This window comes from Amphiura filiformis, chromosome 18 (genome assembly GCF_039555335.1).
Source record: "Amphiura filiformis chromosome 18, Afil_fr2py, whole genome shotgun sequence".
Taxonomy (NCBI): Eukaryota; Metazoa; Echinodermata; class Ophiuroidea; order Amphilepidida; family Amphiuridae; genus Amphiura; species Amphiura filiformis.
This window is the reverse complement of record NC_092645.1, coordinates 51,381,252-51,525,360: the sequence shown is the minus strand read 5'-3', so window position 1 is coordinate 51,525,360 and position 144,109 is coordinate 51,381,252. Positions and strand designations below refer to the sequence as shown.

The 144,109-nt window shown below is 36.5% G+C and overlaps 6 protein-coding genes across 6 annotated transcripts; 1 reads left to right on the top strand and 5 right to left on the bottom strand.

The window, feature by feature from the left end:
• Window positions 1–10,282: 10,282 nt before the first annotated feature.
• Window positions 10,283–10,942, top strand: LOC140139635 (trace amine-associated receptor 1-like). Its single transcript, XM_072161339.1, has one exon. The coding sequence runs from the start codon at window positions 10,283–10,285 to the stop codon at window positions 10,940–10,942; it is 660 nt and encodes a 219-aa protein (XP_072017440.1).
• Window positions 10,943–23,835: 12,893 nt separating this feature from the next.
• LOC140139634 (uncharacterized) lies at window positions 23,836–29,419 on the bottom strand. Its single transcript, XM_072161338.1, has 2 exons — window positions 29,198–29,419; window positions 23,836–24,061 (listed from the first exon to the last, which is right to left on the bottom strand). Exons 1-2 carry the CDS (start codon window positions 29,379–29,381, stop codon window positions 23,889–23,891), a joined length of 357 nt encoding a protein of 118 aa, XP_072017439.1. The 5' UTR covers window positions 29,382–29,419; the 3' UTR covers window positions 23,836–23,888.
• Window positions 29,420–46,619: 17,200 nt separating this feature from the next.
• Window positions 46,620–47,920, bottom strand: LOC140139633 (trace amine-associated receptor 1-like). Its single transcript, XM_072161336.1, has one exon. It carries the CDS (start codon window positions 47,631–47,633, stop codon window positions 46,623–46,625), a length of 1,011 nt encoding a protein of 336 aa, XP_072017437.1. The 5' UTR covers window positions 47,634–47,920; the 3' UTR covers window positions 46,620–46,622.
• A 1,264-nt stretch (window positions 47,921–49,184) lies between these two features.
• LOC140139632 (uncharacterized) lies at window positions 49,185–68,905 on the bottom strand. Its single transcript, XM_072161335.1, has 9 exons — window positions 68,774–68,905; window positions 65,826–66,015; window positions 62,553–62,666; window positions 59,799–60,008; window positions 58,526–58,789; window positions 58,210–58,293; window positions 55,095–55,175; window positions 53,641–53,788; window positions 49,185–50,929 (listed from the first exon to the last, which is right to left on the bottom strand). Exons 1-9 carry the CDS (start codon window positions 68,903–68,905, stop codon window positions 50,710–50,712), a joined length of 1,443 nt encoding a protein of 480 aa, XP_072017436.1. The 3' UTR covers window positions 49,185–50,709.
• Window positions 68,906–68,921: 16 nt separating this feature from the next.
• Window positions 68,922–95,883, bottom strand: LOC140139631 (uncharacterized). Its single transcript, XM_072161334.1, has 14 exons — window positions 95,594–95,883; window positions 92,842–93,000; window positions 89,324–89,524; window positions 87,829–88,002; window positions 84,574–84,735; window positions 84,086–84,364; window positions 78,987–79,184; window positions 78,551–78,748; window positions 76,644–76,867; window positions 75,103–75,289; window positions 74,748–74,881; window positions 71,508–71,593; window positions 69,646–69,890; window positions 68,922–69,073 (listed from the first exon to the last, which is right to left on the bottom strand). Exons 1-14 carry the CDS (start codon window positions 95,643–95,645, stop codon window positions 68,922–68,924), a joined length of 2,451 nt encoding a protein of 816 aa, XP_072017435.1. The 5' UTR covers window positions 95,646–95,883.
• A 14,407-nt stretch (window positions 95,884–110,290) lies between these two features.
• Window positions 110,291–131,684, bottom strand: LOC140139505 (uncharacterized). The gene is made up of 4 exons (XM_072161234.1): window positions 130,957–131,684; window positions 116,491–116,744; window positions 115,122–115,519; window positions 110,291–110,950 (listed from the first exon to the last, which is right to left on the bottom strand). The coding sequence occupies exons 1-3, from the start codon at window positions 131,555–131,557 to the stop codon at window positions 115,316–115,318; spliced, it is 1,059 nt and encodes a 352-aa protein (XP_072017335.1). The 5' UTR covers window positions 131,558–131,684; the 3' UTR covers window positions 110,291–110,950; window positions 115,122–115,315.
• Between the last annotated feature and the right edge of the window lie 12,425 nt (window positions 131,685–144,109).

The following is a 144,109-nucleotide window of genomic DNA, read 5'->3' as shown; positions in this document are numbered from 1 at the left end:
CTGGATCCATGTGTTACTCCCCATTCATGATGTAACCTATTTGGTTTGATTATGATCAGTGGACTCACAGTGGGATTCATGAGTGCAGTTAGCATGCATCTGGGAAGTGAGAGTAGATATACTCTCACTTTCCTGCATGCTTGTGGCCAGGTATAGTATGGTACCCGTACCATCCCGTACCCATGTGTACGGGTACGGGTTCCATGCCATGAGTACGGGTACGGGTTCCAGGCCATGAGTACGGGTCCGAATTCAAAATAGGGCATGGGTACGGGTATGGGTCTTGAGCCATGGGTACGAGTACGGGTACGGGTATGGTTACGGAAATTGGGACTCGAGTACGGGTACGGGTACTACAAGTCAGTTTATATATGTATATAATCTCGTCTGTTATGTTCTTACCAATGTGTTTATGAAAAGGAGGTGTTGTCATGGTTTGAATGAGGTGTCAAACCTTTAATTATAGAGAGCTTGCGATTTCCAAACGCCGTGATCGTACGCCAGACTATTTATTCAAAATCACTCTCCTGTATCGAAGCGAGGTCGATTTTAGCCAGTTTTGAAGATTTTGCACGTACGAAATGAACGTGGAGACAACGTTGAAAATGCACAAACTTTGTCCATTTAACAATATATTAAAGACAGTCAAAGATAATGAACACACGAAGGAAAGTCTAACTATTATAGTGAAGGCTTCTAGATATAGCATGAAGGATGTTATCATATCACCCATCGGTTGATTTCATCAACAGTGTTGCTGTTTTGAAGTGCTGCGTGATCTTGATCCGGCCGGCAACACTCAGCGTTTGAGTAGCATCATTCCCTGTGTCAAAGTTCATGTGCAACACAGGATCGATGGTTAAAGAAACGACGTCCACAAACGTAAACTTTAACTAGAAGGCTATATATTTGTACACAAATACGGCTATACCCGCATGTTATCGGTGTACCCAAACTAACAGTCCTTATTTGCTGATGACTTAAAATAGCTTAAAATAAAGAAATTGTAAAAAGTCGCCCAATTGGGCAGAAAATCTGTAAAAAGTGAAAGTCCAAGTCACAAGGTTTATGTAAAAAGTCCCCTCCCAGGGGAGTCGTCTCTCTTACTCTCCATAGGTTGCTGTTGTCAGTATCTCTTACTCACAGTGAGGCTATGCAATATGATTAGGGGGGAACTAATCCAGAGGGAGTATGTAAATTAAATGGAACAGCCATTTCAGAGGGAGTATGTAAATTATACGGAACAGCCTTTTGGGGGCCATTTCAGAGGGAGTATATAAAATTAAATGGAACAGCCAATGGGTATGTAATTTAACTGGAACAGCCTTAACGCTTCACGCTGGTATTTCCAATTATGATATAATACGATCTGTCTTAGTCCTACGTATGTGGGGTGGATGGGTGTGTGGGTGTTAGTAACAATATAATTCTCAGGTGCTATCTGTGTACATATTCTGAGCCCGGAAGCTGCTTTCTTTGATGAGAAACGACCCGCCCTTTGTTTTAACGTTTGGGGCCCTGGGGGCCATAATATTTAACTTATGAGGCATATATTTGTGTATATTCTCATTGGCTGTTCCATTTAATTTACATACTCTCTCTGAAATGGCCCCAAAAAGGCTGTTCCGTATAATAACTTATGAGGCCCATGTACATAATTATGTTGAAGGATAGTTCTCTAGTGCTATCAGCAGACTCAAGCTGGCCACTGTAGCTACTTTATATACTGAGTAATGGCCGGCCCTATGTTTTAGCGTTTGGGGCCCTGGGGCCAATATTATGTGATATATGGGGCTCATATGTACATATAACAATGTAATTTTCAGGTGCAATCTGTGTACAAACTCTGAGCCATAAAGCTGCTTTATATGATGAGAAACGGCCGGCCCTTGGTTTTAACATTTGGGGCCCTGGGGTCCAATATATATGACTTATGACTTATGCTCATGTACATATGTTAAAGTATGATTCTCAAGTGCTATCAGTAGACTCAAGCTGGGCATTGTAGCTGCTTTATTTACTGAGTAACGGCAGGCCCTATGTTTTAGCGTTTGGGGCCTGGGGCCCATATTTTGTGACATATGGGGTTATATATACATATGACAATATAATCCTAAAAGACCTATCTATGTACCAAATCTGAACCCTGTAGCTACTTTATTTGCTGAGAAACGGCCGGCCCTTTGTTATAACATTGGGGCCCCTGGGGCCCCCAGCCTTGTACATCTGGGGCCAAAATGGGCAAAAGGCACATCTACAACTTAGGGCCCATACATATGCCACATATGAGCCCTAGTGATCTTATACCTTTAGAGCTAGGCTTGTCAATCTGTTGCACCATATTTTAACATATGGGCCCCTGGGGCCCATAACATATAACATATGGGGCTCTTGTATATTTGTAAATATATTTGTAAAAATAAGGCTATCAGTGTACCAACTCAGGGCCGTGAGGCTGCTTCATTTGATGAATGGCGTGCTTTGTATTTTCACATTTGGGCCCCTGGGGCCCGTGACCTTTGACCTCTGGGGCCAAGATGGCCAAAAGGCACTTCTACGGGGTAGGGCCCATAAGTGTACCACATATGGGCCCCAGGGCCTTTGTAGTTTTAGCGCTAGCCTTGACAGAATGATGTGTTTGATGAAGGAGAAGGAGGAGAAGGAGATGAAACCACAGGATGGCAATATACCCGTCCATGCTTCGCATGCGGGTATAATTGCTCTTGATTTAATGACATTCTAGATGCTCTAGATAAACTAAAGACCTGATGAATTTATACAGTGTTTCTAGATGTTTTCTACTTGACAATTTCAAAGACCAGAGCATAGGGCCTGCACTTTGGCTCGACATTTGAAAGGGGTGTGAATTCATTTTTGGATACGCCCCTATTATAATTAGGTAATACATGTACCACATGTAGTAAATCTGTCTGCTTTGTCTGCATTGTGCCGTTCTTAAGCAAATAGTTAAACACGATTTCATCCAACATTATAACAATAGCTCTTTTACAGTGTGCAATCATCCCGGGCAATAATTGGGCAATAATAGAGGATGTGCGTGAAATTATTGATTGGCTCCATACAAAGGATTTGAACCGGTGTCCTTCACCGTAATCATGGCGCAATGCAGTGCATTCAATCAAACGTTGTCGTCAACCTATTTGATCGTATAGTGCATTTGTTATGTGTGTGAGACGAGCTGTCGCGGTAGATTGCAATAGCTTGTAATCATGGTTTTGTTGAATGAATTTGAGTACTCCTCCATATTTACAGTATGATACGTCATAATCTAGGTGATTATTTGTATTGGATGTCTTGAATACGCTGGCGAAGTTGTGTAATAATCGGATTAATGCTATAACAGTAGGTGAATACAAGTTTTGAATATATCGCGTTGCAAAGCCCCATTCAGTGATCCCAGCGCCCGGGTCCCAGCGAAAGTGGGAAAAAAATCAAATTGTTACTTTCAAAATGAAAAAAAATGGCAAAAAACCCAAGAAAACGGCAGTATCGACGAAGTTGATGCCCCATTCAAATACATGTAGCTAATTTATATATACTGTCAGTATATAAATTACAGATTCACGTAAATGCATTATTTTTGTCTTAAATAGGCCTACTCGGCTTTCGGCTGAACCACTAGCAGAAGATACCAAATTGATGTTTTATGACCTTTGAAATTCTTTTGTTGCGAGTGACATGGTCAGTTCAATTCACGCCGAGTGTCCTTGACAGGTTTGACTCTGCTTCAGTGGTCATGAAAGAATTCAAAAGATAACCTCTGCCCCAACAATCCCAAGCAATTGTCTGAAACTGCTCTTCGGATGATGTATAATAAGAACTCAGTCGTCAAATGATGTTAGTCATATAATGACCAAAAGATTATTACTGACTATATCATTGAAGACTGAGTTCCGCAGTCTAGTACAAAATCTGAATTTTGATGATTTTTACGATCGTCCGGATGAAAAAACCACTTCAGTACCCTCCTCTCCTTACCCTGGCAATATGAATAAAAGAAAAATAAAGAAAAAAATTAAATAAAACAAGAAAAAAAAAGTCAAAGAAAAGAAACAATAAAAGAAAAACAAATATGAAAAGTTCGAACAATATTTGGTTTATAAAATTAATGTGACCGTGATGAGGCTCGAACTCACCACCTTCCGATTTAAAGTTCGAAGCGCTCGTGTACCAAATTCTGATGCCTTTCCAAGTGAGCTAGATGCTCCTGAGATACGAAATAAAAATAATTCCATAATGGTACAGTGCAACAGAGCAAAAATGCCCAAAGCTATATAATTTATGAACAATATACACTACACATAAAAAAATACTACTACAAGGGAATTTCAACATAAGAATCCAAACAATTAAGTACCAACATGTACAGCTTTGTCCTTATATCACATTTGGGTTTTTAACAAAATGTTATCAAACCTCTACTGTGATTGGCAGCTGAAAATGGCCATCCATTCAGCAAGTGGCTGCTAACTGACCTTGACAGGCTTGAATGAGCACTGCCATCTGCTACAAAACCATCACACTCTAGGACCTGGTCACTCCATAAAGCTACAGAGAGCACAGTATTTTGACAATGGAGTGAAATTATTGATTAGGTGCGGATTTTAAAAGTACAGCTTCCATGCGTGTATAGCAAAAAATTGGAATAGAATGTTTGGAATCATGTAACTAAAATACTAAATACATTCTGCAAAATGTGCTCTGACCAATATATAAAGCATTTCATTAGCTTTAATTTGACATATTGTTTGACATGTTTGGAATTATGGTAAATCATTAAATAAAATATTTATTTATTAATCAATTATGTCAATTAATTAAAAATTTAATGCAAATATGCATATTTTCTCTGACATAATTGTAGAATTTGACAAGAGCCATCTTTCTTGTAAGTTTGATTCTTATAACATACCGGTATCGTTGCGTCCCGTTATAGTTGCAGAAAAAATACGCGTCCAGGACACACATACGCGCACCCCCCCCACACACACCCCAGGGTATCGTACCGTTTTACAATCGTATAACATTCATTGGCGCTAGTAGTAAATTCCAATTTTCTTTGCTTTACCTCAATTGTTCGGCTCAAAAATTAAAGGGGGACATATCTGACAGTAAAAGCTTACATTTTATGGAAATTATGTTTAACTATTTGCTTAAACAGCACAAAACAGACAAAGCAGACAAATTTACTATGGGCCTATACGTATGCCAGGGACTGTGTTGAAACGGCTTCCACCCATTGTCCCATGCGGGTTGTTGGTTTACAAATTATCCTCAGTTGAGCAAGCATGAATAATACGTTGATCGTAGTCCGAATAATCAGTCCCAGAACCAGTGGCGTAGCGTGGGTCATCTGATTGGGGGCACCGACCATGATTGGGGGGGGGGGCGCACCGGGTCTGATTGAGGGGCACAAGCCATTTTTGGCAATTTTCCTATGGGATTTTTAAAATTTTGCAATCGATTGGGGGTGCGGGCACGTGCCCCCCATGCCCCTATGACGCTACGTCAATGCCCAGAACAAAATATAAATTTCTGACATGATCGTGCTCTGGGTTTGAACTGTTTCCGTTTGAAATCTTGATGGCAAATTGGACAAAAGAAGCACATGGTTCTACTTGACCTCCTGAAACTTCCGGGAATTCCGGGGAGGGGTCAATCAAGGTCACATGGGGTCAAATTTTCAGAGTGCTCCAACTATGCCAAGTAATATATCAAAATACTCGTATGGTCATGAGGATTCCAAAAATGTATAGTTTGTTATTTGTTCGCTAAATATACATTTTTGGAATCCTCATGACCGTGTTATGCGTCAAACCTTTCTACAGTACGACAGCAACTTTGTGACCTCTTTTGTTCGACAGAAAATTTATACGGGTTGGTGAACACGGGTTACGTAACACAATGTTGAAATTTTAGCCGGCAAACGCTTTTGATCAAAATAGCTCCAGAAATGGAAGACGCGGGTCGTATATTGCTCCATTTATGTACCCTGACCACAGATAAGATATCAAACATTTGTGTAAAGCAACAAATAACGTGTAAAAGTTTAATTAAATGGGAAAAAAAGAAGCTTGAACATGTCCAAAGTAGCTCGGAAAATGAGAAAAATTGCATGTCACGAACACAAAAATGTTCATATCATCCAGCAAGAAAAAGCGCCGGAATCGAAAATGGGTGTCATGTTATAGAATAACTAAAGTTAGCTTGCCTGAAAATTGCATCACTTTAGCTTGGGGTAGGCCTATATTTCTAGTCGCATATTGAACATGTTGAAATGTTTATCTTTGTGCGTGACTACTGTCACGCCATATATTGTACGGGCGATGTTTTTCCTGCAAAGAAACTTTCATTGTCAATTGTCCATTGTTGGTTATTTAACTTGAAAATAATACTCCCAACGTTCAAACAATTTTAAAAGTCAGTTAATTCATTCCAGAAATAGAATACACGAGTGAGCTACTGAGTGGGAATAACATTGCTATTATTGTCACCGAATTAATCATATCTCTGGTATGGCTTAGTGGTAAATACATGTATTTGGAAGTTCGATCTTGGTTCGAACCCCGCAAGCACCTCTCTTTGATTTTCGATTTGATTTTAACTCATATTTTTAAATCCTAGTTTTCATATTTTTATTAAAGCCATAATATACGATTTCGGGCAAATTTGAAGTTTTGTTATTCCAAAAATTATAACAATATTTATAATATTAGTAAATAACTGTCAGGAAGGTTTTCACGTTACATTTGAAGCAGAAGTAGCGAGATAAAAACGAAAAGAAAACACTTACTATCTTGACCGCTTAACTGTGGTGTTCTATGGGGGACTAGTCTTAATAAGTTAGTTGCTCTATCTGGACAACGAACTTGGCTGATTCCAATTAGGTGTAATCCGAGGTGTAAGTTGGACATTGTGTAAAAATTACAAATATGCCAAAATATTAGGTTTGAAATTCGTGCATCTCATGATTTAATATGTATGCATAAAAGCTCATAAAATATGTTACCGATAGGGAGGAGTCTAGTCCAATTAAAAATCGTGAAAATCTGTGTTGACGTTCCTTTATTTGATAGGCCTATATATATATTCTTGAACTTTTAAAAATTACTTAAGTTTGACATGCTTTATTTGATTATTTCATATTGAAAGCTACTGAACTTAAATGCATTTTTTGTAAAAAAAGATATGAACTCGAATGTAGGATTAGGCTTAAACATGCGTTTCTGTGGCATCCACATCTCTCATACCACATTATTAAAATATTATTTTGTAATATTAATATTGGTATCTCAATTATAAATTATTTGGCTTTGCATTGTTACTAATTTATTACAAAATGTTTTTTCTATATCATGTTATTTATATGTATGTGTGTTGAGATGAAAATAAAACTGAACTGAACTGAAATAAATTATGAAAAAAGTGGGCCTTCAAGCTGACATTCATTAGGCCTATATTATTAAAGACAAAAGGGAAGGAGAAAAGAAAAGAAAACGAACTGAAAAATTCCACATAATCGATAAAATAACACGGGAATCGAACTCACAACCTTCCGCACTGCACACCTTCGCTCTGTCCACAAGCCATCGCAACTTGTTCGGGCAAAGGGTATTCTTTTGCTATCTTATTTCTCGTTCAACATGTTCAAGGATCTCACTCAACAACAATCTTTTCAAAACTGCTTGTACTTCAGTTAAATGAGATGATACTACCTTCTTTGACGACTACAATATTTTGTTACACAATAGAGTATTTTGCATTTATAAAATATATAGCAATAGACGTTTTTAATTGCTATATTAATCAATATAACATGTATAGACAGCGCCGGCTGGGATCCATTTCGTGAAGCATCGTGACACTTGCAACGTGCGCTTACGACACGAGGACTCAAAGAACGCAACTTTTCAACCTACGACTAGGTTATTCCACCGCTCATTTTCGCTGAAATTTTAAAACAAGCTGTGGTTAATTAATGTTTATCATAACAGAAAAGCATTAGACCGGCGTTTCCTCAAAGCTGTAGATATAACCATTTTTGTTATCGTGACATGCATTTTCTCTAATTTTTTAGGCTACTTCGCGCACCAAAAGCATTCATTTTTTCCACAATAATTCAACTTTTACACGTTATTCTTTGCCTTATACTCATGTTTCATATCTTATCTATGGGCTCAATATGGAAATGAAGGGAGAAACGACTCGTGTATTCCATTTTTTTTATGTTTTCTGAAAAACCGTATTTGCAACCTGATTTTCAACATTGCGTTACGTAACAGCAGAGGTCACGCCTGTAAAAATTACCGGAAGTGAGCTAAGTTGCTGTCGTACTGAATAGTGTGCTTGCACGGAAGATCATAAGTTCAAATCATCCTCCAGATACGCTCCAGAAGACATATGCAAATGCATGGAGTACAATACCAATCACCTGTAAACTGGTATAGATCAAAGTAAATCTTTGTACTCCATGCATTAGCATATCTTATGGAGCTTGTCTGGAGGATGATTTAAACTAATGACCATTCGTGCAAGCACTCTATTTGACATAACTTTAGAAATATTTGAATAGGGCAACATGAGTAAATAATAAGAAAACAAACATCACGCCCTCGATGCAACTCGCATGTAATCGAAGGCCATAAAAGATAACCTGATAAAAATAGCTTGACAATTATAGCTATCTATAATCCGTTTCGAGTCCCTTCATACACAGTCCCTGGTCCAATGCATATACTGTGTGTATTGTTCTCGGGTATAGTCAATGAAGTCAAGCAAACATGTATTACATTTTGAAAAGGCTATAGTGTATCACAGGCATGTATTGAATGGCCAGTCATACAGGAATTAATCAACTTGCAGTGACTGGTTCCTTTGTTACCACATGTCAGTCATCTACATGATCTATTGGTTTTTTGTACCATCGTATCACAGTGATGGCCAATCACAGGCGAAGTAATCAAATAGCAGTGACTGTTGCCTTTGTTACCACATGTCAGTCATCTTGTGATTATTGGACCATGTAAACCTGCAAAAAACGAGCCAAAGTGCAGGCCCTATGTTGATACTCTCTAAATGTAAAAGTGTGAAATTTTCACTCCTTGTCAAAAGTGAACTGGTTTTTACTCTTATCGAGTAAAATTGGCTCCTATTCGAGTGACAAGAGGGTAATATAATTCATTCTAAAAAGATTGATTAGTTTTTACTCAATTAAGAGTGAATTACCACTTTTTTGGAGTGAGAGTCATTTCATTTCCACTCTTTTGAGAGTGGGTTTCAGTCTTTTTAAGAGTGAGAAAGCATTCTTTTGAGAGTGAAATATTTTTACTCTTTATAAAGAGTGATTTTTACTCTTCAAGGACTGGTCCCTAGAGTCACTCTTTGTAAGAGTGAATTTTCACTCTTTTACATTAAGAGAGTATGCACATAGCTTTGTATGGCACACAGCTTTATTCTTTACAATAAATTCATGTATTTATTACATCTTATTCATTGTCATGCCAGAAGAAAGTCGCCAATCAAATTATATTTTCTATAACCAACTGGTTAGTAGTGAGCAACAAATAGTGGATGTTGCATTTATTGCATTGAATATCCTACTGTGTATGCTAAATTTCATTATATTTCTTTGAATGACATATTAACGTAGAGTTAAATGATGTCTAATTTTTCATATGTGTCATATCACATGATACTTTTGTGTATAATTTGAAGTGAGCTATGACTAAATACATTATATTCCTTTCTGTATGGTGTCTATTGTTGCTTCATCATACTCTTCATTATACTGATAGTCAGGGATGATATTTTGCTCTTGCGGCAAACTGTACAGTTTGTTTGACTCAGTCTTGTCCATCTCTCATTCATTATCTTGTTTTTGTGAAAATCTGACATTTATTCTTTGTTCATTTCCACAATGTTTTCGAGTAACGCTTCGAATCCATCGACAAACTCACCAGGGCTTTTATTTGAACCAATTACTCAAACAGGACTTATATGTATCATTAGCAGCCTATTCGTCATTATGATCACGGGTGTATTTGGGAACTTACTAATACTGCTTTCTATCGCTAGAAATGCATGTTTCCAAACTCCCACATACGCGCTTGTTGCCAACTTAGCAGTTGCAGACATATTGAATTCTGTCGTCGTTGTGCCATCTATGATTATAAGCATTATATATGGATCGCTTCGCAAACCTGTGCCCTGTAATGTACTTGGCCCGCCATTCATTTTTGTGAGCATTACCAGCCTACAGACAATGACATTTATTTCTATAGACCGATATGTAGCAGTGACAGCTCCACTTAAGTACCATTTGAAGATGACGAAAAATATCGTGGCTTTGATTTTATCTTGGACCTGGCTCCTGCCTATAATAACTTGCTACATCATGCCATTTGCAGACGGCATGAACTCTTTTTACTACAACGACACATTTCTTCTCTGTTCCCCTTTTCTGGGGGATTTACGCATCATCGTACCAGTATCCCTCTCTTCAGCAGTTATTCCTTCTTTTCCAGTCATGTTATTCTGTTATTTACGAATATTTCTTATCGCAAGAGCACATATTCAGAACTTGAATGCCCAAATTCCGGCACAACTCAATAATAATCAAGCAGCGAGAAAAAGTGAAATAAAGGCAGCAAAGGTGTTACTAATAGTCACGGGAGCCTTCTTGTTATGCTTTATTCCAGCCTTGCTTGTAGCTGCCTGTTTTCTTCTCAACAATGGTGTTTGTACCTCTTTTCCAATAGCATATCAGAGAGCATGTATGACATTAGGAAGACTTAATTGCTTGATCAATCCAATTATATATGGAGTATTTAATAGAGGAATGCGTGAAGCGTTTCGTAAATTGGTAAACTTTTCCATATTGCCAAGGGCGTTGGTTGTTCCATCAAGAGAAATCACATACTGACGTATTTGCAAACTACGCATTTCGAGAAAATCGAATTTAGCAATTTTCATTAATTTTGCTGTAAAATCTTGATTAAAAAATTATTGTCAATTAAAACCTGGTTAAGAATAATGCAAATATACCATATTTTTAATGTAATTCACTTATCATATCAGAGCATAACTTATCTGGCAAAAAATCAATATTAAATAAAATACGTAACTATGTGGAAAGGATTAATAACAATTTCGCCGTTCAAATGACAAATACGTCGCGCAAATACGTCACTATGTGAAATAGTTTCGCAAATACGTTACCATGTGAAAAGGACAAAACAGCAATTTTACCATGTAATGACAAAGTCGCGCAAATACGTCGCGCAAATACGTCACTATGTAAAACAGCAAATTCTTCAAATTGCAGATACGACAAACTGGGCTTGCGCAGTATAGGTGATCGCCAAATACGTCGGTATGTGAAACAGACATTTCAAGGTTGTGCAAATACGACATAATTAAATTAATTAATATCTTACTAATTAAGCCACTTTAAGGCATGCCTTTGGTGAATATATAGAGTAGAGCATAACAAACATAATATACAAATTTTCTCACAAATGTTAAAAATACGTCAGTATGTGATTCGGCCGACGATTTATCCAATATACATTGCTTACCAGTAAAGGCAATAATGTGTACTGTATACCATTTCACAAAGTGTCGTAATGGTAGATGGCAACATCTCGGATCCCTTCCTAGTAACTACTGGAGTATTGCAGGGGGATATTCTAGCTCCATTCTTATTAATTGTGCTCATCGACTATTTGATGAAGATGGCTACCGAGGGGACTGACAGTGGTTTTGAAACACGTCCGCGTCGTTCCAGGTGATATCCTGCCATCCTGTCGTTTCGAACGATTTAGATTCCGCTGACGATTTTGTCTTGCTTGAAGCCTTCATTCCACGGGCACAGGCACAGGCACAGCTGACCAGAACAGCAAGCGGCTGCAGCAGAAAGCCTGGTCTCATCATCAATGTTCCTAAAACCGAGAACATGCCCATCAGCTGCAATCCACGGCCACCACTCCAAGTATATGGAGAACCCATCAAGTATGTCACCGATTTTAAATATCTTGGTTCCATGATGAGCTCTCCCGACGAAAGACGCTTGCATGGTATGCATTTTGGAAATTTGAGCATCTATGGAGTAATCCAACATTCTCTATTGCAACAAAAGTCAAGCTTTTTCCCACTACTTATGTTACAATATTGCTCTATGGCTGTGAGTCCTGGGTGATATTTACTGACACGGAAAATAAGATCAACGCTTTTGGTATATACATCATTTCACAGAAAAATGCTGAACGTCAAGCGCACCGACCATGCCAGAAATGAAAGGATCTATATTGAATATTATAACATGTTTTAGTATAAATACTAAGATAAACTGACAAGAGTACGACATGGTTTAGAAAATTGCTACGCCTAGCGTGATTAATTCTTGGTCGGTAATCCGAAATGCTTTTCAATCATTTATCTTTGACCCTTTCTACATTGTTAGGATCTCTACTGAAATAAACTCGACTGACTTGTTGACTCGTAACCACCAATTAAAGCATACTAATACTTAACATTAAGTCCTATATTATGTGTCGGTATGATGTTTCGATATGCTCATTTCCAATAAGGGGTGATCAGGGGTCCGAAAAGGAATATTTTTAGAGGGTTTAGGTCCAACTTTTACAATAAAATCTGCATGCGCAAGCGCACTTTTCAATGGAAAAAACCTTTTGGAAATCCCACTCCCCCTCCCCCAAATAACAAAAATGGGCCTGTATTATGTGACTGGTTTGGCCTTCGCGCGCAAGGACACCATTAGAAAAATCCATGTTCTCACCTAACCCCCCCTAAAAGTACGTATCTGTGCAAAGTCCTGAATATATTATGTTTTACATTTTTCTTTGATATTTTGGTTTATACTTTCAAAATATTTTTATATTAATTCGCGATGTTATAAGGCCCGTCGATTACGAGCTGAGATCAAAATATAATGATAATATATTTGAAGTACTTACCCTTTATGTGACCTTTGGTGGTTGATGAATGGCATAAGATAGTAAAATGACAGCAAACTATTAACGGTAACTTGACCATTCAACTGTGTAGCACAGGTTTACCTCATGGCAACACTTTTATGTGCACATTTTATATCAGAAATAACATTTACAAAGGGGATATCATATTTGGTAAATATTTAAAAGAAAAACTGAAAACTAAAGCAACAAAGCACGTTTCCCGCAAAATTCGATTCTGTATTTTTTTTTCATTTGTTTGTCTTTCACAATAGTTTAGTACCCTTCGTTTGTCTTTCCTTCTTTCAATTCATATAGTATTCACACGGCTGTTTCATGGCATGTAAAACTGAGTCATTTTAAAGAACAGTTGAACAATGATGGCGCTATTTATCTAAAATCTTCTGTGCATCTTTACAAGGGGTAGACAGTTGCAAAATGGTATTAGAACATCAGTAAAAAGACCAGCAAATGACAAGCGAATTTTCAAAAAACGTTCTATCATGAAATGTAAGGTATAACTCATATTATTTGGCTAATTTAAATTTAAAATATATGTAAATACCGCCTCAATTTGCACACAAATGTACAGTTTATAGAATTAAAATTGCCACAAAAAAGCAGACAAAGATGAAAAAATTGATATAGAAACGAAACTCTATGTTAAAAGTTTCTACATGTCTAAAATTGAACATTATAATAATGTTTTGTTAGAAAAATTAATAAATGATCACATGAAATAACCTTTACCTGAAATTTAACTTTTGTTCTACACCGACTTTTTTAAATGCAGTTCTCTTTTTAAAGTAAAACCAACAGATTGGGATGGTTTCCATATCTATATTTACAGATACATATCTTACAATGTACCAATTATAATACATTTGTTAATGGATTGGTTATTTTTCTCAATTTATTTATAAAATCCAAAAGATGTCTGTTGCAGAAATGTTTACGTTTTTTCTTAGATAACTGTCTTTATTTCTACCATAGTTTTTCAATAGTTTTGCAGTTACAAGAGAATTGTTCCAACTAGTCTTCAACAGCGAGTTCTAAGAGAATGTTAGTTGGATAAATATTACTTAAATATCTTCCATTAGATTAAAGTTATATGCCTAGTATAGCCGCCTCTTTGACATTAAGCAGCACGTTTGTCCAAATATTCTACACAAAAATTATAATTTGGGAACTTTCTTTCCTATAGAAAGATTGACAGATTGGTTTGACAGATATATTAGAAGTCATAAGATTACGAACGAGTTCTGATGAACATTTTCTTATTGGATAAGATTCCAACTCATATTTTAGACCATTTGAACAATCTTCATTTGAATCTAAATTTTGCAAAGCTATTCAAGTAGTTAGAACTAAAGAATATAATCATTCTACCTGGTTTATTTATTTTAGTACTGAAATCATTCATTGACGTGGGGTATGAACGTTTGGACACTATTTATTGTGGGACATTTGAGCACATCAGACATATCGCATTGCATTCTGAATACGAAGAATGGCCTTCTGATATCAAATAATTTTTGAAATTCGCAATGTAATACACATTTTATGGCAAATGATTAAAATTGATATTTTTGATATTTAACAGTACTCGAAGTAAACTTTATAAATCTGATGATTTATACTTAAAGTGTATGTAGGTGGGATGAAAAGCCGACGATCAATTGAAAATTTTGACCTTTCGTATTGAAGATATGGATTTTTCCCCCAAACTCCAAAAAAAATTAGGTCTTTTTAGGAAAAAAATCCAGATCTTCAATATGAAAGGTCAACATTTTCAATTGATCGTCGGCTTTTCCTCCCAGCTACATACACTTTAAGAATATATCATTAGATTTATAAAATTTACTTCGAGGACTGTTACGTATCAAACATGTGAAAAATATCAAATTTTAATAATTTGACATAAAATTTGTATTATATCGTGAATTTCAAAAAATTAAAATTATTTGATATCAGAAAGACATTCTTCGTATTCAGAATGCAATTCGATATGTCTGATGTGCTCTCATGTTCACAAAAAATACTGTCGAAACGCTCAAAAGGCTCATTCCAGCTCCCTTAAGTGATTTGTTTTCAGACAGAAGACATTGCTATAAAATCATGTTTTATCCAATCTGTAAAATACAAAGTCTTGACACAGTAAATACATTTATTGAAATTCCATTCTTACTTTTTCCAACAAAATTTAAAATAATCTCAGTTGTTGTAACTAGCGGTCGAAATAACTTAATGAGTTTATGAACGAAAATAAAATGTATGTTATTATAACGCTCACATTGTGATTCAGTGTTAGCGATTTACCATTTTCACCTCGGAATCTCAAGTTGTTATTAAAAATCGTGGATTTTGTCGCTGTTATATATAGCTTTCATTTTCACAGGGTTTGTTAATATACGTACAATCGTGTTAAAATTAGAATGCTATAGAAAAGTATAAGGACTTCCGTTTGAACACATTTTGTCAAGATATTTCCGCCAAAATACTTCCCGCCAATTCCCACCAATGTAATGCATATGATTACTAAAGACGTTAATTAACCCTTTGTACATTCCTGACCTTATTAACACTCCCTCATATCATATTAGTATCGCCAATCTAATCATGCAAACATTTTTATGGATAAAGTAATTAAGAAATAACTTTACTGAATCGCACCTGCTCTTGACCTATGAGGCGTGCCAAGACATTTTGTATAAAAACCAATTCTTAATAGTGTCCTTTATCATAATCCTGTTAAACTCATCACATAAACAGATACGTTATTGCTGTGCCTGTCTCAAAATCTCTACCTTATAAAGGAGTATACCTTTTGACATCATCTAGTTAGGTGGATCTGAGCCGTCGGTTTTCAACAAGACATTAAGTAATATGGCATCTAAGACACTCCTGTTTCTTCTTGGTTTGACGATAATTGCCGTTGCTTCTGGGGCATATGTGGCCTCACAGGATGAAACGGAAGAGGTATCAGTGGAAGATCTTCAGCAATATCTGAACTATTTGACGATGGAAAAAAGAGGAAGCAAACTAGGAAGTAAGTTCCATTCAAGATTAACTTTACTTTATTTAGGTATTTCGGTAGCAATATTTAATAATTCTCAATTGGTCTTTATTTTATATTCTACTGTCCATTGATGTGCAAATTCTACTTGTGATCAAAAATGCTAAGTTTATTTAAGCGGGATAATATACAGACAGCAACATAATTAAGGTACCACTGAGTTATTTTCACCTCTAGATATCCTAAACAAAATCATATATGTCTATATTAGAACCAGCAGCTAGTAGCTGCAAATTTTAGCTCGGAGTTAAAACTTCATTCGTTGAAATCGGTCAAGAAATAAAGCACGGTGATCCAGAATCCCAAGGAAGATGCAAATTTAAAGTTGCAGTTTGCTCCATTGGATGCCCTATTTATTTGTGAACAAATCATTTTGAACAACTGAGCTAGCGCCGTATTTCCATCGATTAGAACATGAATGTGCAACTTCTGATCACCGTTTCTTTAATTATCACCAGATTTCAACAAATGAGTTCTTAAATTGGAGTTTAAGGGTACATGTAATGGTTGCTGCTATGACAAACCGTAAAACCTCGTCTACAAGCATATAGAGTGCTTTTGATGAACACTAAATTAATTCAGACGCCAGGCCATCGACAAAATTGTATTTTTTTTTAGTTTTTGCAAATTAATTACCGATACAAACATATACAAACAAGTACTATTGTGAGACCAATTTATTGTATTGGCATATTTACGGCTGTCTCGTTTTAATCTAGCTTTCATCAAAACACACTGTATGCTTGTAGACGAGGTTTTACGGTATGTCTTTGTTTAAGATATACAAGAGTGTGAACAAAACTGGTACTTTAATTCTTTTGCGGCCTGTAGATATTTAAAATGTAGCAACTTTTGTGACCTGTAACAATACATAGATAAAAGTACACAAATAGTAACGACTTCATTTTATTAGCCGATATTTCTCGTAGGTCGTTCAATAAAACAAACATCTAAAAGATACATTTTGTTTGTTAAGGAATATGACTTCTTTAAACCTACACCACATTTCGCCATACTGCATTTTAGAAACGCCTTCTGTTAGAATAAGATAAATTTTAATGCTAATTTATTGCACATTCTAGGGAAGCGTGGTTACCGTTTTGAAATAACCGAGTGAGAGGGTTTTCAAGAAAACATTTTTCCTGTCAAAACTGAAGCATCCTCTGTATAAAAGAAAATAATGAATATTAACTGCACATCATATATAACGATTCGTGATACCCTATTGTGGCACATTTGATGTCGTTTATGAGCCAGAGAATTTTATTTCAATTTTATACACGCCAAAATATTTTTTTAATTGAGCGAGAATGGCGAAAGAAAAAAACCATGAAAATTCCATGTAAAAATGACATTAGACCCTACCAATGATTACTGTTTCGTTTTATGGTAATCTAATCTTTTATTCCTGAAATAAAATTAGGGGTCTAATGTGGATTTATTGTATAAATGATGAAAACATCGACGCATATACAAGAAGCTACAAGAAAAATGGTAGGCCACACCACACCGACATACTTTTGGTATACGGCGAGCACGTGCGAGTCAAAATCGATATAATGTATGAAAAAACTATTGTGCGTAGGCTCATTTATTGTATATATTAGTAGAACACGCAGTTATCAACAATTGAGCGCTATTAATACACATTAATGTTTTTAAACAAATAAAATTCCAAAATATGGTACGGTTTCTGTCTTTGCTTGTCACGTGGTATGTTGAAGTAATGAAGTTGCGATTATATGTTTAAATTTTCATCATGATGCAATCAAGCCCTTACGGCCGAGCGGTCTAAGGCGCTGGTGCTCAGTGCAGCGTGGGTTCGAACCCCGCCGGCGCCTCTACCAAAATAAATTTAATTTTTAATTTTTTTTATGTTTCATATTATGTTAGGGAAATGTGGCTGGGAGAATGTACGTATGGCGAAGAGTTGTGTGCTTTAAACATAACACTACCAGGTACTACAAGGGGGGGGGGGGAGTTGGCGCAGCGGTTGTTCCCTCGCCTTGCACCACTGAGGTCCCGGGTTCAAGCCCCGGCGCGGCCCAAGGACTCGTGTGCACTTGGTTTATCCCGATTCCATGCACGCTCTCGCAGGTTTTCTCCGGGATATCTGATGATTATTGTTTGGTTATGAAAAACGTCCTTCACCCGATGGAATTTGGGGAGCTGCACAGATAATTGGTGGGTGTTACAACCTAAGTGCGGATAGGTTTGAGCCGTTCGGCAGCAACTGGACTAGTTGATGCGATCTAATTGTGATGATTCACCATGGCAGCGACATTATAGCGCTTAGTTTGAGTCCTCTAACATCTGGAGAAAAGGCGCTATATAAATCCAAAATTTAACTTTTACAATTATTTTGTTAGAATGTTTTTGCATCACGTTTAAAACAAATGTTTTCTGAATGTTATTAAAATGAGTTTATACCCTTTTATCTATGATTATACACATGCACAGGCATGAGAGGTGATGAGTGCAGCCTACTTATAGTACAGGGCAATACATTATTGTTTTCTCCTATCACTATGGTAATTAAATTAAATCCTGTTACATGACTACGGCGAATAGGGTGGTGTGATCAATACCACTTGGATTGCGCCATGCCTCAGTAAATTGTAACTGTCACTTTAAAACTCAAGTTCATATTTAAATCACACCCAAAAAAAACCTGACTTGGCTGACATCATTGTGACCATCAATAACAAATATTTTTATGTCTCTATTCTTCCAGTGGAAAAAATAAAATGATTTCAAATTGTATGGCACTCTTAAGAGTACCAATACTTTTGTTTGATCTTTTCCGAGTAAGAGTCTTTTCACATTTTTACTTCAGTAATAACAAGCAAAGAAGTCACCGGCATTTGACAGTGATTATTAATATCTTTTATTTTAGGTTGCATGCAACCTAATGGGCGAAAATGTGATATTTGCAACTTGAAGATCAAGAACCCGAACAACATGAAACGATATCTGGCTTGTGGATCATCGGTAAGAATAGTGATACATTATTTAAAAATAACCCCTTTAAAAAGAGATGTACCGGCAAAGGATGACTAATGAGTAATATCATATTTCTTTGTTCATAAACATATCAAATTGGTGCGTTAGTGTTAACATTGGTGTTTATTAGTGCTTATGAAGTGTTACTTAAAAGTGTCTACTATATTAACAATAATACACCAAAGTCACTTGGTTATCCCATGGAAGAAAGAGATAAGAAGGAACCACAACGAACGCATTCACTTTGTCCACTCCCTTTACCGACATTTAATTGACATTGTTATTCATGAGGATTTACTTTGATCAATACCCCGCGTTAAATAGGTGATTGGTATTGTACTCCATGTATTTGCATGTCTTCTGGAGCGTGTCTGAAGGATGATTTGAACTAATGACCTTCCGTGCAAGCACTCTATAGGATTTTCTCTGGTGACGTGATCATCGGTCATTGATGGCCTACATCTTTTTCTTCCATTTCGCCCAATTTTCCCGAACTTTGATGACTTTTTCTCAGAGTTGGCAGTCTTTGGCACTGAAACGAGTTAGCTAGTTACGATTATACACATATAAACTATTAAATTAAACAGGTTTCATGTACCGGACTCAACCGGAACATTGTACATTATTTAAGGGTGGTCTTAACCCTGGAATTATGGAAACTTTCGGGCTCCATAATCTGCTAAATTATTAGTCTAAGAATATAAAAGTATACATTTTAGACTGAAATGACTTGCTGAATTCATCTGAGCTCAATTTGGGCCAAAATGCTAATTTTGGAGAAAATCCCAAAAACGGGTTTTTGGCCCAAATTTTTCGTGCAACGTAACAAAAAAAAAAATTGTTTGGGCAAAAATTTTTTATTAATTTTAAAAACTAGATAAAAATATCTGGGACCCGTATTTTTATTTTTTTTATTTTCGACTAACTTTGAGAAATTTGCACCAAAAATGGTCAAAAAACGCAAAATTTTCAAAAAAATCACAAAAAAGCCTGATTTTCGCCCAAATTTCAAATATTTTTGGTGAAGTTGGTCAAAATTCAAAAAAATGAAAAAACGGTCCCTTGATATTTTTATCTAGTTTTTAAAAATTAATAAAAAAAAAAATTTGGCCAAACAAATTTTTTGTTACGTTGCACGAAAAAATTTGGGCCAAACAACCTGTTTTTTTGGGATTTTCTCCAAAATGAGCATTTTGGCCCAAATTGACCTTACAGATGAATTCATCAAGTCATTTCCATTCTAAAAATGTATACTTTTATATTCTTTAGACTAATAATTTAGCAGTTATGAGGCCCGAAAGTTTTCATAATTCCAGGGTTCAGACCAACCTTAAGAACATTTTGCATCTATTTTTCATCGAAAAAGTCACCAAAATCTTACCTTATTTGCTAAAGATGAAACTCAGCAAAAAAACGGCCGATTTTGATGACCTTTTCGATTTTTAAAGGACATTTTCTACACAACACGATCAAGAAAACAGTTTGACTGTAGATCCCAAAACAAAGCTACTATACATGTTCAGAGCATCAGTGAAATTCCATAATCTTACTTCTGGGTATCGTTTGTTTGTTCTTGGATGGGTTTGTTATAGTTTTTTTCCAGTAATGATTTCGCCAAGCATCGATCGCGGTAAATAGATCATACATGAAAGTAAGTACCATTGATAGCTTTTCTTTCCATGCGTCAATAGATAAGCGGATTAAAACTTGGCCGATCGAAGTCGTTGTGGTTCCTTCTCATCTCTTTCTTCCATGGTTATCCTAGAAACGGTTGAAGTCAATTCGGATTAATCGAGTGCGTCAGTCATTGGTGAACTCTGAATTAAACCGGAGATCTCCGGATTTATTATAAAAACTTAAATTTTACTGCAATTAAAGCACTTCAGTCTTTGTTTTTTACATGTTATTTTAATACACCACTGGACATTGCAATCATGCAAAAAGTAGACATTCAAGAAAAAAAATTAGGGCGTCGCTGTGGAGCAAATCACGCATTATGGCTTTAACATCACTTTGTTTTTATATATTTTATGTCACCAGACAAGCCGTCTCCGTGAAGTGTAAGGGATGCTGACGACAATATTATGCTAGGCGTAGCAATTTTCTCAACCATGCCCTGCCTTCTTCGGTATATTGTAGAATATACCCAGTCAACGCTGATCGGAGTACTGGATAGCATCTAATGTGCAAAAACGTGTATTAAATAATATTCAACTTATGATAAGACACTGACAGTGCATACAACTTATGTTATTATGTTGTCGTCATTATTTTGTTTAAAAAGGCCATAGGGATCGGGATTTTTTATGGGACATGAGAGCACATCAGATACATCAAATTGAATTTTGAATACGAGAAATGTCCTTCTGATATTAAATAATTTTGATTGTTTTTCGAAATTCGCGATATAATACAAATTGTATGGCAACCATTAAAAACTTATATTTTGTATAAATCTAATGATACATTCTTAAAGTATGTAGCCGGGGGAAAAGCCGATACTCATTTCCTCCAAAAAAGACCTAACTTTTTTTAAGTGTTTTGCAAACAAATGTATATCTTCAATACGAAAGGTCAACGTTCTCAATTAATGGGCGGCTTTTCACCCCAGCTACATACGCTTTAGGTACATCTCATTAGATTTATAAAGTTTATTTCGCGGACTCTGTTAAATGTCAAAAATGCTAAAAATATTACTTTTTAAAGTATACAAAGTATCAATGTTCCAATGAGAACTAATTATGTTCTACATTGCCAGTAAACATTATTATTTAAGAAATAAAGGGTAATGCTTTATCCTTTACACCCAAATAATGTGTCCGAGGCAGTAAAAACGTAAACAATGGGTGAGGCGCAGCCGAACCCATTATTTAAACGTTTTTACTGCCGAGGACACATTATTTGCGAGTAAAGGATAATGCTGCACCCTTTATTTCTATTCTATTACCAGAAAATAGTGCGATTTAAAGAAAAAAATTCATTTTTTGGCACAAATATTTTAAGTTGTTTACTTCAAGGTGGAGCGCGTACGCGGAAGTGACAGCACGTATCGCGGAAATATTGCACGCGTAACCAAGCGTAATGCTGTGCGTAGAATGTGTTACGGCGCTCGACCCATTATTGCAGAATAATGGGCTCTCACGTGACGCGTTTCAACAAATCACAGTGAGCGATTTTGAATAATGTGTCGTGGAGGTAATAGAATATATGATATGAAGCTTTAAGATATACACGAATTTTGTAATGCTGCAGAGTAATATCGTGCAAGACATTATGTTATGAACGGGCGCGCGCATTTGCGTTGGTGCTTACAACTCGTAGCGAGTTACGCGGTATACACACAGTAGGCGTAATTGATTGAGTTACAAATTTTGTTGTTTTTTACCGACGGCAAACATGATGAAAATATTTACACTAAACGACAGGTTTCTATATGGCAAACACGTGCGTATTTCAATAGAGGTTATCCGTGTTCTATAAGCTGCATATCCTATCAGCGACTGTTATACCTTGTTTAGGATTTTCAAAAGAAGAACCTGCATGTGCAACCATGACTATTTCAAAATAGCCCGCCAAAGTCATGCAGGTAACTCGGAGGTCGTACATTGAATTAGTTTAAATGAGGAATACTACGGGAATCGGCGCCTTTTGTTAGAAGTCACACATGAGTAACGTGGATTACCTCTATAGACGAATCCAACGAGCCAAGTCATGGTCAGGATTTGATCGGACATCTTTGGGTAGCCGCTAGCACCAACCTGGTGTTTTGAGCGTCCAATTGTGCAAATAAATTCCGCCTAACACTTAGAGAAGATGCAAGGACGAGGATGGTTAATAGAATAATAGCTAATAATATATATAATGGAGATAATTCCGCAGGTAATCCCGTCGCATCTATTCATACATAGTCCTTTTGTTCGCAAGTACATGAATGCATAGATACCGCGTGTAGTTAATCCGATTATTATGTCACTTCAACAGCGGCGAATAGACCATGTAGAAGCTTGTGAACTTGAATCATTCTTTTGTCTACCAGGTTTTCGCGGAAGGTGTAAAACGGGTGATGGAATGCAGTTTAAAATTTCCGCCAAGGCCGAATCATTTCACATTTTGAGTGCATTGTAGCCGACGGCTACCCAACTAAAGGCTGCTAGTCAGGTGTAGGAATGCGTGGATTTGGATTCCTCTATATAATTTGCTACTCAAAAAGCATCGAAAAAGCTTCATATTGCATAATAATAATAATAATAATAATAATAATAATAATGATGGTAAGTTGGGTTTTTTTCGTGTGATACGAGAATATATCGGACTCGTTCGGGGTTTTCATGCCTCGTGCGGTATATTCTCGTATCAGACTCAAGGCCATCCAATATTATATCCAATAAATAATAAGTGATAGCATAATCACTCAGAATGCTAGTTACTCGATGGCTATCATTATACAGGGCTCACTTAGTCATTTAGTTTGACACGGGAACCGATCGAATTCGACATTGGAAAGAGCAAAATTGTGAGCTACACCTTTTCACTTTAAATTTAAATGGCATAGGTGGAATTAATATCTGCAATTCTGCATTAGAACATGCTGATCTTATCGTCACTACACGAGTACTCCAAACTGTCATTGTACAACGCAATGATGAAACATTGTGATAAAGTCCATTCAAAAATGACATAAAGGCAGAGTTAATAGCGGTATAGGACCAAGCTAATCTTATCGCCACAAAACGAGTACTCCAAACTCTAGAATATATAGGCTTAAGCATTATGTGATTTGAGTAAGTCATGCACCTCTTTGGACATCACACCAAATTTTAGTGATGAATTTCTGTTGATGAAGGGACATCCGTCGCCCTTGGCTTTGTGGAACAGTTCGGACAAACCAATTTACGAAAAGCTTCACGCATTTTTCTATTAAATACTCCATAAATGATTGGATTGATCAAGCAATTAAGTCTGCTTAATGTCATGCATGCTCTCTGATATGCTATTGGAAAAAAGGTGCAAACACCATTGTTGAGAGAAAAACAGGCAGCTACAAGCAGGACTGGAATGAAACATAAGAAGAAGGCTCCTGTGACCATTAGTAATACCTTTGCTGCTTTTATTTCACTCTTTCTCGGTGCCTGATTATTATTGAGTTGTGCCTGAATTTGGGCATTTAAGTTCCTAATATGAGCTCTGGCGATAAGAAATATTCGCAAGTAACAGAATAACATGACTGGAAAAGGAATAACTGCTGAAGAGAGGAATGCTGGTATGATGACATGTAAATCTGTCAGAGAGGTAAGACAGAGAAGAAGTGCATCGTTGTAGTAAAAAGTGGACAGCCCGGCTGCAAATGGAATGATGTAACAACCTATTATAGGCAGGAGCCAGGTCCAAGATAAAATCAAAGCCATGATATTTTTCGTCATCTTCAAATGATACTTAAGTGGATCTGTCACTGCTACATATCGATCTATAGAAATAAATGTCATTGTCTGTAGGCTAGCAATACTCATAAAATATACTGGCGGGCCAAATATATTACAGGGGACAGGTTTGCGAAGAGATCCATATATAATGCTTATAATCATAGATGGTACAACGACGGCAGAATTTAAAATGTCTAAAACTGCTAAGTTGGCAACAAGCGCGTATGTTGGAGTTTGCAAACATGCATTTCTGGCGATAGAAAGCAGTATTAGTAAGTTCCCAAATACACCTGCGATCATAATGACGAATAGGCTGCTAATTATACATAAAAGTTCTGTTTGAGTAATTGGTTGAAATAAATGTCCTGGTGAGTTCGTCGATGAATCCGAAGTGTTATTCGAAAACATTGTGAAAACAACCAAAGAATGAGTGAAAAACCTGCCAGTAGAGGAATGTTACCAAAACAATGAGAGAGGTTCCAGCCCACAGAGCAAAATGTCATCCCTGACTGTTCGTTGTCCTGTAATATGTGTATACAGATACTATCAATCTAAAGATGAGTACAGGGTGTCCCTGAAAGAACTGTATCGTCGGCGAATGAAATTTTTGACAACGACAATAGACGTCGCATGCACTGATGATGTACAGTTATTAGCACTCCGAATACAGATCATCGATTGATATTTGAATCCGTGGAAAGGGGTGAAAATGAGGAAGTTTCGTAAAATTCTTATCTTTCAAGAATGGTGTGACCAATTGTCAAAATTCCAAAAGTACATTATAGCGGATTTTATTCCTTAACCACACCAGTTATTTGTAGAGTTCTGTTTAGGTGTGGCGTTAAAATACCCAAACAATTAAGTTTTCGATGATACAGTTTTTTCATGGATACCCTGTATGATGAAGCTACAATAGGCACCATCGAGAAAGGAATATAATGTCTTTAGTTATAGTTTACGTCAAATTATACACAAAGAGTATCATGTGATATGACATATATGATGAATTAGAAGGCATTCAATTTTACACAAGGTGTCACCAGAATCATTAAAATACATTATAATGAAATTTAGCTTACACAGTAGGAAATGTAATGCAATATTTACTATTCCTTGCTCACTACTAACCAGTTGGTTATAAAGACTATAATTTGATAATATTATCAACATTATTCTAGCAAGACAATAAATAAGATATAATGGATAAATGCGTGCAATGTAAAGAATAAAGCTGTGTGCATATAAACTCTCTGGTCTTTTGAAATTGTCAAAATGAAAATATTGAATTAATTCATCATTCATGTAGTTTATTCATATCATGAAGACTTTCCTCATACCAAGACTAGTTCAAACTTAAGGTTAGTAACTATTTTAAACTGTTGCGATTTAAAGGATACATTAATGGTATAAAACGTTGTCATAACATTAAATAACATTTGTTTGTAATTTACTGCACAGCAAACACAAATGTTTTACAGAAAACATTAAAATGTCAGGTTATATAAAGGGTATAAAAACGTTTTAATAACATTCCAAAAACATTTTTGAAAACTTGGTACAAATCATTCTAAACAGAATGTTATTTTGGGGTTGACAAAATATTTTGCAAAAAAATGTTTGCCCAAAATATTTACAATAACGTTTTTAAAATGTTTTCACGACCTTTATATAACCCGAAATTAAAACGTTTTGTAAAAAACATTTTAAGAACATTTCTGTGTTTGCTGGGTGCAAATATTTTAACATAATGTTATTTAAGTGTTGACAAAATATTTGGCCAAAAATGTTTGCAAAATAGTTTACAATGACATTTCGAAAACATTAAAAAAATATTGTTGTAGTGTGTTATCATACAAAACGTTTTAAAACGATTTCATGACCTTTATATAACCCGACATTTTAATGTTATTAAAACGTTTTTACCTAAACCAAAACCCAAAATATAACTTATTTAAAACGTTTTAAAAACGTTTTTGTGTTTGCTGGGGTGCAATGACAAAATGCGCAAATACGTCTCACTAATACGTCACTATGTGAAAAGGCAAATTATTCCAAGATACAGATTCAGATTACAGGTACGACATACTGAGCTTGCGCAGTATAGATAATCAACAAACACGCCGTTATGTGATTTCAAGATTTTTCAAGGTTTTGCAAATACAACATAATTAAATTAATTATGTCGTATATTTTATATCTACATAATAGTCTTCTAGTGTACAGGCATGAATTTGGCCCGTGAGCATTTTTTTCGGGTCAACTTTTATCTTTTCAAAATAATATAGTTCGCAAATGAAATACTTTTCCAACTTTCTGAAGAACATCATACGTGGCTATATATCATAGTCTTGATTGCACCATCTTTTGTTTTGATTGCACCATCTTTTGTTTTGATTGCACCATTTTTCACTTCCGACCATCAATTTTTCAAAATCAACCCGTGAGTATACCCAATGTTTTCATTTATTTATCTACAGTTTACAAGTCTTTATCACTTGTACACAAGTATGCAATCGATTTAGGCTTATAATGATATAAATAACGTTCTCATAATGTTGTAAACAATACTAATTTAACATGGACCAAACAATGGTCATGAATACTGGTAATACATGCTAATCTTAAAAAATCGTCACAACACGAGTACTCTAAACATTAGAATATATAGATGAGTTGACTTCTGACGTCAATGTCTGGCAGTACAGGCTGAGTCAAAAAGAAGTAAACTCATGTTTGAGGGGCTGTAACTCAAGATCTGAAAGGAATCCGCTAAAAATAACAAATACCACTGGAAAGAGCAAATTCTATACGTCTAAATAAAAAAAAGAATTGTTGAAATTGCTCACAGCAAACTAAAGTTATACTCAATTGAATACAACCAGCCATTTTTGTAGCTGCACACGGCTGAATTGACGAATCAGCAAAGTGCTAACATGATTTATTGTTGAAAAGACAACTTTTGCTTTTAATTAATATTCAACAAAGTCCATGACGGTACTATACTTTGTAGGATACTAATTCAAGTCTCTAGGAACGATCCGGTAGAAGCTTGATTGGGGAATGTTGGGTAAAGGATTGAGCTGATCTTTGGTCTTGCTGTAACGCATGTCTAACTCTAGCAATGTTCACTTGTGATCTAGCAGTTCGTGGTCTGCCTGAAGCTTCCGGCTGTCTGTTCCTTAGTGTCCCATGCACATTGAGCTTGTTCGCATTCTTATATACTGCTCGATTACATGAAACCCGGTTAGCTGTAGGAAATTGGAGACGAAAAAGACGCTGAACTTCAGAGGGACTCTTAGTTTCATGATACTTCGTCGACAGAAACGTGCGCTCCCGTGCGGTAAATTGTGGTGCCATGTTGTCATTTGGCCCGTTTTATTATAAAGTAGTGCAATGAGGTAAAATTCATATTGAAAAGAGCCCTTTAACATGTAGGAATTATTGATCGAAACCAGACCTGCCACAGAACTTTATTTGCATTTGAATATCGCGCCTTACCAATCAATATAATAGGTATGCCCCTACTTGGGAAGTGAAACCGTGTGCAGCTACACAAATGGGTGGTTGTATTCAAATGAGTATAACTCAAGTTTGCTGTGTGCAATTGCATCAATTTCTGTTTTTATTTAGACGTGTAGAATTTGTTCTTTCCAGTGGTATTTTCATTTTTAGCAGATTCCTTACAGATCTCGAGTTACAGCCCCTCAAACATGAGTTTACTTCTTTTTGACTCAGCCTGTATGCGGCATCATCATCACGATTTCCATTGGTTTTTTTTTTGCCGGGCACTGTGCGCGCGAATCATATTTTGTTCAGGGCTCGTGTTTTTAAAACTTCCGCCACATCACAATAAGACTATTGAACAGTATAGTGGTTGCATGGGGCTCACACAAGCATAAACATATACCAGTCCCTTGCCTTTGTTCATAAACATTGAGGTCACCTCATCTATACAATAATTATGTGATTTGAATATGTCATTCATTCTTCGGAGATGAATTTCTCTGGATGAAGTGACATCCGTCGCCCTTGGCATTGTGGAACACTTCTGACAAACCAATTTACGAAAAGCTTCGCGCATTTTTCTATTAAATACTCCATAAATGATTGGATTGATCAAGCAATTAAGTCTGCCTAATGTCGTACACGCTCTCTGATATGCTATTGGAAAAAATGTACAAATACCATTATTGAAAGAGAAACAGGCAGCTACAAGCATGCCTGGAATAAAGCATAAGAAGAAAGCTCCTGTTACCATTAGTAACACCTTTGCTGCCTTTATTTCACTCTTTCTCGCTGCTTGATTATTATTGAGTTGTGCTGGAATTTGGGCATTCAAGTTCCTGATATGAGCTCTGGCGATAAGAAATATTCGTAAATAACAGAATAACATGACTGGAAAAGGAATAACTGCTGAAGAGAGGTATGCTGGTATGATGACACGTAAATCTGTCAGAGAGGTAAGACAGAGAAGAAGTGTATCGTTGTAGTGAAAAGTTATCAGCCCGGCTGCAAATGGAGTGATGTAACAACCTATTATAGGCAGGAGCCAGGTCCAAGATAAAATCAAAGCCACGATATTTTCGTCATCTTCAAATGATACTTAAGTGGATCTGTCACTGCTACATATCGATCTATAGAAATAAATGTCATTGTCTGTAGGCTGGCAATACTCATAAAATATACCGGGGGGCCAAATATATTACATGGGACAGGTTTGCGAAGAGATCCATATATAAAGCTTATAATCATAGATAGTACAACGACGGCAGAATTTAAAATGTCTAAAACTGCTAAGTTGGCAACAAGCGCGTATGTTGGAGTTTGCAAACATGCATTTCTGGCGATAGAAAGCAGTATTAGTAAGTTCCCAAATACACCAGTGATCATAATGACGAGTAGGCTGCTAATGATACATATAAGTCCTGTTTGAGTAATTGGTTGAAATAAATATCCCGTTGAGTTCGGTGATGAATCCGAAGTGTTATTCGAAAACATTGTGAAAATAACCAAAGAATGAATGAAAAACCTGTCAGTAAAAGTTTTTTTACCAAAACAAGAACAATCAATGAGAGATGATGGAGACTATAAAAGTGTCCAGCCCACTGAGTAAAAAGTCATCCCTGACTGTTCGTTGTCCTGTAATATGTGTATGCAGATACTATCAATCTAAAGATGAGTACAGGGTGTCCCTGAAAGAACTGTATTGTCGGCAAATGAATTTTTGACAATGACAATAGACGTCTCATGCACACTGATGATGTACAGTTATTAGCACTCCGAATACAGATCATCGATTGATATTTGAATCCGTGGAAAGGAGTGAAAATGAGGAAGTTTCGTAAAATTCTTTCAAGAATGGTGTGACCAATTGTCAAAATTCAAAAGGTATATTTATTCTTCAACCACACCAGTTATTTAGTTTTGTTAAGTTGTGGCGTTAAGATACCCAAACAATTAAGTTTTCGATGATACAGTTTTTTCATGGACACCCTGTATGATGAAGCTACAATAGGCACCATAGAGAAAGGAATGTAATGTCTCTATTCATAGTTTACATCAAATTATACACAAAGAATATCATGTGATATGACATATATGATGAATTAGAAGGCATTCAACTCTACACAACATGTCACCAGAATCATTAAAAGACAGTATAATGAAATTTAGCTTACACAGTAGGAAATGTAATGCAATATTTACTATTTCTTGCTCACTACTAACCAGTTGGTTATAAAGACGATAATTTGATAATATTTTCAACATTATTCTAGCACGACAATAACTAAGATGCAATGGATAAATGCGTGCAATGTAAAGAATTAAGCGCGCTGCAGACTCCGTATTGTACGTACAATATTGTATGTACAATAATTTTCGTGACGTCAAAAAGTATTACACGTGCAATAAATAGTATGTACCGGGATATATATTTTGCTACAATCATTGGTTGCTTAATTGATACGGAGTTGCCAAATTTCTAAGAGTAGTAAATTTAGTGAGTGTTCGTGCACGGAATGATGAACATCTTTTAATGTCTTCTTGTATTCAACTGTACTTGAATTATTATAAAATCAATGGGCACCTTTTAAAGTTAATAATATTAATAATAGTAAAATTGTAATAATAATATAAATGGCACATTCAGATCTTATTTATTTATTTATTTATAGATTTATCTATTTAGGCCTATTTATTTATTTATTTATTTATTTATTTATTTATTTATTTATTTATTTATTTATTTATTTATTTAACAAACAAATTCAAAGTATAGACCTCTGGAAAAGGCAACCGTTACTACTAGTTTCACAGCATACCCTCACTTACGATCATTAGGTATACCGATCATCAGACGGATAATTTGTCATGGTTTCAAGTTAGCACAAATGCATAATTATACGTGTATATACATTCTGTGGTGTCAAAACCATGACAAACCTAGCCATTTCAGCACAGTCTCTACTCCAAAAGTAGTCGAAAGTGCTCAACCACTATAAACAGTGGGGGCGTAATATAACAAGTATTGTTTTTCAGGTGACTAACTTTGGAATTAAAAGTGCTCAAACCCATTACAGGTGAGCGTAAGGAACAATTTCAAAGTATAGATCTCTGGAAAAAGATTGATTGATTGATTGATTGCTGATTGATTAATTGATTTAGAGATTCATTTATACTGATATTTAGTCATATATTGATTTACAAAGTTTAAAAGTATTATTTGTAGGCCTATGTATTTATTCTATTGTTTTATTGATACTAATATTTTTGTTATTTTTTAAAGTTTTGGCATAGCATTCGTTACATTATAACACGCTGTGTTATGAATTTGCAACACCTTTTACATATTGATATCGTTGAGGCATGTTATGATGGTGTATGTTATAGGCCTACTTATGGTCATCACAATACATCCATAAACGTGTTAATGCAGTAACCACAGCGTTATAGGAGCACGAAAGCCCCCCCCCCCCCCCAGTGATCTGAAATTTTAGAAAATCCCATAGGAAAACTGCCGAAAACGGCTTGTGCCCCTCCCCCTCATCAGAACCGGATGCAACGCCTTCTATACTTTTTCATTAATTATAGGCGTATTAATAGTAATGCGTTGAGTTTTTAAAAAGTAATATCCGCCTTTTTTTCTTTCTTTTTGAAATGATATGATATGATTTGATATGATTATATTAACCTGCACAACATCGCGGCCAAACGGCCGAATTGCATTATACAAGAGACAATAAACAAATATTATGAAAGAAATCAATTACACATAATTATAAAGCAAAAAGAGGCAACTTGGCATGGAAAAACAGCAGAGAGATGCAAAAGGGCACAATGGGAAGCCACCAGCACACAAGCTACTACTTCTTATTCAACAGATTAATGTAGTAGGGAATGGGGCTTTCAGCAAATCTGCTTGTGCGTGCACGCAATTTGGAGATATGGGCTGCATTTCTCAGCTGTCTTCCATGGACTTCACTTCTACTAGGAGGGAGCAACATGTTGGTACGCTCTGATTTAGCAAGCGATTGCGCGAACTTAAGCGAGTGTTGTTCCCTCCTGGCAGAGAGAGAGAGTCTAGCTTACATACACTAACTGCATTATCATACGAAATATAATTAGCACCCAAAATGATTCTGCATGCCCTTTTTTGGACTCGCTCAAGTGTATTTGATTGTTTAACAGTGAGCGCTGAATGCCAAATGGCATCAGAGTATTCCAATAGGGGACGTATGTAACCAACGTAAACTGTGGTCAGCTCCGAAACGTTGAAACCAAAACGTTTCAGAGAACGGAGCATGAAGAGGCGTATGTTAGCACACTTGCACATGTGATCCACCTGGCCATCCCATTTAAGATCTTGCTGTATGAAGATGCCCAGGACTTTGGCAGAATGGGATGAGAAGGTGGGTTTCTCATGAAACAGATTTGAATGGCTTGACATTTGTCAGGGTTGAGTTTCAGGTGGTTACTTACAGACCAGTCCAGGAAGTCATCAAGATCAGACTGAAGGTTGCCTTTCTCACTACATGCACGATTCTCAAGGAATGTGAGATCGTCGACATATTTCCAGTAGTGAGAACTGCAACCTTCAGCAGCAATCGTTGATGGACTTACTTGGACTTATTGCTTTCCTCCCTCGGATCCTGGGAACCTTGGAGCTAGCAGCCGTTTCACCATGGAAGTCCATATGCCTCTGTTTGTGACCATACTCCTTGCATTGTAGATTGATGTAATCCCAAGTTCTTGGCAGCTGCTTTTTATGTTGTCAAGCCAGCGCTTTGGGGGTCTACCTCTAGGCCTGTGTCCAGGTATTCTACCTTCAAGGGCATGTTTAGGGTATCTGTCCTTTGGCATCCGTACGATGTGTCCAAAGTAGAACAGTTGTTTGGCTTTGATTTTGTCTAGTATTGTGACCTGGCTGCTTGTTGCCTCTCTTATTGATGTGTTCCGTAGCCTATCTCTTCTGGAGACTCCCATTATCCGCCTTAAACAAGACATCTCGAACACCAACAATCTCTTCTCGTCTCTTTTCTTGAGCGTCCAAGCTTCTGCCCCATATGTTGCTATTGACAAGATTAGCACCTGGTAGAGTTCCATTTTTGTGTTGATACTAATTTCTTTTGACTTCCATATTGTGGTTAACTTCCGCATGCTTCCCATTGCCAGTCCAATCCTCCGTTTGATGTCTTCCGTACTGGTTGAATTCTCTGTGATAACTCCTCCCAGGTAGGTGAAGGTTTGGACTTGCTTCAGTTGGTCACTTTCTATGAAGATGATTATTGGGTGGCTGACTTTGTTGATGATCTGAACTTCAGTTTTCCCCTTGTTTATAGTGAGGCCAAATGTCTTGCTTTGAGTGTGTACTAGAGTTACAAGTGATTGAAGGTCTTCCTCTGAATCTGCCATTAAAACAATGTCATCGGCAAACCGCAGGTTGTTGAGGGTTTTGCCTTGGATTTTGATGCCAGTGTCCAGGTCCTGGATTGCTAAACTGATGACTAATTCCAGTAGTATGTTGAATAACTGTGGCGATAGGATGCAACCTTGCCGTACTCCTGTGGCAGTCCTGAACCACTCTGTGATATCTTTGTCCACCCTCACTGCACTTTTCGATGTGCCATACAAAGCCTGTAAGAGTCGAACTATCTTGTCCGGGTAACCTAGGTGCTTCATTGCTGCCCATAGTCCATCTTGTCACACGGTGTCAAAGGCCTTCTGGTAATCTATGTAGCAGAGATACAGCGCCTTGTCTATTTCAGTGTATTTTTCTGTTATTTGTCTTAGTGTAAAAAGCTGGTCAACAGTGCTACGGCCTGGTCTAAACCCTGCTTGTGATTCGGAGAGTATCTCCTCGGTTTGTTTTTTCATCCGGCTGTGAAGTAAGCTGCAGAAGACTTTCCCTGCGAGACTTAGCAGGCTTATGCCTCTATAGTTGGCACAGTCTAATTTGTCCTTCTTTTTGAAAATGGGGACAATGATTGCTTTGCCCCAGTCCTCTGGTACACATTCGGATTCCCAGATCCTTCGGCATAATTTATGAATCATGTCTATTCCTGTATCACCAGCAGCTTTTAATTCTTCTGCTGTGATACCATCATGTCCAGCTGCTTTCCCTTCTTAAGGTGTTTCAAGGCTAGTTCCACTTCCTCTCTGAGTATTCCTGGTTCAGGATCACTGGATTGAGTACTGGATAATGTCTGTAGTATGGTTGAGTCAGTTGGACCTGGCATGTTATATAAGTCCGAATAATTTTCTCTCCATCTATCCTTGATTTTTTCCTCATTAGTGAGAATATTTCCTGCTTTATCTTTGACACTTTTCATCCGGAGAGTTTGTTTCCCTGTTAGGGTTTTGATTGTTTGGTAGACCTGTCTAGTTTTAGAGGCTAGGTGGCAATGATCTACCTCCTTGCACAGATTGTTGATCCGGATGTCCTTACACTGTTTTGACTGTCTTTTGATCTCTCTGTTCAGGAAGTTGTATCTACTGTTTTTTGAGTTGTCTGTAAGCTTTTGTTGCTTAATCTCTCTCCTTTCGTCACATAATTTGAGTACTTCTGCTGAAATCCAAGGCTTTTGTGGCTTTGGTTGATGACAGCCTGGAAAATGATGGGACCAAGTTTGGTACCTTGCGGGACACCAGCACACAAGGGGGCATAATCAGACAAGGTTTGGTTATATCTCACACACTGAGTGCGATTATTGAGAAACTGCAAACCCAAGGAACGATAGCCCCCGGACCCCCAAAGCAATCAACTTTTCAACGGCTATATTGTGGTTTACCAGGTCAAATGCCTTGGAGAAGTCCGTGATTATATTTATAATCGTATAAATGACATACGGTACTTGTTACAAAAACAAATCAGCATGGAAAACATTTTTTTTTCGTCAGAGGCAGATATTTGGTCTATTCAGTGTGATAAAGATACAAAATAGACGATCTTTTAAAATCATTTTTAAGTGGCTATTTTTTTTTCAACCTTATTGTTTGTATTTGTAATGTTCACCCAATCTGACAATGTCCCAACTTATACCTAATATGAATCGAGCCATTTAACATGTGCTTGTAGGACAACGATTTTGAATTAAACATGTTAATTGTGATATTTTAATTCCCCTAGAACACCACAGTTAAGCGTCCAAAATTGTAAGTGGGTTTTCTTTTATTTTACCGCATTATTTCGCTAAAATTACTCTAAAACCCTCCTAAGAGTTGTTGTTACTAATAAACATTTCATAATTTTGGGCAAAGGATAGCCAAATAGTTGACCTAAATCGTATATTTGCACCAATATTTGATTGAAATCGTATATTAGCATTACCGCCCCTTCGGGGACTGCTCTATAATCCGACGCTTCTATAATCCGAAGGTTCTTTAGTCCGAAGGTTCGCTAGTCCGAACATGTGTTCATAGCATTCGCTAGTCCGAATTTTAAAAGAGGTTCGCTAGTCCGAAAAAAAAATAAAAGAGGTTCTTTATTCCGACGGTTCTTTATCTCGAAGGTTCTATAGTCCGAATTTTAAAAAAGGTTCCCTAATCCGAATATTAAAAGAGGTTCTTTAATCCGAATTTTAAAAACGGTTCTCTAGTCCGAATATGAAAATAGGCTCTATAGTCCGAATTAAAAAAAGGGTTCTATAGTCCGAAATTACAAAAGGGTTCTATAGTCCGAAACGGATACCGTGTTCTTCAGTCCGAATCAGTAAAAAGGCTCTATAGTCCGAATTGTTTTTTATAATATTAACATTTACTGCGCCCTCTAGCTAGATAATAGCAGAGTTTATGGTTAACGGGATGACGCTACTTTTAGCACCCCCCGCACCCCCTCATCAAAAACAAATCCTGCGTTCGCGCCTGATATCCCCAACTTAATGTAAACAAAGATCCTAAAAATACGATATTTGCTCCAAAAATGGAAACGAAAAGAAAAATAATGAATGGAACGAAAATATAAAGAAACCTGAAGTACAAACACACACACACACACACAAACACCCACACCCCAAACAGAACAAAAGAAGGAAAGATACAATGAAAGAAAATAAATGAAACAACAAATGAAACAACTGAATAAAGACTAAAAGGAAGTCCAAATGAAAGAACAATGAATACAAAGATAATGAACAAAATAATGAACATTAAGAAAGGAGAAGAAAGAAAGAATATAATAAAGATAGAACGAAAGAAATTTGAATATAGAACAAACAAAAATGAGAAAGGGATTTTAAGAAAGAGCTAATGTAAAAAATATCGAACGAAATCGAGGATGAATAAATGAATGATGATTTGACACTGAAACAAATGATGAAAATAAAATTCGGACTATAGAACCTGTTTACCAATTCGGACTAAAGAACACGGTATATCCGTTTCGGACTATAGAACCCATTTGCAATTTCGGACTATAGAAGCTTTTTTTAAAATTCGGACTATAGAGGCTAGTTCCATATTCGGACTATAGAACCCTTTTTTAAATTCGGACTATAGAGCCTATTTTCATATTCGGACTAAAGAACCGTTTTCAAAATTCGGACTATAGAACCTTCGAAATAAAGAACCATCGGAATAAAGAACCTTCGTAATAAAGAACCGTCGGATTAAAGAACCTTCGGACAAAAGAACCGTCGGAATATAGAACCGTCGGACTATAGAGCTTCCACTGCCCCTTCGTGGCTTTATTGCAAGCCAAAGTGCTGCTAAATGTGAAACGAGATTACTTGAAATATATATTTCAGAGTTGAACTCTACGAATATATTTCTGAAATATGTCTCTCTGATTGGTTGATTGTCAAGAGGATTACGGCATCCTCAAAGCCTCTTGCTGTAATTCTCTAATCGATATCTATTGTAGGACCGATCTTTTGAAATCCATACAACCGTGTCAAATGAAATAGTCTCGAATCATAATTTGTGCACGATACAACGTTGATACGTCAGATTTCGGAATTTTATTAAAAATAGGCATAAATCACATTGAACATGTTGAATGCTGGCAAAAGTAGATAAAATAACTATGGGTCGAATTTACATTAATCAGTGTCCTGGGCCAGGATAACATTTAGGACTCCTTCGAATTCTAAAACAATACTTCACCAAATGTCCTTGCTTTCATTTTCTCATTTAATTTGTTTTAATTCTAATTAATTTCTTTATCCACTGGCTCTCTGGTAAATCCGGTATTGCCAAATATTTCTCGTGTTAATCTATTTATTTATTAAAATGCACCATCTATTAAATTCCTGTAATGTATAGGCCTAGTGTATTTGATAACAAATTTGTTTTTATTTTTGATTGGAATTTGGGTTCTATTACACGATTTCATATATATATATAAAATATGTTTGGGCATGGCGGAATTAGTATATGATTAAAAATAGACATACTCTTAGGCCCCCCCCCTTTTTTTAATGTTTGTAGGCCTAAATTATTAATATTTATGTACAAAATGCAAACGAATGTATATATATTTGATTGTTTTGTAAACATGAAATTTATTGTTTACTCATAATTATGTCTGGAAAGTCAAGGAAATCGGTATTTAGTTTCCTGGGAAAGTGGATCACATGAGCAGTGAGTAAAAACATTCGCCCTAAATCTTTATTTGATTTTTATTTTTTTATGAATTTATTAGGGCTACTGGTAAAGTGCAGAAAAAAACCTCCAAACGCACTCTAGGATTTTTCATCAGCAGCAGTAGAAATTTCTCTTGCGTAGATTTTCTGGTGACCTCGCTTGGATTTAGCAAACAATGAACCGTCAGGGTAATAGCGCGTTATTTAATCTGATTCAACTCGTCGTGGCACGTATATTTATTGCACGTGTAATACTTTTTGACGTCACGAAAAGTATTGTACATACAATAGTGTACGTACAATACGGAGTCTGCAGCGCGCTTAAAGCTGTGTGCATATCAACTCTGGTCTTTTGAAATTTTCAAAATGAAAATATTGAATTAATATAAGGCCTGTAGTTTATCCATATAACATGACGAATTTCATCATATCAAGATTAGTTCAAACTTAAGGTTAGTAACTATTTTATACTGTTGCGATTTGGTAGTTCACAGCATCCTGCAAATGGTAGTGAGCTTTGGCAAAAATTGCATTGATCATTTCATAGCGAGCGTGTAGAAGAATTCAAATATCACAGATTATAGTTTTGTATAGGTCCTGTGGCGCTTGAGTTATGTTGTAAAGAGGGGTGAAAAAACAACACTTTTGTAAAACGTACATAACTCATTAACAACAATAAATCAGGCATGTTTTCAAAGCATATGATTTGTTAAATGCTAAACATCAAAATGTTATTTTTCAATAATATATTGATTTAAATAATGAAAATCGATTTCTTGGCTGCTTCAACCAACAATACGTCGCACAGTGACATCGCCCCGATATCTTCATAGTAGAAATCGCCATGGTAGGTTGAATCCACAGCCACCCATGACCATTTTATTCGGACCTTATGAGATGCATATTATTAGCGAAGTGACCTGACTAAGGCTACTGACATACATGTAGACGGGGTAATTGATTTCTCGCTCTGTGAGCAAGCTTGTATACGACATTGCGGTCAATGGTTATACTCTCTCCACTTGAGTGAGTGCCGCTATAGCCTGCTGCGCGCTGTAGTCCATATAAGACCAACGCAATATAAAATTGAGAGTCTTGGTCAAATTTTGAGTTCAAAGCGCACGGCCAATTTTCAAAGCGCACGCTAACGACTATAATATCTGTTCAACACGTATTTTCAAGTGTATGAGACCACATCTGGTTTCTTGAAAAAAATTCATTTACAGGAGATATTCATCATTTTCTAACTCAGTATCCGAAGATTTTCGTCTGATATCAAAATCGTGCATAGCAATTCACGTGTATCGATCCCGTGTATTCATTTTAATGTCACTGCTGCACCAAATAATTATTAGCCAGGCGATGTCGGTGTGCGTCGTGTACCCTTAAGTTTCGTATTGCACAATAACTTTGACACCGGGAATGAAGCTGCTCAAACGTTGATCGGTGCCGGATCAAGATCACACAGCACTTGAAAACAGCAATACTGCTGACGAAATCAACCAATGGGTGATGCTATCTAGAAGCACCAGTACAGGGTGAGTCAAAATAATGTGTACACAACATAACAAAAATTCTAAAAAGTTCAACCATATTTAAAATGATTAAAATTGAAGGCTAATCATTGCATATTTTAGGCCAACAAAAATTGTTGTGTTGCCCTCCCAAGTCTAAAATCTGGTGGGTCAGCCGGTCGTTGTTTTTACCAACTCAACCATTTTGATAACTACTATTTCAAAGTAACATAATATTGGCTGTATTTTCTACACAATGTTGAATATTTTATCGAAGTAAATAGTATTAAGGCCTTTCCCAACTAATTCTTAGTTTTCTGTTTAAGATTTTTAAAAAGGCACGAGATAACTTCGTTATTAATTACACATTATTTTCTTTATTTTGAAACAAGTGGACACAGCCCAGTACCAACGGAACATTTTGGCACTGCGGATATTGCAGTGGTGGTTGATTTTATACGTTGATAAGTAAGAAAGTGGTAAATCAATGTAATTTAACAAAGAAAATGGCAAATAAAAAAAATTAAATTATTGAATATTTTGCAATTCTCAATTCTTGATGCAGACAGGAAACAGTAAACTCAAAATCTTTGGGCACAATTGGGCTTTGAACGCAATCTTTTTAGTGAACGTGAGAGATCCTGGAATAGGCTTGGTGTATGATGAAAAAATCATTTGTTAAAAAAATATTATATAAAAAAGGAAGGGCGCTTGTTTTTCAAGATTTGACCCGGCCGCGGAGGGCAACACAAACACTTTTTTTTTGGCCGTATAGACTAGTGTGTTTTCTATTAAATGTGAAAGTCTGATATACTTCTTTTAGTATGCAAAACAAGGCCATTTAAAGAGACCCAAACCAAGTTGCATACGGATGTGCAATAGAACTACACTGTCTTTTCATTATGACCACTGCATATTATATACAAAAATCATTCAATATGATATTTGTAAGTGATTTCAATATTCTTTTGAATAAAAATATCTTGAATAGGCACCACATATTATAACATAATTAAATATTCAGATTTATATATCTACGCATTCAAAATAAAGTTGTTCGGTAATAAATTGTGTCACTCCAGTGTGTTACTTTGAAATAATCGCATCTGCTGATTCCTATTGGGACACACTTTACATATAAAATAATCTAAAAAAGTGGTCCAAAATTTGACAAAATTGACGAAAAGGACAAAACAGCAGTTCTACCGTGCAATGACAAAATGCGCAAATACGTCTCACTAATACGTCACTATGTGAAAAGGCAAATTATTCCAAGATACAGATTCAGATTACAGGTACGACATACTGAGCTTGCGCAGTATAGATAATCGGCAAACACGCCGTTATGTGATTTCAAGATTTTTCAAGGTTTTGCAAATACAACATAGTTAAATTAATTATGTCGTATATTTGATACCTACATAATAGTCTTCTAGTGTAAGATCTTTGATTTTGACAGGCATGAATTTGGCCCGTAAACATTTTTTCGGGTCAACTTTTTATCTTTTCAAAATAATATAGTTCGCAAATGAAATACTTTTCCAACTTTCTGAAGAACATCCTACGTGGCTATATATCATAGTCTTGATTGCACCATCTTTTGTTTTGATTGCACCATCTTTTGTTTTGATTGCACCATTTTCACTTCCGACCATCAATTTTCAAAATCAACCCGTGAGTATACCCAATGTTTTCATTTATTTATCTACAGTTTACAAGTCTTTATCACTTGTACACAAGTATGCAATCGATTTAGGCTTATAATGATATAAATAACATTCTCATAATGTTGTAAACAATACTAATTTAATATGGACCAAACAATGGTCATGAATACTGGTAATACATGCTAATCTTAAAATATCGTCACAACACGAGTACTCTAAACTTTAAAATACATAGATGAGTTGACTTCTGACGTCAATGTCTGGCAGTATGCGGCATCATCATCACGATTTCCATTGGTTTTTTTGCCGGGCACTGTGCGCGCGCATCATATTTTGTTCAGGGCTCGTGTTTTTAAAACTTCCGCCACATCACAATAAGACTATTGAACAGTATAGTGGTTGCATGGGGCTCACTCAAGCATAAAGATATACCAGTCCCTTGCCTTTGTTCATAAACATTGAGGTCACCTCATCTATACAATAATTATGTGATTTGAATATGTCATTCACTTCTTCGGAGATGAATTTCTCTTGATGAAGGGACATCCGTCCCCCTTGGCATTGTGGAACAGTTCTGACAAACCAATTTACGAAAAGCTTCGCGCATTGTTCTATTAAATACTCCATATATAATTGGATTGATCAAGCAATTAAGTCTGCCTAATGTCATACATGCTCTCTGATATGCTATTGGAAAAAATGTACAAACACCGTTATTGAAAGAGAAACAGGCATTTACAAGCAGGACTGGAATGAAACATAACAAGAAGGCTCCTGTGACCATTAGTAACACCTTTGCTGCCTTTATTTCTTTCTTGGTGCCTGATTATTATTGAGTTGTGCCGGAATTTGGGCATTTAAGTTCCTAATAGAGGCTCTGGCGATAAGAAATATTCGCAAGTAACAGAATAACATGACTGGAAAAGGAATAACTGCTGAAGAGAGGAATGCTGGTATGATGACATGTAAATATGTCAGAGAGGTAAGACAGAGAAGAAGTGCATCGTTGTAGTAAAAAGTGGACAGCCCGGCTGCAAATGGAATGATGTAACAACCTATTATAGGCAGGAGCCAGGTCCAAGATAAAATCAAAGCCACGATATTTTTCGTCATCTTCAAATGATACTTAAGTGGATCTGTCACTGCTACATATCGATCTATCGAAATAAATGTCATTGTCTGTAGGCTAGCAATACTCATAAAATATACTGACGGGCCAAATATATTACATGGGACAGGTTTGCGAGAGATCCATATAAAATGCTTATAATCATAGATGGTACAACGACGGCAGAATTAAAAATGTCTAAAACTGCTAAGTTGGCAACAAGCGCGTATGTTGGAGTTTGCAAACATGCATTTCTAGCGATAGAAAGTAGTATTAGTAAGTTCCCAAATACACCCGCGATCATAATGATAAGTAGGCTGCTAATGATACATATAAGTCCTGTTTGAGTAATTGGTTCAAATAAATGTCCCGGTGAGTTCGGTGATGAATCCGAAGTGTTATTCGAAAACATTGTGAAAATAACCAAAGAATAAATGAAAAACCTGTCAGTAAAAGTTTTTTTACCAAAACAAGAACAATCAATGAGAGATGATGAAGACTATAAAATTGTGCAGCCCACTGAGTAAAATATCATCCCTGACTGTTCGTTGTCCTGTAATATGTGTATGCAGATACTATCAATCTAAAGATGAGTACAGGGTGTCCCTGAAAGAACTGTATCGTCGGCGAATGAAAATGTTGACAATGACAATAGACGCCTCAAACGCTGATGATGCACAGTGATTAGCACTCCGAATACAGATCATCGATTGATATTTGAATCCGTGGAAAGGGGTGAAAATGAGGAAGTTTCGTAAAATTCTTATCTTTCAAGAATGGTGTGACTAATTGTCAAAATTCAAAAAGTACATTTATTCTTCAACCACACCAGTTATTTAGTTTTGTTTAGTTGTGGCGTTAAAACACCCAAACAATTAAGTTTTCGATGATACAGGTTTTCATGGATACCCTGTATGATGAATCCACAATAGGCACCATCGAGAAAGGAATATAATGTCTTTAGTTATAGTTTACCTCAAATTATACACAAAGAGTATCATGTGATATGACATATATGATGAATTAGAAGGCAGTCAACTCTACACAACGTGTCACCAGAATCATTTAAAGGCATATAATAAAATTTAGCTTACACAGTAGGAAATTTAATATAATAAATGCAATATCTACTATTCGTTGCTCACTACTAACCAGTTGGTTATAAAGACGATAATTTGATAATATCGTCAACATTATTCTAGCACGACAATAAATAAGGTGTAATGGATAAATGAATGTAATGTAAAGAATAAAGCTGTGTGCATATCAACTCTGGTCTTTTGAAATTTTTCAAAATGAAAATATTGAATTAATTCATCATTCCTGTAGTTTATCCATAACATGAAGAATTGCATCATATCAAGGCTAGTTCAAACTTAAGTTTCGTAATTGCACAAGAACTTTGACACAGGGAATGATGCTGCTCAAACGTTAATCGGTGCCGCATCAAGATCACACATAAATTGTTGTGTTACCCTCCAAAATCTGGTGGGTCAGCCGGCCGGTTTTTTTTTTACCAACTCAACCATTTTGATAACTACTATTTCAAAGTAACATAATATTGGCTGTATTTTCTACACAATGTTGAATATTTTATTGAAGCAAATAGTATTAAGGCCTTTCCCAACTAATTCTTAGTTTTCTGTTTAAGATTTTTAAAAAGGCACGAGATAACTTCGTTATTAATTACACATTATTTTCTTTATTTTGAAACAAGTGGACACAGCCCAGTACCAACGGAACATTTTGGCACTGCGGATATTGCAATGGTGGTTGATCTTATACATTGATAATAATGCAGGTGTGTTATTTGTTTGTTTAGCATAATTAAGATGATTAAAGTCGCCAATGATCAACAAAAGGGCATTTCCATCACAACATCCTAGGACTGATGAAGATGTGTGTCACACATCGAAAATTCAAGGTTAGTTGGATTTTTTTGCTGAAAGTCAGTTTAAATTTTTTGATAAGGATTAAAGTAAGAAAGTATCAAATAAATGTAATTACAATGTCATTTAACAGAGAAAATAGCAAATAAAAATCAAATAATTGAGTATTTTGCAATGTTCAATTCTTGATGCGGACAGGAAACAGTAAATTCCAAATCATTGGGTACAATTGGGCTTTTTAGTGAACGTGAGAGATCCGGGAATAGGCTTGGGGTATGATAAAAAGGGCCTAGATTTTCACCCGGCCGCGGAGGGCATCACAACTGGTGTGTTTTCTATTATATGTGAAAGTCTAATATACTTATTTTAGTATGCAAACCAAGGTCATTTAAAGAAACGGACGTGCAATAGAACCACACTGTCTTTTCATTATAACCACTGCATATTATGTACAAAATCATTCAATACGATATTTGAAAGTGATTTCAATATTCTTTTGAATAAAAATATCTTGAATAGGCACCACGTATTATAACAGAATTAAACATTCATATTTATATATCTGCGCATTAAAAATAAAGTCGTTCTGTAATAAATTGTGTCATTCCAGTGTGTTACATTGAAATAATAGCATCTGCTGATTCCTATTGGGACACACTGTACATATAAAATCATCTAAAAAAGTGGTCCAAAATTTGACAACATTGACGAAGAAAGATTTTTAAATGAGTTTAGAAAAAGAAAATTACACCTATACATCCGTTGATGATTTTATTGAAACAAAGCTTATGTAGTAGTTTAAGAAATTATCTTAACGACCAAGTAATACAATCAAAAAGTGACATGTTTGCCTGTACTATTTTCTAATTTGCGTAGAATGTTTTGAGATGAGAAAATTTAGCGATTTTCACATGCTGCATACTACAATCATTATTGTCGATTAAAACCTGGTTAAAAGTAATATTTTCAATGTAATTCACTAATATCACTATCACTTTTTAAAGTATACAAAGTATCAACGTTCCATTATAGCTAATTATGTTCTACATTGCAAGTAAACATTATTATAATATCTGACGTGTCATGTCAAAAGCAGACACTTTTGGGCAGGATCGTAAATGGAGAAATAGTCAAAAATCTGCCCGGGGTGAATTTTTAACAATTTGGGTTTGTTGCGAATTTGTGATAGTATTGATGTTAAAAATATTGTCTGATAGTTTCAGACCAGAATATAACTGGCATCTTGTATTTTTTGAGACACGTTTCAAGGTAAATCCTACTCTCAACATTGTCAATAATATTTTTAAAGGTCGATATCTCAATTTCAAATTTTATAATACCATAACCGGGACCAAAACTTACGATCTCAATATCTTCGCTTAGGAATGTCCTATTTCATTGGGGAAAACAGCGCTGTGGAGCAAAATATCTCTATATTTAAGATATGTAAAACCCTAAAAATTGATAACCTGCCCAAAAGTGTCTGCTTTTGACATGACACGTCACATATGAAGCTTTTAGATATACCACGAACTTTTTAATACTGAATAGTATATCGTGCAAGATATTTAGTTACTGAACGGGCTCGCCCATTTGCGATGGCGCTCGCAACTCGTAGCGAGTTACGCGGCATACACACAGCAGGCGCAATTGATTGAGTTACGCAGTTTGTTGTTTTTTACCGCCGGCAAAAATGGTGAAAATAAATTACACTAAACGACTGGTTTCCATATGGCAAAAACATCGAAAAAGCGTCATATTATATAATAATAACATTGGATGGCGTTTTGTCGTGTGATACGAGAATATATCGGACTCTATCGGTATTTTCATGGCTCTTGCGGTATATTCTCGTATCACACTCAAAGCCATCTAATATCATATAAATACCCAATAAAATAATAAGTGATATCTATTTTTTACTCGCATAATCACACAGAATGCTAGTTACTCGATGGCTATCATTATACATGGCTCACTTAGTAGTTAGACACGAGAACCGATCGAATTCGACATTGGAAAGAGCAAAATTGTGAGCTACATTTTTTCACTTTAAATTTAATTTTCTCGATCAAATGAAAAGGACTAATTTTAATTGTGTCAGTAAATATCAGAAGAAAATCGCAATGCTTGATAATAAAGTTAATAATTATGTTTTAAATCCTTGTGTTAAACTTAAGCGTGATTTAATAGTCTTATAGTGTAAGTTTTTCGATTTTGACTCGCATGAATTTGGCCCGTAAGCATTTTTGGGGGTTAACTTTTTAGCTTTTCAAAGTGTTATAGTTCGCAAATGAAATATTTTTCCAACTTTCTAAAGAACATCATACGTGGCTATAATCCTGCCAGAATTTCCGTTTTGATTGCAGCATTTCTGTCCGTCAATTTTTCAGAATCAACCCGTGAGTATACCCACTGTTTTCAATTATTTTCCCGCAGCTATAGTTTACAAGTCTTTATCACTTGTACACTTGTATCACTTGTAGGCAATCAGTTAAGGCTTATAATGATATAAATAACGCTCTTAATGTTCCCATAATGTTGCAAACAATGCTAATTTAACATGGACCAAACAATGGTCACGACGGCTGTCATTGTACAACCCAATGAGGCATTTTGATACAGTCCATTCGAAAATGGCATAGGTGGAATTAATATCTGCATTAGACCATGCTAATCTTATCGTCACAACACGAGTACTCTAAACTGTCATTGTACAACGCAATGATGAGACATTGTGATAGAGTCCATTCAAAAATGACATAAAGGTAGAGGACCAAGCTAATCTTATCGCCACAACACGAGTACTCCAAACTCTAGAATATATAAGTGATTTGAGTAAGTCATTCACTTCTTCGGACATCACACCAGCTTTTAGGGATGAATTTCTGTTGATGAAGGGACAGCCAACGCCCTTGGCATTGTGGAACAGTTCTGACAAACCAATTTACGAAAAGCTTCACGCATTTTTCTATTAAATACTCCATAGATGATTGGATTGATCAAGCAATTAAGTCTGCTTAATGTCATGCATGCTCTCTGGTATGCTATTGGAAAAAAGGTGCACACACCATTGTTGAAAGAGAAACAGGCAGCTACAAGCAGGACTGGAATAAAGCATAAAAAGAAGGCTCCCGTGACTATTAGTAACACCTTTGCTGCTTTTATTGCACTCTTTCTCGGTGCCTGATTATTATTGAGTTGTGCCGGAATTTGGGCATTTAACTTCCTGATATGAGCTCTGGCGATAAGAAATATTCGCAAGTAACAGAATAACATGACTGCAAAAGGAATAACTGCTGAAGAGAGGGATACTGGTATGATGATGCGTAAGTCTCTCAGAAAAGCGAGACAGAGAAGAAGTGCATCGTTGTAGTAAAAAGTGGCCAGCTCAGCTGCAAATGGCATGACGTAACAAGCTATTATGGGCAGAAGCCAGGTCCAAGACAAAATCAAAGCCACGACATTTTTCGTCATCTTCAAATGATACTTAAGTGGATCTGTCACTGCTACATATCGATCTATAGAAATAAATGTCATTGTCTGTAGGCTGGCAATACTCATAAAATATACTGACGGGCCAAATATATTACATGGGACAGGTTTGCGAAGAGATCCATATATAATGCTTATAATCATAGATGGTACAACGACGGCAGAATTTAAGATGTCTAAAACTGCTAAGTTGGCAACAAGCGCGTATGTTGGAGTTTGCAAACATGCATTTCTGGTGATAGAAAGCAGTATTAGTAAGTTCCCAGATATACCTGCGATCATAATGACGAATAGGCTGCTAATGATACATATAAGCCCTGTTTGAGTAATTGGTTCAAATAAATGTCCCGGTGAGTTCGGTGATGAATCCGAAGTGTTATTCGAAAACATTGTGAAAATAATAAAGAATGAGTGAAAACCCTGTCAGTAGAGGATTTTCACCAAAACAAGAAAAATCAATGAGAGATGATTGAGACTATAAAAGTTTCCAGCCCACAGAGTAAAATGTCTTCCCTGACTGTCCATTGTTCTGCAATATATGCATGCAAATACTACCAATGTAAAGATGTGTACAGGATGAAGCTACAATAGACACCATAGAGAAAGGAATATGTCTTTAGTCAAAGTTCACTTCAAATTATACACAAAGAGTATCCTGTGATATGACATAGAAGGCATTCAACTCTACATAACGTATCACCAGAGTCAGTAAAAGATTATAATGAAAATTAATGCAATAGATGCAACAGCTAATATTCCTTGCTCACTACTATACACTCTAAAAAATAAAGGTTCGAAAGTTGTCCTCTCAGGAAAAACCTTAGAGCTTCTAAAAAGAATCAAAACCCGTTCCAAAAATGTGATTCTTCAAATTTAAAGAACCTTTTTTAGAGGTTCAAGAGGGAGGGCTCTTCTGAGAGGACAAAAAAGGCTATTAGAACCTCTATTTCTTATAGAGTGTAACCAGTTGGTTGTATATAACAATCATAATTTGATTATGACTTTCTTCAAGCACGACAATTAGATGTAATGAATAAATGAATGTAATGTACAGAATAAAGCTGTGTGCATATCAACTCTGATCTTTTGAAATAATTGAATAAATTCATCAGGTCTGTCGTTTATCCATAACATCAAGAATTTCATCATATCAAATAGAGTTAAAACTTACGTTTCGTGTTGCACAATAACTTTGACACGGGGAATGTTGCCCGGGGTGGGTGGTTCTTCGAAAAATTTTGTACGGGGGTGTGCCACGCAGACTTTCGGATGCTGACTTTCTCTATACCTACTTTTTGTTGTTTTTGCTACCCATCAGTATACCAATTTTCAAGAAAAAACACCCAAAAAGCACCCAAATTTGCCCTAATTGGGCGCTTTAAGGGCATTTTTGCCCAAATGCGCGCAATTGGTCTCCACTGAAAACCCACCCATCGATATACCAAAATCGCTGAAAAGGTACCCCAAAACCGTGGCACATCCCCGTATACCATCAACCAGGAAGACCCCCCCCCCCCCCGGGGAATGTTGCTGCTTAAACGCGGAGTGTTGCCGGATCAAGATCACACAGCACTTCAAAACAGCAATACTGCTGATAAAATCAACCGATGGGTGATGAAACGTCCAGAAACGTACGTTTTAAATATTATTGGTCTTGATATGATGAAATTCTTGATGCTATCTAGAAACTCTCACTAATACAGAGCGAGTCAAAATAATAAGTACCCAACAGAACAAAATTTCTAAAAAAGTTTAGCAATGTTTTTAAATATTGCTAAACTTTTTTAGATTTTTTTTTCAACTATTAAAATTGAAGGATATTCATTTATATATTATAGACTGGTGTGTTTAATATTGTATGTGAAAGTTAGATGAATGCACTTTTAGTTTGCAAAACAGCAAGGTCATTTAAAGAAACCGAAACTAAGTTGCATACGGATGTTCAATAGCTTTACACGGTGTTTTTATTATCGCCTCGGCATAGTATGTACAAAAATCATTCAATATGATATGAAAGTGATTTCAGTATTCTTGTCAATGAAAAATATCTTGAATAAGCACCATATACGTCGTATTATAACAGAATTAAACAATCACATTTGTATATCTCACCATAATACAGTTGTTCTGGAATAAAGTGTGTGACTCCAATGTGTTACTTTAAAATAATAGCACCCGGTGATTGTTAAAAAAAGTGACAAAATTGAAGAAGGAATATTTTTAAAATGATTTCATAAAAATAAAGATTTACACCTACAGGGGTTGTATGATTTTATTGAAACAAAGCTTATGCAGTAGCAAATAATTTTGTACCACATATCGTCGGGTGCATTACATAGTGACGGATGTTGATTTTTGTCATTTTTATGAAAATTGGCCAATGTGTTTTAAATAGTGAGTAGTATAATATTACCAAGATTTGAAGCCCAAGTTTGCATAATTAATTAGTTAATTAATTATGCAATTGACGGATGTTGATATATGACGTTCGATACTGTTCATTGAAACCTACAGGATTTCTTGACGGATGTTGATAATTGGGTATAAACCAAAAACGTTTACGTAGAGGAGATATTCAATGGATCATTATTTTAGTAAAATATCATTTTAATACATTTTGAATGGTTCGAGTTGATTCGACAATTTTTTAGACACATTATTTCAAAACTTTCCAATATAAAAGGGATGGTTAAGTAATAAAAAATGAAAATATTATCCTTTTTAATAAGTAGGTTATTGAACGATGATCAAAAGATGTTTAGAGGCGTTTAGAGGCGGCTCCAAATTGACAGATAATACAGTGTAAATTGGTAAAAACTGAATACAATCAATGGTGTTTTGTAAAAAGAATTACATCTTGTGTGACTAGCTATATCATGAGAGTGAGAACTAGTAAGATAAGGAGTAAATAATCAAATACAATATGCCATGTATGTCGTGGGCACTAGTGGCGAGTCGGTTTTATCATGAAAAAAGCGTTTAATAATAAGCGTAAAGAACCGACGGATGCTTCGAAGTCCTTCCTTGATCCGACTTTCATGCGCAAGACATACTGACGGATGTGTGACGGATCCCCATAGATCAACACGAGAGACCAGATTAACGTGCACGATATCGGCGCAAGACATTGTGACGGATGTGTGACGGATGTTAGGGTGCAACGTGCTCACGTTTTTACATACTGACGGATAACTTTGCAATCATTTTACTGATTTAATAGCGAACAATTCTTCATGTGATAGATGTTTCAAGATACTTTAGATACTAGTTTTTTAAAATACAGCAACTTTTGGAGGATTTTACTTGTTGGTGTTCTGCTATGGTTGATCACAAATTGGCATACTCTTTGATCGCGTCTAACTCAAAAGCTTTTTTTTCGGGTGGAGTCCAACATCCGTCACTATGTAATACACCCGACGATATATCTGAACGTGGTTTAAAAACAACCATTATTGGTGTTATTATTTTACAAATGGCATCCTCTGATGAATTCTTCATCCACCTTCTGGAAGTACTCTCTGCGCGTATTTTCCACGGGACGGTGCAGTCTACGACAGTCGACTTTACACTGGTTGTTCGCAGTATTTAATTCACAAGCATTCTTGCAATCTGTCTCTGGCTGTCGCAGCTGAATACGGTTAGGCCAATGAATAACGGTGAATCCACTGTCAACAAAATGTCGGTACCTTAAAGGAAATAAATATGAACGTGAATTTAATGGTATATATTGTTGATAACTATGCACTGGATTATTCCCTGAAACGATCATCATAAAATGTAAACGTGTGCTTGATTTTACAATATGTGTGCGATTAACATGCATGGTCAAAAATATCCGCCTCCTCACCCACAGGGACGTAGCAAGCAGATTGACAGGGTGGACGAAGTCCAAGGTCCCCGAGGCTTCAGGGCACCGAGGTTAGGGATAGGGCTGATGAAGGAGATGTGGGCTCCCCAAGGCTCTTGCTACGTCCCTGCACCCGGATCCATCACGCAATACACAAGCCACATTTTGCGTAAGAGCTGCGCCCAATTGCGTTTCCACCTTAACAAAAGTTTAGAAAGTTTTTTAAGCATCCATATCTCAGATTATTTGTGACGTGTGCATATCGTGGTGTATATCAATAGATAGCTACTTTATTCGCCTTTACAATGACACCACATTTGAAACAATCACTCTTTTTACGGCTGAGCCCAGCAAACACAAAAATGATTTATACACGTTTTAAACATGTTATATTTTGGGTTTTGGTTTCGATAAAAAACGTTTAATAACGTCTAATGTCGGGTAATATAAATGTCATGGAAACGTTTTCAAACGTTTTGTATGAAAATACACTACACCAATATCTTAAAAATGTTTTGAAAATGTTATTGTAAAATGTTTTTGCAAACATTTTTTGCCAAATATTTTATCAATAAATAACATTATGCTGGAACATTTACAGTAGGCTATCAACAAATGTTTTTGAATGTTATGAAAACGTTTTATATCCTTTATATGTCCTTTACATAACTCGACATTTAAACGTTTTCTGGCAACCTTTTCTGACCCTTTGCGAATGATGTCGAAAACGTTTTGTGTTTATTGGGAGTACACGTCTAGTGAATGTAGTGTGGTGTCAAACAGAATGTGCCAAATTGACCATTATTCTGTGCATCAAGCTGCAATCCCACAATCTGGGTCCTAATGCAATCCTCCAAGATGACAACGCTCGCCCCACAGAGCCAGAGTAGCCAACGACTACCTACAGAATACGGGAATAGAGAGAATGGAATGACCCGCGATCAGCTCAGGCTTCAACCCGATTGAACACTTGTGTCAAATTGCACAATGGAACCACATTGAATGAGCTGGTTGAAGAATGGAATGCCATATGCATCCCACAACAACGTGTGACCAAGCTGATGAGCAGCATGAAGAGGAGGTACCTGGGTTTTGTGGCTGTGTAAGTTTTTTCCCACCAGCTATTGAGGTTAGTGTTGTTCATGATGCAGTCATGTCTACAGTAGAATTCATCTCGACCTTTGCAGGACTTAAACCCCATTAAAAGCTATTAAACCAAGATAACACTCATTGAAACAGCTCAACTGATTAAATCGGATCTTCTCTGGTTGTGCACAAGTGTCTGTTTTCATGTGCGATATCGCAATAAAGCTGGTATTATAGCTTCAGTTGGGTAACCGATTATAAAGGAAACGAAAGGAAACAATGGTATGTGTACCTTTGTTCACGAAATGAGACAATGGCGTGCTTTTTGTAAACCAGCATTCTTGAAAATGAGCAACATAATGATTGTTGACTTAACACGGTTTGGAAATAATTTCTTCATATTTTTGGTGTTATCTGTCGTTTACATATCCTTCCTAAAACACAAAAGTGCGACCCTCTCCAAACACCTAAATTAGCTAAAAATTTAGGACATGTTACAAAACTATATTGTCTAGAATTTTAGAAGAGTACTTTTAATATTGGCCGGTTATTTTTCACACAGCGACGTTAACTAGGCAATGTACTATTACCTATAACATTAACTAAAAGCTACTAAAACACCAAAGTACGAATATTTCCAAACATCTAAATTAGCTAAAAATTTAAGACATGTTAAAAAACTATATTTTCTAGAACTTTAGAAGAGTACTTTTAATATTGGCCGGTTATTTTTCACACAGCGACGTTAACTAGTCATATCCCCATACTTTTAACGTAGGGCTATTTGTAGAGGTCACGCGTCAATGGGAAAGAGCACTGTGTATTGTCTATAGGAAAACGGACAGTAACTGCAGTATGTTGAGCACAGAATAATGGTCAATTTGGCACATTCTGTTTGAGGCCCCACTATATTCACATGACGTGTACTCACAGCCGTGAAAAAGATGATTGTTCTAAATATGGTGTCATTGTAAAGGAGAATAAAGTAGCTATCTATTATGCAATACGATATGAACATGTCACAAATAATCTGAGATATAGATGCCTGAAAAACAATTCCAAACTTTTGTTGAGGAGTTTATCTCAATCAACGATGTTATGAGTCTTGTCTATTGCTGAAAATAGTAAAGATTTGGTTGTGAATACTCTCAATCATCCGGGAATCGTAAATAAGAGATTAGATTCAATCTAGTCAACCAGATTTTCCAACATACCTTGGAGTTAAAGAAGCAATAGAGCAGAACAACCATCTCTCAACCGTGGTGGAGGACTCAGAAATAATCTCTCGCACGCCCGGGACAGAACATCAGAACTGTCATCGGGAGTCAAAGTGTTTAACATCACAACCCAGCTGAAGGTCAGTGATACTGGCCGCAACGTTGGTTGCTACAAGGTATGTTGGAAAATCTGGCTGACTAGATTTAATGTAATCTCTGGTATAGATTCAGTGTTCTGGGTACTTACTCAATTATGATGCCATATTCATCTGTTATAGGTATTCCGCCCGTCCCCACAATTAAGTAGTCATTGCCTTCTTCAATCACTGGGTCATCAAAGTTAACACTTTTCCAGAATTGACGAAGTTGACCCGTTTGAATCTCTTGGTCCAATCCTGAAGTAGCAAAAAGATATATATTGCTGTGGTTGCATTACTGGAGATAATACATTTATATTACAGTTTTGCTATGGAAAAGGGGATACTATTAGTTACCCCTGTTTGTTTACGAAATACGGGAAATATCTACTGGTGCCGTATTCCATAAAACCCAAGGCTGAATCTTCCCGTATGTTGTGGGAACAAACAGGGGGTAACGATGTTGTCATTTATTGAACATGAATTATATTACCTTCCGACTTGTTCGTAAACTTTGATGAAGGAAATTAGTTTGATAATCTTACTGAAAAGCAGGTCAGTTTCTTCCTTGTTTTTTAACAGACAGTGGAGCCATGCCACGGGTGAAGTATGCACGCGAGGCTTAGGATATCGCGCGAGTCATGTTACGTAGCCGCGCGCGTGTTAGGACAACACAGATAAATACGGATTACCTGCCTATCAGGTAATACGGATTTTTATCCAAGTGGTGTAGTTTCCAAAATAGTAACATCTCGTGTTGTTCTTCAGTGGCATAGCTAGGGATTGTGGCGTCCAGGACTAAGGATACATAATGGCGCCCCTCCCAATTCTTGAAAATTCGCGCGAAAATAGGGCCTACCACTAATTAATTATCGGTCTTAAAGTGATCTTTCAAATGATTTTGTGCTGAAATGCCCGCAAAGCGCGCGCAAAAATTTGACTTTCATCGCTTGGAGGAGGCGCATAATCGATGCTACCCCCCATACGACACATACGACTTTCTTGAAAAACTTTATTAGACAAGAACATCGTATGTGGCAGATGCGACTTGCTCGGTCTAACCAGGAATTATTAGTAAATAAATGGTAGTAATTAAGATTGAGATTCGATTTACATATTTGAATATATCCTCCCGCTCTCACAATCCATTAATAATTTTCTCGCCAAAAGTGTCAGTTACGATTTTGTTTGCACGAACTGACGATTTATAGGGTTTTCAATGGTCTTTATGTTTGTTCCCAAAGACCCATTACGATTCCTCTAACAATTATCTTAAAACCAGTATTTTTCCATCGCAACAAATGTGGCGTCACTGGTTCCCCTGCCATATTCCATTAGATTCGGTGATTAAATCCGTTCTTTCTTTTGACGTTTTGTTGCAATGACATATATTTTTTCTGCAACGGAAAATCTCTGCGTCAAATTGTCAGAACATCTATCGCAACAGCAAACGCTCATCAGACGTCGGACAATATACTGAGCTTTTAAAGAGTTATAAGTCATTGAGTTGCCTCGTCCTTTCACACCCCCCCTCCCCGCCCCCCCCCAATGTATAATACTATACCTGTCTTGAGTGGCAACACCCTCATAGTAAACATTTCAAACGTATCGTTCTCAAGTTTGGCTACAACGCTAGTCTTGTAAGCTGCAAAATAAATAACGTTTTAGGAAATATTTATTACACGTCTGGTTTTTAGATTGTTGGTGTCCCAAATACAAAAGCACGGAAAAAGACTGTGCATTGCCTTCCAGACCCTTAAACAATTTGTTACATTTTACTAAACGTTTTAGCTAAAAATGGGCTATAGAAAAATATTCCATTGAAAATCCACACTACCCTTGTGGAATATTTTGGAAATATCTTCCACAGAGGAAGTACGAATTTCAAATGGAAATAGCACATTAACAATCTGTATTTGAAAACTTACCCTCCCTCTGTGAAAGATTCAAGTTGAAGGTTTCTCAGAGGATGTATGAAATTCAAATTGATCTGCCAAATGTGCTCATTTCATTTGAAATTCATATTCCTTATGTGCAAGATATTTCCAAATCTTCCACACGGGTAGTGTGGATTTTAAATGGAATGGCCCAATGGAGGTAATATCTTATTCATCCATACTTTCACCAACGGGGCTCCAGCATGACAACTTCCAAAATTTGACAGCTAATTGCTTCAGGCGCCACGCTTCATTTTGTCTCTATCGATGACATGCAGGGGGTTGGGATTTCCCGTTCTTACAAATTATATAACCTAATTGAGGGGTTGTCGCCCTTTTATAGAAAAGGTCTTATTGCTTGACGTTACTGGTGAGATAACGGGTAACCATCTTAAATTTTGTCATCGTTGTGGTGATACTTCCTTGTCATCATCATCATTGCCTACAGCATCATCATCAGAATCAGAATAATCACATCCTCATTTGCAACAGTAGGATCATCATCAGCATTATGATTTGTTTTTTTGTTTTTTGAAGATTTAAATGGCGCTTACAACTCAATGGTTATTTGCGCCACGTCACACACCTTTATCCAGATTCTTCTTTGTTCCAATTCGCTGCACCTTAGTTATTTTCTTATGCTAAACTCCTTTGTATTTCACCTGGACATCTTCGTTCAAACACAAAACGTTATATGCTTCACTTCATCTTATAATGAAAGACAAAGATAAAAAGACTAGTTTGCGTCTGACGTCACTGTCAATCAAATTCTCTACGATCCTTGATTGGCTAATAGCGCGTATAAGGAAGGTCGATTCATCTGGCTGGTGCCGATCGGAGAAAAGGAATAGCAGTGAATGGCGAAAAATTACGTACTCTTACAAGGCAAAAAGCAACTTTTCTAGGCATTGTGGACATGGTGCCTTCGCCAAAGAAAGTTTCCTACTATTAAGACCTAACTTTTGAGATGGTTTGTATGTTTGATGTTGCAAAATTAACAATAAGGCGCCCGGTTTTATCGCCGTGTTCAACAAGTCATATCATCACGACACTTGTAAACAAACCGTGCTCGGAGTTTGATTAACAAATGACGTCAGACGCAAACTAGTCTTTTTATCTTTGTCTTTCATTATAGTTATTTCCTATCAGCTTAATGCCACGTTGTATATGTCTCTTCTTGTATACTCGTACGGTGATTTTCATTTCATTTCCTTGCAGATGGGTTTAAAAACCAAACGGTGTCTTTTCAGAGCCACACCAGGCTGAGTCAGCCGAGGAAGGGCTAGAATGTAGTCAAAACTATACATGATCCCCCGCTAGCTGACTTCCTTGCATTCAAGCCTGTTCCTCATTGCACAAGTTAGCGTTACCCATCCGGGACCACGTGGAGGTTTGGGTTGAGTTGCCCGCGAACAATTTACTATGCCAGTTCTGCGGACCTTGCCGGACACAGCATTATGAACTGCAGCATCAGCATTATCATCAGCATTAGTATCATCATCATATAGTTCAACGTCGCTAGCACCAAATACGGGCTTCCGATTATTAGTTAGTGTTAATAGGAATTTGTGCATGTCATTATAATGTATAGAGATACATACTTTGGAGTTAATATCAATGCGTGTTGACGGGAATTTGGTGTTAACAGAGGGTGTTTTAACGACTTTCCAATACACCGTCATTATCTTCATCTTCATCGGCATTATCATCATCATCATTTGCATCACCATGAGAAGTGACACCACCCCCGCCATCACCATCGCTACCAATGTCTTTATAATTATTATTTCTGGCTGACCAATTTTCAGTTCAAACTCCCATTTAGAATTAATAAGAATTAATAAAGTAGTATCTTTAATCAATACCGTAAAACCTCGTCTACAAACATATAAAGTGTTTTTGATGAAAGCTTAATTAATAGGAAACAAGCGTAAATATACCAATACATTAGATTGGTCTTACAATAATACTTGTTTGTATATGCTTGGATCTGTAATTTATTTGCTCAAACTCCATAATGGCGCCTGGAATAATTCGTCGTCCGTATTCCATAGTGGCGTATAGTGGGGCGCCGCGAATAAACAACTTTTCGAGAAAATCGGGTTTGAAGAAATGCCAATTTAAAATCGAGTTGTGTAAATCAGACATTCATTATATTTTGTAAATGATGTGAAATTTCTGTAGTAAACTAAATAGATTTTATTGTTATATATTTTCAAAAGAAATAAATACATACTATTGCTGGCAAACTGACAATAAAACTATACGTCACTATGGAAAACGAACAAAACGCAATACCCTAACCTTACGTTAACCGTACGCCACCTCGGTCGCCGTGTAATCCATATGGCGTTACTTTTCGTCGTTCGTATTCCATAGTGGCGTATAGGTCCGATACGCGTACGTCACTATGACATACGATGTTTTTCATTTTGCCGATATTTCATAATTATAAAATGTGTATAAAAAGTGGCGTATGGTCGATACGCCACTATGGAATACAAAAAATGTCACTTTGTAACTATACGCCACATTTAATTAATTAATTAGCTAATTATGACTGATGAGACTTAGAAAAAATGAAAGAGAACATCATTAAAAACATATGTGCCAATTTTCAAAAAAATGACCAAAAATCACTATACGCCACTATGGAATACAGCCGACGAATTAAGCTTTAATCAGAAGCACTCTATATGCTTGTAGATGAGGTTTTACGGTATATGGAACAAATTTACTTACCGAAATGCCGGAACGTTCGACAGGCCAAGTCTTTTAAATCAGGGACTTCTAATGTCAATGCAGGATCCATGTTTAGACAGCCGTCTGATATTAAAAAATGACATGCACTAAAATGATTAAAAGGGTAGGAAAAGATAGGAAATGACCACAAAAACATTTGAATGCTAAATGTTGACAGTGCTTCGTCAATATTTATTGGTTTGTTGATTCTAGTCATTACATGAATATAATAAACAAAACAAACAAAGCTAACACCAAGTCCCTCCAAATGCAATGTCCATAATATGGAATTGTTCTCAAATTGAGTCACATTTACCTTCAGGAGAACACGGTGTCTGCTTCACCAATTCCACATCACTGCCAAAGAAACATGCCATTGATTTCAACTGACAAAGATTAGTATAATTCCTACCATCTGTACCACAGACAACACTCTTAGCAATACGTTCGCATTCTAGTGGGTGGTTGCAGAAACACATAGGCGTACCGCTTGCATCTATACATGTTTCCCACACTTCGCATGAATCTGCTTGGCATGGGATCACAGTTTGTGCAACTTCATCAGATCCATTGTTGATTGCTGAAAAGTAGAATCATACCAAAATAGTATTATTACTGTGAGGTTTTTAATTTTTATTTCCATTTTGTTTTGTGTCAATAGCAAAGTTCAAAAAAGTAATACAACCAGTGACGTATCAGGTGGTCGGGAGGTGCAGTGCTACCTTTAGTGAGAAACATCCCACCGTTGCGTCCTTTATCATATATAAGAGTATAAGTAGTATTCCGTTAAAAAGAATGTCAGTCAATGTATGTGCTGACCATACTAAGTTGGACATGGACAGCTAGGCCAGCTCGACCTTGTGTCAGAATCACCAAACCCTCTAGCGAGGATAAGTTTTTTAGAGGTACCGAATTAATATGATTTTAACCTAAAAGTTCATAATTTTCCATTGTTTGTGTTGTTTAATGTGTGAACTGAACAACCTAGTTGTTCAGTCCATTACATCTAAAATTGTAACAACTTTGTAAGATTTAAATGTGACAATACAGAATTGCTGCGTACATAAAAAAAACACATTATTTTCACGTGGTGCAACTTGGCGTTCTGCCTTGTTGTTCCACATATATGTCAAAACAATACTTTTATTGTTAACTATCAGACGTTATTCAATCTGCGAGTCCAACCGCAGCCAAAAGTAAAAGCAGGATCAAGTCGCAGCCAGCCACACTTAAATAAAAAAAAATGTAGACATTTATATAGCGCTTTATGCCGTAAACAGCCTCTAAGCGCTTTACATTTATTCCGCCGTCATTAGAATATGTCGGAACCACGTTTGCAGCCTACAAGTGGCGCAGGGTCCATCAGTACAACGACTGTGACTACCCCTAACAGCTTCCCATTGCACCTGGGTGGGGTGAGGCAAGCGAGGCAAAGCGCCTTGCCCAAGGGCGCAACACGGTGGTGGGACGGGGAATCGAACCCACGCACGTCGAGCAAGCTCCCAGATTATGAGTCCAAGGCCGTAACCACTGAGCCACCGTGCCCTTAACGCAGCCGATTGTGATTTTATGCCTAACAAGGCCCTTACCGTATTCAGTTTTAGTAACAGCCGCAGCCAATTGGCCCGCTTTGTCATAATATTCGAGCAGAAATAGATGTTCACTGTGAGGCATGGAAGCGATATTTGCCAATTCATTCTTATCAAATTCACCAACCCCAATGCAATTAATATACATGCCGAAATCTTCCTTAAGTTGCATAGCAATATCCACGGGACTGCCACCTTCATTCGCTTTTCCTAAGATAGAAAACGTAAACCTTCTATTTACTATACATACAAAATGACATTAGTTATTAAGATGATTAAGATTTTAAAGCGTACACCCCTAAACAAATCTACAAAAACATGCCCAATGATAAACCAATGCAGTAAATGCAATATTCTAGGTGAGCCATATTTTGTAATACGAACTACGAAGAGGGGGTTGTTGCAACCCCCCTAATTTTCATATACCATTATATTTGGTACCAATGTGTAGCTATGGGCCTCATCTATTTAGCGATGCCAAAGTAAGTACAAACATTCCCCACATAATGCCACTATGACGTCATAATGTGAGGGCGCCCATGCTAATTTGGGAAATTCTGGCTATGTACAAAAGTATAGGCAAAATTGATTTTTCGGCTTAAATTCTACAAACATGCAATTTTCACGTAATTTTCTCCTAAATATAAAAGGAAATACCTATTTCAACCTAACTAACAAGTTAAAAGTCAGTAGCTCTCGGAATAATTTTACAAGAGCGAAATAAAAAAACATGGTGGGCCTCACCAACCCCCCTCTATGGTCATTTTTGATGGCCGGCCCTATCCGCGGGTAAGGTGCTGTGGTAAAAAAATATCACTAAAATGAGCGTAAAAAAGGATGGATCTACAATTTGCTTAGATCGTTTGGGCGTAAACACACGCGTTTTTTTTTATGACGGATAAATAATCTTAGGGGTGGAGCGTAGCTGGGCTGCGTACACTCCTAAACAAATCTGCAAAAACGTGTCGTTTCCGAAAAACCAATGCAGTAAATGCAATATTCTAGGTGACATTACATGAAAACTCCACCTTTTACCTCTTTGTGGTGCATTGCAACCTAAAGGTCGACTTTTGTCCAAAATGAGCACACCAACATAAAAGAAGGACGAAAATGTCTGGCTTATCCCCTGATGAATCGTGACTTATTCTGTTTATTTATGTCAGGTGGCATGAAATGCCACTAGTGCCAGGCGCTTGACCCGATTTCTACCAAACGTGGCCATAAGAAACGCTGACCCAAGCTTAATATAGTTATACACAGATCAAAGGTCAAAGGTCATGTAGAGGTTATTAGGGGTAATTTTATGAAAATCTTAAAATTGCTACTCCTCCTTTAAATTACATGATATGACCACCAAACTTGAAGAACCACTGGCCCAAGCTTAATATAAATTGTACCACAGATTGGGGTCAACCTGTGGGAAAAGGTCAAATGAGGTTACATGTTGAAATTTGCCTGATTGTGCTTAATCTTGGTTCAAAGCATCGTTGATATGCGGGAAACATGAAAAGGTCAACCTGCGGTCAAAGGTCAAATGAGGTCGAATGTTAATCTTGGTCCATTTGGGGTTAAACGTGGTACAAAGCATGTGCTTAAACTTGGTTCAAAGCATCGTTGATATGAGGGAAACATGAAAGTCAACCTAGGGTCACCCGAGGTCAAAGGTTAAGTGACGTCAAATGTTAAAATGGGCCCGTTTGGGCTTAAACTTGGTGTAAATTAGCCTTGATACAAGTGAGTTTACTCGATGTCAAAGGTCAAATGAGGCCACCGCCACCGTAGCTCTAGTGTTACACTTGTAATATTATGTGATAGACTCGTGACTTATTTTGTTTATATTATGCTGTTGTTGCTTAGTTAAAATTGTGGTTATTATTGTTGGTTGAAGTGGTGATGCTATCATTATTTATGGCAGAAAGAAGGATTATTTCAATGATCATTATCCCTCGTCCTACTCTTGTTACACGGACTAAGAAGGGGAGGGAGACTGTTGTATCCCACCTAATGTTTATTATACGTCATATACTGTTATATTTGATACAATGTATTGCAATGGGTCTCTTTTATTCAGTGATACTAAATAAGTACAAACATTCCCTACATAATGTTGCTATGTCGTCATAATGTGAGTGCACCCTCGTAAAATCTGGATATTCGGGCTATCCACAATAGTACTGTATAGGCCAAATTGATATTTGGCTAAAATTCTATGCCCTGCGATTTGCACCGGATTTCTCCCAAATACGAAGGGAAGTGACTATTTCAACAAAACTACCAATTAAAAAGTCGATATCTCTTGCAATGATTATACAAGTCATTAGAGCAAAATAAAAATCATGGATTTTGACTCTTATGATGGACCTCACCAACCCCCCCCACCAACCTTGGGTTGTTTTGATAGTTGGTACCGCCCCCTGGTAAATGTGCTGGGGTAACAATTTTATCACTAAAATGAGCGCAAAGGATACATCTATAAATTGCTAAATTTGTTTTTTGCGCGTTTTGTTATGCTGGATGAAACACCTTCATAGGCAGAGGCATTTATTATGTTTGTGGTAACGTTGGTAATGAAGATGTTGTTGTTGTTGTTGTTGTTGCTGATGCTGCTGTTGTTGTTGTGATTGTTGTTGTTGTTGATGGTGGTGGTGCGTAGTTGGGTAATTCAGCGATTATTAATAGGAATAAACGGAAAAGGAGCAAGGAAAAAACCTAGCAAAATATCATCTAAAATGTATTTGCATATTATGTTTTTACCGTCTGTAATAACAAATACCGCTGACTTTGCCTCGACACGCCCACGCAAGGGAGTTCTTGCAATCATTTCATCCTTCACTGCTCCAAGTGCTTCACGCATACCAGATCCACGTCCTGAAATGGAAATAATGAAAATAATTAAATAATTAAGTAAATAAATAAATAAATAAATAAATAAATAAATAAATAAATAAATAAATAAATAAATAAATAAATAAATAAATAAATAAATAAATAAATAAATACATAAATACATAAATACATAAATACATAAATAAATAAATAAATAAATAAATAAATATTATAAGTACATAATTACAAAATAGATAGTATTTATTTGGGATATGCATCCCTTACATGTAAGTCATGTTAATTAAGTATGGGTATGAAACACGCACTAATTATGCTAAAATAAATATAATTAAGTAAAATTGGGATGTGTATATCGCATTTTTCTAGAGGATTCAAAGCGCTGTAATTTCGATGCGACCGGAGAATCATCCGAATCAGTTCGCATCACTTAGGCCAGCGCCGAACCCGGCACAAACCTATTCGCACTTATAATCAACGGGCCATATGGCTTGTACAATATCTTATTGTACCATGTGTACAAACTAAGTACACCTCATTAAATCGCTTGCTTATTGCATATTACACAATAATTGTTTGGTGTAGTGTTGCACATTTACTTCTGTCACCTCTAAATCCAAGATTGCATCTAAAACTGTCACAACCTTCACAAACTACAATATTTTGATCATAAATGTTCAATATTAATAAGTGATCATGACGCAACCGGTGTCATTGAAAATATAATTAATATCTCGACATTTTGATACCAAGGTTACCGTCCAAAAAATTGACAATAAGATTTTGAGTCACAAACATACATTTTTAAGTTGTTTTTTTTAAATCAAAAATACTAATTATACTATACATTTACATTTTATTATACATTTTAAGCAATTTTTGTCCAATCGAATTCTAATTTGTCAGAAAATTGACTTATAAATGTAAATATCTATATGCTACGTATGTAAAACTTACAATTATATATCTTGTATTAAAAGTAGCGTTATAATGTGTCAAAGTTTGAAATGCGTTTGTCACATTACGCAAAGAGTGACAACCCGATTACAATATTTTGAATGTAACGGTCGCGTAACAGCCCCGGTCATTCTGTGTGCATGATTTGGTTTTGTGTGGTATTATTTTACACATTTATTGATCAGTGTTTATATACTTGTCAAAGATTGTGGCGATAACCTCCAAATCCAATATGGCCACCGTTTTGATATGTAAACAACATTTTGATCACACATCACCCTAGTAAGGGGCTGTGCAATAATTATGAGCCCCCAGAATAAAATTTCAAACGGCTCGCCAAAATCGCTAGCCCCCCCTTCTCGGCTCGCCAAAAATCGCTTGCCCCCCCCGGCCCGCCAAAAAATCTTTGCCCCCCCCTTTGAACACAGGCCAAAGTTTGCATACCGGTAAATGGTCTAGATGTATATTGCGAGCGCAGCGAGCAGGAAAATGTGCATATTTAAGCGTTTCTGTACTGTTTTCCTAAGCCTTTTTAGAGCGTTTTATTAAAAAGGCGCCCCATGAATGTGTGCCAAAAATCGCTTGCCCCCTCTCGGCTTGCCAAAAATTGCTTGCCCCCCTCTTTCGGCTCGCCAAAAATGTCTTGCCCCCCCCCCCCTTTTACCCCCCCCAGGGCCCATAATTATTGCACAGCCCCTAACCTCCCAGTGTAGTTTATTGTCAGACGAAAGGGAATAGTTGACCCATACGATGATTCCAGACTTGGTGGGTCACAGGTCAAGCTTTACATAAGATTTTTTTATGTTTTATACAATATCACATTTTGCATTTTATAGAAGAGGAGACATAAAATTTTCTATAATTCACTGGGTCAATAATGATAATTGGTCCAATTGCAGCTTCCCATGATATCTTCTGAAGGTGCTAGACATAGTTCTTTTAAATTTTGGACAGTCAACCAGGCTTCCCCTTAGTGGAACATAATAATACACCTATTCCTGGAATACGAAGTGGTCCAAGGAATTTTGGTTGACGGGTCCTCCCCACGGTTGTTTGATGGGATCATTTAATAATTTTTCAAACAAAACATCATGTATAGCCAAATTTTAGGCTTAAACAGCTAAATGTGATATCATGCTAATGTATACAGAGGCTTTTGAGTCATTCTCAACTTTAATTTCCCCTCTGTTACAAAATTATTCACTTTTATAGCATTTTTATAGCTTTTTCGTATATAAAATGAATCTATTAATGACAAAATTGGTGGCGCTATTTAGTTACTGGAAATTACTGTTTCAAGCTTTTAATACAAAATATTTCTATTATTGTTTGATAAAATATGTTTATAAAATTTACTTGGTGCTTGTTTCAACTATTCCAGCTGTTTTAATGGCAGTATCAACCACCTAGCCCTTGCAAATAAAGAAATATGATTTAGGATAAATAGCGCCATCTATAGTTTGCATTTAGTTAATAATTAAGCCAATTCTGTATACATCAAATCCCGGGGTGGTTCTATTTTGTACGGGGATGTGTCACGCAAACTTTCGGATGCTGAATTTCTCTATACCTACTTCTTGCTGATTTTGCAATCCATCAGTATGATACCAATTTTTCACAAAAAAACCCCACACGAAACTTCACCAAATTTTGAACGCCATCTTGGATTTAGATGTGACAGAAGTAAATGTAAGAAGGGTACACCAAAATCATATTTTGTCATAATGCAATATGCAAGAGAATAAATGAGGTGTACTTAGTTTGTACGCCTGGTGCAATAGGACTCAAAAACTAACTAAGCACGAGCCTTCGATTATTATTATTGTACCATCCACCAATTATCTGAGCAGCTCCCCAGGTTCCATTGAGTGAAGGAAGTTTTTGATAATCAAACAACTAATCACCGATTTTGAAAGCAAGAGGAAACCGGAGTACCCGGAGAAATCTGCTACAGTGAGCATGGGTCGAAATAAACGACGTGAACATATAATCCTTGGGCACGGCTGGGGCTTGAACCTGGGACGATGTGGTTCAAGACGAGGGAACAACCACTGCTACAACTCGCTCTCCCTATGAGTGGTTACTAATCAATGTAGCTTATCTGTCGATGGTATTTTATTAGTTTTTGTTTTTCCAACCCATTTTATTTTCTCATTCTTTGGGTTACTTTTACTTAAGCGTTATCCCCCGCCCCCTTCGACAGAAAGGCTCAGATCCAACCCTTACCGATCTTGTCCGCATTTTTCTCTCTTAATGCTTCATCCAAGACTAGTTTGACCTCCTCTTTAGTATTGTATGGGTCTGATAAATGGAAAACGACTGTATGCCTAGATGCGAAGACTACGGCACCATATCGTGCACCATTCGAGTCTATCGCACCAACACCAACCTGTTTGATAGAATAGAAATAATACGACTCACATTAATTAACATCTTAAAGTATTTGTCTTTTACTCAGCTCAAATTGAAAATTCACCATTTGCAACAAAATACTTTCGGCGTAGGCCTTATCATATCCGTAATACAGCCTGTCTCAAAAAAAATTGTGCAAGTGAAAAGCGCCCTCTGTGGCAATTAGAAATTACCGTTGTGACATAATGCTTACATCGACGTCAAGGGCATAGTCTTAGCTCTCAAATGCTGTTTAGTCTATTCAATTTGCTTGTTTTAATCTCGAGATATGCTTACTTAACAACGAAAGGGTGAAATCACAATTGTGCCACTTTTACTAGGAAGAGGGCTATACATGTACGTCGTACATGTAAATCGATGATAGCATCAAGTTAAGTTTATCAAGAGTTCCTTCGTGAAAACAAAAGAATGCATCAATTACACAACAATACAAAATTGTTTTTAATGTTTTATCATGATAAAGGTATAATGATTCTCTTTTTCTTCTTACGACAAATTAAACGATAAATAAATATTTCACATTCTGCTGTAAATTAAATACATGTGCATGTCAATGATTTTACCATGGTAAAAACTGTTCTTTTTGTCATTCAAGACATGTTAAAAGATCAAACAAATATTACACACTTATGGGTTAATGAACTTTAACACGTTCATGAAATTTGACGAATTGATGAAATTAGACAAAATAATGCACGCGCACTGGTGTTGATGCGTCTAATGCACGAGCCCCGAAGGGAGGAGTGCATTAGACGCATCAGCATCACCTATCATTGATTTACATGTACAGCACTATTCCTTAGTAAAAGTGGCACAATTGTGATTTTACCCTTTCGTTCTTAACTAAACATATCTCGAGATTAAAAAGAGCAAATTGAACAGAACAAACGGTATTTGAGAGCTAAGACTATGCCCTTGACGTTGATGTAAGCATCATGTCACAACGTTATTTTCTAATAGCCACAGAGGGCGCTTTTCACTTGCACAATTTTTTTTGAGACAGGCTGTATATGTTTATTAATCTATGGATAATGCATTACGTTTTATTTCTTAAATTGAAACAAAGTATATGGAGGGTAACACAGTGTCGTAGCCAGGATTTCGGAACGGGGCGGTGCACAAACGATTTGTTAAACCCAATTTATTTTGACCAGTTAAGGGATCTGGAATGAGCGTTTTGAGCGTTTCGACAGTATTTTTGTGGGACATGAGAGCACATCAGACATATCGAATTGCATTCTGAATACGAAGAATGTCTTTCTGATATCAAATAATTTTAATTTTTGAAATTCACGATATAATACAAATTTTATGACAAATTATTAAAATTTGATATTTTTCACATTTTGATATATAACAGATATATAACGAAATAAATTTTATAAATCTAATGACATATTCTTAAAGTGTATGTAGCTAGGAGGAAAAGCCGACGATTAATTGAAAATGTTGACCTTTCATATTGAAGATATGGATTTCAAAAAGATCTAATTTGGGGGAAAAAAATCCATATCTTCAATACGGAAGGTCAAAATTTTCAATTGATCGTCGGCTTTTCATCCCACCTACATACACTTTATGTATAAATCATCAGATTTATAAAGTTTACTTCGAGTACTGTGAAATATCAAAAATATCAATTTTTAATCATTTGCCATAAAATGTGTATTACATTGCGAATTTCAAAAAATCAAAATTATTTGATATCAGAAGGACATTCGTCGTATTCAGAATGCAATTCGATACGTCTGATGTGCTCTAATGCCCCACAATAAATACTGTCCAAACGTTCATACCCCACCCCTTAAGAATCTAAAAACAATTAGGGCAACGTGTACTTTGTTTCTTCACCATGCCCAAGCATTGCACATGGATATAATTGGCTATTAATTGTTGACCCCATTTTTCCGCCAAGGCCCGTCTTGAACCGACGGCCTAAGATGTACTGACGGTCCATGATGAGCGGGGGGGGGGGGCGGCAACTACGGAAAGCCGCTTGGAACCTTAACCCCCGCCCTCACCAGAAATTGCCGCCCCGACAAATATATACCGTATATATACATTTTTTTTTTATAAAATGCTAGAGTGAACAAAAGCCCATGAGGAGTGACACATGTTAAGAACTTATAGGCACCCAGGCACTATAACAGATAACCACGTGGACGTGGGCCAATCAGTGGTTCACAGCAGCTTAGGAACAACAAACGTGAAGGGGTGCAGTAAAGCATCAGACACGTAAAATAAGATGCTTATGCAATCTGCTCTTGAAGGATGGTGCCCGTTGTCAGATATGTCTCCGACTACTCCATCTGGTAGGCTATTCTAAATGTGAACTGCAGTGTGGATGAAAGTCCTGCCAGTAGATATGGTTCTAGAATGGTTCTAGTGAGGTGTATTCCATCACACTGCGAACTTGAGCCTTGTAAACGGTTGCTCTGCCTCTGACATCAAGTTTATTTGCAACTCTCCTCAGAGCTCCCAGCTTCTGTCCTGCTCTGGATTAGACGTTAGAAATTTGCTTTGTCAAGGTCAGCTTGCTGTCGACTGTGTGACTCCCAGGATCTCCAGCTCCTCCTGCTCAGCCAGTTTGGCGGTACCAAACATGAGATCTAGCTTGGTTGGATTCCTCTTTCTTGATATTATCATTGTCTTACATTTCGTTGGCTCGAAGATCACTTTCCATCTCTGCCCAGATGCTTTTGATGTAGTGTAGACTTGACGTCCATCCTTCAGCACTGGTATATCAACTCTGGTGGACTTACCAGACAGGGTGTTAGCAATATTACACCATTTCTGCTACTGAGGCTACCATCGGAGAGTTCTTTCCTCAACGTATTGTTATAGCTCCTTCTGGCTACCTTCTCCTTTCTTCTAAACTTCACTTTACTTGCCATATGGTGTTGTTCTTCTTTAGCTTCCTGAATAAGCTACGCTTCTTGGTTGCTGCTCACCAGTGTAATTGAAAACAAGCTTTGCTGGTATCTCCATTGCATCACTAATAATAGTGGTGATGCTGCTGCAAGCTTCTTCTGGGTCAGCAGACTGGAGTGCAAGAGACCAGTCTGCAGATGCAAGAAAACCTCTCATTGCCCAGTAGTCAGCCTTATCGTTTAGGGAATAGATGACAATAGTAGGTCTCTACGACAGCTGAGGGAGTATCCTGGTATAATTATACAGTCAGCACCACCATCCAAGAAGGTTTCCACAATAATAATAATGGATGGCTTTAGTTCATGGCACAGATTGGACAGCTCACCTGTGTTCGAACGTAGTTCTCTGATGTTCACTTCTGGTAAAGTCAGGTCCGTTTCACGTAGTCGTTGGGCAGGCACGGGTCTTTTCTGTTTTGATTCGTCCATTCGAGGCTTCTTTACTATTTGTAGCGAGGAAAATGGAAGAATGGGGGGGGGGGTGCTGGCCCCGTCAACCCACCCCACACCTAAGCGGTGGGGATGTGCACTATACATTACCTAAACTGAAAGCATCCTGAGATTCAGATCAGCTCGGGCATCCAGATGGCAGACGATACCCCAAGGATGGGTGGCTGGTGCTTTAGGTACCACCCCTCCCTGCCACTTATTTGCCGTCCCGTATAATTTTTACACATACAATGCGACTTTTAGCCGCCCCTTACCAATTAATTGTCGACCCGGTGCTAATGTTTTCACCACATGTTTATCATGACATCTGTCAGTGACTTCATTGATCCAATCCATAAACTCATAAACTTTGGCGTAGAAAGAATATCCATATTCTGGGTAAACAAGATTGCATCTGGTTGCATCATATAAGACACCCAGCATTGTCCAGCTATCGTCGTCACGTCTGCAAACAAGTGGACTCCCAGGATGACTGGTGCAGTCGTTTTGGACTTTCTTCCTGCAAAGTGATACAGACATCCGGATATTATTTAAAAGTGGAATTTGTAATATGTAACTTATATTAAATTATTTTCCAGCGTCATATATTGCACATATCGCCGTTGGTGTTATTCAACCCAAACGGATTTTAGTAAACGATATGTTTTTAAAAATAACCACTTGAAATTCCACATTAATCTGCGCTAAAATGACATTTGGTAATACAGGGTGTCCCAGAATGATTTGTACCGTGTTTGCAAAAATAACTAAAAATAGAAGACGGGCAGTGTATCTATTTTTGATACATGCATTATAATGCTGGACATGTCTCCTACTTATTCTGTTAATTTCAGTACGCTACCTTTATTTGTTTTGGCGTGGCATGCAATAATGTAAAATCAATGAAAAACTGCTTTTCATTTTCATACCCTTGAAAATGGCACGACACGATTAAATAAAGAACGTGGGATGTTTGGCACAGCATTTCGACGACAACTACTGTTGAGGTTGGGCCTTAAAGCTTGCCAGACAGCTGCAATGTTCGCTCTAGTTCTATTCTTACAGTCTTACAAGCACCTGAAGCTTCACTCTGCCGATTCCTGACAGTTCTGTGCTCGTCAAACTTCTTTACGTTCTACACTATCGCTCCTTTGACTGGAACGCGTGCTCGCGGAAATCGTCTAATGAATCTTCTTTGCGTCTCAACATAGCTGCCGGTTTGCCAGTAAGTTTTTGAAAGAAATCTACGCTGCTGCCCAATAAATTGAGGAGCCATCTTTATTGTACCACAACCAGTTCGACCTCTGCAAGCATTTCAAATGACATGGACCTCACACCACAATAACTAAAACTACCGCCAAAGAGATGGGATTAGGCCGCAAATCCTTAATTCCATGTAATGATTGCTTCGTAACGTCATAAATAATAGATAGATATCGGCTATTTGGTGGATATATGAACAGGGCACCACTAAAATACCTGCATAACTTTTTCCAAATAACTTTGTGCTGAACGGTTAGTAATGTTAGATTTTCAAAATAGGTTGCGTTGTCAAAACTTAGAATTCACCATTTTTACGCAATCTTCTATAACTTCTACTAGAAACGTCCAATTTTTAAAATCTAAAAAATCTGAGAAAGCTAAATATATGTCAAACTTAAAATGTAAAACAATATGAACATTTAACATGCCCTTCATACCTAAAAAATTCCATCTTTCCCGGTACAGATCATTCTGGGACACCCTGTATGACTATATGTCTACTATTTTGGTCATCACTATGGGAGCTCTTCAGAAATTTCCAAGAATGCATCCCCGAGAAAACATTTTACACCCTTTGAAATGGAGTGTAGTAAATGTGTTCGTATGTACAGTTACATTCTTTTTCACTATAGAGAATTTAAAGTTATGCTTTAATGTCCTGCAGTTTCAGACGAACAGCGATTGACTTGTCGGACTATGAAGTCTATGCTTCTTTCTGGGGCATTTAAGAAACGACTAATGTTATTGGTGCTTAGTTGGGCGAATAAAGTTATACGACCAAATTTATTGGTGCTTAGTTTCGCGACTCATTATCAGATGAATTAAAACTAATATCAATTTAGAGGACAAGGGAAAGTTTTGATGAAAGACGTACCATTCGCCTGCGCAGATCATCTTATCTGACACGCCAACAGAAGTTCTTTGCTCACACTTCAAGTCGCCCACCATTGGCATTGTTACCTATCGTTATTTATATCAGGAGAAACAATACAATGGATACAAAAACGTTTAGCTTATTGATTAACACACAAAGAAACAACTTAGAATTATATTGCTAACAATTGGTATTTTGACGATTTCTGTGATAAGAGTATGTCGGAAATGGGGTTTTAAACTGTGTAAATACATGTGCCCTTACCCTCGACAGATTCACTTTAACTCTAGGAAATTATCACACCATTTGTTCTTGATAATGTCGACGCGTTAAGTTGGTAGAATAGCATTTATCATTTCCTAAATACCTCAAACAGTTAATGGTTCATTAAAGCATTCCCCTTAAATCATGTTGCTTTGGACGTCAACATGATCAGTTCCATGTTATTGGTGACTTCAACTTGCCCAAAATCGATGGCTGCAGAAATATGAATAATGTACCCCCTGCTGAACTGTCTTTCTGTGATGTCATAAATTCTTTTTTACTGACCCAGCTTAATTTTATTCCATCCCGTGATGCATGTAAAAATATTCTTGATCTTGTACTTACTACATCTCCTGATAGGTTATCAACCGTGGTTCTCTCGAGTGAAACGTTTCCTACTGATCACAAACTTTTAGAATTTCGTATTTTAACCAAAGTTGAAAGACTTAAAAAAATTTGTCGTGAAGTGTATAATTTCAAGAAAGCAAATTTTAATAATGTTAGACATGAGATGGATAATGCTGACTTATTTGATTGTGTTTACAGTGCTGGCACTGTTGATACTGCTTGGTCAAATTTTAAAACAATTTTTACAAATGTTCTTGACAAACATATTCCTAAAATCAAAATCAAGGATAGCACTACTCCAGACTGGATTGATTCTGAAGTTCGTCATTTACAGAAAAGTAAGTTCACAGCCTGGAAGCGAGCACAGAAATCAAATTCTGAGCATCACTGGTCAAAGTTTCGGAAACTTCGTAATCGCCTGAAAAATCTGATTGCTGTTAAATATGACCAGTTCATTGATGATTTTGGGTCTACGCTTCTGGAAAATCCAAAACGTTTTTGGTCATTTTTAGATCCAAAACCAGATCAAAATCCTTGCCCCAGGTCATCAGTGATACCAATGGTGTAACCGCTTCCACTGCTAAAGAAAAGGCTACTCTCTTTAACAGTTATTTCTTTTCTGTATTTACCAAACCAAAGAATGATCTGAACTTTCCAAATATTCCCATCTTTGAACATGAATCATTGGGCAATTTTGAACTTCAAAATGATGATGTACTTGATATTCTGAAAAATTTGAATGTTTCCAAAGCATCAGGCCCGGACGGTATATCACCACGTGTCCTAAAGGAATGTGCATATCAAATTGTATCTCCCTTATGCCATATTTTTAACTTGTCTCTGAGTGAAGGTAAATTACCTCAGGAATGGCTTGAAGCCAATGTAATACCGGTTTATAAAAAGGCCGACAAACAACAGGTTGGAAATTACAGGCCAGTATCTTTACTTTGTATATGTGGGAAGATCATGGAGAGAGCAATTGTCAACTTGGTTTTTCCTCATATAAAAGAGAGGCTCTATCATCTTCAACATGGCTTTATAAAAGGGCGTTCCACTGTCACTCAGTTGCTTGAAGTTTTTCATGAAGTCAGTGCAGCCTTGGACAACGCTGGGCAGGTCGATATGGTTTATCTTGATTTTTCCAAAGCGTTCGACAGTGTTAGTCATAAATTACTCTTATACAAACTCAGGTCTTTTGGTTTTCATTCTGGTCTACTTAATTGGTTTAAAGCTTATCTTACAAATCGACACCAACGTGTTGTTGTTGATGGCGTCCAATCTGATTGGCTTCCAGTGGTTTCCGGGGTTCCACAGGGCTCTATCCTTGGGCCACTCCTTTTTGTTTTATACATAAACGACCTGCCCAGTGTTGCCCAACATTCTAAGATTGCTTTATTTGCCGATGATGCTAAGTGTTTTATTAATGTAAAAAACCTTCAGATTGTGAGCAGCTTCAGTCAGACTTAAATGCACTAGTCAATTGGAGTAATACCTGGGAGCTTAATTTTCACCCTTCCAAATGCCAGGTCATTTCCTTGACAAGATGCAGGAAACCCATCCTTTATGATTATAATATGAATGGCACAACTCTCAGTAAAATTGATACCATCAAAGATTTGGGTGTTGACATATCAACTAAACTTGTCTGGGATACCCATATTAATAGAGTTGTCAAAAAATGCAATCGTAAGATGGGCATGATCATGCGTACAGTAGGGTTCAATGCCCCAGTAAAAGTTACCAGAACTCTTTATAGTTCCCTGATCAGGAGTGATCTTGAGTATGGTAGCTGTCTTTGGAGCGGTACATCCAAACATAACATCCAAATGTTGGAAGGAGTCCAAAGACGAGCTACCAAATTCATTTTACATTATCCTGATCAGGATTATAAGGAGAGGCTTACCAATTTGGACTTACTCCCCCTTACTCTCAGGAGAGACAAAAGTGATCTCTTGTTTTTTTACAGATGTAGGGAGGGTCACCATGATATTAATGTCAATAATTATGTTAAATTCAGCCAAGGGAATGGGAAGGACCATCCCACCACTAGATTATCTTCCGATCCATTTAAACTCAAAATTCAACGTTGCAAAACCGAAGCGCACATGACTTTTTATTTTAATCGCATTGTGCAGCTTTGGAATCAGCTGCCTTTGTCTACAAGGACAGCCGGTTCCTTTTCTTCCTTCAAATCCGGGGTGGTTGAATTTTGAATTCTCATTTTACTCAAAATTTTTGTTCTTTGAAAACATGCTCTTGGAGCTCTTACTGCAGATGCTCGAATTGCAGGCTTATTTAATTTGGGATGGGGCTGTGATGGGTTTTTTTTTTTTCCAATAATTTGTTTTCAAAAATCGAAAGGTGGGATGGTCCTAGAGGTGATTTTGCACCTGTTTGTCCCATTCTTTTCGCTGGCATTTTATTCTTTACTTTGTCTTGATTATTAGTATGTGCAATATTTATATAATATATTTATCTTTGTAATTGTATATGAGCCAGTGATGAAGCATAATAAATAAATAAATAAATAAATAAATAAATAAATAAATTGTTAAGAAAACGGTTATAAAAACATTTGCAGCCTTCTGATCAGAGGTCAATTCAGACAGACAATACAAGTATACAAACCTGGTGAGGATACACATTTGGTAACACTCGTATCCAATCTTCCTGGTCTTCCCAAGTTGATTCCCCGGCCCATCCTGTTTGATAACATTCCCTGTCTGAATTGGTGCCTGGAATAAAGTTGAATGTATCTTCCTCTGTAGATGAAGAATAGAAGAAGACAAAAATAAAACCCGATGCAATTAACAGTATCAGAAATGTTTTTTGATTAAATAGTGCTTTTATTTTTCTGACGTCTAAAAAACCAAATTTTATTTATGAAAAACAGGCGATCAGTCAGTTTCTAAAATGAACAACATTCAGATCTTCAAATGTGGTGACGCTATGTCGACGACACATTTACGTGCATGGCACTTACTGGTCGGTAAGCATATAGTTCGTATGCAATTAACAAGCTGCAATGGGTGACGAAGCTTCAGTAATGCGATATCTGAATCTAGGGTAATATTGCTGTTATCCATGGGTAGATGGATCTCATCGACGGCAGCAGTCTGCTCACATCCTTCGACGTCGAACAAAGAATGACTACCTAACACCACGTAGAGCTGAAAAGATAATTCATAAAAAACACCGAATCAAGATTGACGTACGCAAACATAAAACAAGCTATAGTTCAATACAATCAACGTTACCAGTTGCGCATGCGGTAATCGAGAGGCAGCAGTGACATGTGCAATCGTGTGTTTCTGAAGGGCGATATCTGGACCTCTTTATGGACATCTATAAATCGTCGGCAGAGTGCTACACTATCGTAAGTGCAGTTTGGACAGTTTTACAGGAGGAGCATATTTGTGTTTTGCGTAGCCGTTTGTTTCCAAGTAGCCATAAAATGACATGTGAATGTAAAGCAATTTAATTTTGATAATATAAACTATATAAATGGTGTTAAATAGATGAATTATTTACTGATTAAGATGTCGTAAGTGTCACATACGATAGTGTTGCACTCAAATAGAAATTAGTGTAGAGTGCAACACTAACGTATGTGCCGCTTTACATGATAGTGTTGCACTCAAACAGATATTAGTGTAGAGTGCAACACTATGTAGAATTGACTGCTAAATTAGGATATTCGTAATATCGGCTCAAATTTCCAGTATCTGTCATTTTATGTTACTTAACTGTTAATTTATTTCGGCACATAATATTTACAATAGAAAGACACATTTTGCCCTAATGTTATCTCTCAAGATTTATTACTGAATCTAAGAATAAAAACACTGGATTTGTCGTCTCTATTACCAGTCATGGGAGCTATGAACATAGCCAGCTTGGTGACAACGCCTGCAGCCGAAAGCGTCACAGTCAGTGATGTGTTAGAGACTATTGCACTTACGATGGTGTAGCATTCCGTAATTTTGTTGTTCAGATCCAAGAAAGTAGCGTATGTGGCACATACGATGGTCTTGCAGCAGATGGAAAAACAAAATTAGCGTGCAAGACTATCGTAAGTGGCACATACGATAGTGTTGCACGCATTAATAAAATTGCAAATGCACTTACGATATTTTATTTTATTTATTAAAAAATAATCAAGCAATTTTGAAACTTTTAAATTTCAAAATTGCTTAATTATTTTTTTAAAAACCTGGTTTAAAATGTGTGTTTTTATATGGCTTTCCATAATTCATCAACATCTCAAATTGCCCAGAAATGTCACTTACGATAGTGTAGCACTCTGCCGACGAAATGTAACCTCATTGGAGGTCAAGTAGGCTTGAGTTCATCAATGACCACTTAATTTCTAAAAGTAGGGGAATTGGATATTCCAGAAAATAAGCGCACACGCGCAATAGACGAGAATCATGTCTGGACACCACTCTGTGGTATGTAACACAATCGGAGGCTCAAACATAGGCCTATAGTATAATAGTATAATTCACCGGTAGAAAAACGTACCATTTCTTCGGGCACAATTTCTGGTTCGCCTAAAGTGAGTTTTAAGTTTCCACGTAAGCAGCTAGCTGACAGCATCACCCATTGATCACATATCAGAGCTCCTTCACAGTATAAGTTATAAGATTGATGCTTGATTTGCGCTATCCATGGCCAAGCATGACTATTGGCTTGGGTAGTGTATTCGGGGATTTCCCACTCACCTGCTGTTCCACAGCGTTCGTAATCTAATAGAAGTAGAGACCAAACATATCAAAATGAGCAACATATCCGAAATAGAGATAGGGAGAAAAAACATTATAATTAATTATTCCGTGAAAGGTCGATGATATTTTTAGAATTATTCCATGAAATGTCAATGACCTTTTTGAATTATTCCGTGAAAGGTTAACGGTGTCAGAATGAGGGGGTAATTACAAAGTGACCCAGAATCAACAAAATGAAGTGCGCAAAAGAATTAAGTTACCAGTTATGTTCACTCCCTGTATATCTTAAGCAAAGACAGATATGTCATAATTGGAACAGCAGCAATTTAGCTGCATCTTTTACCTCGAATTTAAAACCTCATTCGTTGAAATCGTTCAAGAAACAAAGACACGATCATCCAATTACCCAAGAAAGATGCAAATTCAAAAGTTGCAGTTTGATCCATTGCATGCCCTATTGATTTGTACACGGAGCATTCTTAAACAAGCTAGCGCCATTCTTTGCATTAATTAGCAAGTTAAAACTCGCGCCGGGTTTTCATTATTTATAATACAGTGCGCAAAAGAATTAAGGTACCAGCTGTGTTCACTCCTGTTTATCCTAAACAAAGACAAATGTGTCAAAATTAATATCACCGTTTCTTTAATTCTCAACCAATTTCAACAAATTAGGATTGTATACATACCTGACACCAATTGCGTGGCCTGTAAAATAAGTAATATACAAGTTGCCAATTTATTTATTTGTTTTTGTATCTCATACCTGAAATGTGCACCAGGCTAACTAACATGATATTGAGACAAGGCGAATTCAAGACTGTGCAAATTTTTTTGTGATTTTTTGATAGACAAATCCAATAAATTGTACTCACTCTCTGAGCTATCGATCACCGGTTATGCCACCTTGATCACAGATGTCTAGGCTCACTGCACTTCCTGGCGTGGGACTTTGTTGTCTCATTCCCACATGTTCTTGATTGGTTTGGCAGCGAGTCATGATGGTCATAGACGTGATTTAGAGAATACATCCCTATGTCTCGATCCATGGTTTTGTCGCCCCTCCTTCTGATCCACATGGCTTCAGGGTTTTTCTAGTGAATTGATTCGAGTCGTTGTCTATTATCTTTGCCCCATCCCAGTTGATAACGTGGTTTTCTTGAGCGATATGGTTGATCTGTTATAGCGGATTTTGGCTCTGGTGCTACTTTTGCTCTATACTTTCTCTGCGTCTTTCTGGTGTTCTTTGTGGTTCCGAAAGCTCTTAGCGTTTCACCAATGTAAGTGAAACCATGAATCGAGATATAGGGATGTATTCTCTAGACCACGTCTATGACTCGCTGCTAAACCAATCAAGAACCTGTGGAATGAGACTACCAAGTCCCACGCCAGGAAGTGCAGTGAGCCTGGGCATCTGTGATCAAGATGGCATAACCGGTCATCGAAAGCTCAGAAAGTTATTAAAATGTATTGGATTTGTCTATCAAAATATCACCAATCGTATGAAACAATCCTACAAATGAAACTCTTTAATCTGTTAATGCTATCTGAGCAAATTTGTCTAAATTTAGAACAAGCTTATAATTATCATTTCTATTACAGGATTAAGATCCAATTTAAATATGTTAGGCTGTCCCTCATGAAAGATGGTAGATGACTCAATTGACAACTGTACCATTTTGATGTGGCTGTACACATAAGACTTACCAGGTACACATACTGATACATTGTTGTTGATCCACTGTCCATACTGACATACTGGGGTTTCATAAGCGTCAACAATTGCATATCCATTGTCACAAGTGTAGAATGCTGCAGTATAATGTGGAATTTTCTGCGCAGAGTCTATGGTTTCATTGTAACTTACGCTTCCATTTATGGGTGAAGGAAGGATCGTGCATGGTTCTGCAAAATAAAAGGGAACCATATGTGGAAATGTGACTGACCAGCACAACTCACCTATTAAATTTGCAGTTCGGCTTTTAAAGAATCCCAGCTATGTGAGGAGTGAATTGCAGCCCCGAGATTGGGGCTAATAAGTACCTTGAAATATAGACACAAATATACATGGTCAGCACATCATGCAGTGTAATAGACCACAATTAGGAATTAACATATGTAACACTTATTGTAATTCACTTACTTGGAATACACATTGGAACCTGTAATGACCATGTACCCTGATTACATTGTCGCCTTTCAGAATGAGCAATTTCCACTTGATATTGGGAATTACACACATGGGTAGCCCAGGTACCTGATGGGATAGTCACAGCGTCTACCGGCAGTGGCGGGTCGTATATTGTCGTTCCATCTGCTATGTCTTGTATAACACAGGGCTCTGTATTTAAAAGTAAACGTGTAAATTTTGTTGTGTAATCTTAAATGTAATGTAATCAAATAAAATGACTTGGAAGTTGGACAAATTGAGTTGTGCTTAAAAATGAGTTTCTTTGTTTCTTAAAACCAAACTTACTAATTACATAAAGTTTAAATACATTTTATGAGCTTTCAACATTTTCGGCGTCGTAACCAATTTTAAGCAGAAACCAGGAAAATCAGGTGAATCGAACACAGAACCTCAAGGTTTGCGAGACTTGTACCATAACCACATGGAGATGAGAAGGCAGATTTAACATACTTAACCGTATTCCTTCTTGCAAGCTGTACATAATAGGTGGGGTTGAAGAAGCGATTAATGTGCTAATAATAGAGTGGCCACAATGCTAGGCTAATCTGCCTACATACACAAATGTATGGTGGACATGTAACAGAATCTGCAGCAGTTGGAAAACTATAGGGCATTTTTAATTCCATATATTTTGTCTCCTAGTAACTTCTACCGACTACCTAATTAGATAGAAAATATTTTGCTCGTAATGAAGGTCAATAAAGCATTTTTGTACGGTCACGTATGAAAAAGTTACGCACGAAATCATTTTTTGTCATTAAACAATATACGCATTTCTGTTAAGTTGAAACCATGACAAATTATCCGTCTGGATAATTTGTCATGATTTCAACTTAATACTGATGATCGGTATACCCAATGATCGTAAGTGAGGGTATGCCGTGAAACTATTAGTAACGGTTGCCTTTTCCAGAGGTCTATACTTTGAGTTTGTTTCTACGCTCACCTGTAATGGGTTTGAGCACTTTTAATTCGTTAGTTCGTTTAAAAGTTAGTCACCTGAAAAATAATACTTGTTATATTACGCCCCCACTATTTATAGTGGTTGAGCACTTTCGACTACTTTTGGAGTAGAGACTGTGCTTGAATGGCTTAGTTTGTCATGATTGTGACACCACAGAATGCATATACATGTATATGCATTTCTGTTAAGTTGAAACCATGACAAATTATCCGTCTGATGATCGGTATACCCAATGATCGTAAGTGAGGGTATGCCGTGAAACTATTAGTAACGGTTGCCTTTTCCAGAGGTCTAGATTTTATCTATTCGTGCTTGATTGAAGCACGAATAATAATTTAGAGAAATTAATAATGATATAAAAATTATGGTTCTAAACAAACAAACAATCACAGTAAGTTCTCGTATTCTGTATACGGTTTCGACCATGATAAATTACTACTGACTAATCAGCACCACGTGTGCCCGGGACCGTGTGTTGTTGTATCGGCAGTGTCTGCATTGGAACACGCACGATATCATACATTTGAGTAGTAGGTTAGTATGGCTATCAACAAGAAATGCCAATGTCATTTAAATTTAACATCAGTGTGTACGCCGTATATGTTTTCTCAAGTTGCTTAAGGGGACTCGATCTTTTGTGCGTAATTATAGAGGGCCAGTGGATTCACTCTATCATTAAAAAAATTATTTGAAGAAGTCAAAGGGCCCTAGGAATAAAAACTGTAGTGTAATTCACGCCAGATACAATTTCTTTATACGACAAAATTTATTTTTGTAATCGATCAAAAACAAACGTTTTATATCAATTTTAAATTTAGCCTGAATCCGTAAATATGGTACCTCTCGCCCTTTTTTAGGTCAAGGCTATTTTTACCATTATGCAGAGATCCATTGTTGAAGCTATTTCACATATATGTACAAAACATTCTAGAGAAAGAATGAGGGCATACAGTGTTGAAATATCTTTTGTTGATTTCGAATGATAATGTCATGAAGTCGTAAATGTTAAGGTCAAATTCCTAAAACCAAAACAAAACATTGCGACGCAGATAATTCCCGACTTACGCAATTTCATCATCACATCAGTGTCTTTATTATTTGTTTGAAACCTTTCCCAAACGTTCGTGCTATTTATGCATGGCTAATCTATCTTTACAAAACGCGTCTTTTTTAGTAAACAAAAGGCTAAAGATGGCATTATGAGATTTATCTTTTATCATTACACTCATCCGCTCAACTGTCATGGTGGCCGAGCGGTAAAGCGCTAGACGCGTAATCGAAGGAAGTTGAGAATCGCTGGTTCGAGTCCCCACAAAGCCTGTGGAAACTTTTTTTTCTTCAAAATTCATGATCGCATTCCGAAATGAGTCACTTGTCGGTAAATCATGTATCGTATCCTTAATTCAGTTCATAAACCACTTAGAGTGATTGAAGAAAATATTGATTTTCATGACCCCCACAGACCCCCTGTCCAAAAACTTGTTTTGGCCGGCACCAACTCATTCTTTGGCCGATTTTATCATACTGCATCAAATAAGCTGGTTCCCTAAGAAATTCGAAACATCACTATTCCTTTAAGGCCCCGTATCCATAGGCTGTTCCTTGTGGCGTGTGCCCTTGGATATGGCCACTAAAAAAAACAAAGGTTCGTTGTCTGTGTGGCAGGTCACATGGGAACAAATGAACACGGAACAAGGGCACACACCACAAGGGAACAGCCTATGGATACGGGGCCTTACCCACCACTAATGTTAAGGGAACAAATAAGTTTTAAGTGCTTTTTTGAATATATTTGTAGATGAAGCTTGTTTAATATAGACAGGTAGCTTATTCTACTATTTTGATGCAAAAACTGTGAAAGTTCTATCACCAGCTAAGACTCTAGTCATGGGATAGTCAAGACGAAGATAATCATCGCAAGATCGGAGTTGTCTCTTTGGAACATACAATGATAAGCAATTATTTAACAAATATGTTGGTCCTTGGTTGTGAAGACAATTGAATACCTGAGTGGAAGAAGGGCCCAACTCCATCAGAACTGTTTTTGAGATATTAACAAAAAACTTAATATTTGGAAAGGTTTTATAGACAGAACGTTTTCATCTTCAGGGGACCTTTAATACATGAACATACAAAAGTACATACATTCGAAATTAAATATGATGTTTCCATGGCAACGGTACATGTCTTAATACGAGCTGGATTTGGGCCCTTCTTCCACTAATATAGGCCTACTGCAAGTACCAGTTCTGTGTTATAAATAGCTACAGAAATTAGGTAATCGCCATTAATTGCACAAGTAAAACTCATGTAATACGTTAGCAAGAAAGTTTATTGTAGTGAAAAGCAGATTTCATGGATGAACAAAATTCCTCTTTAACCATATATTTGTGGAAGAAGGGCCCAACTCCACGGAGTTGGGTAATTCTTCCATGAAAACCATGATTAAGTGTACGTGGAAGACTATTTAGAGAGTGGATTTTCGCTCATCTTTCACACACAAGGAAGAAAAGTCTACTAACTCATTTTTGTAAAAAATTGGAGTTGGGCCCTTCTTCCACTCAGGTATTCAATTATATACAAGCAAAAAAAATGAAAATGATCCTTTGGCGTATTGGAAGCCAATGAAGTGATTTCAAAAGTGGTCCAGGTGAGTGTTTTCGGTCGACTTCAAATACAAGACGTGCTGCCAAGTTTGACGACGTTGTAGACGAGTAATATGAGTAGACGGTGATGAGGAGAGAAGACGATTGTATTAGTCAAGACGAGAGATACCAATAACGTGCGGCATGATGACATGTAGGTTGGTCTATATATTTCCTAATTCTAGCGATGTTTCGTGATGAAAAATAACAGATTTGCTAACATTTGTAATATAAGAAGGCATAGTCATGTGAGTATCAAAAAAAGCACCCAGATTCCTAATGGTCTTTGCAGGTTCAATGCGTTCATTTCCAATATAAAGAGTTATATTAGGTGGCAAATGTTTGTGATAATAATATGGTGATGCAGCAATAAAGAATTCTGTTTTACTATAATTTAACGACAGTCTTTTTTATATCCAATATCCAATTTTGGAGTCGAATTATTGCACTGTCAAGGTCGCCCAGCACTTAAGGATCAAATGATACATATAACTGTGTATCATCGGCATATACATGATAAGAACATAATGATAATTGGCAATGTCACCAACTGGAAGGGTGTACACAGTGTAGTCGACAGGTCCAACTACAGAGCCCTGTGGTAAGCCAAACTGCGAGATAATTGGCTCTGAGAGTTGACCTAATATATCCACTTGGGTAGACCAATCAGCAACCAGTTTAGTGCGGGTCCTTTGACACAGATCCGTTGAGAAAGACGTGAAATTAAGATGTTCTGATCAATTGTGTCAAAAGCAGCTGATAAATCCAATAACACAAGAAGAACAGCTCTGTTAGCATCAATTGAAAACATAATGTCATTTTTTACTTTTATTAGCGCTGATTCGGTGCTGTACAGTGGTCTGTATGCTGATTGGTAAGGATCCGCAAGGTGGTTTAAATCCATATGTTCTGTGGGACGTGAGCATGCAATCGTTTCAATTAATTTGCCAACAAAAGTTATGTTGGCAACAGGTCTGTAGTTCTTGAGAACATTTTGATCAAGATGTGAGTTGGCTTTTTAAGGAGAGGCCTTATAATTACAGAATGAGCTCTTTTGGAAAAACTCCGGTAGAAAGAGAGACATTTACAATATCAGTTAGCACTGGAAGAAGGTGAGGTATATAGATTCTTTTGAGAAATGAAAACTTCATTTGGTACACCAAAATTCACGGTCGAAAAGTATTTTGTCAGTCTATATTTTGTGAATATTCTGAATCATCGAGTTAGATAAATGTAGTAAAATTCATCTGGACTTACTATTTATGCTGGCTACAGTATCACTAATGGGCTTGGCGCTGAAATGTTGACCCGTGGCACAGTTGGAGTGAGATCACGGAAGAGTCGTCGAGGAACTTTGCATATCTTGGCTAAGACAGATCCACTTTTCATGATCACCCCAGCAACATAATTTAAGTACATAGCAAAATGCTATCACGACTTACCTGGATCAAAGCTCCAGTCTCCACAAAACTGCCAGCTGCCGTCGCTTCCAAAGCCGGTTGATATTCCGACATAATTTACGTTAATACTGTCTGTATTTTGGAAGCTCATGAAAGGTGCGTCACGAGCTCGGCTGACCTCCACCAAGTCGTTTCCAAAGGAGACACGAAACTCACGGTATTCTGTGGCGTTCAAAATCGCGGGAGTCTCCGCATGGGCTTGTACTGTGCATTGTTTGCAAAGACGAATAGCTGAATTCCGCTTTCCCCAACCTCCAATAACTGAAGAAACAAATAATGTAATATATATTATTGTACCCAGTTGTTAATTGAAGAAACGATGTAGTGGTAAACAATAAATGTGATGGAACATTTGATAATAATGTGTCTGTATACTGCTGCTTAGAAAGACCTCTACATAGTTGTTGAACTCTATTTTTTCAAATCGTTATACCAACATAGCAGAAACAGTCCACTGATTTTCCACCTACCAATTTCATACATACTCTGGGCATCTCCGTGAATTGGCGACAAGGCGATATGTACATCATTGCTAGCACGAACTCTAAACGTAAAGCTCGTCGCACCTACTGGTATACCAGGCCACACGTATTGGTACCTATATTCATCAGGTGTGACAGTAGTTTGACAGTCTATTCATTGAAATGACAATAAGAGAAAATTGGGAAAACCCATATCAGAATATTTTTTCGAAATGTGAGACTATAATAGACTACCGTAGAATTCCGTCTAGAAGCATATATGCCTTTAAACGAGTTTTTTTTAAACGAAAGATATGAAAGGCCAATACCCTTCTCAAAAACATTGCAATAGATTGGTCTTACAAATATGGTCGAATCCAACGAAAAGTGTACACGGCATGTTCAGGGCCATAACTTAAAAGTATTAATCAATTGGCATTCGTTTTTGTATTGTGTTTATTTGCCTTGATCATACGCTTCGCGCCATATATAATAAGACCCCCTTCTGTGAAAAACTTAGACACAGAGATCCCAAAACATACTATTTTTACCCATTTTTTCAAAATATTTCTTAAAGTATTTTTAAAAACATCTAAATCAGTTATGAAAAGAAGTCATTGGATTGAATCTAAATTGATTTCCTGAAAGGTGTGTATTCAAAGATTGCCTGTTCAATTTCTCACATATTTGTACATAATTGTGAATTTTTTGTGATAATTTTTTGAGTGGTATTTTTTACATTACCTACGAATACAATTTTTCATAGCACTAGATATATCTTTAAAAATGGAAATCACTAATAAATGCGCAATTGATACAAGCTTTGATATGTCCAATACTGAAATGCATTGCATTCGGACATCTTTATTATTGTGTTTAGCTGCCAGAAATTCTAAATGGCACAAAGGTAGGTTTGGTAAAAAATATGTATTACCTCCGAATACATGTTAAAAGCTGTGCCATTTCCACAAAGTGAGAGAATAGTAAACAATAGTTAAGCAATAGGTGCAGGGTAATACACTCTTTATTTCTACCAAGTTTCAATAACCTGCGTTTAAATATTTCTGAGATGTCAACAATAAAAGCAAGTATTCGTAGGTAAATTTCGGTAACCGAATGTTACCTACGAATACACTTTGACATCAAAACAGTATTGTGAAACACCGCCATTCATGCCAATGCCCATATTGGTACATAACAAAGACCTGTATGTTTGCTATCAAATCATATGTCAATGATGAAAGTTGCGAATTCACATACATGCCCACCATGCAAAACTGAATACGGCTTAATTGGTGAAAAATATGTACTGAAATAGACGACGTTCTGCTCATTTGAAAGAAAAATCAGATTCAAAGAAGATTAGAAGGGATAAATACTTGGATTTGTCAACTGTCATGTGTGCTTCATTTTAAATGTTTACCGACCTTCTGGTTTCTGAGTAATTTGTGTCCAAATTGATTTATTCGAAGGTAACTTTTGACGATTTCGCTAAGGTTACCTACGAATACCATGGAAAAACGACTGTTCTCATTGTCTCATGATCTAGACAACACATTGATGGACCCTGGTATAAAGCTAATTGTAGTTGCCCTCAAACGAAAGGCCACAATACGTTACTGACTCCAAGATGGACTTCACAAGTCTGCAATAACGGTTTTAATCGATTTGTGTGCAACAAATTAAAGTCACTTTAGTGCCTTTGTTTCTTACTTCAATCCTCTTTCAACCGCTGTGAACCGACATTATTAATACATGATAGGGTCTAAAGTATCAATAAACGCACATAAAGAAAATAATACATTCAAAGTGCTTTATAAAATGAAGTTTTGATTGCGATATCCACCAAAAGTCTAATTCTTACCTACAAATACTGAAATGTTACTTACGAATACAGCATAATACATGACATGTGTAATGAAGTGTCCCTACCAATGGAAATTAATTGTCAAAACTTTAAGCGGTACCCCAGGACACTATTATTACCCATATACGGATTCATTCAACAATTATTTATTATGTAAAATTGCTGATTAACTACTTGTATATCAAAATGAAGTGGTCAAAATCTTGCTAAAAGCATCAAAAAATTTTGATCTAAGGTAATAGCATTTATTCATTTGGACGTACCATCTGAAAGAGATCTAAAAACTACCATTTTATTAATTCATTACCATAATAACAAAATTTAAACCTATAAACTCAATATAGATATTGTTAAATCGCTCATGTTACCTACGAATACCCGGATTTCTTCACCTTTTCATTGTATAAAGCGTTAGGTGTATGCGTATAATTCCTAATATTCTTGAAAACATATATCATACTCGTTCTTATACAATGTGTAAATTGATTCATACTCATTTGATAAATAAAATACAGAAACTGACCTAAACTTCATTTTCAAAAATAAACTAGCATAAATTGACTAAGATCATATTGATCGCGTTATAAAAATAAAACAAATATTTTCTGGTTGAGCTAGCATTTTCCTGACACCCTGTGGTCTACATTACACGAAAAAAGCATTAATGGGAATATTCCATTTGTTTTAGGTTGATTAGTATTGCGATAGTGAAAGCATCCTAGTGGTATTCGTAGGTAACATTGGGTTTTGATATCACATTTACTATCACACGTCCTGGATTTATTTTTCAAGATTAGTAATGGCACTTTTGGTTCCTATAAGGCCAATATGTCATCAATCAATGGGCAAAAGGAAAAATTGTGGAGACATTTTTATTTCGGACTTTTATTTTTGGCCCGTGGACACGTTTGGTTGGATTCGACCATATACATGTTTTTACAGCCGCCTTTATCAGTAATATAGTTGTTCAAACTCCAAATAACGTTTTTGTTGAGAGTGTCTGCCTCTTGTCTCTTGTGTGAAAAAAAAAAACCTCATTTAGAGGCATATATATGCTTGTAGACGGAATTTTACGGTATTGTCACAGAGTTAGGAATTTGCATTTATCTTTAGTTGAAATACCGATATGAAACTTCATAGGTGGGAATTGAGGTCAAGATCAAGAAAGGATGATTTACTAATTTATAGAAAGCAGACAGTAATTTACCTTTGTAAGTGACAGCTACCTTACCTTTAACAAGTGGAGGTTTGATTTTGAAGGATGAATTTAGGCAATATACTTATTCTGTGTTTTCTGTTAGTTTTTCAAGCTTTGTTTGTCTACTTTCCAGAACTTGCATGACTGACATAATGTATATTTTGCTGGAACGGTGGACTTTTAAAATTACTTCACTGACCTCTACATTTAGGCCGCTCAGTGGACCACCTTTTGCTAGAAGTGCATCGCAATGCCGAGCTTCCTTGGAGCTCAAATCCGTCATTACATGTGAAGTAGACAACATCTCGTACATTGTAGCTTTCACCAATTTTCGCTCCATTTGCTGGTGTGCCTGGGTCTCCACAATCGATGGCTGGAAAAGTAACAACAAACTTGGCTATATGATAGAGGTATGTCTCTGAACTTAAAAAAGACATGCAGCAAACATTAATGCAATTTCATTAAGCCATGGCCCTGGCATATAAATGGATATAGCCAACGCTTTGACCAGTCAGTTATATGTGACATGATCTGGTCCATGGGGGCCAAACGAGGCATTTTTGACAATTGAGTTACTGTAATTACTACATTATACAAATAATAGGCTGTCATATACTGAAAACACCACAGGTCTAGCATACTTGGTTTTAAAGTTATGAAGTTTTTGATGTCTATTTTCTTATGTATTTTATTGTTTTTTACTCCATATTTTTACCTTTATCTCAGTTTCAAATTTACCGCCTTTGGCCCCCATGGACCAGATCGTGTCACATATACAATTTGAATATTGCATGTCTGAAGATGTATCACTCGGCAACCCCTAAACAAATATGTGCCAGAGTGACCCCCATTAATGTTAAATACTTGCAGAATATTTTCTTGAGTGGGCCCTGCATTTCAAAAGCATGGATCCATGCCTGGGTGGCTGGAGTCTCTGATAAAATTTAAAAACAAAATCCTACGAGTGGTTAAGCTCTTTAGAAGCCTAAAACCGCAGTGTGCATTCAGCTGTTTATGAGCTAACGGCCATCTAGCAAATTTCTACCAAATGAATATCCCAGGCTATATGTCCCAGGCATTTAGACCAGAGGAGGGGCCGCTGATGAGGATACACCCCTGAACCCACACCAGGCCAACGTGGATGGGTAGTCCTAAAAAAAACAGTAAGTCGTCAAGGCAAATGTCCCAGCGCGGCTCTAGTACCTTGGACCAATAACATGAATAAGGCTGCAGTTTATTCAAGCATGGAGCAGGGAATGCCACGAATATCTTCAACAGGAACCCTGATGTGGCAGTGATATCAACGCGTTGAGGCAGCTGTTTCTCGCCCGCGCCGGCGTCACCAAGCGCATGCGTGCGTACGCCAGCTCTAGGCTCCGCTAGCTACTTGAAGCTGCTGCCCCATAAGGATGAAAATGGTATAGTGGAGATAAAGTAGGAAGTGAAGCTCGAAGGAGGGTTGAGCAATAGGAACTAGAATGTGGTCACCATTTCTATCATATTGGAATAAAAGAGAATGATAAACTAAGCAGGAGTAGGGTTTCTAGTATATTTTGGATTCAATAAACGCTTGACAGATAACCCTTGCCCTCGATTAGTCCTGATTGCCCTTACGTAGCCCGCACAAACTTATGCGAATGTTTAAAATCTATGTACAAATATAAGGCATAATTTATTGTAAGTAGAGAACTAACGTTCACACCGTGCTACCCATCTCACAGGTGGATACCATCCATTAATATCGCAGGTGTAGAACTTTTTGGATCCACGTCCATGGCGTAGAATAAATGTTCCAGAGCAACGAGGTTCACAAGTATGAGTTCTGTTACATGACCAATATCCATTAGTAATTTTAGGAAGCAGAACACCGTCACAAGAGGGCATAAGTAGATCATCTACGAAGAAAATATAAAATATATAATTATTGTAATCATATATAGTTAATCAAAACAGCTGAAGATAGTGCTCGATACTATTAGATATAACAGCATGATTTATTACTCGGAGTTTCACGCCTAAAACGGCGATCATCAAATAAATAGCTGAACACTGAACTGTAACTCCAAAACAAAACAAATAAATTCACAGCGTTGAAAGCGTACGCGTCTTCACTGAAAAGTATGACAGCGCGCATGTTTAAAAACGGATGACACAGTGTATACGCACGCATGTTTAGCGAAAAACGCGATAGGCGCAGCAACTACGCATGCAATGAAGTGCGTAATTATTTCTTTTCATACACGCATGCTCGCAATTTTGAAATGCGTAGTTGCTACGCCTACTGCGCCTTCCGCATTTTAAGAAATAATTTGCGCACTTCATTACATGCGTATATGCTGCGCCTATTGCGTTTTTCGCTAAACATGCGTGCATTTGTTTTCCGCATTAAAAAACGACTATACATTTGTGTGATTGACATGGCCTTGTTAAAGAGATAAAGATCCCGGGATAATTTTATTATCTCGAGATCTTATCCCGGGATCATTTTATTATCTCGAGATAATTTTATTATCTCGAGATAATTTTATTATCTCGAGATAATTTTATTATCTCGAGATATTATCTCGGGATAATTTTATTATCTCGAGATATTATCTCGGGATAATTTTATTATCTCGAGATAATTTTATTATCTCGAGATAATTTTATTATCTCGAGATGGATAATTTTATTATCTCGAGATGGATAATTTTATTATCTCGAGATAATTTTATTCGATCTCGAGATATTATCTCGGGATAATTTTATTATCTCGAGATAATTTTATTATCCCGAAATAATTTTATTGATAATTTTATTATCCCGAAATTATTTTATTATCTCGAGATATTATCTCGGGACAATTTTATTATCTCGGGATAATTTTATTATCTCGAGATAATTTTATTATCTCGAGATAATTTTATTATCTCGAGATGGATAATTTTATTATCTCGAGATAATTTTATTATCTCGAGATGGATAATTTTATTATCTCGGGATAATTTTATTATCTCGAGATAATTTTATTATCTCGAGATCTTATCTCGGGATAATTTTATTATCTTGAGATAATTTTATTATCTCCAGATCATTTCCGAAAAAATATTTTAACATCCCAAAAAATATTTTTACCATGTCACTTCAGGGCTCCGTACACAAAGGAAACATATTGATAAATTAAATATTGTACACTGAAAATAAATCAGTTTGAGAGCCTTTTGACTTTTGGTGTAACAAAGGAAGATGGTCATTAGAGAAGAACACGTTTTGGTGAAGGCGTTTCTGCACGCTGTATAGTTCTGTCAAAACTAAACACAATTGTTTGCAATTAGGCTTTGTTTGGGTTGCTGAGTCGACATTTTTATGAAGTTTAATTCTCTGTTCATCAGAATATAATACTGCATCTGCCATGTTATGGCTGGGCATACAGCTCAACTTACCGTACTTTGCCTAACCAGACAGTCCATGCCAAAATTGTTACTACACCTTTACATTTCATCGAATCTCTTTTTGATGTCTGTCATTTTGAACATCACACTTGAAAGATGTATGCTATGTAGAAACTTTATTTTGCAATTTCATAATTTGCATATTATTAGCATATTTGCAAATCAATAAATACCTATATTTTTCACAATTTCAATATTTTATTAGAAATTAAGCATGTAGGCCGTTTGTTATGACTTGATGAATGAAGCTGTTAAACAGATTTTGATATTTTTGCTTATTTTTCCTTTTTTGCCCCAAAATGTGTAAAAATCACAATTTTTTGGATGACCTATATTTCTTTGAATATTTATCAAATTTCTTAATTTAGGTATAATACAGTGCAGAAAAAGATGTCAAAAAAATCTGTTAAAACAGATTTCCAATAAATTGTTCCATTTTCCATTTTGGGTTAAATACTCAATTTTCATGCGCGGGATATTTGAAACATAAAATGAAAACATGTCCATTGCACTTTTTCCTCGAGATGTACTATAATATCAAGGTTACGGATATAATATAATCCCTTCTTATCTTCACTGATCCATCAGATACCTATTGTTATGAATGATCAATGAAAAGGTTCAGAACTGGGCTACTAATGGTCTGTCAAGTATCTATAGTTATTTTCATGACTGTGTCAACTCAAAAATCATGCAAGGTCGAATGTAGGAAAAGTATGATCAGTTGAGCTGTACTCAAATGCACGGTTGCTCTCAGGGTAGTAATGAACCTCGTGTTGCATATGTCACATAAACAACTTGCTCAGGAATGCGTGGAATGTGGGCTAAGTACGTAGGTTGTAAACTTGACATTAACATAGGTACTAGTAGAGTGTACATATAGATTAGGCCATCTTAATTTAATGGCCCTTCTCAAAGTCCCCACCCCCATTAGTAAAATCGTCCGCTGTTTGCGTATTTTTCAGTTTTCCGTTGTTTTATTTTTTTCCCAAAATCACCACACAAAAATCTCACGTCTGACATCGCCAGACGTCAAAATAGCCTACATTGTAAATCTCAATAAAATTCCTCATCTTGAGAGTTGAAAAGGTGATCTATTCTTGTCAAAAAGCTCGTCACCCAGATACAAAAAGTATTAAAAAAAAACAACAAAAACCTTTTAACTTGGGAAGGGGTTTGAGACGACCTATTAAATTAAGATGGCCTTACGTCATGAAATGGACATTTAAAGGAGTATTTCGTGATCCTAGCATCCTCTTTTTATGACATTTTTCAGTACATATCCACGAAAAAAGCATATTCCCACAATTTCAGTTGATTCCGATTGTGCGTTTGCGAGTTATGCATGATTATATGTATTGCACTGCTCCATAGACAATACGTTGTAATTTCGTTCTGGTGCACCAGAACGAAATTCAAATTTCGCGATATCTTTGCTAAACGAATCAATCTGCAAGAAATATTTTGTACATAAACATTATGTAGCCAGAGTATTCCAGTGATATAAAAATCTTAACTTTTTTTTAGAAAAGTGGGGGGATGAGGCTGTGGATCACGAAATGCCCTTTTAATTTATTAACATTAACTTATTTTCAAAATGTACATGTAACTTTTTTGAAGACACGCGGTATAATGGTTTACCCAAATGTTCACTTCCATGGGGAATTGCCTCTATGAGCTTTTAAAATAACCCTTTAGGGGTAGTTTGGCAAACAAACAACTTTGTTTTCTTGCTCGAATACAGGGCACTGCCTATATGTACGATGTTATAGGCTACTTACTGACGTTCATACATCGTAGTCCGCAATACCCATCACAGACACACCCCTGCCCACCCCTGCATGTATCACTTGTTGTACACTGCCTGGATGCTGAGCAGTCTTGCCCATCAGTCTCGGCATTCTCTGGTTCATATGGACATCCGGTTTCTTGTCCATCAGCTGGAAATAAATAAAGACAAAAAACTACCATTACATCAAACCCTGTTTCTGTTGTTACATATCATTAATGCATAACAAGTTCATGCGAATTGGCTTTTTGGTTTAAAAACTGTTGTTTAAAGATCCTTGGCACGATATCAATCGACAGCCTCATCCCCATTTTTCGTCATCAAAACTACGATTTTGGTATCAGGAGAAAGCTCATATTTTTTTAACGCCGAAGACATTTTTCGTTTAAATGTTATGAACAAAAACGTGTAATATCCTATGGGCCATCGTTAAAGCCATAATGTACGATCTTATAATATGAAATTGGTTAAATTTTTTCAAACCTGATTTTTTTGCATATTTGTAATGTTTACACAGGCAACTTGCGCCTCAATGGAATCGGCCAAATCTGTTTTCTTTGTAGGTCAATAGAGCAAAGCTCGACATATTATCATAATTTAAAAATTATGATAATATGTCCTCCCATAGAACTGCATGTTAAATGGCCAAAATAACCAGTGTGGTTTCTTTCACTTTACCTTGTTATTTCAACTCAAAATGAACATCAACACTTCCCGTCAGTTATTACTAATAGTATTTCAACATTGTGAATAAAGAATAACAAAATTAAAATTTGACGGAAATCGCACATTAAGGCTTTAAGTACGTTTTTGCTTCTCATATTAAAACGATGGAGCATTATAACTTAAAACGTGGAAACATTGGCATGAGCACTGTCCATCCATGTTAACACACTGTTAAAAACTTTGGCATCACGTAGTATCCCCCATACACCCCCACCGACACACACACACCCCGTACCAACGAAATTGTGAACTGTTGACCCCAATTTGTTTCACCAGGGACCTACACCACATTTCGCCATACTGCATTTTAGAAACGCTTGCTGTTAGAATAAGATCAATTTTAATGATAATTTATTGCACATTCTAGGGAAGCGTGGTTACCGTTTTGAAATAACCGAGTGAGAGGGTTTTCAAGAAAATATTTTTCCTGTCAAAACTGAAGCATCCTCTGTATAAAAGAAAATATGAATATTAACTGCACGTCATATATAACGATTCGTGATACCCAATTGTGGCACATTTGATGTCGTTTATGAGGCAGAGAATTTTATTTAAATTTTATATACGCCAAAATATTTTTTAATTGAGCGAGAATGGCGATGGAAAAAACCTTGAAAATTCCATGTAAAAATGACATTAGACCCCTCCAATGATTACTGTTTCGTTTTTATGGTATTCTAATCTTTTATTTCCTGAAATAAAATTAGGGGTCTAATGTGGATTTATTGTATATATGATGAAAACATCGACGTGTATACAAGAAGCTACAAGAAAAATGGTAGGCCACGCCACACCGACATACTTTTAGTATACGGCGAGCACGTGCGAGTCAAAATCGATATAATAATGTATGAAAAACTATTGTGCGTAGGCTCATTTATTGTATATAGAACACGCATTTATCAACAATTGAGCGCTATTAATACACATTAATGTTTTTAAACAAATAAAATTCCAAAATATGGTACGTTTTCTGTCTTTGCTTGTCACGTGGTATGTTGAAGTAATTAAGTTGCGATTATATGTTTAAATTTTCATCATGACACCATCAAGCCTTTACGGACGAGCGGTCTAAGGCGCTGGTGTTATGTCAATACTGTATAGTACTGCTCAGTGCAGCTTGGGTTCGAACCCCGCCGGCGCCTCTGCAAAAATATATATATATTTTTTTTTAATTTCATATTATGTTAGGGAAATGTGGCTGGGAGAATGTATGTATGGCGGAGAGTGGTGTGCCAGGGACCTTCTTGTACCGATGAACTGTGATGTAAACCCTACGCAAGGTCCATACTCATGATAATTAACAGGGCCGCATCGCATCCGCCTACCCTCACCCACTGATTATTCAGGGTTCAAACCCGAACAAATCAAAATAAGTCAAATCAAGTATTAAGGGTATACGAGGTATTGTTGGTCGAAGCAGCCAAAAAAAATTGATTTTCATTATCTGAACAATATATTATTGAAAAATAACACTTTGGTGTTTTGCAAAAGTTCATTCTACAAATGAAGATCTGAGCGCAAGAAGACCGTAAGTCCACTTGGCCCCTCAACATGTATACACTAAAGTTGCGTATAGTTTCGTATAGTTTGGTAATGTTTTATACATGGTCAGGGGTCAAAACAAATCTTTCACAACCTTTCATGATGTTTTCACCCTGGAACATGTATTAAACATAATAAAACACTAAGAAACTATACGTAGACATGTTGACGGTCTTCTTGCGCTCAGGTCTTCAAATCATAAACTTTGAAAACTTGCTGAATTTATTGTTGTTAATGAATTATGTGCGTTTTACAAAAGTGTTTTTGTTTCAGCCCTCTTTACAACATAACTCAAGAACCACAGGACCTACAAAATTATATCTGTGATATTTGAATTCTTCTACACGCTCGCTATGAATTGAGCAATGCAATTTTTGCTAAAGCTCACTACCATTCGCAAGATGCTGTGAACTACTTTTTTTTCTGCTGCTTCGACCAACAATACATCGTATATACCCTTAAAAGAAACTTACCGCTCAAAGTAAATGTGGTTATACATAACACTAGAATGAAATCCAATTTCATTTTGTAGGCCTGGCCGTGACGCAGTGTATCCACACTCAAAAAAAGCCTTAAGAAAATAGGTAGCAAAAATATACGCGGTATAAATGATCTACACGTCTGTAATCTAGCTCAGTTCTATTTCAAATAGTAACGTAGAAAATGGTAGCTACAAGTAGTAGACACGCAGCAAACTTTCTACCGAATGGTGCCTAGTATGTAAATATTACCGCAGAATTACACGAGGAGAGACAGTTTTGGTGATGGTAGCAAGTGTTTTATAGTAAATCGCATAAACCGGAACCGTTTGATATATGCAGTAAATTTCAAGTTCAAGTTTCGCGGAACTATCACGTCATCAGCCAATATTGGTAGCTCCAATAGTTTCTTGGAAACGGTTGGAACCAACCTAATCATATACGATGTCACTTTAACAGGTGCCGTCTCCGAAGTTTTCTATGCCTGGCCACTGTGCTTGATCGGGGAGAGCATTCACAGTGAAAATGGGTGACGAGAATGTGAGACCACAGTGACCCACATTTTAAATTCCTCTCACCCAGTGACCCCCTTTGTTGTTTTATTGAACGTATTTTTGATATTAAGCTCTCACTAGACTATGGACTTTCACTTTTACCCCGGGACTTCGTTCTCTAAAACACACTGTCAATCATACTTGTTTATCGATCAAATGTAACCCGGGATCTAACAACAAGACTAAGCATGGTGGTACAATACGCGCTAGATGCGTACGTTCATCCACTAACTTTCGCGCCAGCACAAAAGCGCCGCATTCCATAGATAATTGTGTACCATGTATAGTTAATGATAATGGTACGTGTCGGGAGGATTTAAACAATAACGAGAACTGGACGACCAATCACAAGCCATATCCATTTAAAGATGCATTACATCATGGCCAATTTTAGTAGGCCAGATTTCCGACAATCTCATCCATAGAGGCTCATAGACAGCCGTCTTAAGCATGTAAACCACAATCCAAAGTCATGCAGTTGTCCACTTTGGAAGCTAACAAACAGAGGGAGTAGGGTGACTGAAAAGATCAGATGTGAAAATCTATCAATTGTGCACACATTAATTAAATCAGAGTTTTAAGCTTAAATACAATATCTAGAGTATGCACAATGGGCAAGTGGACTACGGGGTAGTCTAAGCTCTCACCGAATGACCCCTTTTGTTTAACATTTTACTCAATTTAGACTCATTTTTTGAAAAGTTGTGTATTTCAGCACCGCTATCGGCCAAATTAATACAGGTGCTTCTCATCCAACAGTAAATCTCACCCAATGCCCCCCCACGGTTTTTGGAACATCTCACCCATGACCCCGGGTCAAAGCACTCACCGAAAGACCTCCCAGTTTTCAATCGCTGTCCACACACCCACGTCACTTCGAAAGTTGGGGTTATTCCTTCATGTAATTTTACACGAAATTAGGGTTAGGGTTAGGGTTAGAGTTAGGGTTAGTTTAGGGTTAGGATTTGGGTTAGGATTAGGGTTAGGGTTAGGATTAGGGTTATGATTAGGCTTAGGCTTAGGGTTAGGGTTAGGATTAGGGTTAGAGTTAGGATTAGATTACACGAAATAATTACATGAAGGATCGACCGAAAGTTGAGTCCCCCCAGGTTGTCACACACATGATCCAATTCCAATCGTGTGTCTCTATTCAAAGAGACAAGAACAGAGACAGGCATTTAGGTGATCTAATTATAGCTTGGTCCTAAAGCCATTTCCAAGAAACCAACAACATTGGCTACGGACGCGGATATTCCGCGATCCCGGTATTTTTCATTGAACAAATTTCATTCAAAAGTAATCCAATTCGGCCAAAAAATGGCTGTTTTTACTTGTAAAGAGCTAAAAATATATTTAAAAATCCCAAAAATCTGTCGGGGTTGTTCGGCCTTGTATAACAGGTGTGTTTGTTTTGTCGATCGCCTAAAACAAAATAAAAAAGTAGTGTAGCAGTTTGAATTAAATATATTCTGCGTTTTGTTACCATTACATACGAATCTATGTTTTGTTCAAGTTTGCAACAGATTTCAAGCCATATATATTTCCATTCACGTATCCTTTTTTGCAAAAAAAAAAAATATTTTCCAGAATAAGCCTAGAAAGTGGGTGTAAAATGAAGCACCCTGTTTTGACATATTAGAGAAAACAAACTGTATCTTAGTTCTTCCATATTCCCAAGTTTGTGTTTGGAATTTTTAATAAATTGTTCTTATTATTCATACCTAATAAATTGAATTTCTACAAATGGTCAATTACGTATAATCAGTGGTAGTAGAGATGGTCACGTTTGTCCACGGCGGATATTTTTTGTCCCCTTGAACGGAGCGGACTCTCAAAAAAAAGTGCTAAAAGTACAAATGAATTGTAGCGGACATTTTGTGGGATTCACTGAAACACGTTAAAAGCCCATTATTAACATGATCAATTCCCCTCAGAGTGACCTCAAAGCATCGTTGATGGCAAGCCAAAAGGCCCATTACGTATTGCGACAACGCGTTGCTTTCGCCAAAGCAACTCGCTGCTTTCGAGTGCTAAGCCAGTCAATAAAAATAAAGCTTTTAGCAACGCGTTGTTTTCACAAGCAACACGTTGCTTTCCCAAAACAATGCGTTGCTTACATAGAGTACTGAAGTGTGACGTCATAAAATTTTCTTATTTGCATTTCAGCATTTTCATGACCATATTTCAGAAGAACATGTTGAAAAACATCCACAGTCCAAATTTGGTGGAAATCGGATCATGAGGGCCCGAATCAGATATGGCCTGCCGTGAATACCTAACCAGCCAATTTACACTGATTTCAATTGGGTAGTCATGCGGCCATACCTCGCGCCCTCATGTTCCGATTCCCTCCCAATATGGACTGTGGATGTTTTTCATCATGCTCCACCGATACATGGTATTCAAAACGCTGAAATGCAAAAAAAGTTTTCTGTGACGTCATCACTTCGGTACTCTATACTCAATTCAGAGGCGCCCAAGCCGAGTTTTTGCTTGGCCAATCATATCGTCGCTTTGAAGAGCTGTTGGTTATGTCCATCCCGCCTTAGTGGTACTAGATATGCTGTAAGAGTCGCTGTGATTGGTTGTCGCCACAAGACGTAAAGAATGACAACACGTTGCTTTCAGAAGGCGAAAGCAACACGTTGCTTTCAGAAGGCGAAAGCGACGCGTTGCTTTGGGAAAGCAACGTGTTGCTAAAAGCTCCATTTCTATCGGCAGGCTTAGCATCGCGTTGCTTTCCCAAAGCAACGCATTGTCGCAATACGTAATGGGCCTTTTGGCTTGCCGTAATCGTTTGCCCAGTTTTGATTGGTATCATAACGTTTCCTCGTTACCCCCGCATTGGCCTTATTCCAGAGCGGGATGTGTGTGGGGAAATTCAGTCACAGATGTTATGACCATGATTACATTATGATCATCTGTGGTTTGATGAACGCACTTGAACCTATATGACCTGGGACTATAATATGGCATGTCATTCGTTCATAAAGTGCGATACTGCCATAATTAAAGAAATTGGGATACCGGTTGTAACAAAACAATTTATACAATTTAGAAAATAGTACTAGGCAAATAATTATATCACTTATTGATTGTATTGAATATTACTTGGTCGTCAAAGTAATTTCTTAAGCTACTACTTAAGCTTTGTTTCAATAATATAAAATATGTGGTCTACAAGCAAAGATATGGCCAATTGTGTAAAGTAGTCCTAAAAAAGCTTGGGCCAAATTTGTATCTTTGTGCAGCAAAAGTGACTAAATTGAGTTGAATCATGAACCATCTAATCTGGTCGGTGCTCTTCAGATGGGTAATTTTAAACAATGGGGCATTTGAAGTGGTATTTTAATATATAAATTTGAAATAACTTTTTTTTCCTCTCTTTTCCACTGTGCACACGCTTCGGTGCCAGTGCTTTTTTTTTAAAAGAAAACAAAAGAACAATTAAGAAGAATCACAAAAATCATTAAAGATCACAGAGAATACATACGTAGCATTAATGACAAAGTGTTACTACATAAAACTATACAATCAAGAACATTACTCAAAGAATCATGTTATCTGAAAACCAGTCTTTAAAAATTGAACAGGATACAAAACATACCAAAAGAAATATTTAAAAATCGAACCTCCACTTTTTGAAATGGGCAGAAAGTTTTCCCTTTTTTTGGCAATAAAATACTCGGTATCTCTGTTGTTTTTAATAAAAGCCTTACAACTCACAAAATTCGGCTCTTTTTTTGAAGATTGCAAACCTAAATATAGTAATTTAAACATAAAGTTAAATATGAAATGAAATTATCTTTACAAATCCCAAAGATCATATCAAAATTTGAAATGGAAAAATCAATATCATGTTAATCTTGAATAATTTGAAAAAAGTTTTCCCAAATAGGTTTATCATGATCACACTCACAAAAGATGTGAATAATTGATTCAGGAAATTTATTACAAAAATCACAAAGTTAGGAATCTTTCCGATTAATTTTGAATAAAAAGTCATTAAATGCAATTGCCTTATGGAAAACATTGAAATAAAAGGAGTGGAGCCTGGTATCGATAGAACATTTAAAATTACGTAAATGAATTTCTTCCCAGTCCGTTTCTTCCATCATCATCAGAACTTTTTCAACAACAGTTTCCCAAAAATCAATACGACTCTGTGGTATGATAGTGCCTGTCAAAATAGAATAAGAAAACCGTGGAACCTTTTGAGCATGAAGAAGACCAGAAGTGATATCATCAAAAATGTTAACATTAGAGAGTTTGCGAAATGAAGTTTGAAACCACAAACTTTAACGTCTAGAGGATTATAAAGGATTATCTTTTCAAAACCACTGCGCCATTAAAACCGCTGGAAGTGGAAGTTAACGCGAGAATCAATAGTGTGCCGTAAATTATGATGAAAATGCGTCATATTTAAGAACAATAGTTTGCATATTTCCTCATAGACAACATAATTACCTCTTATGTATTATCTAGTTAAAAGACCAATTATTGGAAATCTAATTTGGTTTGGGTAAAAAACATGCCACATGTTGCTGAAAATTACTGAATGAATTACATTAAAATAAATTTTTGTTCCAAACGTCACACTTGGTATAGTTTTGTGTGTGCTCATCACGTACACGAAATCAGTTTGCGAAACGAAGTTTTGTCATGACTTCAACTTCAAGGAGATTAAGTTCCCGTAAAAATGGCCTGGTTTTACTTCAGCAAGCAGTGTACCATACTTCTGGGAGAGTAAATCAGGTGCATAACATTTCTAAATATATACATGTAACATGTCATAGGTTGTGCCTGGTAAGAGAGGGGATAGGGAGGAGAAGAGGGAGGGTATTGGAAGTGGACAGGGAGGTGCATTAACGGTAGCCAGGGGGGACAACCCCCCCCCCCATGGGATATCTTGTCTTCCTTCTTGACCCTTCCCTGTTGGATGCTGGCCGCCGTGATATTTTACGCTTTTAGGCCTTTGTCTGCCATATTTTGCCCATTTTGGTAAAAATGTTTCCCGTTGAGAATCGCCCACGCACTCCTAACAGAAAAACCCCGACAACGTTACTGGGGAGGGGGAAACATGAGTGCGAGTGGGGTATTATAGGAGGGGGGGCAAGTTTGAAAGAGCGAGTACAGATAGAGGGGAGACGGAGGGGGAAATATGGAGAAGGTAGGGGAGGGGAAACAGGAGGGGACACGGCCGTTTTTTACGTCCACTTTTATCTAAAACAACAAAAACTGAGGGGGTAAACTACTAGTCTCATATATACGTTTGTGGAGTGTCAGGTGCCTACACAGCGAATGCCCACCGTTACTGATGAGTACGTTGAAGATATGGACACGTATTATATATTACGCTTTAAGCTTACTGAAAGTTAAGTTTTTAAGCTTACTGAAAGTTAAGTTTTTAAGCTTCCTTAAAATCCCATTAGATCGTGTTTATATAATAGTTAAAGTGTCCAATACCTTCAATTTAACAATAATTTTGACTCTAGCTAAAGCAATTAATGTAAGTTTAATTGAATCTATTCCGAAGTGAAAGTCCGATTCTTGAAGACCCGGTCAGTGGACACCCGTCTGTTGGACGGGCAGTTTAGAATGTAGACGGGTGGAAAAATTCGATCTTTTTTTACCTTTTTTTACCTAACTTTGACGGTGAATCTGAACATACCGGTACACTATTTTAGCCTATTTAACATCGTAAAGAAGTACGGAACAACAAAATGTAGAATTTTATCCAGATTTTAGGGCCCATAAAAAATAAGTTATGTAGCTGGTTAAAATAGGGTAAAACTTACCGTGTATTGTTGCGTACATAATTGGTCTTTCGTAGGAGCTTAATGATGAAATCGGAACATACAGGTATGTTATTTCAGCATCGTAAAGTACTACGGAACCCGGTACAGAATAAGACATTAGACAATGTAAAATTTTATCGGGAATTTTGGCCCAGTAGAGCATTTAGTTACGTAGCTGGTCAATTAAAACAAGCTAAAACTCATCGCGTAGCGTTACATATGTAACACGGACCAAATTGGTCCTTCGGAAGAGTGCGACGATGATATCGGAACATACCGATACACTATTTCAGCATCGCAAAGAACTACGGGAAAATGGAAAATCTAGAATTTATCGAGATTTTAGGCCCCGCAGAAAATGTTGTAACGTAGCTGGTAAAAACAAGCGAAAACGTTTTGCGTATTGTTACGTAACTTACGCATGTGACAAAACCAATATTGGTCTTTCGTAAGAACTTGATGTTGAAATCGGAATATACCGGTATGTTATTTTAGCATTGTAAAGTACTACGGAACCCGGTACGCAAAATTATATGTAATGTAGAATTGTATCGGACATTTTGGCCACGTAGAGCAGTAGCTGGTTAAAACAAGCTAAAACTCATCGCGTAGCATTACATGTGTAACACGGACCAAATTGGTCCTTCGGAAGAGTGTGACGATGATATTGGAACATACCGATACACTATTTCAGCATCGTAAAGAACTATGGAAGAACAAAATGGAAAATCTAGAATTTATCGAGATTTTAGGCTCCGCAGAAAATTTTGTAACGTAGCTGGTAAAAACAAGCGAAAACTCTTCGCGCATTGTTACGTAACTTACGCATGTGACAAAACCAATATTGGTCTTTCGTAAGAGCTTGATTATGAAATCGGAACATACCGGTATGTTATTTTACGTCGTAAATTACTACGGAACCCGGTAAGGAACAAGAAAATAAACAATGTTGAATTTTCTTGGGAATTTACGCCCCGTAGAGCATTTAGATACGTAGCCGGCTAAAACAAGCTAAAAATCATTGTGTAGCGTTACATATGTAACACGGACCAAATTGGTCCTTCGGAAGAGTGTGACGATGATATCGGAACATACCGATACACTATTTCAGCATCGTAAAGAACTACGGAAGGACAAAATGGAAAATCTAGAATTTATCGAGATTTTAGGCCCAGCAGAAAATTTTGTAATGTAGCTTGTAAAAACAAGCGAAAACTCTTCGCGCATTGTTACGTAACTTACGCATGGGACACAAACAATATTGGTCTTTCGTAAAAGCTTGATGATGAAATGGGAACATACCGGTATGTTATTTTATGCCGTAAATTACTACGGAGCCCGGTACGGAACAAGAAAATAAACAATGTAGAATTTTATCGGGAATTTACGCCCCGTAGAACATTTAGTTACGTAGCCGGTTAAAACAAGCTAAAATTCATCGCGTAGCGTTACATATGTAACACGGACCAAATTGGTCCTTCGGAATAGTGTGGCGTGCGTGCGACTTACGCTACAAAAACCCGCTGAAACCCCCAAATCTTCCGTTTCACATAGAGGCGTACGTGCGACTTACGCTTCAAAAATCCGCCGAAACCCCCAAATCTTCCGTTTCACATAGTGGCGTATAAGTTTAGAGCTAGATATATTCTGTAAAAGTTATTCCTTTTTAACTATTTAAGTTACAGTTTAATAGTTTAATCCTTTAACTTCAATTTCAAATGTAATCGGTTCACTGAGAGATAATATTGCAGGAGTACTGACTATGTTATTAGTAGCATATCCTTCAAACGCGTTTTTCTCGGAAATGTATTTTGCGTTTGCCCTGCACGTACGCCACTATGTGTTGCGACCGACGATATGCTTGATAGAATTAAATTGTCTGACCAGCTAGTATTCTCCTCCGCCGTCAGTGTGATTTCAGTCACTCCACGTACCGTGTTGCGAAGGTGGAGGAGACTAAAGCTGTATTGACGAACACGCATGCGTTAAAAATGATGTAGCCTTAGTCGAACAATAGCGTGACGTAGTTTCCGGCATTGTTCCTATGCACTTTCACCCTCCTGACATCACGCATAGCCGGCGAACGGCCGTGGGGAAGTGGAGAGGGATTGAGAAGGACGGGAAAGAAATAAAGAATAGGTATTTCATTAGGCTTTGTGTAGTAAATTAGAATATGAAATTGATAAAGCTGACGAGCCTTTATTAAATAATATATATAGGCATGTCTAAGAATATTAATTGAAACGTAAAGCTAGTTTCAAAATAATATGATAAGGAGAGTAGCACTGGGTCCCGACATAATCCTCGTTGAATGGTATCGCGAGTTCATTCATGTTTATTCAAACGAAGCGCCTGAGATAGAGTCTTTTGTCTTGAAGTGGGACTAATAACCACTTGACTAAACAAAAGAGATACATTTTAATGCAGTCAGTTACAAGCTCTTACACGTGCCCTTCTTTTGAACGCACATTGATATATATATAAATTATGTCCTGAGTTTAAGCGACATGACGCTGTTGGTGCAGTAACCAATCATACGTTCGCGTTGGAGTAAATTTAAGCAAGAAATCCAATCGATATTTCTTAAGTTGCCGTTTCAGTTAAAGTAAATTTTCAAACTTCATTTCGCAAACTCTCTATATTATCAGCAATTGAACCCCGAAGTCACGAGCTGGGAATACATTTCATGAGAAAATTATATTTCCTCCTGTCTTGATTTGAGATAACAAAGTCCAAAACCAATGTACTACTTGGTAAGTGAGGATTTAAAAAGTCGTTAATATACACAATACCCATGTCACACCACTCATCATAACAAAAAAACCTCTTGGTTTTGGACCTAATATTTCTATTGTACCAAAGACATTGATTAAAACCCATGTCATTATAAATTTGTGGCCCTGTCACGATAAACGTACCAAGTCCTGAGAGAGTCGGCTAATTGAGTACAATCAAGTTTATTAAGGAGACTCTCATGAGCACATGTTTTCCATAATAAATCACCATCAGCCTTCATTATATTACTGGGACGTCATTGCACTCGACAATTTCGGCGCCCGGGAATTTTGAATATTGCGTGTTGAGAGACGGACGGTTCTATTCGGTTTTTGGTCATTATGAGTTTTTTTTTTAATAAAACCACGTGATTCGTGCTTGATAATTATTTTTCTTCATATAAGGCATACTGTTGTGATTGCTGGAGACTTCCTTTAAAGGCCTATTCAGTGAATAGCTCATCCGGAGGATCGTAAATATCATCAAAATTCATATTTTGGCACCTTTGCTAGGGGTTAATCCGAAAGATATTTTACATGAATATGTAATATTTCTCTACTTAAGTAGCGAAATTAGCTACATGTATTTACATGTATTTGAATGGGGCATCAACTTTGGCAATATTTCAAACATACCTAATGACAATTTTCATGCCATTTCATACACTTTTAGATAATTCATAGGTAATTTTTACACTTTCGCTGGAATCACGGATTAGGCCCGAGAGCACACCAGGCATTCGAATTGCATTCTGAATACGAAGAATGTCCTTCTGATATCAAATAACTTTGATTTTGTGAAATTCGCGAAATAATACAAATTTCATGACAAATTATTAAAAATTGATATGACATTTTAACAGTCATCGAAGCAAACTTGATAAATCTAATGATATTTACTTCAAGTGTATGTAGCTGGGAGTCGATCATTTGAAAATGTTGCCCTTTCGTATTAAATACCCTTTTTTGCCTAAAAATTTAGGTCTGATGGGAAAAACGTGTATCGTCGATACGAAAGGTCGAAACGAACATGAAATGGCCACGGGAGCCTAGGGGTTGTGATGTTTCTTCCGTACTACAATTGGTGATTATAGTAAATTGATAGGCTTCTGCTTTTCAACACAAACCGGAACAATTACCAGGTCAGTCCACTCCAGTAGGATGTTCTAAAAACATGGCAATCCCTTCGGTGTCACCTCTGCAAACACCCGTTGTTTGCTTAGCCGGCATTGGCCTTATTCCAGAGCTGTATGTGCGTGGGGAAATTCCCGTACCAACTCGGTTCCGGATGTTATGACAGTTTCATTTGGGTTGTAGTTAAGGAACATACCAAAAGTTTGATGACCCCTATAAGCGAAAATCTTATTGGGGTGGGGGGTCAAACAGTCCGATTACGTTTACAAAAAATAGTTAAAATATTGGTCAAAGATGACCTTCTGGGTTGGAATTTTCAAACTTTCACACTTAAAAGGGCATATCTATTGCAAAACAAGTATCCTGAAAAAAGAGAAACCGTGTTGGTAAAATGCGGGCTCGCACGAGTCCTTCCCCCGTTCGAAGCTAAATTGATTTTCAATGCAGCGAGCTGATGACGTACGTAAATGAAGAGGACACTATTATGTTCACGAGCAGTACATAACACATGAGCCCCATAGCTCTTCTCATGTTCATTGATGGCACACTAAATTGGGAATGGACAACAAAAGGTTAGCTCCCGGCCCATTGAAATTGTTTATTTGCATAATAAATACCGTATGTGTCACGCTTAAATTCTAAGCTCTCACGGAAACATATTGATCTAAAATATTTTTTTATTTTTTAGTCCAAACATTTCTCATCGTGTTGATATACATATGAATAATGTAATATCACAATTTACTAATATATAATGAAGAAGCGGTCTGATTTTATCCATGTGTAAAAACCATTACATTTGTAATACTTGATTCAGAGTTTTTTCTGATAACAAAAACAGTATACGTTCTGTGCATTCATAGTGTTGACAGTCCATTCTCTCAAAGCTGTCACACTTCATTTCATGAAATCAGTTTTTTTTATCTTGGTCAAATCTGTCTCGTTCGAATGAATTCACCGCTTACAGTTGGTTTTTGCGGAATATCAATTTTAAACGACTTATTTTCTCAAAAAAAAGGAGTCATCTTCATTGTCCTCATAATATTAGCTTGCCAATGATATGATGTTGTCCGGGCAATATATATGCCCTTTAAGTTTGAGGGAGGGGAGTTGGACAACTACCTAACGAGCGGGGTTTCGTTTAAACGACGTCATCGAACTGTTGGTTTGTTCCCATACATCATGAACACATTTATATGGCATGTTTAACCCACTAACATGACGTTTATAAGGTACGATCGCTGACATTGTTATTTCTTACACCGAAATCAATATTGCATCCATAGAGGCCCTGCATGAAATTATCGATTGGCTCCAAATAAAGGGTAGTTATGGCGGAGTGCAGTCCATTCAATCAAATGTTGTCATCAACCTATTTGATCGTAGTGCAGGGTTATGTGTGTGAGACGAACTGTCACGGTAGATTGCAATCATGCTTTTGTTGAATGCATTTGAGTAGTCCGCCATATTTACGGGATGATACGTCACATGCAAGAAAATCCAATTTTGCTGCCCCTTCCTCAACAGCCCTAAAAGGTTGCCCAATTTTTTTACGGTCGTTTGAAAAAGTGACGAGCAAAAAAAAAAAGAAGATTTATAGGCGCTACCGCCCCAAAAGCAACACATTTTGATGTATAGTACAATTTTTTCACATTTTCCGCCCTTTTTTTAAAACTAATTCTTTTAGCCGCCCCTTCTTCCACCGCACCTCTTTTGCCGCCCTCTTCTTCCCGCCGCCCTTCGATGTTGCCGCCCCTGCTTTGACCCCGGGGGCTGCTGGTGCCCAAAGCCCCCCCATAAAAAAAATACGCGCATGTGTTGTTTCTAAGAGAAAGGTTCAATGTTCATGTGATCATAGAGAAATGCCTTGAAAATAACCCATGGGGTCACAAGACAACTTTCATATACTGACCGCATCACTGAAGGAAATTTACATCAGAATTTTGTCGATTATTAAAAACCTGTGTCCAATTGGATGTCAGAACATTGTCTTTCATGTGATTGGTTACAGGTCCATATAATTCTATCTATACATTATGTCAATATCAATGCGCCAAAAATATAAGCTTTACCGTTTTGAACCTGCGTGGATGTCAAACCACCAGAACAACCGGTCAGGTCCCTTCCCGGGACAGATATCGCCTTACCATGATTATCGCTATCGAACCTTTAATATTTTATGCATTGGTATTTGTGACCGTACACCACGAATGAGCCGTAAATGTCCTCAATTGTATTCTGAGTTACAGTGTAAAATGGGCATGAAAATGAGGTCATATTCGTTGAAATACCTCAATTTGACCTTCATGCCCATTTTACACTGTAACTCAGAATACAATTGAGGACATTTACGGCTCATTCGTGGTGTACGGTCACATTTAGCCTCCTAGATTTTAGATGTCAATGGCTAGATATGCCCAACATAAAACACTGGTACTAAACATTTTTAATTCGGTTCATTTTTTTACATGGAACCTATACACAATGGCCCTGCACAATGGCACATTGTCTCAACCTTTTAACAATTAAGGGCTCCTAAATTGTTTACTCCCTGAACATGCTGATAATAGGTAATGGTGTACCGTGGAATACCCTGTAGGATATGCCTGGTTGGGTGTATTTACTGGTAAATGAAGGTTGATTATTGTGGTGTGTACAGCCCAGGTGTTGAATGTTTTGGAATTTGGAAGAATAAACAGCTATAAAGCATTACATGATGGATAAGTTCAACAGCCTCTGCTAACAACAAAATTCTCAAAATCTGAATTTAGTAAAGCATCCTGCAACCCGGCCAAAATTCGGACACCAGCCAAACAAAACATGTTCGCGGACTACAACCTTTTGTAGTCTATCTTTTATTTACACAGCCGTGACGTTAGTCACGGCTGTGTCTTTTTTCTTACAGGTTCTTTCTTTCTTCTTTCTTCTTCTGTCAACCATTACATTTGCTCTAGCACTCACATGCTTACTTCGATTTTGACCTAACTTGGTCACAATGATCATTGACCATGCCCCTACATGTCACATGAAACTCACGGGGTCAGAGGTCACGCAGGGGTCACAGGGGTCAAAAACGTGATTTCAACTAAAAATGCATCTTCTCCCACAACTTACGTAGGACAGCAACCCCACTTGCACACATGCATTGCTATTACCCAGTGTCTATGTGGTGTACACAGATTTGGGGTCAAAGGTCATTAAGGGGTCACTTCCGGTATAAAACGAAAAACCTTCAAAAATTTTTATTAGCTAAATAAAACATAGCACAGTAACGGTATGTTCACATATGATCTGCAGTCACCCAATGTATATGTGGTATTTTTTTTAGTTGGGGTCAAAGCTCATTAAGGGGTCACTTCCGGTATAAAAAGAAATACCTTTAAAATGCATCTTCTTCCACAAATTATGTGGGACAGAGACGCCACTTGCACACATGCATTGTTATTACCCAGTGTCTATAGGGTGTACACAGATTTGGGGTCAAAGGTCATTAAGGGGTCACTTCCGGTATAAAACGAAAAACCATCAAAAATTTTTATTAGCTAAATAAAACATAGCACAGTAACGGTTTGTTCACATATGATCTGCAGTCACCCAATGTATATGTGGTATTTTTTTTAGTTGGGGTCAAAGCTCATTAAGGGGTCACTTCCGGTATAAAAAGAAATACCTTTAAATGCATCTTCTTCCACAAATTATGTGGGACAGAGACGCCACTTGCACACATGCATTGTTATTACCCAGTGTCTATAGGGTGTACACAGATTTGGGGTCAAATGTCATTAAGGGGTCACTTCCGGTATAAAACGAAATACCTTCAAAAAATTTTATTAGCTAAGTAAAACATGGGACAGAAACGTTATGTTCACACATGACCTGCAGTCACCCAATGTATATGTGGTATTTTTTTATTTGGGGTCAAATCTCATGAAGGGGTCACTTCCGGTATAAAACGAAATACCTTTAAAATGCATCTTCTTCCACAGATTCTGTAGGACAGAGACGCCACTTGCACACATGTATTGTTATTACCCAGTGTCTATGGGGTGTACACAGATTTTGGGTCAAAGGTCATTAAGGGGTCACTTCCGGTATTAAACGAAAAACCTTCGAAATTTTGTATTTGCTAAGATAAACATAGGACAGTAACGGTATGTTCACACATGAATTGTGGTTACCCAATTCATATGTGGTATTTTTTTATTTGGGGTCAAATGTCATTAAGGGGTCACTTCCGGTCTGAGACGAAAAACCTTCAAAATGCCCTTCTGCCACAAATAACATGGCAAAGTGATGCCACGTGCACACATACATTGACATTAGCCAATGTCTATGGGGTTTTCATATATTTTGGGGTCAAAGGTCATTAAGGGGTAACAACACGGCTGTGTTCGTGGTCTTAGACCACAGCTAAGTCTAGTTTGCTTCTTTTACAAGTTTTAGCTTCTCGTTCTCGGCTCTTATGTGTATTGAAAACACAATTAAAGTCACTTTTATCATCATTAATTCAAAATTTAAATAATTTAGTATATTGTTTTTTCATAATATAATATCAATTCATTCAAAGCAATATTGCATTGCTTTAATCATTCATATAAAATTGTTGTAATTGGGCGATTCGTTATGGAACACATCTAGCATCATTACCGTTCAACAATAAACCTATGGTAGTACTATATTCTCTGCCACATTTACGCGTTCCTTTCTGGCTTTACCATCCATTTTCGCCATTTTTACGCAGCCATACAAGACTTTCTCATCCTCATACCAATAGTGCTTTGGCCGATATCGATACTCTGTGCAGTCGTCACCGGCTAGACATCCGATGATTTGAGCTATTGAAATCTCACTCGACAAAACAGTAGCGGCAGTAGTCCCTAGGAACTCGTCATGTGCAGCGTCATTTGCGAAGAAGGTACGTCCCACGTGGGCATTCAGCTGACGCAGTGAATCGGTTGGTACGTTGGCGGGTATCGGCCATGTTGATTGTGTACCGTAATGAAATGGATTCAAGCCCCAACGCTCCATGTATAATTCTTGGGGCTCGGGAACAGTTTCGTCACTGTACATGCTTCTCAGAACTTGAAGAATCTACGTGAAATAAAATCAGTAAAATAAGAAACATGCTTTACTTTTTTTTATATATTTCAATGTTTATAATTTTTATTCATTTCAGCAAACAAATTAACAAATTAAGAAAATCAACAACAAATCACAAAAAGGTAGCAAGAATTAGAAATATTAGAAATACAAAGTTATGCAGTACTTGCAAAATACCCACAGTACTCGTTACGTCTTTTTAGTACGTAATAAAATTCAGTGTCTTATTATCTTGTTCATGACCGTAGAGGGCGCTGCTTGTATAGTAATATACGCCAAATAATCACGACTAGTCGACAATTGTCAACTACATTTGTATTTTGAGGTCAAAATTTGAATTCAAACTCAAAGTCACTCTCAGTTCAGCTGAACTATTGTTTCATATTAGATGGTTTTGCCATTGAAAGTATTTTTTATGCTAATTATTATTCTAAAGATGGTGCAAAATGATTATAGGGACTGTGGAATTGTCACCCCTGGACAATTCAAGATTTCTAAATTAAAAGTTTATACACGGGTCAAAATTCAAAACTGCTCATTTTTAAAAATCCATACAAAAGTGTTCTTCTAATTATAGGGATTCAGAGTCGTTCCGGAGGTATATGGCAACAGGTCAAAGGTTAAATTTGAAGATGCAAGCAGAGGTGTAGCCAGCTTTCTTGGTCAGTGGTTGTTGGGGGGGGGTGGTGCAAAATGAAAATTTCGGAAGCACAGACGAAAACAGAATTGCAGTTGCACCATACAATATATACCGATTTTGTTTTTTAGAGAATTTGCGGTGTTCGAGCTTGCAAAAAGGTCAAAGGTTAAATTTGAAGATGCAAGCAGAGGTGTAGCCAGCTTTCTTGGTCAGTGGTTGTTGGGGGGTGGTGCAAAATGAAAATTTCGGAAGCACAGACGAAAACAGAATTGCAGTTGCACCATACAATATATACCGATTTTGTTTTTTAGAGAATTTGCGGTGTTCGAGCTTGCAAAAAGGCTTTAATGTTACGACGTGCGCAAGTAGCGCGCTTTTTTTTTTGTATTTGCGATAATGTGCGCGCAAAAACTTTGTATTTTACACTATTTTGGCCAATGATCGGGGTGAATTGTGGTGGAAAAGGGGCTTCTTGACCCCGTTTTTTTCCATTGCCCTCCAGATTTTCTCTTTCATTGTTTGTCAGAGGGGCACTTTTATCTTTAATATTTTGTCAGCGAGGGGGCTAAAATAGATTTAAAAAGCTCCAATTTTGATGAAAATGGTCTCTATTGTTGGCACTGCTATCTCAATCTAATAAAGAATAGTTATAACTACCTGTTACGACTCGTTACTCAAGTAACCATGAAGGGGAAATCAATAGGCCAACATCAATATGAGTCAATTGGCTATGACCTATTATGATGTGTTACCTGGGCAACAAGTCATTTTAGGCGGTCCAAACTATATTGTATTGTTATCACAGAAAGAAACATTTTGAGACCATTTCCATCAAAATAGCGTTTTTCTATTTTAATCCACTATAATCATGAGTGTTATATGGTTGTTTTGATTTGGACAGAAAGTTAAGGGGTGGGTATCAACCTTTGGACAGTATTTATTGTGGGACATTAGAGCACATCAGACATATCAAATTGCATTCTGAATACAAAGAATGTCCTGATGATATGAAATAATTTTGATTTTTTGAAATTCGCAATGTAATACACATTTTATGGCAAATGATTTTGACCTTTCGTATTGAAGATATGGATTTTTTTCCCAAAACACCAAAAAAAAATAGGTCTTTTGGGGAAAAAAGTCCATCTCTTTAATATGAAAGGTCAAATTTTTCAATTGATCGTCGGCTTTTCCTCCCAACTACATACACTTTAAGAATATATCATTAGATTTATAAAATTTACTTCGAGGACTGTTATATCAAAATGTGAAAAATATCAAATTTTAATTAATTTGTCATAAAATTTGTATTATATCGCACAGTGTAATTTACCCATTATCAAGTAATGCGCCATGTTGCCTTAGCTCCAAAGCTGCAGCCCCCATATTTCAGGTTCAAATTATTGTTAAAATATTTAAATGCTTATATTTACACCATGGCATAATGTATTTGAGAATAAACATTGACTTTGTTGTATATTTTACACCCTGCTTTGACTATGGACTGGTACACTCAGCCAGCAGTATAGTGTTTTTGCATGCAGGTCGTATCAACAGAATCCATGCGTGCATAGCCGACCCCCATTCACGTACCCCCCACACATCCCGGACACACACACAGCGGCCATACGAAAGATGGATTTTTAATGTCACATAAAACAAAAGATCCGCCAAATTTGCAACGGATCCGCTGCACAACATTCAGTGCATTCAACGCTACAATATGTCAAAGACTGATACTATTATATACATTGACATTCATACACAAAAAAAATTAAATATTTGCAATTAAAAACTCGTGTTTTTGAACGATTCTGAATTTTATCAATGAAAATGCAGCGATGACGTCATTGGGTTAACGATTTCCAAATGCTGATTGGTTGATTGTGGTACTGTCAGTGATCTGTGCATTGTACGGAATGATCTTTCGTATGGGTAAAATACAATGTGTATCGTGAATTTCAAAAAATGAAAATTATTTGATATCAGAAAGACATTCTTCGTATTCAGAATGCAATTCGATATGTCTGAGGTGCTCTTATGTCCCACAAAAAATACTGTCGAAACGCTCATTCCAGATCCCTTAACTGAGTGGGTTTTGAAAAGCCAATCTTCATAGATCATTCACCTATATGAATGAAAATGATACATGCGCGAGTAAAGTAACATAAAATCACAGACTTTGAAATATACATGCCCGGGTATACAGACTATTCATCAACAGGCAAAGTCTAGCATCATCTGTTGAGGGCCGATTGTCCCATGAAGTGCGCGCACAAACACGCACACCCCTTCACTACGCCTGTTACTGTGGTATAGTTCTCTTCAAAGCATGTTCTTGACATCTTTCATGTAAAGGCATATAGCACCATAAAGATTTTTCTTATAATTTGCCTTTTCCAGTCGTTGATGGCGTTTTGGCTCGGTTAACTCCAATCAGGCCGGACTAAGCGACTCAAAAAACAAAAAGCGAGGACGGAATTGGCGAAGCCAGGCTACACACTCGTCATCGCTTTCACTTTTCAATATAAACAATCGTCCTTGCTCTCAGTTTTCCGCTTCGCTAATTACGGCCTGATTGGAGATAGTCGAGCTAATCGCCATCAACGACTGGAAGGGGTCAATGCACGTGCCCTGAGCAAACTATTATGCGTACGCATACTGCAGGGCAAAGAACAGTGAAAATTTCCATAATTCGCGCGCATACTACCGGGCAATGACGTCACATGTAAAGTGGTGTATACAAAACCAACAGCTCTATGATAGCCACAAACGGCGTGTGCGTGATTGTTCTAATAAAGAACTTTTGGGAATAGGACTCGCTAAATCTTTTAGGCGGCGAGGTAGGTACCAGGTTCAATCACACGGCTTGGTAGATGCGTCTTGGTTCACTCGTCTCGGCTAGTCCCTCAGATTGGTATTCGGTTCATCGTCTCTTCATCATAGATATGGCATTGGTAGGGGCGCTAATAAAAAGCTCTTCATAGAACCAGAGGTTCGACCAGGGTATTTGGGCTTTCATACTCAGCCAAGCACGAATATTATCACACAAACATGAAGACAATCAAAACCACAATTTACTGATATTCAAATTATATTTATTACTTACTACATCTTCTTCATTCGGTATGAAACTTTATATTAAAACTAACAAGTGAACTAGGAGTAGAACAAACTCCATTATCAAGTAATAATTAGCGAGAATTTTTCTCGCCCTAAACTAAGAAGTTGTGTTCAAATCTTGACGCACACGGAGAGTTTATGGAGAGGTGTTATGCCTCTGAGTGACTGCCACAAGCTACAATTCATTCTCAGTTTGCGTCGTCCACAAGACCTTCGATTACAAAAGACCATTGTGACGTTTTACGATATTCTAATCGAAATGATACGAGAGAGTGATCTCACTCGGGGTGAATGACACCATATTTTGATTAAATAAATAAATTAAAATAGAAGGCACGGGATATAAAATAATATATCGCCACAACATTGTTAAGACACGGGCTTTCGAACAATACCTACCTCTTCTTTCAGGTCCTGATTACTCAATTCTTCCACTCTGATAGCCTCGTCCCCGGCCACAAATCCAATTAAAATATTGTTCGAAAACGTAAACAAACCCTCCGCCTGAGCATTCATAAACACCGGGTAGCGTCCAGATTTATTTCCTGCGTGTATTATCCATTCTTCATTCTCCCAGAATTTATATGGAAACTTCAAGAAGATTGGATCCAGGGTGCCCCGTTGGAAGCGGCAGATCTGTTCCGTCTTCCACGCCGGAAGTTCCGGGTAAAGGTCACGTTACCACGTTGGAGTACACCGATGCTGAATGTTACCAATACATAATCGGCAGTGTATTGTGACCCATCTGCGGTAGTTACGACAACCCGTTCTTCTGTTTGGTTGACATTTCGAACAAGCTAACATTGGAAGGAACGAAACAACATTATCAAAGTAAAATAAAAAGTACAGTGTGACCCAAGGAAAGCTGAACAATTGTTTGCATAGCTCCAGATTTACCTTTAAATTCCATATTGCATTTTGTTTTTGTCATTTAAGGCTTCGAACCAAGTTATTACTCTGTTAAAGATTTGAAAAACCAGAAAAACTTCCTCCATAAAGAGTTATGGTCTTGTAACCTCATACCAGGGTCATATTTTAAACTTAAATCAGATCTTGTTCAAGATGGTACTAGATTACTCCTTTGGTCAAAAAACGATTCAGAAAAAATATAGTTCAGTTTATATACCTCATATATAGATTCCTGTCATCTGATTGGTTAAAAGTGCAGTCATTGAATTAGCTATGCCCTCCTTTTTAAGAATTACGTAAAAACTGAACTATTCCCCGGGCAATAGTCTTTTAAAAAGACTATTCCCCGGGAATAGTCATTTTCACATCATCGGCTCGCGCGATAGCGTGTTCTCATTACGCGCTCGATGACGTGTTCGCATTACGCACGCGGTGCCAACGCGATGCCTGCCAGTTGCGGTGACGCGATCGGTTCATAACGAAAAACTTTCTTTGTAAATTTTACCATGGCCTATGAACAATAAAATAGGCCTTTTAACCAATCAGATGACAAAAATCTATATTAATTCGGTATATAAAACAAATATTGACTGCTTTATTCGGGACATGGTTAAGATTATAGGCCCGCGGTGATCTCAAAACCATGCTATGACCCTCGGCTGCGCCTCGGGTCATAGCATGGCTTTGAGATCACCTTGGGCCTATAATATTAACCATGCCCCTCATAGCAGTCAATATGTGTATACTATCTCCGACGTATGGTTCTCGAGTTATAAGCAAATATATTTTTTTAATTAAACAAATAGTGCTCAGTGTATTTTTCTGGAATTGATAGTATATGTTTGGAGGTTTTACAAACCTTGTTCAGGCGCAAATGGTCACTATCCAAGGCCTCGAGAGCTCTCCCAAAAAGCCCTTTATTCCGATCAGTGATATAGTACTGTGATTCACTACCAAAGTCCTGTTCATAGGGTCCCACTATGGATATATCTTTGCTTGGTTTGCCATATTCAAATTCGATCTCATACCATTCAACAGCGCCCTCTATTGGTTCGTAACCTTTCAAGCCTCCAACATATAACCCAACTTTCTGAGCGACGTCAAGTCTTTTTCCTACAATGTATAAGAAATACAAATAAATAACAGTACTATAATTAATTGGTGTAAATTATATATTATTGTTTTCTCGGAGAAGTTAGCATAGCATAGTTTTTCCAAGTGAGGCAGTTTCAAAATGTTTGGTTGAACATGTTAAATCAACATTCAAAATGGAACTTGTTGCTACGGTGGTTATCATGATTATAGAGTATTAATTAAATTAATTAGTTGGAAAATAAAAACTTCGATTTACAGTACGATCAGTCCAATGCAATTTTTAATTTATTTTCTAAAATTAAGGTTATCAACAATTTTGAACTGTTGCGATTTGGTAGTTCACAGCATCTTGCGAATGGTAGAGAGCTTTGGCAAAAACTGCATTGCTCATTTCATAGCGAGTATGTAGAAGAGTTCAAATATCACAGATATACTTTTGTAGGTCCAGTAGTTCTTGAGTTATGTTGTAAAGAGGGCTGTTTTTAAATTTGCCCCTTTTAATGCACTTTTTAATGTCTGTAAAATAAATAACATAGTTGCCGCCTTTTAATGCACTTTTTTAATGTCTGTAAAATAAATAACATAGTGAAGAAGGAGGCGGCCTATATGCTTCACCCTAGCAGGGCGTAAGAAAATGCGAAACACAAATTAATATATGTGAGGATCGGAAATAAACGATGCAAGCCGGAGAAATTATTATTAAATGACGTGTTTGGGGCTTGAGCAAACTGACATATGAAAATATTGAGAGAGAAAAAAATCAGGACTCAGCGGGGGTTGAACCCCGGTCGCTGGATTACCGGTCCAGAGTCTTACCGTACTACCTGAGTTCAGTCGTTACTCGGGCAAGCTCAACTTAAGTCCCTCAATATTTTTTTCTCTCTCAATATTTTCATATGTCAGTTTGCTCGAGCCCCAAACACGTCATTTAATATAAATAAAAATAAATAAATAAGTCAATAAATAAATAAATAAATAAATAAATAAATAAATAAATAAATAAAACATAACATAACATAAGGCATGATTGAAGCGACGACAAATATGACATCCCTCACAAGTGTTATATGAGACCACCCACCAAATACAGGTAACACAACTTCTAAGTTCCCCCTAATACTTTTTATAATAAGTCGAACAATATTTTATAAAATGTAAAGTTTTAAAAAGATATGTATAGCACTGTTTGTTTTACCCATGTGGACCAATTTATAGCATCACACATCATTGCGTTCAGTCACAATGGTTAATTATGTAAGAAAAGAGGCCGTTTTAAAAGTTGCACCTGAGCCCATAGCACAAGTTGTAAGTTCCCCCTAAATACTTTTTTAAATAAATCGAAAAATATTTGACAAAATGCACACTTGTAAAAAGACCTGTGTAGCCTTATTTGTTTTACACCTATGGAACAAATTATAGCGTCACACGTCATTGCGTTCAGTCACAATGGTTCATTATGTAAAAAAAGAGACCGTTTTAAACTGTGTTAAAAGTTGCATTTGAGTCCATAGGAGTCAACTCTCAAACAATTCAGCAGGCCAGACCTATTCATGTGTTTGTTCAACAATTTTCCTATACCTTTTTACAGGCGCCAATCGTTGTTAATCCGTGATGAATCCACAATTTGCCAGTAGCGTATACGCGAACGCAAGTTATTGGAAGCGCGTATACGCGATACGCGTCAGAAATGGCCATACTTGGAACTTGGGTGCGCTACATGATGTTTTCATTGTTTTGGAGGAAGCTCTTTTATTCTGTAGTTCTTTTCCTGCTATCAACAGGAAAGCATTGATCTTCTTGTGTTTATTGACAATGACTAAACTGGTCATTCCTCATGAAATAATCGTGTGAATTAGACGACCGTTAGCTTGTTTCCGTTGTTGAAAGGGATTCGATCATGTTTCGCCGTTGTTCATCATCGAGTAACAACGATGCGTCTGCGTAGTCTGCGTGGTTTATTTCGCGAGGGCAGCTAAAGCTGTCCTCGCGAAGTAAACCACGCAAACGACGCAGACGCACCGTTGTTAATCGGTGATGAACAACGGTGACACATGATTGAATCCCTATACAGAAAACCTGATTGCTATGGGCTCAGGTGCAACTTTTAAAACGGCCTCATTTCTTACACAATTGTCCATTGTGACTGAACGCAATGATGTGTGATGCTATAAATTGGTCCACAGGGGTAAAACAAACAGGGCTATACATATCTTTTTACATTTTTACATTTTGTAAAATAGTTTTCGACTTATTTTCAAAAGTATTAGGGGGAACTTAGAAGTTGTGTTACCTGTATATATCTGTCGAATTCAACAAAGCTGAACTCTAGCAAATATATTTCCGGCGAATACTTTTTTCATTGGCTGATACCCACTTGAGATCCCGGGCTTGAGATCGGTAGTTTCATGATTCATTGAACAATCAATTTTGGCATTCGACTGGAATACGCGAATGTCGTTATATTTTTACCACCAAAAGATAAGAAGTCTCGTTCCCAACTTGTGTTCATTGCTATAAGTGTGTTTTAAGGTTATTAATTATTTTAAACTGTTGTGATTTGGTAGTTCACTGTATCTTACGAATGGTAGTGAGCTTTGGCAAAAACTGCATTGCTCAATTCATAGCGCGCGTGTAGAAGAATTAAAATATCACAGATAAACTTTTATAGGTGCTGCGGTTCTTGAGTTACCATGTTACGTTGTAAAGAGGACTAAAATAAAAACACTTTTGTAAAACGTACATAAGTCATTAACAACAAGAAATTAAGCAAGTTTGCAAAGTATATGATTTGTAGAATGAACTTTTGCAAAACATCAATGCGTTAATTGTCAATAATATATTGATATAGATAATGAAAATCGATTTTTAGGTTGCTTCGACCAACAATACCTCGTCTACTCTTAAGGACTGGCTTACGCCATTTTGGATGTCAATGGGAAATACACACTTAACGATTTGCGCCGGTCAGAAACTTGAAAAAAATTCTTTAAAATTTCATCAATGTATATAAAAGTGGTACCAACCTTATTGTGCTTGCTAATTTAAGACTCGGTTGAAACAAAATTAAGGATCGAATGCATTTTAGTGTCCAATGAGGCAAAATTATCGTCAAAGTTTTGCCGAAATCTGCACCCTTGCGAAGGGTTCAGAATTCGGGGAATAAAAATATCCGATCTTTGCGATCAAAAACACAACATTACAACTTTAAACATACTATTGGCAAAAGACATTATTACCAAACAATATAGAATAGAAAATTCGACGTCAATTTCTCAAAATATTGAAAAAAATATGCTCACTAGACATTGAAAAAGTACGCAATCCAATTCCCATTCAAACGCGTGGGAAACTGAAAGTGCATAATCCCCACTAAGTTATCCTTGTTTTGAAGTATGTAATTTTTGGCAGCTCCTCCATGGATATCCATTAGGGTGAATCTGAAAATGATAAAATTTAGATTTTTTGATGGGCTACCCGCTCATTTGGTACATTATGGTTAAAAAACATCGCATGAAAATAATTATACGTTTTGAACAATTTTTAGAGGTCCCTACCGGACTTTGAAATTTTGTGTGTGAAGTCAATGTGATTTTTGAGGTGAATCTTTTTCTCTTTGTTTTCACATTCAAAAGTCAGATGGATGCCAAAAGACTGTCACATATTTTTGACATGACAAATTTCTTTTTATAATCATGGTTATCTGTAAGAATAAAGTAAAAGATTCGTCAAAAAACACAAAAAACTAAAAATCCTTGTTGGGGGAGTACAGCTTTTAAACACATCTGCTTTTATTCCTGTTTACTTGTTTGAATTATTCATTACTATATATTATATTCAGTTCATTACTAACAAAGGCTTGTACACCTGAAACCATTTCATATCATTAAATAAGTCTGCCAAAGAGAGAAGTAAACACATTATGTAATATTTAATTGATCTGATTCTAACCATTTGAAGTGTTTTGGTTCACTGGTTGTAAGTACCTATTTGAATATGCATTCAATTCAATATTTCAATGGACTATTTCAATATTATGAAATGCTGATACAAACTAAATTCAAAGCAAGGCCTAATTAAAAAATGTTCAGTTTGCCACTCCAGTTCAATTGCTTGGTAGCATAATGCCACAGTACACAATACATAAAGTATATACAGTTAAGGCTGGTTCAAAGTGAATATTCGAAGGCGAATATTCGGCTTCGAATACTTTTTGGTCGTCAAAATATATGCGGCTTCGAATATAAAACTATGAACCGGAGAAAGATATATTTCTACAATTCACAGCGTTGCCCGACTGTTAACAAGTATTGCCCGTTGACCTAGGTAAGCAAAAATTAGAGAATTTCTTTAACGTAGTCAATACAATAATATGTAAACTCAATATTGAACTACTGTCATGATTTAATGTCTGTAAAATAAAAATGAATAAATTAATTAATAAGTTAATAAAGAAATCAATAACTCAATAAGTGACCATGCGTTTTAAGTGTAACATTTTGGGGTTCATAATATAGGCCTACCCCGGGGAGGCCTACAGCCTATGTAGTTAAATTTGGTGTCAAACTAAAGCTTGTGATGAGACCAATACAGTAGGCATAATAAATGTTGTAAAAAAGTATTAACATTTGAATAATTTGGGGGTTGATGATGATCAGGAGGAGCAAATTGAATATAAGTGACCCCAGTGGTCATATAATGCAAGAGGGCCATTTCTTTTTTTCACATTTTGTTTACAATTCACAACTGCATACTTTAACACCATGCAATCATATTCCAGGTAATTTAATTTGCTTTGAGAAACAATTTTGCATATTTTATTTTCTGTAATTATCAAACACATGGCTAATTGTTATCTAATCAAGTATAACATTATAATTATAATTATAGGCCTATAAATAGTAATGCGTTGAGTTTTTAAAATGACATACTCGTTACAAAAACAAATCAGCATGGAAAACTTTTTTTTCGTCAGAGGCAGATATTTGGTCTATTCAGTGTCATAAAGCTACAAATAGACGATCTTTTAAATTTATTTTTAAATGGCTTTTTCTTTTTCAACCTTATTGTTTGTATTTAAAATGTTCACACAATCTGACAATGTCCCAACTTATACCCAATGTGAATCGAGCCATTTAACATGTGCTTGTAGGACAACGATTTTGAATTAAACATATTAATTGTGATATTTTAATTCCCTAGAACACCACAGTTAAGCGTCAAGTCCAAAATTGTAAGTGGGTTTTCTTTTATTTTACCTCATTATTTCGTTAAAATTACTCGAAAACCCTCCTAAGAGTTGTTACTGATATACATTTCATAATTTTGGGCAAAGAATAGCCAAATAGTTGACCGAAATCGTATATTTGCACCAATATTTGACTGAAATCGTATATTAGCATTACCGCCCTTCGTGACTTTATTGCAAGCCAAACTGCTGCTAAATGTGAAACGAGATTACTTGAAATATATATTTCAAGAGTTGAACAAGTTTCAACTCTACGAATATATTTCTGAAATATGTCTATCTGATTGGTTGATGGTCAAGAGGATTACGGCATCCTCAAAGTCTCTTGCTGTAATTCTCTAATCGATATCTATCATAGGACCGATCTTTTGAAATCCATACAACCGTGTCAAATAGTCTCGGATCATAATTTGTGCACCATACAACGTTGATACGTCAGATTTCGGAATTTTATTTAAAATAGGCATAAATTACCTTGAACAGGTAGAATGCTGGCAAAAGTAGATAACATAAATGTGGGTCGAATTTACATTAATCAGTGTCCTGGGCCAGGATAACATTTAGGACTCCTTCGCATTCTAAAACAATACTTTACCAAATGTCCTTGCATTCATTTTCTCATTTAATTTATTTTTATTTTTATTAATTTCTTTATTCACTGCCTATGTGGTCAATCCGGTATTGCCAAATATTTCTCGTCCATTACCCGTGTTAATCTATTTATTTATTAAAATGCACCATCTAGGGCCTATTAAATTCCTGTAATACAATGTATAGGCCTAGTGTATTTGATAACAAAGTTGTTTTTATTTTTGATTGGAATTTGGGGTTCCATAGATTTACAAGGGGTCAGTTTTTACACGATTTCATATATAAAATATGTTTGGGCATGGCGGAATTAATATATGATTAAAAATAGACATACTCTTAGGCCCCCTTTTTTAATGTTTGTACATTATTAATATTAATATTAATATTAATGTACAAAATGCAAACGAATGTATATATATATTTGATTGTTTTTTAAACATTAATTTTGATGTTTATTCATAATTATGTCTGGAAAGTCAGGAAAAAAAGGAGTATCGATATTTCCGGGGAAAGTGGATCAGATGAGCAGTGAGTAAAAACATTCGCTCTAAATGTTTATTTTATTTTTATTTTTTTTATGAATTTATTAGGCCTACTGGTACTAGATTTTTCATCAGCAGCAGCAGAAATTTCTCTTGCATAGATTTTCGGGTGATCTCGCTTGGATTTAGCAAACAATGAACCGTTCACTTGTACATTTGTAAGTTATGTTTGTAAGCCTAAATATCATATTATTTGCATAAAACATAACTTACCATCACTACAGCATTGGAATGCTATTGCCTGCCAGGCATTTTCCTTTTTCTGGACGTGTTTATAATAGTCCCTTACTTTTATGTCATATAAAATGGGTACGTTTGTACCGCACTAATAACGTTTTCTTTCAGTTCGTTATCAGCCATTTTGGAACTATCCAGGCGTATTTTGCACAACTGTGCAGGTTAATTTTCATTGGGGATTTTTGAAATCATCGTTCGTCGAACGATATTCAGGTGACCTCGAGCCTTTCATATAAATCAATAGTATCTCGCTATCAGTTGTGCGATATTTAATCCGACTCAACTTAGTCCTTCAAGGAGGACCACGCTCCATTTAGTACGATAGTCCACGCCGTCAGGCGTGGGTCCTTCTACATTCGACATATCCTTCCCGGAAAGTCGGGGAAATGTCAAACTGATTAACCACGCCTACTGATTAGCTACTAATGATATTCAGCCAATCCGATTGACTGAATATCATCAATAACTGTCAGTAGGTGTGGCTTGCCTACCTGCTACCAGAACACTAGCTTCTAGCTTGGGATTGACACAAGTATTGCGTAACGAAATTGATTATTAATCCTCTTCAGTTGATATGTGTTCAATGTTCATGCTATTATAATACTCGGTTTTCTTCTTAATACCTTCAGTTCACTGACCTGTAGGTTGCACACAATCAGTTCCTTTTGTTATCACATTTAATATTGTCCTGGTTAACCACAATTCGTTACTATTTTTGTATAGAGATTGTACTTGAAATCAGTAATTGGCTACAAACAAAGGATTTGAACCGGTGTCCTTCAACGTAATCATGGGCCAGTGCAGTCCATTTAATCAAATGTTGTAATCAACCTATTTGATCGTAGTGCATTTGTTATGTGAGACGAACTGTCTCGGTAGATTGCACTCATTGCTTTTGTTGAATGGATTTGAGTAGTCCGCCATATTTACGGTATATGATACGTCATATGCACAACCTCTATTAATTGTGATAGTTGGCCTATTCGTTTAACATGTTTAAGAAAAACATAGAATTGGAGGACACACGCTTCATAAACACTTTGGGTTTCACTCATTTATTTACCAGTACGACGGCAACTTCGTGACCTCTTTTGTTCGATAGAAAATTTTTATGGGTTGGTGAACACGGGTTACGTAACTAAATGTTGAAAATTTGGCCGGCAAACATGTTTTAGCGAAATAGCTCCAGAAATGGGAGACACGGGTCGTTTTTTGCTTAAATTGTGTACCATGATCACGGATAAGATACCAAACATTTGTGCAAAGAACAAAAACGAGTAAAAGTTGAATAATATTGAAAATAAAGAAGCTTGAACATGTCCAAAGTGGCCGGGAAAATGAGAAAAATTGCATGTCACGATCACCAAAATGGTTATATCTACAACTATGAGCAAACGCCGGTCTTATGCTATTCTGTAATGATAGATATTAACTAACTTGAGCTTGTATTAAATTTTCAGCGAAAATGATTGGTGGAACAATCGAGTCGTAGGTTGGAAAGTTACTCTCAAAACGGCCCGCGTCTCAATCGTGCGTGTCCCGTTAGTGACAAGTGTCACTAGCAAAATAGCAGCCGGCCTTGTCATTATATCGAAAAATAATCGTCAGAATCGTCCAGTTGACTCCAGTGATATTTCTTTATTCAAGTAAAATACTGCATTGACTTACAAAATATTGAAGTCAATATAAAAAGTAATATCACCTCATTTGACTGAACTTAAAAGCAGTTTTAAAAATATTATTGTTGATCGAGTCCCTGAATGAGAAATAAGATTGCAAAAGATACGAGTATGTTACAGCAGGTTGTGAAGGTCTAGTGGTTGACGCCGTGGTTTGAAGTGCGAGAGGTTGAAGGTTCGAATCCTACAGCATTTCTATTTTTTTCTCTCTTGTTCTGTTAGGCCTATGGTGTAGGCCCGTCAGTATTATGATCAATTAAAAATATTTCTATGCAACATCAACACGTTTGCAATGTTTTTCTTTATGCGTAGGCCTACATATTAAAAAATAAGATAGCGTCAGCCATAATTTACGAATTTCAAACCTGATATTTTTGGCATAATATTATTTGTAATTTTTACACCGTTCTTACACCATACCCAGACATACACATAATTGGAATCAGCGTTTCGTTGTCTAGAGTAACTTTAATTATCTTCAATAGAACACCACAAGCGGTCAAGATAAAAAAATGCTTTCTTTCATTTTACCTCATTATTTCTGCTTCAAATGATCAGAAACCCTTCCTGAAAGTTGTTTACTAATATCATAAATATTTTCAACAACAACAAAAAAACCCGCTATGGTAGGGTTCGAACTTCCAACCTCACGCACTTCAGGCACGGACTTAGCCACTAGACCATCACAACCTGCTAACTTATTCTAGTACCTTTTGCAATGTTATTTCTAATTCAGTGTCTCGTTCAACAATAATCTTTTATAAACTGTTTGTAAGTTCAGTCAAATGGCTTGAAATTACGTTTTATATTGACTTCGATATTTTGTATGACAGGGCAGTATTTTGTATGAATAAATAAATATCACTGTAGTCAACTGGACGATCCTGACAATTATTAATCGATTATATGGACAAGGCCGGCTGTTAATTTTCCTGCTGACACTGGTCACTTATGGTCACGCACGATTGCTTGGTGAAGCCGTTTTGAAAGCAACTTTCCAACCTACGACTCGATTGTTCCACCAATCATTTTCGCTGAAAATTTAATACAAGCTCAAGTTAGCTAATATCTATCATTACAGAAAAGCATACGAACGGCGTTGGCGCATAGTTGCAGATATAACCATTTTGGTGATCGTGACATGCATTTTTTCTCATTTTTTAGGCTACTTCGCGCACAATAAACATTCATTTTCTCCACAATAATTGGACTTTTACACGTTACTGTTTGCCTTATACTCATGTTTCATATCTTATCTATGGGCTCAATATGGAAATGAAGGGAGAAACCACTCGTATATTCCATTTTTTAAATGTTTTCTGAAAAACTGTATTTGCCACCTGATTTACAACATTACGTTACGTAACAGCAAAGGTCACGCCGGTAAAAATTACCGGAAGTGAGCTAAGTTGCTGTCGTACTGTTACTTTAATAATAAAACATAAATGATGATAAATGAAATAAATATAATTATAGGCCCGTATTAAATAATGAAAGAAAGAAAGAAAGAAAGAAAGAAAGAAAGAAAGAAAGAAAGAAAGAAAGAAAGAAAGAAAGAAAAAAGGAAAGAAGGAAAGAAGGAAATAAAGAAAGAAAGAAAGAAAGAAAGAACTTGCTGAACTTATTATTTTCAAGAAAAGGAATTAACCTAATGTGTATTCATTAATTATTCGTTAATATATATATTTATTTCTATTCATCAGTATTTGTTTTATTATTCATTTATTTATTTTCTATTCGTTTATTGATTTATATATTGCCATTTATCAGGCTTATGGTTTTTATTCATTTTATTCGAATTATTTGTTGATTTATGTATCCATTTATTTATATAAAGAAAATATTTATTTATTATTTATTTACGTTAAATTTATATTGTTTTATTAAATCATCAATTAATTTTTCGATTGATCATTTAAAAGTGGTGAATCCCATGCCCCTCGGTTGAAACGAGAAGACCATGTTGTTTTTTAAAGATTTGATATTAAAATAGTTTAAATCAAAACCCTAAATTCAAAGAGTAATCACAGGCCCTTTCATGCCTTCGGGATTAAAGAAATATACTGTAATTTTTCCGTTCCTTTTTTTTTTCACATGCGTTTGAAATATCAACAGTACTTGCGAGTTGTATCGCCTTTTATTGTATTTTACTCACTCTGTTTTTTCCAGTTAGGTGTTAAAGGCTTAATGTACGATTTCCTTCAAATTCTAAATTTGTCATTATATATTCAAAATGCTGAAATAATACCAGTAATAGGCCCTAATTATCGGGAATTGGGAATTTTGTCCATTTTGAGCTGAAATAACGAGGTAAACACTGCTTGTTATTTTGGCCGTTCTACAGGAGGACATGATGATAAAGTCATTATATCATATTATTGAATTTTGACTTTATGTCGAACTTTGCTCTGTTTACCTACAAACACAACAAATTTGGCTGATTCCATTTAGGTGCAAGTTGTGACATGTGTATACATTGCAAATATGCCAAAAAATCAGTTTTGAAAAAAATTAACCAAATTCATATTTATATAAGATTGTACATTATGACTTTAATAAATCAAAGTTCAGTTCCAAATAAACGGTGTGTTATGTAGAATTAATGTTCTTTTAGCCTTTTTAATGGTATCACGGTTAGGCCTATTGACAAATGTGACAATATTAAATAAAAAAAGGAAAACAAACTTAGAATCATACAAATGACTTTTTGTTAACACTGATTAGGCCTACACTATCTCGAACTGCACTAATATAGCAACAAAAAACTTTCATTTAATTCATACTAGCCCGATTTACACTGGTAAGCGACCTCAAAAGTTTGTATTGCTTTTATTGCATTATCAAAATCAATCGATTGAGAAACCAAGTACTTGAGATGACTTGAGAGTCCCAGTTATGTAATAGATGCGGTTGAATGATAGCCCGAATGGTGGGCGGGCTATTTTCCATATTTGGATTCATGACGTAACTCATCGACTGGTTTGGTTTTGGTCACTGTTTATTATAATGAGGGACACTGCTGGGGTAGCGACCTAATGTGTAGGACCAACGCCTGACGGCGTTGATTATGGTGCTAAATATTGCGTTGGTCCTGTATGGACTAACTCAACTCGGCGTGTCATCATATTTTATTCGTTGCCGTATATATTTTGACGTCACAAAAAGTATTCGACAACGAATATTCGCCTTCGAATATTCACTATGAACCGACCCTTAGGACGCTGGACAACCAATTCTTTAGAAATGCATAGTCGCGCTAAAAGTCGATCGATACATGTTAAAATCAGCACAATTCAGAGATACACCTTTTTGCTATGAAATTTATTTTCTCGGTCAAATATAAAGCAATATTTTTTTTTTTCAGTAATATCAGTTAAAGACATAGTGCTTGGATATACATTTTTTTTTTAAATCCTGGTGTTAAAATTCAAGCATCATATTTTGTCTTTTAGTGTGATATTTTTGATTTTTATAGGCCTTTAGTTCGCCCGCGAGCTTTTTACGGAATTCATTTTTAGCGTCTCAAGCTAATATAGTTTGCTAAAGAAAGATATTTCCCACCTCTGTAAAGCACATCGTGTGGGTCTATATATTATAGTTTTGTCAGAATTTCCGTTTTTATTTTACCCTTTTTCCCTTCATGCTCCGAAAATGTCAAACTCAGTACTTTATCTCGAGAACAACCAGCAGAAATAATCGATATTTCAATTGTTGACAACCAGGTTCCGTTTTCCATTTGGTAGCCCAAATCCCCAATTCTGGTAAATGAGGTGAATTTTGGAAATTTGCTCCCGTGATAGCCTGCAATTTCAATTTATAGGGGCTATGGATTCCATGATTATGAAAACCATTTTGTCTGTTTGTTTGTTTATTTACCTAGGATGAGGTCCATGGGAAAATCCACTGTCCAAACCTAGAAAAATTCGCGTGTTATTAGAGGGGATTTTAATTTTCTGTCCCTATCTCCAGGTGAATTTTGAATGACCCCCCCCTCCCATCGCGGGTTGGCATTATCATTACACCCTTCAGACTTGCGTTCGGGTTTGTGTAGGCCTATTTGTCATAATTTAGCGCTATAGGACCTACTTTCTAAATGTATAGCTATAGCCGTGCTATATAAATATTATAAGGTACCGGTATGTAATATTATGTAGGCCTATGGGGGTGGGGTGGGTACTCAACACATTTTAACCATGACTTACAATGCAAGGCTCATTGTTGCCATAAATGATTTTTCCTTTAGGTCATTATAATAGGTTGTTATAAACTTCCATGTTTAACCTTGTATTGTTTTGGCTGCTTCATTATGACTTTCGGTGGGTTTAAGCAATTTCAAACAAACACAAACAAAAGGCACTATACCCAGTCACCTTCATGAAACACTAGGTAATTTCTTTGCTATATTGAAGTTCTGGCAACACTGTATCCAGGCCGGGCACCAGAGATGTCGATCCACAATGCTAGTATTAGCCTAAGATTTCACGCGTGGATTTGAAAATTGTTCAGCTAGTAAAAAATTATGGAATCAAAACGGAAATTCTGACAAAACAATGATATATCGCTCACGGTGATGTTGGGAAAAATCCTTCTTTAGCGAACTATATTACTTTGAAAAGCTAAAAGGTTGATCCAAAAAAAGGCTCGCGGGCAGAGTTGAAGCCTATCAAAATCGAAAATCTTACACTAAATGACTGAATTTCACGACTAAGTTTAACACTAAGATTTGAAAAAAAATACAGTATCAAGCATTACAGTTTTTACTGACATTTACTGAAAAAATGAAAATTATTGCTTTTCATTTGGCCAAGAAAAAAAAATTACACTGAAAAGGTGTAACTCAAATTTTGTTCATTTGAATTCCAAATTCGATCGTTTGTATTGCCTTATTAAATGACTGAGTGAGCCTTGCAGAACAATAACAATCGGTTGTCCAGCGTCCTAACTGTATAGCAAACATAAGAATTTTTTCAAATGGCCAACTACTCACTGGCTGTTGAATATACTGCTGTCACCCCCATTTTGCCCTTTTTACAAATTTGATTTTTTATTGATTTGGGGATATTTTATCCCGAATTTTCTTTCACAATTATGTTACACATTCCAATAACTATCTGATGACACAATTTTTAAAGGAAATATTTCAGATGACTATTAGTACTTTGTTGAAAATAGTTAAAATCACCATTGACTTTATGTGCAAAATTAAAATGCTCGGTAGGGACTTCTAAAATTTGTTCAAAACGTGCAATTATTTTCAAGCGATGTTTTTTAACCATAATGTACCAAATGAGAGGGTAGCCCATTAAAAAATCTAAATTTTATCATTTTCAGATTCACCCTAATATCCATGTACACTGTCTTTGGATACCGAGTCTAAACTCCATGGCGTTGGGCCCTTCTTCCACAAATATTGGGTTAAAGGGGAATTTTGTTCATTCATGAAATCTGCTTTTCACAACAATAAACTTTCTTGCTACCATATTACATGCTTCTACTTGTGCAATTAATGGATAATTTCCCAATTTCTGTAGCTATTTATAAGAGATCTGCTTACGGAACTGGCACTTGCAGTATATTAGTGGAAGAAGGGTCCAACTCCGGCTTGTATTAAGACCTGTACCGCTGCCATGGAAACATCAATATTTAATCAATTGCTGCAAATGAGGTGTCAAAATGCGCAGAAATAAATTCTGCTTCCAACGCATTTTACAGATTTGTAATACAATAGCCCCTTTTTGAATAATGGCCATTATTTAAGGGGGGTTAGTTACTTTTTTTGAGATGTTTATATGATTTCTAATGTATGTAATACTGTATGTTAATATATAATTACATGTATATTAAAGGTCCCCTGAAGATGAAAACATTCCGTCTATAAAACTTTTCCAAAAAATAAGTTTCTGTTGGGCCCTTCTTCCACTCAGGTTTTCAATTACCTTTCAAAGAATCCCGCGCAATTTCATCCACAACTTCTTTTGCCGCGTAATATCGGTCGAAACCTTCATTAAATGCCTTCGTAACGACTTGGCCCAAATCATTTCTCACAACGTAGGAATCATAATTACTCTCATGGTACTGGATATTTAGATCATCTAATGTAGACTTCAGCGGTGGGTAGGCCCATTGAAAACCCGATTCTAGCTGTATACCGTCAAAATTGATCAGTTTCTCTAGACCTCCGGGTTCAGACTCGCCTTCCAAGATGATAAAATCCGTGATTTCGTTATCAAGAAGTATTTCAGCGGCATGAAGACCTCCGCGACCACCTCCAAGTATCAGAATCTTAGCGTCATTATCACTATAATCTATGTCAGGTTCTTGGCAATTTATTGTACTAAATCCGAGGACGAATATGAAAATATGATACAGCATCTTGAGATGTTGGAAATGCATCAAGTTAGACACTGTAATGCATGCAATAGGTAGTTCGTCAGCACCTTTGATGCTCTGTGTAGAGCTGGGTTTAAAATTTAATCTGCACTGGCGTTCAGTAATTGAGCCATTGAGCTCTTTCTGACCAGGAGGGTGAAAGTGCATAGGAACAATGCCGGGAACTACGTCACGCTATTGTTCGACCTAGGCTACATCATTTTTAACGCATGCGTGTTCGTCAATACAGCTTTAGTCTCCTCCACCTTCGCAACACGGTACGTGGAGTGACTGAAATCACACTGACGTCGGAGGAGAATACTAGCTGGTCAGACAGTTTAATTCTATCAAGCATATAATACCTGAACAATCACCGTAATTTCATCGATTTACTACAGAATATATTGTATATTCAAAATATAATTTTAAAATTGTAAACCTGTTAACTTATATATTTGTGTACTAAAGTATAAGGACACGTGAATAAAATCATGTAGAAGACAAAATGGCCGCTAATCCTACTATTGTCTAGACCTAGGATACATCTTCCGGTTTGGTTATGTAACCTAGGATGCTTATCCTTCGTATAGATCCCTGTTCTGACGCAATGGTTTAAAGATCGATCTTATTATGCAGAGCAGTGACCTATCGCCAATTGTTAGTGAATGAATTGTATTATTTTCAAATCGATTCGAACCCATCACATTACGCAAATAAGCACAGCAAATAATAGAAACTTGATATCAACTCACACCACTCTTCGCCATACATACATTCTCTTCTATCGAACCCACGCTGCACTGAGCAGTACTATACAGTCTATACGCAGGACAACCAATTCTTTAGAAATGCATAGTCGCGCTAAAAGTCGATCGATACATGTTAAAATCAGCACAATTCAGAGATACACCTTTTTGCTATGAAATTTATTTTCTCGGTCAAATATAAAGCAATTTTTTTTTTCAGTAATGTCAGTTAAAAACATAGTGCTTGGATATACATTTTTTTTAAATTCTGGTGTTAAAATTCAAGCATCATATTTTGTCTTTTAGTGTGATATTTTTGATTTTTATAGGCCTTTAGTTCGCCCGCGAGATTTTTACGGAATTCATTTTTTAGCGTCTCAAACTAATATAGTTTGCTAAAGAAAGATATTTCCCACCTCTGTAAGGCACATCTTGTGGGTCTATATATCATAGTTTTGTCAGAATTTCCGTTTTTATTTTACCCTTTTTCCCTTCATGCTCCGAAAATGTCAAACTCAGTACTTTATCTCGAGAGCAACCAGCAGAAATAATCGATATTTCAATTGTTGTCAACCAGGTCCCTTTTCCATTGAAAACCAGGATTGCCTGACCAGCGATTTGGTAGCCCAAATCCCCAATTGGATGTTCTGGTAAATGAGGTGAATTTTGGAAATTTGCTCCCGTGATAGCCTGCAATTTCAATTTATAGGGGCTATGGATTCCATGATTATGAAAACCATTTTGTCTGTTTGTTTGTTTGTTTGTTTGTTTATTTATATACCTAGGATGAGGTCCATGGGAAAATACACTGTCCAAACCTAGAAAAATTCGCGTGTTATTATAGGGGATTTTAATTTTCTGTCCCTCCTATCTCCAGATGAATTTTGAATGACCCCCCCCCCCCATCGCGGGTTGGCATTTTCATTACACCCTTCAGACTTGCGTTCGGGTTTGTTTAGGCCTATTTGTCATAATTTAGCGCTATAGGACCTACTTTCTAAATGTATAGCTATAGTCGTGCTATATAAATATTATTAGGTACCGGTATGTAATAGCCTATGGGGGTGGGATGGGTGCAGAGGTGTGTGAGGTGGGTAGTGGGGTGTATGTAGGGATGGTAGGGGTGGTACTCAACACATTTTAACCATGACTTACAATGCAAGGCTCATTGTTGCCATAAATGATTTTTCCTTTAGGTCATTATAATAGGTTGTTATAAACTTCCATGTTTAACCTTGTATTGTTTTGGCTGCTTCATTATGACTTTCGGTGGGTTTAAGCAATTTCAAACAAACACAAAAAAAAGGCACTATACCCAGTCACCTTCATGACAATTGAAACACTAGATAATTTCTTTGCTATATTGAAGTTCTGGCAACACTGTAGCCAGGCCGGGCACCCAGAGATATCGATCCACAATGCTAGTAATAGCCTAAGATTTCACGCGTGGATTTTGAAACATTTACAGCCGGCAGTAAAAAATGGTGGAATCAAAACGGAAATTCTGACAAAACTATGATATATCGCTCACGGTGATGTGCGTTAGAAAGTTGGGAAAAATCCTTCTTTAGCGAACTATATTACTTTGAAAAGGTAAAAGGTTGATCCAACAAAAAAGGCTCGCGGGCAGAATTGAAGCCTATCAAAATCGAAAATCTTACATTAAATGACTGAATTTCACGCCTAAGTTTAACACTAGGATTTGAAACAAAAATACAGTATCAAGCATTACAGTTTTTTCTGACATTTATTGAAAAAATGAAAATTATTGCTTTTCATTTGGCCGAGAAAATTAATTTTACATTGAAAAGGTGTAACTCAAAATTTTGCTCATTTCAACACCAAATTCGATCGTTTGTATTGCCTCATTACATGACTGAGTGAGCCTTGCATAAGAAAAGAATTGGTTGTCCTGCGTAGAGACTGATTTTGGTTAACGAAATAATCCTATCTGTCCACCTGAGCCTCTATCTTTTCCGAACATTATCACTTTCTCTAGATTGATTCCTTCTCGCCTGGCAACATGTCCAAAATACTTTAACTTCTGTTTCATCACTGAGTTGAAGAGTGAGTCTTTCTCTCCAATTTCATGTCGAACACTCTCATGTGTCCTTTTTGCAGTCCATGGGATGCATAGATGTTTTCTACAGCACCACATCTCAAACACTTTAATCCTTCTGCTGCATTGATCACCCACGTTTCACATGCATATGTTGCGATAGGGAAAATCGCATGATGTGTATGCATGTATTAAAAATGAATAAAGCTGACATATGCATGTTAAAATGTTAAGTTTCCTATCCATATCATTTAAATTCAAAGTAATAACAAATTGCTGTGCATTACGTCGCTTAGTAATATGAGGAGGTGAGAAAATGGGATTCGTTCATTCATTCATTCATTCATTCGTTCATTCATTCATTCATTCATTCATTCATTCATTCACTCATTCATTTATTCATTCATTCGTTTATTTCCAAATATAAAATATACAATAACATCAAGAAATATATCAATTACAATAAAATACAAAAGATACACAAACAACCCCCCCCCACAACATAAAGACACACACACCCCCTCCTAGGATGTGATGTGGGCAGAGTTCAGTTTTATCTTGTTTGTCGACCTCTTGGTAGAGTGAAGCATCAGTCCCATTTAATCAGTTCTGGACCATGATCATGACCTTTATCTGTGTTTTGATATTGTTATTAATAAATGCGTGATATACACTGAATCCAAAGAGCGTTTAGGTCACTGGTCACTCAAACCTTGTAATTAAGACCATTTCGAAACGGCGCGTACGTGAAAATCATATTACTGATTACTGCATCTGTATCAAAAACTCTGTATTAAAACAACTGTCGTGATTAACAACAAAAGCACTTAAGCTTGAACCTGTACCAGTCAATTAAAAGGTAAGTGTCATTATAAAGCTGATGCTCAATCCGCCCTAGACTCAATACACTGGGTGACCTCCCTTCAGCGGAGGGAGGCGGTTTCATAAGGAATGGTTTCTATACAAAAACGATTCTCTTCTAAACCATCATACGCACAGTTTCCACTACAATACACCTGAGCACAAATTAGCTTCCAAGCAGAGAACAAGTAGTGAATGTCTCCACCACAGTGTTTGATTCCACTACACGGTTGAGTGCATAGCAATGTAAGAGCGTGGATATTCTAGCTGAAAATGGGCCTCTTAGATTGATTTTTGTCGAAACCTCAAGTATTCCAATCAGAATTTTTTTTATCAAACGAAAGCTAACACTTCCCCCTAAAAACACTTTTCGTCACTAGGTCAACAGATAACGCAATTCAATATTATAGCAAGGCGAATGTGAAAAATCTGTTGAAAACTTCCTATCCAAGCACATTTTTTGACAAAAGTTGACTTTTAAATGTCAAAACCTCAAGTGTTTCTACCAATATTTTACAAATTTTATGTCATTAAATGAAAAAGCACACTTATATTGTCCATATACTAGCGTCACTAGAATGACCAATGGTCAATTCTCTTTAAATTGCAAATCTTGTGCAAAAGGTTACTATTTTCGCCTGTTTTGCCATACGGTTGTAAATCCGATGACTTTAATGAAAAAATAGCGCTTACAAATAGGTATGTAACGTATATAGCACCTGCACACAAACAATAGAATGCAATTAGGGCTGTGGTTCTTACAGTGGCGTACCGTGACCGCTGCTACCGGGGAGAGAGGTGAATCCCCCTACAGCAACAGCCCGAAAAGATTGACCCGGTGTTGTTTTTTTTTCAACCAGGATGGCGCTCAAGAATCTAAAAGGTGGGTGGGTGTGGGGGTTTACATATTTGCCTCGCAATAATCACTTGAAACAAGAGTGTTATTTTCTTCCGAAACTTTTGGTTATCGATTTTGGCACTGCTTATTTTTTAACCAGTCATTTTATGGATTTATTTCAGGCCGATTTCCCGTTATATTTTGGTTTTTGGTTTAGGTAAAAATGTTTTAATAACATTAAAATATCGGGTTATATAAAGGTCATGAAAACGTTTTTATGAAAACACACTACAACAATTTTTTTTTTAAGTTTTCAAAATGCTATTTTTGCAAACATATTTTGCCTAATATTTTGTCAACACTTAAATAACAAAATGTTAAAATATTTGCACCCAGCAAATACAGAAATGTTATTTTCAAAACGTTTTAATAATATTTAAATGTCGGGTTATATAAAGGCCATGGAAACATTTTTAAAACGTTATTGCAAATATTTTGGTCAAACATTTTTTCAACCCCAAAATAACATTCAAACGTTTTGTGTTTGCTGGGATGGCACGTTCATAGCGCCTGTCATACCTTTAGGAAGCTCAAATAATTATGATGCGATCAAGCAAAATCAGTCGGAAATCGGAAATTTATTTTTTCAGTTTCTTACAGGATAGTGAAAAGCATTTACAAAGCTGCATTTTACCGAAAACCCAACTAAAATTGCACAACCAGTTCTAAAGATATGAGCAATTTTCCAAAACAACAGGAAACAAACGAAAATATTTCCTTTGTTTGGCTGTATCTCAAAATCAATATTTCTGAGTTCCGACTGATTTTGCTTGATCGTATCACATATTACATAAACGAATGCTTAGAATCTGCTATACATATAATAAAAAATCCACTCCAAAATTGCAATTTTCCTTCAATATCTTCAACATTATTCGTTCAAACGCGAGGGCACTTTTTTGAGCGCAGTCATTTCCGTTCATTGAATATGAGCAATAGAGAGATTGTCATGTTACATACGCGCTGCGTGGACCGTGCGTTAATTTTTTTAGTCTCGATTTCAAGCTGGATTGTGCTCATTTTGTCACGAAGAAGCTACAGTTTGTCCACTCTGAAGTACAAAGTGACAACGCACGTGTATACAGCGCGTTAATATTGCGTAGTGCTGGGTCTCTGCTGCAGGTACGCGTGCCTTCAAAGTAGGCACAATGTGTTCCTCCTCGTCGGTACTTTGTACTTCAGAGTAGACTGACTGTAGGCGGATGGAACAAATCCTAACATCTGATCTGGTCAATAGAGGGCGACTTTAATACAGCATGCTTTTGATTTTGACAATTGTATTTCAGTTCTTCCCAAATATGATGGTTGCCGAAAAAACATATTTTGGTAGATTAAGGACCACTACATATATCATAACTTTACTTTCAAAATACGACTATTTCGTGGTGAAAATTAGACGCGTTGCATGAACTCAACATGGCTTAAAAATCGGCATATTTCAACGCGTGCGTTTTATACGACGTTGGTGTCCAAAATATGAAATCGCACTGTCATTTTTATACAGGAATTATCACACATATTCCAATGGACAATCCCTATAATGAACCACGCGTTTGAATTAAGTCAAATTTTCACACATCTCCGTAGCTTTATTATAATGATTTCTACCGTTTTATTTTTATGAGTCCTTTTGCTGCGATACGGGCCCATTTCGTTATTTATCCACGAGGTACCATGTATTTTGAACGAGAGCACACATTGCACGGTAAAGGCACCAGATCTGAAACTGACCTTAACTTTAATATGGTTGATTTTTGTGTTATTTTAATTTCTTTTTTTTTTCCTGTTCAAACAAACTTTCTAGCATTACTTTAAGTCCTTCATACCTCACTCGACTCCAACGCCAGGTTTTGTAATCCCAATATGTCCAACTTACTGGATATTTTATAATTCACTCCACTTCAATTTGCGCGCATTTCATTTTGACATTTGAAAGACCCGCCTACAAATTTGCATGTTTTTGATAGAGAATAAACCTCTTTAAAGTAAAGGTTAAATGAAAATAACAACAAATAATGTTTCTTCTCCTTAAACACGACCAAGGGCAATAACACTTTGGGTGCTCCATTTTATTTCTATAGCAACGAGGTTAAGAAAATGACAGTTGTTTCAAATCTACCTTACACAGAGTGGGCTGATCGACATTCAAATTTTAGATGTCTCTTGGACAAACATTAAAATGGGGTAGCGCTATAAAATGTGTCATAAAAACAAAACGGTAAATGCTAATTCCTTCATATTTTCACACAAGGTTTAACTCTGCTCTTAAATAAAAATGGATTCTTTTCTTTATTGCACTTTTTTTTTACTCACCCTGTATCACAAACTCTAAATCCATTAACATTTTTATTAGGAAAATGGCGTCTAAGACACTTTTGCTCATCCTCGGGCTGGCTCTCATGGTCGTAGCTTACGCATCATTGGCTGACGAAGAAATCGAGCATTTTTCCATGGATTTGGAAAATTTTAAAAACACCATTGAAGATTTGAAAAAGAGCGTGGCAGAACCTAATAGTAAGAAATGATTGTAAATGAGATTTTAAAGTTTTAAACCCAAAGCCCACAATTGTGTTAATTGCTTTACTAAATACAACTAGTAAAATTTAAGAATTTAAGAAAAACATCATTAAGGGATCTTGAGCGTTTTGAGCGTTTCGACAGTATTTTTTGTGGGACATGAGAGCACATCAGACATATCAAATTCCATTCTAAATACGAAGAATGTCTTTCTGATATCAAATAATTTTAATTTTTTGAATTCACGATAAAATACAAATTTTATGATAAATTATTAAAACTTGATATTTTTCACATTTTTGATATACAGGGTGTCCCAGAAAAAATTACCGGGCGAATGAATTTGGACATAAGTCGAGAAATAGACATCACAATCCAAAAATCTAAACATCATCGTGTAGCCCATCTTATTTTGCATCTTATACGCCAATTTTACTGGAATCGGTTGACTGATTGCAAAGAAATGAGCAATTACATAACGCATGTGTCAATTCACTTCATTCCAAGTTTGAGAGAAAGATCATTCACTACATTGTACAATGTACATGTACACTTGTTATCTGTCAATGGGCTTTATATTTTGTTCTGTGAACTCCTTTTCGTTCTTTTTAAACAATCTGTTTCTTGCAAAACATTTTTGTTCAAATTTAAAAACCTAAATGGTAAATGTTGCACAGTGTCAACACCCTGTATTATAAATATTTTTTTCCATACAGCTCAATACTCCATTGAAATCAATATTCTATTATTGACACAGATAAAGAAAGTGTACACATATGCATTGTGTTATAGGACGTGCACCTGGAACTTAACTAAATGGGCTAAACGCGTTCCTTTATACCTATAAAGTATAATTGTCATTTTCAAAATTAAATCTCAATTTTTACGTTGGATTTCAAATTTTTTACATTAAAAATGCAGTAAAAGATATCCACAGCAAGCTGCAAGGCCCCGCTAATTAGTGTACTGCTTTTCGAGTGAGTGTACTGGAAACAAAACCCTGGTTTTACCTGAAAACAATTTTTTTTCTTGTAATAGAAACATCATATGGGGTACTAGAGCATGCACAAATCGTAATAATGTGTAGAATATATAGAAACGCTGTGGTATCTCATATGATAGTCATGGTATGCTTAGCCTGAGTCGCTCCGCCTATCTTGAACAAAATTGCGATGCATAGCTGTTAAAAAACGAGAGGATTTGCTGTACTATCACGGCAATTTTTAACACGAAGATATAGGGATGATGACGATGTGTGTTGGATACATAACTATTGCATAAAGAATTCCAGCTGGCTTAAAAAATTCTCACACACATTAATGTTTTTGGAATATTTCCAAGAAATTGTAATGCAAAGTTTAAATCTTTTAAAACTTCAACATTAATGTTGCATGCTATCAAAAATCACACGCAAATCTGCTTGCACTTGGTCATTGTCATTCCTTACTCAAATGTTCTTCGGAAAGTTAAAATATAACACATTTGCACAACTTAAAGAATTAAAGATGGAAAGCTTCCAATTGCAGAAATCAAAGTTTTCTCGGACAAACTGATATTCATCTTCAGTGAAAGCATGAATAACATAACACCGCCGGATTATAGAATAGATAATGTGGACTAAATTTATTGAGATACACAAACTTTAGGAAGCGGGGAACTTGGAATGAACTGCGTTAATGCGTGCATTATGTAATTGTTAATTTCTTGGCAACCGATCAACAGAATCAAATCAAATTTTCGTAAGTGATGCACAATAAAATAAACTATGTGTTACATTTTAAATGTTTGGATTCTAGTGTATATTTCTCGACTTACGTTCAATTTAATTCCCACAGTAATTTTTTCTGGGACACCCTGTATAACAGTCCTCAAAGTAAATTTTATCAATCTAATGACATATTCTTAAAGTGTATGTAGCTGGGAGGAAAAGCCGACGATCAATTGAAAATTTTGACCTTTCATATTGAAGATATGGATTTTTTGCCCAAAAAGACCCATTTTTTGTGTGGTGTTTTGAGGGGAAAAAATCCATATCTTCAATACGAAAGGTCAAAATTTTCAATTGATCGTCGGCTTTTCATCCCACCTACATACACTTTAAGTACATATTATCAGATTTATAAAGTTTACTTCGAGTACTGTTAAATATCAAAAATATCAATTTTTAATCATTTGCCATAAAATGTGTATTACATTGCGAATTTCAAAAAATCATTCTTCGTATTCAGAATGCAATTCGATATGTCTGATGTGCTCTAATGTTCCACAATAAATACTGTCCAAAGGTTCATACGTTTTCAAAAATTGATTTTATACCTGAGGGCACTCAACGTCAAAGTGATGAGTATGTGTCTACCGTCTCCGGGAAGTAGGGTCTATCGCTGTAAATATTGGTTAAAAATGGTGCCATTGGGTAATGGAGTCATTTGATACAAAAAGTTTGAAAAAAAAAGATGTCATTGGGTTGAAAACTTCGAAAAATTGAGCAAAATACTATTTTTCTTCACAATTTTCCACATTTACACATTTACAGTATCTAAAATAAGAGAATTTGATATTTCCAGCATTATTTTATGAGACTTTGATGACAAAAGTTTTGAAACTTGATCCGAACCTAAAAGGGGTCGGGTAGGACTTAAAAGGGGGAGGTCATCGGGTATATTCGACGACAAGGTACACTTCAAAGGTTGAGTGGTCCCCCGGGTTTTATACCTATCATAAAGTAAAAATGTGTTTATTATTTATATCATTCATTATCTTGCTTTTACTTTACTCATTAGGTTCCGGTGGACAGCATAGAGATCGCCGGAGTTGCCGACCTGTGTGTGGTCATGAATAAATCCTTATCCATGACATATTCCGTCGAATGGATAAGGATTTTTTTAAAGCTATAAACAGAATGTTAAAGATTTTACTTGTTTAGAGCATGCAAGCAAGAAATCATTATCTGTAATGAAATAATTATAGGCCTTTGCAGTGAAATAATAGCTGCCAAAATTTGTAGAATTTCAGCGATTGTTATTTGCCGATATGGCTTTTAAAGGACCGTGCACTCTCAAAAATACATTAATCCAAATAGTGGAAAATGGCTTATTTTGCATTCAGCTCAAATGGCCGCTGTTTTGCTAAAGTGAAAAGGCAAAGTTTTGGATTTTGTATTTGACACCATACCTACTATTACAGACAAACGACAACTTAATTGTAATACTATACAATCCAAAAACCCGGGTCAACGACACAGAATCATGTAGAATTTGCTTTTCACAAACATTATGTACAATTGCTTTTTATTCACAACATATCAGTGTACATTGGCAATTAAGATTAAGAGCTAATCATTGTAATTATGCACTAGTGACACAATAATCAATGCAGTAAAATATTACATAATGAAACTATACTATATGAGAAATTAGACTTTTCTAAAGCTTTTGACACAATTAGCTATAATAATATTCTGTTATGGATTCAGTGGGATAGTTTATGAAACATGGTCTCCCAACCAAACTGCTGTATAGTGATGATCTCACAATGATATTAAGGTGGTACTACACCCCTTGATAAATTTGTGACTATTTTTGCAATTTTCTCAAAAAGTAATAACACACTGGTAACAAAAGTAATAACAAAAGTAATAACACACTGGTAACAAAAGTACACCAGGCACAAAAAGAAACTCGTCAGTTATATTCATCCTTGCTGTTCAATAACTTGATAATTTAGGATTATTCTGAAATTTACATTTTGTTAATTGGACTTTTTTTCTCATTTGACACCCTGTTCGTGAACATTGAGCAAGAATTGATCAAGATATGCGCCTCCAAACTCTCAAACCCCAAAATGAAAAGTTGCAATTTTAACGATTCAATTGTGCCTGTTACACTGTGTGCTTAATTATTGATTGGCCCGTGGTGCTTGTGTGCAATACAACGATGCGTTCCCATTGAAAATCGTTGAAATGCAACTTTTCATTTTGGGGTTTGAGGCTTTGGAGGCGCATATTTTGGTCAATTCGTGTTCGTTTTTCACGAACAGGGTGTCAAATGAGAAAGCAAAGTCCAATTAACAAAATGTATATTTCAGAATAATCCAAAATTATCAAGTTATTGAACAGCAAGGATGAATATAACTGACGAGTTTCTTTTTGTGCCTGGTGTATATTAGAAGGGCAAGGAATCCAGTTACTATATACACTGGAATTTCATTGATTCAAGACAAGCGGTACGTTATTTATGATAAGAAAACAGGTACCGCTTGAATGTACCTTATTTCTTAACATATATAATGAACCATTTGTCTTGAATCACTGAAATTACCTTATTTCTTAACATATATAATGAACCATTTGTCTTGAATCACTGAAATTACAGTGAAGTAATTGGACTTCTTGCCCCTATAATATACATAACATTTTGTTACCAGTGTGTAGTTATTTTTTGCGAAAAATGCAAAAATAGTCACGAAAATTATCAGGGAGTTTAATAGCATCTTAAACTGATCATATCTACTGACGGCAGTTTAAGATACCTAAAGAGTGATAGAACCTTCTGTTGTTATTATTCAACTGGGGTGCGTATATGAGCGCACACCACTAAATCAATGCGTCATCTGTGCAACTCTAATGAGTTCCGGTAAAATACAAAAACACTCTTCTGAGGTATTTGGGGCTGCTCTTTGGTCTAATAATCAGATAGAGTAGCGAATTTTAGCTCGTACCGGGAAAACGAGGTGAAAGACTACCCATACATTGGAACATATGTCATACTGTTATCGATTTGACATCGACTGGTTATTATAAAATATCTCCAAAAGCGCTAAAAAGCCTTCAAAACGAGCAAAGAAGAAGATATTTTTGACACCATAGAATATAAAATTACGTGTAATTTGATAAGTTAAATTATTCAAGGTATGGGGAAGATATCATCTATAAAGAAAAAAATAGCGCTCAAAAACAATATAATTAAAGACAGAGATAAAAACAATTTTATCGCGTCTGATGTCACTGTCAATTACGATCCTTAATTGGTTTACACAGGTTAATCAGCGCGTAAAAGGAAGACCGATCTATCTGGTGCTGATCGGAGAAAAGGAATAGCAGCAAATGGGGAAAAATTACGTAGTTTACAAGGCAAAAAGCAGCTTTTCTAGGCATTGTGGACATGGTGCCTTCACCAAAGAAAGTTTCCTACTATAAATACCTTACTTTTGAGATGGTTTGCATGTCGAAAGGTGCAAAATTAACAATAAGGCGCCCGGTTATAAATCCGCGTTCAGCAAGTCATCATCACGACACTTGTAAACAAACCGTGCTCGAATTTGATTGACAGATGACGTCAGACGCGATAAATTGTTTTTATCTCTGTCTTTAATTATAGTGATTAAGCTTCAACTGTAAGTTTCCTCCCGATACATGACATGCCAAAAATTAGGGTTTTGACATAAATTCCCAGCAAACACAAAACGTTTTCGACGTCATTCGCACAAGGTTATAAAAGGTTGACAGAAAACGTTTAAATGTCGGGTTATATAAAGGGTATATTAAGAGTATAAAACGTTTTCATAACCTTAAAAAAACATTTTTGATAATCTGCTGCTCAGCAAACAAAAATTTTTACAGAAAACGTTTAAAAGTCGGGTTA

Excerpts from the sequence above, each read along its gene's own strand:
- LOC140139632 (XM_072161335.1), bottom strand. The coding sequence starts at position 68,905 with ATGGCAAGTAAAGTGAAGTTTAGAAGAAAGGAGAAGGTAGCCAGAAGG. Across the intron at positions 66,016-68,773 it reads TATTGCTAACACCCTGTCTG|TCGTATTATTTCTATTCTAT; the intron begins GTAAGTCCACCA and ends AATTAATGTGAG. Across the intron at positions 60,009-62,552 it reads GGTATTTGTTATTACAGACG|GAAAAGCGAATGAAGGTGGC; the intron begins GTAAAAACATAA and ends TTTCTATCTTAG.
- LOC140139635 (XM_072161339.1), top strand. The coding sequence starts at position 10,283 with ATGACATTTATTTCTATAGACCGATATGTAGCAGTGACAGCTCCACTT.
- LOC140139633 (XM_072161336.1), bottom strand. The coding sequence starts at position 47,633 with ATGTTTTCGAATAACACTTCGGATTCATCACCGAACTCACCGGGACAT.
- LOC140139505 (XM_072161234.1), bottom strand. The coding sequence starts at position 131,557 with ATGCACTTTCACCCTCCTGGTCAGAAAGAGCTCAATGGCTCAATTACT. Across the intron at positions 116,745-130,956 it reads TGCGCGGGATTCTTTGAAAG|GAAAAAGACTTGACGTCGCT; the intron begins GTAATTGAAAAC and ends TATACATTGTAG. Across the intron at positions 115,520-116,490 it reads ACCATTTGCGCCTGAACAAG|CTTGTTCGAAATGTCAACCA; the intron begins GTTTGTAAAACC and ends TTCCAATGTTAG.
- LOC140139634 (XM_072161338.1), bottom strand. The coding sequence starts at position 29,381 with ATGATCACTGGTGTATTTGGGAACTTACTAATACTGCTTTCTATCGCC. Across the intron at positions 24,062-29,197 it reads TCTTCGCAAACCTGTCCCAT|CATATCAGAGAGCATGCATG; the intron begins GTAATATATTTG and ends TTTTTCCAATAG.
- LOC140139631 (XM_072161334.1), bottom strand. The coding sequence starts at position 95,645 with ATGAAATTGGATTTCATTCTAGTGTTATGTATAACCACATTTACTTTG. Across the intron at positions 88,003-89,323 it reads ATGGGTAGCACGGTGTGAAC|CCATCGATTGTGGAGACCCA; the intron begins GTTAGTTCTCTA and ends TTACTTTTCCAG. Across the intron at positions 78,749-78,986 it reads GGTTCCAATGTGTATTCCAA|AACCATGCACGATCCTTCCT; the intron begins GTAAGTGAATTA and ends TTTATTTTGCAG.